This window comes from Papaver somniferum, unplaced genomic scaffold (genome assembly GCF_003573695.1).
Source record: "Papaver somniferum cultivar HN1 unplaced genomic scaffold, ASM357369v1 unplaced-scaffold_137, whole genome shotgun sequence".
Classification (NCBI taxonomy): Eukaryota; Viridiplantae; Streptophyta; class Magnoliopsida; order Ranunculales; family Papaveraceae; genus Papaver; species Papaver somniferum.
The window spans coordinates 14,582,782-14,726,960 of record NW_020622934.1 but is presented as its reverse complement, the minus strand read 5'-3'; the positions used below and the strand labels follow the sequence as shown (position 1 = coordinate 14,726,960).

The 144,179-nt window shown below is 36.9% G+C and overlaps 1 protein-coding gene across 4 annotated transcripts; it reads left to right on the top strand.

Annotated features, from left to right (window-relative positions):
* The first annotated feature begins 38,527 nt into the window (after window positions 1-38,527).
* Window positions 38,528-41,498, top strand: LOC113334334. Of its 4 annotated transcripts, XM_026580616.1 has the most exons (8): window positions 38,528-38,691; window positions 39,919-40,117; window positions 40,251-40,349; window positions 40,438-40,511; window positions 40,623-40,745; window positions 40,824-40,963; window positions 41,066-41,166; window positions 41,266-41,498. In XM_026580616.1, the coding sequence occupies exons 5-8, from the start codon at window positions 40,623-40,625 to the stop codon at window positions 41,382-41,384; spliced, it is 483 nt and encodes a 160-aa protein (XP_026436401.1). In that variant the 5' UTR covers window positions 38,528-38,691; window positions 39,919-40,117; window positions 40,251-40,349; window positions 40,438-40,511; the 3' UTR covers window positions 41,385-41,498. The 4 variants fall into 4 exon arrangements, with proteins under 4 accessions (XP_026436401.1, XP_026436402.1, XP_026436403.1 ...); XM_026580617.1 differs by lacking the exon at window positions 40,251-40,349; XM_026580618.1 differs by lacking the exon at window positions 40,251-40,349 and having other exon boundaries at window positions 40,423-40,511.
* Window positions 41,499-144,179: the final 102,681 nt, after the last annotated feature.

The following is a 144,179-nucleotide window of genomic DNA, read 5'->3' as shown; positions in this document are numbered from 1 at the left end:
GGATTCTCGACTGATAATGGCACTGTATTGGTGACTAGAAATGGAGATTCTGGTGATGGCAAAAACATGAAAACAAGGAGCGTAAATTGCAGGTGCAAGTGATGCTACTATGGACCTGCATAGGTTGTATGTATGAGAAATGACATAAGGCAATAGATTGTTTGAGTTCTGTAGCTGAGAGACATGTAGCTGAGGTTGCTGTTTATGGAGGAACAATGTTGGTGATAAAAAGTAATGGTTGAATCAAGGAAGACAAGGAAATGGAGATGGTGGTGCTTTGTATGACAGGGAAAAAAAATGTTGGCTTGGGAAGATGCATTGCAGTTCTAGTGTGTGCCAGAGCAGCTGGAGTTAATGTTGTTGTTGGTATTTGAGCTGACATTGCAGGTGATGGCTCTGGTGTTGTTGAAGATATGCAGTTGTGGGTTAAATTGAGAAGAATGCTAGGAAGGAATGTATGAACTTGCAGGAATAGAACTGTATTTGTTCTGGTGGTATCTATAGCTGCAGAGGATGGTGCTGAGATGTGTGCAACTGGTGGAACTACATGCTATGTCTTTGGGTGAGATTGTGTTGAAGTTATGAATGAGCTGCAGATGGTTATGAAGTAGTTACAGGGGTGATGCTGAAATGAGATTGCTGCGATGTGGAGGATATGCAACTGATGCTTTTACAGTTAAATGTAATGGCTTGGAAGTGCTTGTACTGGAGTTTGGTTGCAACTGCAGAAGTTGGTGTTGCAGGGGATGTGACTGAATCTGAAGTTGCAGTTGGTAACTTGAACTGTGTATGAATGCATGAGATGAAGTTTACAGGAAAAGATACAAGAAGATGGTGCAACATACAAGGCCATCATGGATGCACTGTACTGCTGAAGCACAATGATTGTGCAACAGAGCTTAGGTGGTACTCTGACTCGTATCCTGACTCTCTTTACCAAGTTGACTCGGTGTGACTCACTGAGCTTGACCGTTATGACTTGTTTAACCGGTGACCGGGTGGACTTTGCTGATCACCTGAGCTACTTCCTGGTGATTTCTCCGGCCAACTTCTGGCGCTGGTACCAGTTTTCGGCGATATTTTTGGCAGAATTTTTACATGGGCTTTCTCACATGGCTTGATGGACTTCTCTATTGGACTATTTGACCTAGTTTTGGAAAGCAAAGGATTATAAAAGAAGACTTCTACAACTTTTGGGATATCACGTATTCTACTTGGAGCTTTGGAGGAGAGCATCTATTCTACTAGGGTTTGCATATGTTCATCTTCTTTTATTCAATTAATATATTTGTGATGAACTCCATAGCTATGAGTAGCAAAATCTTATACTATTGGTTAAGGATGTAGGTCTATTTCTAAAACTTGTGCTTGATTAATGCATTGGTTTTCTCTCTTGATTATCGTTCAAATCTCTACTGTTTTTAATATCACATGATTGATGTATTGCGGTAGGATTTAGATGTTTGTTTAGTTGAGTGGCCAATAAATTCAACTTGCATCCTTGTCCATAGCTATTTTAGGGTTTTCATCGAGTGATAACCCCAAATACAAGTAGCATGATATGATTACGAATTGTAGTGATATACTCTTGTAATCATATGTAGAGTTTGACCATTGTCCGAAATGTCATGCACAATGTATGACAATTTCATTGATTAGCCTATTTCTGAAACTTAATGATCTTAGGAATTGAACTTAATTAGCGCAAGGCGTTAGGTTATTCTTTAGGTAGAAGTCACATACGCAACTTTAATGTGTGTGTTGATGGACTTAGGAAATTAATGGAATATCTTGCTCTCTTGATACTCTAGGATTTTGATGATGAAGAGATTAAATACTAATTCTAATCATGTATGCAAGCACTAGTTTAAGATTGAAGATGAACTCCTTGACCAATATTCTCAACTTATTGATTACATTCTACTATTACTTTGATTTTGATTTAATTAATATTGTTTTTATTAAATCTGAAATTCCCCCAATTGGTTACTTAGGAAATTGAAAATATAATAACTACAATCTCCTCTCTGTGGAAACGAACTCTTTGTTATCATATACTTTAGGAAAGTGAAATTATTTTTGACGCATACGACAGCGATCAGTGGAGAGTATTATGGGTGTGGGTGGAAGATGTTGGTTCTCATTTGTGGGTGGTAAAGGTGATGGGGGTGGTGGGTTGTGCCGATGGTCAGTGGTGGGGTGGTGGTTTGTGCTGGAAAATGTAGGGGATGGAATTTAATACGTAGTTGTGTAAGTGTATTGAAGTTGAGGGTTGGAATTTAGATGAGTAATTGTAGAGAAATATCTTGGAATTTAATATTTTCAACTAGTTGGGTCGACCGAGCAAAGCGAGGGATTGTGCTGATGGTCAGTGGTGGGGGTGATGGTTTGTGCTGGAACATGATAGGGATGAAATTTAATACGTAGTTGTGTAAGTGTATCGAAGTTGAGGGTTGGACTTTAGATGAGTAATTGTGGAGAAATATCTTGGAATCTAATACTTTCAACTAGTTGGGCCGACCGAGTGAAGCGAGGGAGGACCTTGTATGGCCACTTTTTTGTAAAATCTAAGTGATCAATTGACACAAAAAGATTAGAAATGGTTCGGGCCGATAAACCAAAAATGACCCTTTAAATCAATTTTTTCTTTTTTTTCCTTTAGACATTTTCGTAAATAAGTCGAAAAGGAAGGGCAATATGTATTAGACATTTTCATAAATAAACCAAAAAGGAAGGGCAATAGGTATTAGACATTTTCGTAAATAAACCAAAGAGAATGGGCAAGTAGACATTTTCGTAAATACATTTTATAATTCCTTATGTATCCTATTTTTTGAGGATATATTTGTCAATCAAACTTTAATATAACATATCTAAAAATCCGTTCCTTGGAATTTTACAAATTCTATCTCGTTGGAAATCTTATAAAGAAATCTAAGCAATGAGTACAAACAACAATATCAAATTTAGAGTTTTTACGAAAAATTCGGAGGTATATATCATTTTAGGTGTTTTTACGAAAAATTCGGAGGTATATATCATTTTAGGTACACTTTTAGAAAATTAGATGTATATCTATTATGCAAACCACCAAAAATGATACATAATACTTTAGTAGCCATATTTTAGTTTATGCAACAACTAATTCTCTATTGCAACGAGTAAAACGATGCACTCTCTCCGTCTCCAGAAAAGTGATACTTTCACTTTAGGCACAATTGTCGAAAATTGAACGCACAACTATTATGCAAACCACCACAAAGGATGCATAACACATCATACAACCATATTTTTGTTTATGGATCGACTAATTTTTCGTTTATGGAAAAGTGATACTTTCGCCCCGCTTCAGAAAAAGCGATACTTTCGTCCGTTTCTGAAACGGAGCGAAAGTATCGCTTTTTCTGAAACCGAGCGAAAGTATCAATTTTTGTGAAACAAAGCGAAAGTATCACTATTTTTGAAACGGGACGAAAGTAGTCGCAGACAAACCCTATCTTCATATTCTTCTTCGGTCGGCCCTCCCACTGTGGCAACGGTTGTACTAGTCTCTTAAGTGATTGTAGATACTTTCGAATGAGAAATATTTGTATCAAGTTTTGTGATTTTTTGGACTGACGGGTTTTGGGTTGCAGTGTTTGATGTGTGGAGCCAAAATGGAAGCAACAAATCAAAGGGGTGGCTTCTATTCAAAGGTTAGCATGGAGATCAAGATGGTTGATGCAAATGGTGCCATCGCTGCAGATCACGTCTTCTAAAATGCAAATGCTAAGTTTTGAATGTACTGATTGTTCTATGTAATATTCTCCGTACAAGTTTTAGTTATAAATATACAAATTAATCATTACCCTGTAAAGGGAAGTTAAATTAGATGAATGTTATTTGAAGATTTCGTTAATTCATCTCGCATATTCTGATAAAAACATGTTTTCGTCTGGACGAAACTAGTTACATCCTGCTTACATTGTAACAAAAACATGTTCCCCCTAGATGAAACTAGTTTCATCCTGCATATAATCTGACAAAAAAAATGTTTCTCCAGTTTCATCTCGAATATATTCTGACAAAATAAATGTTGTTTCAGGATGATACCAGTTTCATCTACGTATATAGAAGAAAAAACATGTTTTCATCTTGCATATTTTGACAAAGATCATAGAATTTACCTGCAAATAATATTATGACTAATTTTAAGTTAAGTTTTCAGGATGAATCAGAATTTACAATTTAGATTTTATAAATGTTTGCAAACATAAAATTTTACAAACAAGAAACTTAGGCGAACTTGAAAAAGCGGGGCTCTAACAACCACACCCAATATTTTGTTTGGCAATCTGAATAGACAAACTCCAGTATACTTTCAAGAGAATCAACTAGACAGTCAGATTCAATATAGAGAAAAGTATATCAAAGAGTTTTATATCTCTATCTCTCAATTCAATCCGCAATCAACAAATAGAAATCTGCGAGTCCGATCTAATATAAGAGAAGTAACTTGAACGGTACCAAAGACCAACGTTCAAGGATCAATCAATTTCAATCAACTTCCAAATGTTAGATTTACCAATTGATGGACTCAACGCACAACCTGTGATATTTCAATTATATAACAAAAATAAAGCGGAAAAGAAATAACACAGACACCAGAATTTTGTTAACGAGGAAAACCGCAAATGCAGAAAAACCTCGGGACCTAGTCCAGCTTTGAATACCACACTGTATTAAGCCGCTACAAAATTCTAGAATGTGGTTGAACCCTAATCAATCTCACAATGATTCAAGGTAGAGTTGTGCTCCATACGTCTCTGATCCAGGCAGGATATTACTCACTTGATTCCATTAATTAGATGATCTCACCCAAAACCAAGAGTTGCTACGACACAAAGTCGAAGACTGGATAAACAAATTTGTCTCACACAGAAAATTCAATTGGAATAGATAAATATATCTCCCACAAAAATACCTACGAGTTTTGTTCCGTCTTTTGATAAATCAAGGTGCACAGAAACCAATTGATAAACCAAATTTATATTCCCGAAGAACAGCCTAGTATTATCAATCACTTCATAATAATCTTAATCTTATGGTGGCGAAAAAAGATATTATGCAATCACAAACGATGAGACCAAGATGTTTGTGACTACTTTTTATCTTTCCTATCAGAGAATCAATCTCGAGCAAATATTAGAAAAGATAGTACTTAATACGATAGAACGGGGAAAGATCAGAACATGCAACTACAGAGAAAATAGTTGGGTCTGGCTTCACAATCCCAATGAAGTATTTAAGTCGTTAACCTACAGGGTTTCGTGAAAAACCTAAGGTTAAAGGAGAATCGACTCTAGCTTATACAACTAGTATCACACATGAGGTGTGGGTATTAGGTTTCCCAGTTGTTAGAGTTCTCCTTTATATAGTTTTCAAATCATGGTTTGCAATCTAAGTTACCTTGGTAACAAAGCATTCAATATTCACCGTTAGATGAAAACCTGATTAGATTCAAGCTAATAAATTTCAACGTTAGATCGAACTTAGCTTGTTATACACAAATAAAATATACCCTCGTTTAGGTTTAGTAACCATACCTAAACGTGTACACCATGTTGGCTCAACAATAGTTAACCGAGGTTAGCTATATGAACACTCTCATATCAACCTTATTCATATTAACCATAACTAGTTCAAATGACTCAAATAAAACTAGTTAAAGAGTTGTTCAATTGTTGTATTCTCATAGAAGTATACAAGAACACAATTGAAGCAAAATCGGTTTGATTCACTTGAGTCAATTGATGGACATTATATCCATGGTTTGCAATGAATGGATTCCTTAATACATAAATGTATTAGTTCATGAGAAAACCGATTTTAGAACTTTAACCACTCAAGTATGCATATGGGTACGCATACCTAAGTAGCCGGTCTGAGTTTGGGTTCGCCAGTATGCGAACGCGTACGCATACCTTAGTACACTTCCAAAACCCAGCAGAAATTCCCGGACCTATACCTTACGCAAGTATGTGTACCGGTATGTGTAATTAGTACATGGAATTTCACAACTACAAGTATGCATACGGGTATGCATACTCTAGTTCCGGTCATGGATCACATACATGCAAGAATGCACACTATGTTTATAATCCAATAGTTCTAAACTCTATTTCAATCATTGAAACTTTCTTAGAGGATGAAAATAGCCGTTTTCACACATTATTAGCATCAAAGAAATTTTCAAGTTATTGTAATAATCATAACGAAACATTCCAAGTCTACACCAAATGATTGTATTACACAAACCGTGTAAGATGTTACTCGGCAATTTTCACATGATCATCTTTTGACTTTCAACAAGAATATAAGATGAACTTGGTTGAAGTGAAAATTACCAACACATATTTCGAGAAATATGTAAGCGAGTTAATCTCAGCTCGAAATCTCAAATATGTATAATCGACAACTATATAGTAGTACGACTTTTGTCTCCATATAGGAGATAGAGTAGAAATAGACTTTCCAAGTGATAGATGAGCTTTAGTCTCCACATACCTTTTGTTGATGAAGTTCCACAAGCTCTCCTTAGTAGTTCTTCGTCTTCAATTGATGAATGCCGTGAAGTCTACTGCTCAACTACACAATTTATCCTAGTCCGAGACATCACTATAAGTAGACTAGAAATCAAGACTTATAGTTTTGATAACTAACATTGACAAACAACCTTGAGATAGAAACGCTTGCGAGTTCGACCGAGAAGTGCTGTAACAATATCTTCCTTTGTCAATTTTAATGACAAAACTATCAATACATATGGATTACAAAATAAATAAACTTTGTAACTTCTCATCCAAATGCTTGATCTCCTTGGTTCTTCAACATTAATCAAAATCTTTGTCACTTCCAAGTACTCCAATGATTCTAAAGGTGTTCAATTCAGCATCATAGTTGTTGAAGATCCGTAACAATAACAATGAGAAAATAGTTGCTCTCTATCATTATTACATAGTGTCATAGTATCATTACACATCATCAAATTTCAATTGTATCACAACTTTGACAACAATACTATGGTGATATGTATCACTCCCTCTTAGTCAATACTTCATCTCATAAAGAAAACCACTTCCCCTTACATAATGATCCGTAAACCATATGTATTTGTAGCGTGAAATACACATTAATTCTCCCCATTTTTGTCAATATAGATTGGAAAAGGTACTAAAACTAGTGGGATCCTCATGAATTTTCATAGAGATACTTCATAACCAAAAGAGAACAACATACCAACTTGTTTCGATGATTTCACATAGTCGAAACTTAGTGTATTCATCAAGGAGTTTATAAAGATACAAGATAAATCATACAATATTCCACAGCCGCACTCCCCACAAAGATTTGGAAATTAAGCACAACTCCAATTAAGAACTCTCCCCCATAAAATCTCATTCCCGAAAGAACAACAAGAGCGACCTTATTTTTGCAAGAAAATAAGGATTTCTTTGGACATTAACGAATCACATGAAACATGAATTTGTATCCAAAAATCTCATTTGAATTAACCACAAGGAAAATGATCAATTCAATTGGTCATGCTCAACATATGAGAACTTACGGAACAACACAGTACATACACAAAGATGTGGATCAGGGAAAGACCAATACTGCGGAATAATCAAAGATTCATTCTATTTTTCATCACTATTTTCAGAATGACATATAATAGACTTAATCTTTGTAAACAAAAGTGCATCCTATCGTCCATCAATATTTGCATAATGACATAAAAGGCTTAACTTTTGTAATCAAAAGTTCATTCTATCTTTTATCAATACTTTCATACCTACATATGATAGAGTTAACTTTTGAACAAATATGGGACAGTCAAGATTAATACCATAACAAAAGTTCATATCCCATAACAAATTGCAATATATAAAACCATAAAGATTAATACTGCAAAAATCATCTTCCAAATCAACTTTAGAATTTAAATAAATAAATCTAAAAACATTGCAAGATGAAAACATTTGCAATAGATATGTGTACTCACAATAATGACCATTCCAAACCCTAGTTATCCTTCTTAAAAACACAAGAATAAATTCTCATAAGAAGTTTCCTAGACATTGAGACCTCTGAAAAATTATTTATCGTCCCCCAATTCCTTGTTGTCAACAACCTTGGGAACATAAGGTTCATGAAGAAAGGAGTCAATTCCAACAAACCTTTTGAACTGATGCCGAACCAGGGCCTTCTGAATTTCAACTCTTCAAGAACACCAGAAAACTTCTGAGAATTTGAAGGAACAACTCTTGGCTTCCTTACATTCCTTCCTTTTCTTTTCAAAGTTGGAGGTAACAGAGATTTATATTTTTCCTTCATGATTGATGGCTTAACAATCATATTAACATCTTTTCCTTCAGAAGACATGATGCTTGGAGTATCCATACGAGCAAAATCGTGAGAGGAAATCACAAGATAATATCAACAAGCAGTCTTATGATAAAAAAAAGTTTCAAGTGAAGGAAAAAGGAATGCAAGGTTACATAACTTTTAAACACACAAGTTCACGCACACACAACTCTCTGTTAGAGCATAGCTCGGTTGAACCCACCAAGTGTTGGTATGTCAAGTTTGGTTGTCATATTTTAGTGAACCAAAACTCATTTATAGAGTCGCTCGATTATATGCTAGAGTCAACTTTGTATAGGTTAGCTTGAAAGTATTAGGATATGAGAAATTACAAGTATTACGTGAAGACTTGAAGATGTGAAGAAGTAAGGAGCTACAACGACGACGTCATCCTTCCTCTTGAGATTAGTAATACTTAACTTGAACTGTTTCATTCCCTAACGTATCTTTCAAGTCGTGCATATTGAGAACATAACTGCGAAGCTACGAATGATTATACTCTAGTTAGACGTAGTATTAAGGAATACAATACGAAGTATAATGCTTATCTTTTGAACTTCGTATATAAGACATCGATATAATTGTATGAATGCTATTGTAATTATGTATAGGTAAAGGTGAAGATTTCATCCTAGGAAACAATGTTTTACATTCGTTTAAAGGAAGTAAATTCATAAACTTGTTTTGTGAATCGAAAAGGAAATCGTTAGGCTCATTGGTATTTGTTATTCATTGCAAATCTTTGGATTAAAAATATGTGTGATTAGTATAAACGCTCATGACATGTTTATGTTCTTGGTAAAACTATTCACAAGGCCTGAATTTTGTATTGGTATGACTTTTATTAGTGAAACCGATCTTAAGTAATCACCTAAGATGGCATGATCGATTTGCTGTAATTGGTATGACCAACTCTAGACATTGGGGAACCGATCCTAGTAAGAGGTGAAACTGATCACAAAAGGGGAATCATCCTTGTAAGAGGTGCAACAAGTTTTTAACATGATCTTCCAAAAATGTTCATGTTTAACATGATCTTCCAAAAATAGGTTTTATTCAGAATTTTCGAATTTTAATAAACCTTCCAGCTTGAGAAGTTCGGACAAAGGAAACAAAATATATTCTTGTAATATTTTCGGATTCTATTGATATTTTCGGTTCGAAAGTTGTCTCTTGTTAAAGAGAAACTATTTCTTGCTTGTGTTATGAAACCCTGATCAATCGCTATTTAAATAACCGAGCATGCCTCCAATAACTCGCAATGTCTCAAATGCTAATAAGGAGGAAGCTCAAAAGGTTAAGCATTGTCAAGAAATAAATACAGAGAGGAAGAATAAAAACATATAAAAAATCATGTCTGATTATGATTCTGATAGTTCCGTTGGATCATAAGATGAGTCATATCTGTTGGCTTACAACCTTCAAGATCCAACCAAAACCAAATGGATTTTTTCTGATAGTATGATTGACTATATCCAAGGTTTTGAAGAACTAAGAACCAACCTCATAATAACGTTCGAAATTAAGATTGGATCAAAAATAAGGTTGAGGAAACAAAAGCCGATATTGCTGATATGAAGGTTCAAGTTGAAAAACTTGAGAAATAAGAAGTGGTTGCAGACAAGTCTCTTGAGACATGCTTCAAAAGTTTGAACACTGAAGAAACCTCGGTGAACAATAAGAGCACCACTAGAGATTAAGTCATATGCTTAATCAAGAAAAATAGACATCAGTTTTTGATTTCTTTCAATAATTGTGTAAGCTCTATTATGAATAAAACTATCTTATTTATGAATAAAATTATTATTTTATAATTTTTATTGTGATAGTTTTTCGTTTACATAGCCTGTTCTTGAATGCTTTATCTTATTTCTATGTATGTTTATGAGATGTTTGATTTCGATTTTCTAACCTTGATATTCGATCTCTTATGATGTGAACCCTTATGGTTTGCGGGACTTTTTGGTTTAGCGGGATTAAGTTCTACCCCATGTTGGTAGGCTTTATCAAAGGATCATAAGGAGTTCCGAATGAAACGCATGTGTGAAAAAGTCACAATATGTTGAATCGTCTTGGTTTAGCATAAAAGCATATGTGTTTCGTGGTTTTCAACTTTTGCTTTGCATTAGTTAAAAACCGGTTTCAACCTTTCTCTGGTAAAGGTTGATTGTTGTTATTATTTTGTCTTGCAAGAGGATGACAACATGATGATATCCTTCCTGGAAAGACGCGAAGAATTGGAGAAGAGGATGCGGAACTTGAGGTAACGACTTTGTTAGTTAATCGTTTTCCTGTTTAAGAAAAGCCTGATTTTATTGCATATATCTATTGCTTTTGCTTAACAAAATTTCGGTAAATTGATGTTTATTCTATTATTTGTGTATGGATGTGTGTGTGAGATTCAATTATTTCCGGTTAAGACAAACTATTATTATCATTCTTTATTGTTCGGTATTAATTGTTTAGGCTTACAAAATTACGGTGCAATTGCGGTGCTTTAATGTCTATGATTGTTTCAATTGCTTCCAGTTGAGATAAATAATTATGAAAGTTGATTTATTTGGTTTGTATGAATTGTTTATGACTTAAAAAAGGTTTTCGAGATGAATTGTTTAGTACAATTCGATTTCGGATAAGAGAAACTAAGTTAATTCTGATCTTAGTTAGACTTATCAAAGTGGAGGTTTCTATTATTCAAGTCTAATCGAATGCCTTAACAAGAAATGCTAGTTAACTAACCTGGTACTTGTTTTGTTTAAAAGTGAAAGGTCTAAGTTATTATTTGAATAATTAGAACATGATGAGAAAAATAGAGTTAATTCTGATCTTTATTTTGGTCTTATCGAACAAGCGATTGTATTTGTGCAATCGGTTTAGCAAAGGAACTAAGATGCTTAGTCGATTTTTAGTTTGCTAAACTATTAGGGAAAATTTCTTCGGAAAATTGTTTCCTTGGTAACATATCAAAACAAAACTACTTTGTAGTTTTGGTTTTGATATTGGTTATCAAAAATGGTGTGTGGAACCCTCGTGCTTAACTCTTATAGGTTTGCAAGTCTTTGAGATTTGTAAGATCCTTTCGGTTTGTCCTTTATTTTCTCGTACCTTTGTCATTTTGCGACAAAAATGGGGAGAAATATATGGAGTAAACAAGTGATATTAGTATTGATTTGGTATCACTAAGGATGGTGCTTAAATATTTTATCTAACGAAAATAGTAAAGCATAGACTAAGAGGGACTAGCATATCATATTGATAAGGAAATAACAATGATGTGTGGATTGAAAATCTACCTATCTTACCTTTAGGGGGAGTATTAGCTTTGTTATTATAAAATGTCAACAACGGCATTTATGGATTGAATGTATACAGGTTATTGTGTTGTTGAATTTGGGAATCAAGCGTATGTGTTATGAATTCTTGTAATTTGTTTATCCATGATGTAAGAGTTTTGTCACTAAAATTGACAAAGTGGGAGATTGTTAGAGCATAGCTCGGTTGAACCCACCAAGCGTTGATATGTCAAGTTTGGTTGTCATATTTTAGTAAACCAAAAATCATTTAAAGAGTCGCTTGATTATATGCTAGAGTCAACTTTGTGTAGGTTAGATTGAAAGTATTAGGATACAAGACATTACAAGTATTACGTGAAGACTTGAAGATGTGAAGAAGTAAGGAGATACAACGACGACATCATCTTTCCTCTTGAGGTTAGTAATATTTGACTTGAACTGTTTCATTCCCTAACATAACTTTGAAGTCCTGCATATTGAGAAAATAACTGCAAATATATGAATGATTATACTCTAGTTAGACATAGTATTAAGGAATACAGTACGAAGTATAACGCTTATCTTTTGAACTTCGTATATAAGACATCGACATAATCGTATGAATGTTATTGTAATTATGTACGAGTAAAGGTGAAGATTTCATCCTAGGAAACAATGTTTTACATTCGTTTAAAGGAAGTAAGTTCATAAACTTGTTATGTGTGATTAGTATAATCGCTCATGACTTGTTTATGTTCTTGGTAAAACTATTCACAAGGCCTGACTTTTGTATAGGTATGACTTTTATTAGTGAAACCGATCTTAAGTAATAACCTGAGATGGTATGATCGATTTGTTGTAATTTTTATGACCAACTCTAGACATTGGGGAACCGATCCTAGTAAGAGGTGCAACTGATCACAAAAGGGGAATCGATCCTTGTAAGAGGTGCAACAAGTTTTCAGTTATTGGGGAACCGACCCTATGAAAATGTGCACCAAATACAAGTTAGATACCATATATATGTGGGAACCGATCCTAGTACCTAGTCAACCAAATTTTGGAAAGCTATTGTGACTAATTCTAGTACCCACATGGAGGTAGAACCGAAACTTGTTTTGGTAGAATCGTGAAACCTATGATTGGTGATTGAGTGTTCTTGATCAATTACATAGTTCTTGGAAGTCAGATGAACCAATTCTAAACTTTTTTGGAAGTGCGGAAAGTCGGTTCCAAGATTGTAAATATGAAAAAGGATTTACAAAGTTAAGATGTCAACATACTTTGAACATGTGCAGTAACTCTTAACTTTTATTGTTCAAAGATATTCCTTAATAGCTAAAGGAGAATCCCGGATCGAAATAAATTGAGAATCTTTTTATTAAGGTTTTTAGTTTTATATGCTTTTAATTTCCAGCAATTAAATGCATATCCTTAGAAAGTTAAAATTGGTAATGTGCATTTACTAATTGAATATTTTCTACTAAGATTTCGGTCAATATTTGGACAAAGCATTTCCAAGAATTATGGAAACCGAATTTGTGTTTATTGCATATCTTGAGAATATTTTCGGTTTTGTAAATTCCTTGGTGTCCAAACTTCCTTGGTCTATAAATATTGAAGTTTGTATTTCGATCAAACTAATCCCCAGAGCCAGCAAAACTACCTTGTTGTGTTGTTACTGGTGGAGTCGTTTATTAGGAGAGGAAAGTAACCTAATTAGGCAAAATCTCTTACGACCGCTCGTTTTAAAGACTTCTTTGGGATTGGGAAGCTCTACGAGTACCGTTGGTGGGAAACTAGATAATTGCAGTTTATTATTAGTTTTCGATTAACTAACATTTTTTGAACTTTGATTGCACCTAGTTTGTTTATGCTTGAGAATCCTCTCTCCTGATATAAGATTCACTCAAACTAGATCGAAGTTTCGACGAGGATCTTTAGACTGTTTGTAGTTCAAAAGACGTCTTGTGATAATCCAACGTTAACAGACTCCGTTCTGTGTGTGATTGATCACAAGAGATTCAAGTCGATTGTGTACAGGTGTTTATTGAAGATCTAAGAAGATTTGAAGACAAAGAAGACAAAGTAGATTTCTGATTTGGGTTCATAATATTTGGTGTGCACAAAACTTAATCGGCTGGGGATCCAACAATAATCGGTTTATATTTTGATAGATTTAATTGATTAGTTGTATAGATCGGAATTTATACGTTTCTTTGTGATTCGAAGTATTGATTGCATAATCTCTAAATAGTTACTTCGGTAGTTGTTGATTGATAGATCTTGAAACCCGACAAAGGAGTTTATTGGGATAAACGGAAGAGACTTTTCTCAAACTCATATCACGTTGGTTGAAAAGTGTTGTTACCAAACATATTTGTTGTTCCTTTACTGTTTGGAATACGAACCAAAAGAATTGTTCCAAGTGCGTGACTTATTGCAAGTTGGAGACGCAGGGATACAGACGGAACTAGGTGAAGTATAGGTTTAGTTGCTTAGTCTCAACTATACGAAGTTGGTTTATATTTTGTATAGCAGCTTAATCCTGAGAGTATTCAATTCTGGACAAGGTTCCGGGGTTTTTCTGCATTTGCGGTTTCCTTGTTAACAAAATCTTGCTGTGTCATTTACTTTTATTTTCCGCAATTATAATTATTGTTGTTATAATTTAAAGTAAATTACACAAACGTTAATTCCTATTTACTTGATATCAATCCTATTGTGTTTGGTCAAGTCTGAACCTTTTATCAAGTAAACATACTTCGTTGTTGTATTGTCTCGATCTTGTATCCATAGTCAATCATACAAGTTATCTTGTTGTCTCGATATCGTATCCATAGACGATCACACGAAGTGTGAACCGATTGCTTGTATTGTCTCGACTCAGTCCATAGACAATCACTTTCGGAAAAAAGGACTTATAGGTGAAAAAGTTTTAGATTGAGGTATATTTGGGTACCCTCTTCTTTTCACTCTCAACCCTAAAAAAATGGTAGAATTGTCGAGAATAATCCTCTTTTATTGATTAAACATGGAAGTCCCTTCCAATATCAATTAGATACTAAAAGAGGCACGAATTCCAGACTTGCAAAGCTCAGCCGAGCAAAAAAAAAAATAGAAAAAAAAAAAACAATTTAAAACAATTTTCTTGTCCTAAAGCCTGAGGTGTGCATAATATTGTCTCTTTTGATCAATCACATGAGACAAGATGCACTAACCAACACAATTAAGTTGTGTTGGGGTGAACAATAATCTGTCCACCATAACCTTTTCCAAAGGAATTCATAGATCCATGTTTCTCAGAGTGTTCAGACCATAATTTTTTCTCTAACGATCTAGTTTTTTCTTTGGAAACTAACTTCTTTGAAGAAGAGATGTGTTTACATACCTCTGATGATTTTTGAACAAGTTTGATCTTGTTTGCTAATCGTTTCTCTCTTCGTTGAAGTTTGTTGACATATCTCATTTTGTGTTTGTACTTAAAACACTTTGAAAGTTCATGACCTTTGAGAGAACAATAAGAGCATGTCAACATGGAAGATGATTCAGACTCCAGAGATGTGTAGGCAGCTGGACACATAGTGGAACCTGAAAAATCAGAAAAAGAGTTTCCAGCAGAAAAAGGTAGATTCATTTTTTCTTCCAGACCGATTGAGATTTCTTCTGAAAGAATATCAAGATTGATGTATGTATTGCTACAATTATCAAAATAAATATTTTCACAAAGAAGTGCAATACTTGATTTTTCGTCTTCATTAGAATCATAGTTGTCATACATTTCATCAATAGTTGCAGCTAGACCTTTATTCCCAGTGTATATTTTACGATTTGGACACTCATTTGAAAAATGACCAAAACCTTTACACTTAAAGCACAGAGGCATATCCTCATCATCAGTTTCATCTATATCCCTGTTTTTAGGAGGATCACGATTATGAGTTTTAACTGATAATCTAGGTTTATCTCTGGAGAATCGTTTTACTTCTCTTCAAAAGAAGATCCTTAAACTGTCTAGTGATCATGGAAATTGACTTGTCAAGATCTGCATCTGATGAATCAGCCTCGAAAAGATCATCTTCAGAGATGCAAACACTTTTACTTTTGTCAAGTTACTTAGTGTTCTTTTGTACTTTGAACGCAACATCCTTTCTGTATTTGGATGTATGCTCATGATCAAAGATCTTTAACTTCCGAACCAGAGTGTTTCTGAAAAGAGTTGCAAGGTTATTACTTTCAACGATGGCATGCTTCTTAGAATCATATCTGGATGGCATCGATCTGAGAATTTTCATCACAATGTCCTTTTCCTGAATAGTCTTACCCAATGCAAAAGATGCATTAAAAATTTCATACAATTTGTGATTAAACTCATCAAATGAATCTTCATCTGTCATACGAAGGTTTTCCCAGTCGGAATTTAGGTTTTGAAGTATAGCTTATTTTTCACTGGTATTTCTTTCAAATACGGTTTCTAAGATATCTCAAGAACCTTTAGACCGAGCGCACATAGTCAAATGGTATTGAAGATCTGGGGTAATAGCATGGATGATAGCATTTAACCCGTCAAAATTTTGCTTTGCAGTGAGAATCTCGGCAGGTTCATATGCAACAATATCCTTTGGAACAGTTGCACCGCCTTCTGCAACAACAAGATTATAGCCATTAACTACATAAACCATGATTGAAAATCACACGCTTGAAGAAAGGCAGTGGTAGGCTTTTAAGAGTGTATGAAATAAGAGCAAAGACAGCCTACAGTGATACCTGCAAGTGCACAGGGTCTGTTGTAGTAGACGTGTGCAAGTCAGGGTCGAACCACAGGGACTTGTATGTGTAGTTGAAGTTTCCTAAACTAACATGGAGCTGAATGGACTGAGGTATGACAGCTGAATGGGGGCAGTGAACAGTGAGTGAAACAAGTAAAGATTGTGGTGTTAAGACACCACTGTGAGCATGAGGGGAAACAAACAGTGAGCAATGAAGGTAAAACAAGTGAAAGAAAACAGTGAAGAAACTGAAAACAGTGGGAATGGAAGTGTATGAAGATGGATGAGAATTCTCTTTCACCTAGCTAGTTCACCTAGGTTAACCTTATCATGTGTCTAGTTAACTACCTAAAGTCCTTGGATTAACCCCTAGCATTGCCCATCTGATTAAAGCATAGGCAATCACAGGTCACTTAGGGTCTAGGTCTCTAACTAATATGGCTTTGTTAATCCCTCAGACTATCACTGACTCCTAGCATTAATGGTCTGTTTAAAGCACCACTAATCACAAGCCAGTGAACCCTTGGAAAGTCACTAACCTAACTGTTTTGAGATCAACAAGGACTAACTCAAATGGCTAACCATTTGGCTCAAGGGTCTTCTCACCCTAGTGGTGAATTAGAACATGTTGCAGTTAGGAGTCTTCATGGTTGTCAAGCATTAAGACTCAAAATAAGAGCATGTGAGTTAAACAGGGGAATTACAGGATCATGTGTAGAAACAATACAAACATGCTAATTAACACAAACATAACATGAACAATACATTCACATGATGAAACTGATATTTAATTGAAGAAACTAACATTTAAACAAAACCTAAGAACCAAACAGTGAAGCATAAATTGAAATTGGAAAACAAAGAAATATAAAACTAAACCTAATTGACACACTGGCTAGTCCAGGTATGAGTTCTAATCCTCCCACACATCCCCTATTTATACATGCAACATCAAAATATCAAAATCCCCAAAAATTAGGGTTTCACCTAAATCGAAATTAAATCATACCAACTCTCTGAAATTTGATTTTGATTTCGACCCATCCCTCTTGTGCGTCTCCTACATCTCCTGTTGCTTTCAATTTGCGTCTTTAGCTTAACCTAGTTTACCATATGTACACGCCTAGGGTTTCAAAGAGCCGTGTAAAAATGGAAAAGTAGACAGCTAAGAGAAGGGGTATGTGATGATGGGTGTGGAGCGGTGTACGTGGTGATTATGGTGGTGGTTGAGGAGTTGGTGGCGGACATGGGTGTAGCAGGTGGAGGAGCAGGTGGTGGAGGTTGCTGTGAAGAAGAAAGGAGAATAGAGGAAATCGAGTGAGAGAAAAGTGTGATCGGTTAGGGTAGATAGGGTTTGGTGTTCCGGTGTTGATCGGACGCATCAGATTTCGATATTCGGCGAGTGATAGGCGTTGGATCGATCCATCTGAAATGCATCCAACGATAAGATGGAACATAGCTTTCAGCAACCGTCGGATGAATAGATACAACGAAACTAACGGCGTGAGATGGAGTTAGGTGCTGTAGTGTTGGTCAGGAATTTCAGACTTTGATGTACTGGCGATGCTGCGACCGTAGGATGCTGAGATGATCCAATCTGACGGCTAGAAAGGGAAAACGGGTATGGATTTTGGGTGAGGGTTTTGGGCCTTGGGTATGCCAAGCCCATATCTTCTTTAAGAACAATTCTTCCTCTTCAAGCCCACTTCTAGCCTTTTGGTCTTGTGCACAACATTCTTCGCGACTTCCTTGTGTAATTCCTCCCGGCTTTTCACCGCTTTTCTGCTCTTTTCCGCTCCGCTATTCATCCAAACTTTATTTATTACCTAAAAAATGCAAAATTAATTAATAAAAATATTTATTCTTGAAAACAAAGAAAATACAGAATATGGGATAAAATGTAGAATTAATGCACAAAAGATGAGTTAAATGCCAAGAAAAATATATAGAAATATGCACTTTTTAGCACTCATCAAATACCCCCAAACCTGAATTTTACTTGTCCTCAAGGAAAACAAAACTAAGGAAATCCTACCTATACCACTGTCGCTGGTCTCTCGAATGCATTTAGCGTATGCACTAAGCCTTTTAAACCACTAAGTGTCCCTAGTGGACGAGTGAAGTCTCGTGAAGGTTTGCTTAGAACGTACCTACAAAGTTCTAGGACAAAATATAAGCTCAGATTCCACCAAATGTGACATGTGCAAGTCAGTTTAAGCTCACAGCAAAATGAAGATGTCAATCTAGCTATCAAAGGCACAATCCTAGCAATGATAACAAATAAAGACATGTGATAAGAGTGTAAAGTGTATCTACACATGTGTAAAGAAAGATCGGATGTTATGACTACTAATCACCAAGAGATAGTTTCTCAGGCTAAGAACCAAGGTCGAAATCTAGCTAGCTGTCCGGACTTTACGAGAATTGTGAATGAGTAGGAGGTGTTTCACAATTACTCGCGTTGTACATCAATGGCATACACCCTTCCTTGCTTATTACAATAAAACACAAAAGATGACTCTTTACACGACTCTTATTTACATTGACTACTCTCTTTTATTTTTGGAACAAGAGAGGATGGAATTGATAAATACTTGATTGATTTTTTCATTTTTTCATTTTTTTTTTTTTTTTTTTTTTTTTTTTTTGATTTTTTTTTTTTTTTGATTTTTTTTTTTTGATTTTTTTTTTTTTTTTGAATAAGGAAACACTTTTGATACATACAGGAAACAAAAAATTACATGACACTTTGCAAGAGGTAGCCCTTTTTGATGCACCCAGTTAAATTCGATGGTTGTTTCTTAATGTAACCTCCACCTTCTATCCCAACCAACCAAAGAACAAGCTAGTCAAGTTTCGTTCAGTATTCTAAAGTGATTGGCAACTAAAACTTCCGATAGAACACCTCAAGGATGAGGCTATACATGTATTGGTAGATCGTGCGCGTGCAAGTTTCTTATCACTATGTGAATTGTGCTAGAATCAGGGTGCCTAAATATCTAGACTAAGACTCCTAATAAAATACATATTTGCACAAGAGTCAACATTTCAAGGTAAATGAGATCCATTTTTATGATTTTTTAATTTTTTTTTTTTTTTTTAATTTTTAATTTTTTCAAAAAGAAGGAGTTCTTTTTTCAATTATGGCATATTATCAAAGTATCTACTTTTCACCCCCAAACCTAAACTAAACATTGTCCTCAATGTTTCAAAATATGAACATTATAATACAACATATGAAGAGGATCATGCTGAGTAGAGAAAAAGGAAGAGAATACCCGATTTCGGCGAAAGCAAGATTAGAACTCCGTTATTCAAGGAAGAATCCAACATATGTCAGCCGAGATCATATTGGATTAGCAAAATATATACAAAGGAACAAAAGGGTTTTTTTTTTATCTACTGGATTATATACAAAAAATTCACCATACACTAACAATCTAAAGAGTTGAGGATCAACCCAAAAGACAAAGTGTAGAGGTTTCAACAGCTTCACACAAATATAACAGGAAATAAACGCAAGTGAAACTGTGAAACAAAATGAGCTACCCCCAAACCTGGATTTTTCAACGGATAAAATTTTGGAAACAAAATCTCGCAGTTTTGGGGGTTCATCATGCACAAGGTCTAGCTCAAATGAACTGTGCTAGGGACGGGCAAACATGCTAATTCCAACTGTGGCTCCTCAAAGATATTATACTTAGATGCAAAATAGTCCAAAAGGACTTGGGAAGCACACAGTTCAAACCTAGATTAGGGACTCTCAGAAAAGTCGGTTTGACAATATGGGTACAAACCAAATCTAGGTTGGGTGGAAGGCCATCAGATTGTGACTTATGTAGGACGATAGGCACATCATTACTAATCACATCAACATCTCCTAAGTCTTCTACACGTGTCACAACATGCTCACAATCATCAAACAAATTGGCAAGATCACAATCAGAGTCATCAACATCATCAACAAATTTATTCTCATGCATCGGCAAATCAGGAGAAATATCACAATGTGACCTAGGTAGAGAATCAGACACATCAAATATATTTTCATGCATATTAGCATTAGTGTCTACAGAAGATTCAACTATTCCTATGTCATGCTCATCTTCGCAGAATAATTGTACGAATCCCATGTCAATATCAAAATCATATGAATTACAATGAGTATTAGAAAAAACAACATTCATGAAGGTCGAGGGCGAGAAGCCATATGTTATTGAACCAACAGGTTCCACAATATTTTCATGTTCTTCTAACATATCATCATAATCATCATCATGGTAGCATGCATATTGGTCCTCATTAAAAGTGGTGGTGTCATTAGTCGATTCATGTTCCTCTAAATTAGGTTCATATTCAACATCATTTACATGAATGGGACTAGACACTTCATTAGGGACAACATACATTTCCTCATGAATTTCCTCCTTTTGTAGGTGAAGCAAAATCTGATCTAAATATGCCTGAATTCGTGATGTAGATCTATCGAAGTTTTGCTCACTGAGTCTGAAAGCTTCTGTGGTGGAGTCTAAATTCATGGGAGTACAAAATTCTTCATATTCAAATTATGGTGATTGGTACATGTGTGCACATTAGGGTTTATAAAAGATTGATCGCAACCCTCAAAGGATTGATTATGGTCTCAATGACTACCATTCTCACAATTTATGGGCATTTCATACCTTGGATTTTCTCTAGATTGCCTAAAATTATGCAAAATATGACAATTCTCAACAGGGTGGTCTAAACTACCACATGCGGGACATGCATGGATTTCAGGTTGCCTAAGAAAATTAGGTGTGACAGATTCCTCATGTGATTGCATTTCTAAAGCTGCGATTCGAGCTTCTAATTGATCCACAAGAGATGATTGTGTGAGTGAGGTATTAGCAAAATGTTCATTTTCACGTTGTGGCGAATGATGCATGTGTGAATAGTCATTAGGGTTCATGTATTGAGGCTCGGGACTTTGAAAATGTCCATAATAATTCCTATGACTATTGACATCATGGTCTATGGGAGGTTCATAACGTGAAGTATGTCCACACGCAAGTTCTCTAAGGGATTTGTTGTATTCCCCAACTGTAGACCAAGATCTAGACATGATTGGGCTCAAAAGCTAAGTAACTATGTTACAAAGCCCAAAATTTGGTTTTTATGGGTAACATTTGGTTTTGTCGGGTTTGGAAAAGAAATTTGGTTTTTAATGGGTTTTAGAAAATTTTTGGTTTTTTAAAGGGAGCAAAGCCCACATTGATGGAGGATGCACGGCCCAGCTCAGAAGTTTGGACGAAGCCCAACTAAGGAGTTGAAATCAGAGACGAGGTCCAGCTGCGAGTTTTTTTTTTTTTTAATTGTTGGGCTCTCAGTTAGCCAAAGATCGAGGCCCTAGCTGTTGGGTTTGGGATCTGTTTTAAAACTTTGAATTTTGTAGGCCCACTGTCGGTGAAGCCCAAAATTTGTTTTTAAAACTAAGCACAGCCTTGTTTTTGAAATTTAGTTTTGGCCCATTTTTATCTTGGCAGGTTCAGTTAAACTTGTTTAGGTTGTTTGTTGGGTTTTTTGAAGCCCAAAATTTTGATAGGGACAATCCCACAGTTAAGCTCAAATACAAACCCAAAAGTTAACTTAAATTACAAGCCCAACAAAAAAAATGAAAAAAATTATTACAAGCCCACAAATTAAAAATGGAAGCCCACAGGTTGGGTTCTCTTAATGGGTTTAGGCTTACCTTTGAAGCACAGCCCATCTGTTCAGTTTGGTTGCAAAAGCCCAGTTGGGCTTTGGATCATCCTAAGCTTTGGCTTCAACACTCAAGGCCCAGTTGGGCTTTGGTCTTTCTTCTTTGGCTTGTGTAGCCCAGTTGTGTTTTGGTCTAGCTACAGCAGCAGCAGACAACAACACCAGATCAACTCAGCAACAGCAACAGGCTTGGCCTGGCAGGAAACAGCAGCAGCACCAGGCAGCACAGGTAGGCTTCAGGCAGCAGTTCTGGCACCAGCAGCAGCAATCAAGGCTCAGCAGCAGGAGCAGATCAACAGCAATCAAGGCTCAGCAGCTTCACCAGTTCAGGGCATGGGTTCTAGCTGCAGCTTTGGTTCAGCAAGTTTCATCCTTAACAGCACAGCAACAAGCCCAGCAGCTCACATGAGTCTTGGCCTGGCACAAGCAGGAGCACCACAGCAGCACAAGAGCACCAGCAGCAGCAGAGGCAGTGAACAGGGAAGAAAACAAGGAATGCAGGATGATGCAAGAAATGCAAAAATACTTATACTAGAATGCTTATACTAGAATGCAATGCAAAAATGATGCAAGACACAAGAAAAACTTAACACACAACGCCAAGTCCCCGGCAGCGGCGCCAAAAACTTGGTAGGCTTTTAAGAGTGTATAAAATAAGAGCAAAGACAGCCTACAGTGATACCTGCAAGTGCACAGGGTCTGTTGTAGTAGACGTGTGCAAGTCAGGGTCGAACCACAGGGACTTGTGTGTGTAGTTGAAGTTTCCTAAACTAACATGGAGCTGAATGGACTGAGTATGAGAGCTGAATGGGGGCAGTGAACAGTGAGTGAAACAAGTAAATATTGTGGTGTTAAGACACCACTGTGAGCATGAGGGGAAACAAACAGTGAGCAATGAAGGTAAAACAAGTGAAAGAAAACAGTGAAGAAACTGAAAACAGTGGGAATGGAAGTGTATGAAGATGGATGAGAATTCTCTTTCACCTAGCTAGTTCACCTAGGTTAACCTTATCATGTGTCTAGTTAACTACCTAAAGTCCTTGGATTAACCCCTAGCATTGCCCATCTGATTAAAGCATAGGCAATCACAGGTCACTTAGGGTCTAGGTCTCTAACTAATATGGCTTTGTTAATCCCTCAGACTATCACTGACTCCTAGCATTAATGGTCTGTTTAAAGCACCACTAATCACAAGCCAGTGAACCCTTGGAAAGTCACTAACCTAACTGTTTTGAGCTCAACAAGGACTAACTCAAATGGCTAACCATTTGGCTCAAGGGTCTTCTCACCCTAGTGGTGAATTAGAACATGTTGCAGTTAGGAGTCTTCATGGTTTTCAAGCATTAAGACTCAAAATAAGAGCATGTGAGTTAAACAGGGGAATTACAGGATCATGTGTAGAAACAATACAAACATGCTAATTAACACAAACATAACATGAACAATACATTCACATGATGAAACTGATATTTAATTGAAGAAACTAACATTTAAACAAAACCTAAGAACCAAACAGTGAAGCATAAATTGAAATTGGAAAACAAAGAAATCTAAAACTAAACCTAATTGACACACTGGCTAGTCCAGGTATGAGTTCTAATCCTCCCACACATCCCCTATTTATACATGCAACATCAAAATATCAAAATCCCCAAAAATTAGGGTTTCACCTAAATCGAAATTAAATCATACCAACTCTCTGAAATTTGATTTTGATTTCGACCCATCCCTCTTGTGCGTCTCCTACATCTCCTGTTGCTTTCAATTTGCGTCTTTAGCTTGACCTAGTTTACCATATGTACACGCCTAGGGTTTCATAGAGCCGTGTAAAAATGGAAAAGTAGACAGCTAAGAGAAGGGGTATGTGATGATGGGTGTGGAGCGGTGTACGTGGTGATTATGGTGGTGGTTGAGGAGTTGGTGGCGGACATGGGTGTAGCAGGTGGAGGAGCAGGTGGTGGAGGTTGCTGTGAAGAAGAAAGGAGAATAGAGGAAATCGAGTGAGAGAAAAGTGTGATCGGTTAGGGTAGATAGGGTTTGGTGTTCCGGTGTTGATCGGACGCATCAGATTTCGATATTCGGCGAGTGATAGGCGTTGGATCGATCCATCTGAAATGCATCCAACGATAAGATGGAACATAGCTTTCAGCAACCGTCGGATGAATAGATACAACGAAACTAACGGCGTGAGATGGAGTTAGGTGCTGTAGTGTTGGTCAGGAATTTCAGACTTTGATGTACTGGCGATGCTGCGACCGTAGGATGCTGAGATGATCCAATCTGACGGCTAGAAAGGGAAAACGGGTATGGATTTTGGGTGAGGGTTTTGGGCCTTGGGTATGCCAAGCCCATATCTTCTTTAAGAACAATTCTTCCTCTTCAAGCCCACTTCTAGCCTTTTGGTCTTGTGCACAACATTCTTCGCGACTTCCTTGTGTAATTCCTCCCGGATTTTCACCGCTTTTCTGCTCTTTTCCGCTCCGCTATTCATCCAAACTTTATTTATTACCTAAAAAATGAAAAATTAATTAATAAAAATATTTATTCTTGAAAACAAAGAAAATACAGAATATGGGATAAAATGTAGAACTAATGCACAAAAGACGAGTTAAATGCCAAGAAAAATATATAGAAATATGCACTTTTTAGCACTCATCAGGAAGGCATAGCAATTTTCCACCATAAGTAATTTGAGCCATCGAAGACTGGTGGTACGTTTATGGAGATAACACTTATGTCCATATTCAGATCGCAACCAACACAGACTTATAAGGTTTTTAACGTGTTTGGCTGCTCTGATACCAATTGAAAAAGCGGGGGTTTAACAACCACACCCAATATTTCATTTGGCAATCTGAATAGACAAAATACAATATACTTTCAAGAGAATCAACTAGATAGTCAGACTCAATTTAGAGAAAATTATATCGAAGAGTTTTATATCTATATCTCTCAATTCAATCCGCAATCAACAAATAGAAATTTGCGAGCCCGATTGAATATAAGAGAAATAACTTGAACGGTACCAAAGACCAATGTTCAAGGAATCAATCAATTTCAATCAACAACCAAAGGTTGGATTTAACAAGTGATCGATTCAACGCAAAACCTGTGATGTTTCAATTATATAACAAAATATAATGCGAAAAGGAAATAACACAAACACCAGAATTTTGTTAACGAGGTAAACCGCAAACGCATAAAAACCCAGGGACCTGGTCCAGCTTTGAACACCACACTGTATTAAGACTCTATAGACACTAGCCTACTACCAATGAACTCCGGACTGGAATGTAGTTGAACCCTAATCAATCTCACACTGATTCAAGGCAGTTCAAAATCAGAACACGCAACTACAGAGAAAATAGTTGGGTCTGGCTTCACAATCCCAATGAAGTATTTAAGTCGTTAACCTACATGGTTTCGTGAAAAAACTAAGGTTAAAGGAGAATCGACTATATCTTATGTAACTAGCATCACACAAGAGGTGTGGGTATTAGGTTTCCCAGTTGCTAGAGTTCTCCTTTATATAGTTTTCAAATCAGGGTTTGCAATCTAAGTTACCTTGGTAACAAAGCATTCAATATTCACCGTTAGATGAAAACCTGATTAGATTCAAGCTAATATCTTTCAACCATTAGATCGAATAAGAAGACAAACATAAGAAGACAAAGATATTACCTTGGTAGGTTGGGAAACCTACAATAATAATACTGCAAGTGCACAGTGTCTAACTAGTAGACAATGACAAGTACAGGTCGTTCCCACGAGGAGTGTGAAAATATTGCTACTAACTAATACCAAAAAGTAACCAATCAAATTCAATATTTCAGAAGTTTTTTGAAACAATGAAAGCAAAATAATAAAAATGTAACAAAGGATGTGAGAGTCGGTAACTAGGGTTTTATGGAATCAACTACTATTTCTATTCAATTACTGATAAGAAACATAATTCTGAATATGTATTTATCTTTTGTTCTATTGGCATCACCTATTATAAGCATAGAGTCGTAAACGTCACTGGTATACCCTAAGTATAGCGCATCGAAAGAATAAATCCAAGCATGCACCATCAAAACGCATCAGCGAGAAAGTTATACGAAACTAAATATTAATTCACAAATATTGTTTGACTATTCTAAGCATAACCCATCAAAGAAATTAACCCAAGTATGAATTGTCAAATAATGAGACCAAAAATATTTGCAAGATTATCAATTAAGTACAAAGGTTTCTAGAACCGGCAATGCAGCAACTCGTTTTCAATAAATCGATAAACAATATCAAGAATTAATTTATCCAAATCATAATGGTTTAATGCTTCATAATTCAATTCAATCAAAAATGGCCTAATACCCAAGTAGTTTTAACCATAAACCCTAACTACAAAACATCTAGCAAAACATGACAATGGATTTCTCAAAATCCATCAAAACAAATAAGACAAGATAGAGAGATTAAACCCAAATAATCGTCGTCTTCCTTTTGCTCCGCTTTCACCAAACGGCAGTGTAGCCGCCTCCTTTCTCCTCTGGTTTTGGCTCTGTAGCCGCAAAAACCCCTACGCTCCTTTTCTCTCTGTTTCGTTTCTTTTCATCCCTTCTCCTAAGAAGAGTCTAACAATTGACCTAGCAAATTTCAAGGCCCAGTCCAATGACCCACTAACATCCGATGGTACCCTGTCCAGCTCTATCATTCTTGCACTCAGTTCACAGCGATGTCAGCACCTAAATCCATTTCTTTTCACGTTCAGGCCACCAGCTGCAATTACTTCTTGTCGTGAATCTGAATTCACGATTCACCAAAGTTGGTTACTCCATCGATCAAACAACACATGCCACAACACCGGCCTTCCGTCTCAAGTAACACCAACATCGTTCTTCTCGGCTTCTTTCTTCTAGTAACACCAACTTCCACCAATTACCGACTGCAAATCGATTATCCAAGTATTTGAGTTCAAGTCCGACTGCAAAATTCAACCCATCCAGATTCCATAGATCTGTTTCTGATTGTCTCCCTTCTGCACTGAGTTTCGGTTCTCATCTTCCATCTTCACTCAAATATATGGAAGCAACAATTCTTCTTCTTTCCTTTGCTCCAGCGACCACCATGCATCTGCTCTTCTGTCTTGCAAACTTCTCAGTCTCCGCCACAAATTCCAACAGAACATAAATCCATCTGCCAGCTACGACCACAACTCCTACGAACTCAACCACGCAACCATGGCAGCATCCATATCGTGACTGATTCTTTATTCCCTATGCATGCAGACCAAAAGTCCAAGTAACCCATATTCATTCCATATCGGCAGCAACAACTCACGCCAATCTTTTCTCTCTGCACTTTGCAACACCAATCTGTTCTCACACAAACCATGTAAGATGTTACTCGGTAATTTTCACATGATCATCTTTTGACTTTCGTCAAGAATACAAGATGAACTTGGTTGAAGCGAAATCTTACCAACACATATTTCGAGAAATGTGTAAGCGAGTTAATCTCAGCTCGAAATATCAAATATGTATAATCGACAACTATATAGTAGTACGACTTTTGTCTCAATATAGGAGATAGAGTAGAAATAGACTTTCCAAGTGATATATGAGTTTTAGTCTCCACATACCTTTTGTTGATGAAGTTCCACAAGATCTCCTTAGTAGTTCTTCGTCTTCAATTGATGAACACCGTGAAGTCTAATGCTCAACTACACAATTTATCCTAGTCTGAGACATCACTATAAGTAGATTAGAAATCAAGACTTATAGTTTTAATCACTAACATTGACAAACAAGCTTGAGATAGCAACTCTTGCGAGTTCGACCGAGAAGTTCTCTAACAGAACTACATCAACAACTTTCCTAGCGGTATAGTTCTAAACAACCTAATGAAATGATATAGTCTTAATTGTCACTGTTTCGTTATTAAGGATTTCATATAAACCTGCCATATCAACTCATTTTTCTTATTTTCTTTCTTTAGCCAACAACTTACAAATCATGCATATGCTTCGTCCGAAATTCACTCGATATCACGCCTACTCTTCGTTCTTCATTATTGCTCTTGCTTTTACTTCCTACAACAGTTTTAGATTGTAGTTAATTTGTAATGATCATTTATCATATATTAAACCATGACGAAACCAATTTCATCATTGTATGTATAATTAAACCTGGATAAAACCATGTATATCACAACTAAATCTGGATGAAACTGTTTTCATCCTCGTGTAAACGTGAATGAAACCATATACACCACATATTAAACCTGGATGAAACTAGTTACATCATATCAAAAATAAATGTATATCACATATTAAACATGGGTGAAATTAGAAGATTAAACATGTCATCCTAATTTATACTAACACTAGTTCACCAGTATCAACTCAACACAACTTCACAATATACACACCAGTTTCACTGCATACACACCAATTTCATAAAATAAATAAATAAACATATTTACAACAACTTTGACCGGATTTAACTGAACCTAGATGGATGATTCCAGTTTCGTTCAATTTTAAATGGATGATGTGTAAAATTGCTCTAAAATTGAGTATCTGAGAAGATTAGGTTTAACTTAAGAAGCAGATGAAATCAATTTCAAAATCGTAAAAAAAATTAAATCAAAGAAAACCAAAAATTAGTAGATAAAAATGGTTATAACCATCTTCGTGGTGGTGATTAAGAGAATAATTATCTAGGGTTTTTGGTGGTGGTGGTGATAGAAACTTTTGATTGAGTCGTGTTGGTGTTGATTTGTGAAGATGAAACTGACGAGGGTTTTTTGGGTGGTGATAGACACATTTTTGTGTCTAAGTTGTCAGCAATTTTCTGTATTGTTGGTACTCAAATTTGTGCTTATTATGGTGTTTTGTGTGTTTGTAGGTATTTTCTGGGAAATAACCGTTTTCGGAGAAATTGGCTCGAAAAGTTGCTAAAGGTACCTCCAGAGGACACCAGATATTCAGACTCTCAGTTTGGATAAGGGGCACCCACATGATAAGGGGCATTCCACCACTATTTGCACCCCAGACATTCTATTTATACCCCATAAGTAATGGCACCCTAATCTGGTTAGGGGGCCACCCATCTTCACCGTTTGAAAGAACAGTTTTGGCGGGAAAGTTCACCTTCACCCGCGTATCTTTGGATTCAATTTTTGGAGAGATTTTCTCGGGATTTTTTGTTGCTATGGATTAGGATACACCTGTTTAAGTCAAACAGGGTTGGTAATAGTCTTTAAAACATAAAAGGAGAAGATTCGTATTAATTTGCAACAAAACAGGGAAGTTTACGTGGTTTTATTCTCGAGATATTTTGAGATATTTTTGGGAGAATCTCGTGTGTACACAGCGTGTCTAGCTACTTGAGAATTGAGGGAGAAACGATTTGGAAAGATTATGCATGTGACAGCTGAGGATATTCGTGCGAGAAGAGAAAACAGGGAAATATTTCCCGTTATTAGCTTTGGAGATTATATAGAGTTATTACCAAGATTTCTTGGCCCTGTGGTGATTATAAATAGTGTTGGGATGTCATAGAATGGATATCGAGTGTTTGGGGGAGAAGAATAGAGAGTTGCAGAGCAACTTCTCTACTGCTGCAGAGAAGAAGAAGAATAACACTTGACGTCCACTGACTGTCGCAGAGAACTGTCGTTTATAAACAGTACTCCTAACAGTCAGTTTGGCACACTTAATTTGAATTTGCAACAGCTCTTGTAAAGGTGATTTCTGTAACGATCTTACAGCGTTGCAGATTCATTGTATTATTAGTTTTCTTTAATAAACACACCATTTGAGCTATGAATTATATTTTTGAGTGTGTTTTTATCATGAGAAGCTAGACCCCTACACTGGGTCGATGGAGGAATTCGAATTTCATACATGGGTAACATTATTTTATTCTTTATATGACTTTTGCACTAATTAAAATAGAATTATGATTTTGATTAATTAGTTATCATTTTATTTGATGGGTCATGCTTGCTTAAATGTTTGATGTCCCATGCTTACAATTTATAACTAATATTTTGAGAATCTACCTTGGAAAAATCAGAGTCGATGTTATTTTATTTATTGAACGATAACTGTTGAAGAATAAATAATTGAACCTTATGATATGAATTCGGTGAACTCCTAGTCCCAGTAACTACTCTCCCTTTACTATTTTCATTAAATCTTTAAATTTAATCTTCACAAGTCTTAGAGTTCGAATCCTATTTACAATAACGACAATTAAAAATCACATCATTTTTGGCGTCGCTACCGGGGACTCGTGTATAGATTTGTTTGTAGGTTTTATTTTTATTTTTTTTACGCGTTTTGGTATTTCCTGTTTGCTTTTAGATTCGGTGCTAAGCTTAAGAAAAAGAGAGAGTGCTGAAAAGAAAGGCAAAGCCCAAAAAGGAAGGAAAAGAGGAATCCAAATGGAGTGAAGAATAAGATTTTGTATACAATGTTTTATTTTATTTTTAGAAACTGTAAATAGTATTTTATTTTTTTAATTTTTCTTTTTATTTTTGGACTTTATTTTTGGGACATTATTTTTAAAACCCTAAGGAAGAGTTAATTTAAATAAAACTGCTGCAGGGAAGGACGACAGTTATGATACTGTCTCGGCCCCTCAGGTTCGTACACTGACATCGGAGTCGGTGGCCTGAGTCGACTTCAACGGTTCATCGCCCGTCTGGTACGGGAGGTAAGACTCTATCCACCCACGAATCCCATGTCAGTGGTTTTATTTTTAAAATGTCGAAATGGTATTACAGTAGCCAATACAACGAATATCCGACTGATTATCAAAATGGACATTACTTTGACCATAGTGTGAATAGTGGTTGGGAACATCAAACTTTTCAAGGTTATGGATCATACCATGGTGAGCCCAATTACTATCCACACGTGCACCGGTCATTCGAGCAAGAAAATAAGGAGTATTATAGTTCTAGTTCCTCGTCTTTGGACAATATAATGAAAATGTTGAAAACTAGTCCCTATTATGATCCTTCTGAACTTGTTCTTCCTCTAGAAGATTCTCTCAAACAATTAACTGAGAATACAAATCGGTTGGTGTTAGAAATGGATAAACAAAATGCACCTATGAGTGAACCTTCTATACACGATACCATAAGGAAGTCATGTGAGTCGAGTCATGATACCATAAGGAAGTCATGTGAGTCGATTCAAAAGCTTTTGTTAGAGGCCCAGAACAGAACTGCTCGAAATAATCTTAGTGTTTCCAATAGTACCCTTAAAAATGAGGATAGTTATTTGCATAATCAAGATGACGAGGTTATAATTGGTAACACTACTTGTTAGATGAGGTTCAACCATCTTCATGTTATGATGAGGATAGTGTTGATGAAGAATCGGACACGTATAGGCATATTGATCAGGAATTTGTTACTCCAATTGAGCTTTACAATGATAATATTATTTCTAGTTCAAATCCAAATAATTTTAATAATTATTCACCTATTCAAAAGGACGAGGATTTGACTAGAAGTATCCCCGTTTTAGACGATGTAGTATTTCCTTTTTACGAAGCCGATGATAGTTTTGAGGAACGAGTTTATTCTGAGAATATTGTTTTAGAGTCTAGCGATTTAGAAACATTATACTTAGAAAAAGAAAATGAACTCGTAGAGATGAGTGAGGATGAACCTGACTTAGAAGAATCAATTGACCATTTCCAGGAATCTGATGACCTAGAAATTAGGGAAGTTGTGACTAGTATTTCTAGAGACCCACCAAACTCTAAGTTTGGGGGTGATTATCATTCTCCATGTGCTTTAACTCTTAGAAAGGTCCCTCACTTGGGACTTGACATATGTGACTCAACCATTTTACAAGATTATCTTCATACACGTTTTCCTGAACCTATTGATGTCCAGAAAGAAGTTCAGTTGTTAGAAACCCATCCTCTAGTTAATGTGGTTAGCCCAGGCTACGTTACCTCGATTGACTTTGTTTTCCCACCAAAAACTTTTTCTTCAAATGTGGGAACGTATGAGTTTCAAATGTGTCTGTTATTAAGTTCTAAGACTAAACCTAATTACTTTAGGAGATTAGGGTCGACACATTTGTTTAAGGAAGACCACCACTCTCATTGTGGTCAGTTGTGTGATTCAAATCTGATTGACTTAGAGGATCCCCAATTATTCAGGTTATTGTTATGTGCTTCTAAGTTCCTACTTGAGTATTTCCAGACTCTACAACCTGATCTTAAGAATCCTTCTTTTGAGGAAGTCCAACCCATGAAAACATTTTATTTAGACCCTTTTATAGAGCCTGAACCTGAGCCACAACTAGATATAGTTTTCTAAAACAAAAAGTTAAATAAGGGTATGTTCGGTATCTTCATGGTCTGTTGCAATTTTCTCTTCTTCTGGGTAATACTTTTTGATCCAGATGACCCACAGTTATTCCAGTTACTGCTATATGATTCTGCGAGGTGACTAGTTTTTTCCAAGTCTGGCTGAAGACCTTAAACTTAGCACTTCTTGGGAGGTAACCCATGCTCATGCAACACGGTAATATCTTTCCTTACTCTTTTCTTCAAGTGGTAGCAATTTCTCCTTGTTCATGCTTTTAATTTCATCTTTAGAACATTTAGGACAATGTTAGATTTAAGTTTGGGGGTATGGGAGAAACTTTTTAGTTGCAGTATAAATAAATAAACTCCAGAGCCTAGAAATTTATGCTTATTAAGGTTGGCACTAACCAATCTAAGTGGATGGGAACATCTTGGTTGTAGGAGTTGAGGAACCAATCTGATTAGATGGAAACATATAAAGAGTCTATTCATAAAAGCGCAGAGCTCAGTGTTAGAATTTTTTTCTTTTAAAAAAAAAAACATGGTAGTTTCGCCATATCTCGTTGAATCCTTTTCACCTTCTGTTTTTATTTTTCTTTTATTATAAGTGATTGGGTGAGATAGAGTGATTGAGATACCAAAAAAAAAAAATGAGACCAGACCATCAGACCAACTGGAATAAATTCAATAAAGTCGACCACTGGTGCCCTTGTATATGCCAGTTGTGTTGACCTAGAGTTAGGATTATCACCCGCTGGTTCCATTGTATATGCCAGCTGTGTTGATATTAGTCATACCGGTATCTCAGTACATTAGGATAGGTTCACCTTAGTCAACATCAAAACCATCTACGTGTTCTCTACATCCATCTTGTTAATCTTTCTATGTGATTGGTTGACTCCGGTTATGATGTACAAAAACTATCTGAGTAGAGCTCTATCACTTATATATGAATTTTAGTATGATTGAGTACAAACTCGTGTACAACAATTGGAATTTCGCATCAGGGTACTTCCTCCTATAGTCAATGATTGTATGCCAACCAAGGAGATTTTTTAGTACCTTCCAAGGTTCTGCGTAGATACATAGGGTCTGGAGTAAAGGTTTTGTGGGACTCCGCCACTAGGGCCACCTAGCGGTTTAACGGTTTGCTGCACGTGCTAAGTGTAGTCATTTTATTTTCTAGATTAGATTTGCTCGAGGACTAGCAAATAATAAGTTTGGGGGTATTTGATAGTCACATTTTTGTGTCTAATTTGTCCTCAATTTTCTGTATTGTTGGTACTCGAATTTGTGCTTATTATGGTGTTTTGTGTGTTTGTAGGTATTTTTGGGAAATAACCGTTTCGGAGAAATTGGCTCGAAAAGTTGCTAAAGGCACCTCCTGAGGACACATGATATTCAGACTCTCAGTTTGGATAAGGGGAATTCCACCACTATTTTCACCCCAGACATTCCCACAGCTAATGGCACCCTAATATGGTTAGGGGGCCATCCATCTTCACGGTTTGGAAGAACAATTTTGGCGGGAAAGTCCACCTTCACCTGCATATCTTTGGATTGAATTTTTGGAGAGATTTTCTCGGGATTTTTCATTGCTATGGATTAGGATACACCTGTTTAAGTCAAACATGGTTGGTAATAGTCTTTAAAACATCAAAGGAGAAGATTCGTATTAATTTTCAACAAAACAGGGAAGTTTACGTGGTTTTATTGAAAACAGGGCAACAAAATATTCTCGAGATATTTTGAGCTATTTTTGGGAGAATCTCGTGTGTACACAACGTGTCTAACTACTTCAAAATTGAGGGAGAAACGATTTGGAAAGATTCTGCATGTGACAGCTGAGGATATTCGTGCGAGAAGAGAAAACAGGGAAATATTTCCCGTAATTAGATTTGGAGATTATATCGAGTTATTACCAATATTTCTTGGCCCTGTGGTGATTATAAATAGTGTTGGGATGTCATAGAATGGATATCGAGTGTTTGGGGAGAAGAATAGAGAGTTGCGGAGCAACTTCTCTACTGCTGCAGAGAAGAAGAAGAATAAGAACAGTTGACGTCCACTGACTGTCGCAGAGAACTGTCGTTTATAAACAGTACTCGTAACAGTCAGTTTGGCACGCTTAATTCGAATTTGCAACAACTCTTGTAACGGTGATTTCTGTAACGATCTTACAGCGTTGCAGATTCATTGTATTATTAGTTTTCTTTAATAAACACACTACTTGAGCTATGAATTATATTTTTGAGTGTGTTTTTATCATGAGAAGCTAGACCCCTACACTGGGTCGATGGAGGAATTCGAATTTCATACATGGGTAACATTCTTTTATTCTCTATATGATTTTTTCACTAATTAAAATAGAATTATGATTTTGATTAATTAGTTATCATTTTATTTGATGGGTCATGCTTGCTTAAATGTTTGATGTCCCATGCTTATGATTTATAACTAATATTTTGAGAATATACCTTGGCAAAATCAGAGTCGATGTTATTTTATTTATTGAGCGATAACTGTTGAAGAATAAATAATTGAACCTTATGATATGAATTCGGTGAACTCCCAGTCCCAGTAACTCTCCCTTTGCTATTTTCATTAAATCTTTAAATTTAATCTTCACAAGTCTTAGAGTTCGAATCCTATTTACAACAACGACAATTAAAAACCACATCAGGTGGTGGTGTAGGTGTTGCTGGTGAATGTGGATGGAACAAAGAGTTGAAGGTTTGTGGTGGTGGTGGTGAAGAAATTTTGATGTATAATAATAAAAGTTGATGTCGATGGTGAAAATGGTTGGAGAGTCTTACTGGTGTGGAAATGATGGTAGTTGTTTCATAAGATTTCGATATGTTCGAGAAGGTGGGGTGAAACTAATTATGTAAGGTAGAAACATACAAGGGTAGTATAGAAAATTTTGTTTGTAATTTCCTTCCGTCCATTTGACCCAGACCGATTGTTTTCTCGTCCAATATAACCATGTTTTAAGAAGCTCCGGGCAAATCACCCATTTTCGGATTTGTAAACTCTCTTAAGCGTCAGCTTCCAATAATCATTATATGGTATTACTATTTTCTTCAGAAGCTTTATATGTCATGACGAGATCAACTCCATACATGAGATGCAGAGTAGGTGGAGCTTTATGTAAGATGCGGGGTCTTGTTATAAGCTTCTGCCTTTTTAAGTTTCCCAAATTTGTCGAAAGAATACTTGTGCAAATAATAAATACATAGAATGATAGTAGGTCTCCCTGTTGTATACCTCTAGTCAGAGTGATGTACCCATGCGGCGTGTCGTTAATGTTAATAGATAACCGCTGAAATGCATAGCATGATATAATCCAAAAAATAGGTAGGAAATCCCATCTTGATAAACTCCTTTCTAATGAAGCCCCAATCATCATAAGCCTTCTTAATATCCACGTTAAGCGTCATTTTTTGGATGTATAGTTATAGCTAATGATTTAATACGGTGGAATAGCTCTCCAGCTATTGATATGGCGTCATTTTTGGATGTACAGTTAGAGCTAATAAGAGAAGAGGTCGAATACGATTGACCAGGATGTTAACAATGATTTTATATGTGATATTGAAGAGCCCTACATGTATTAATTGTGAGGGGCTTGACGGATGATCTACCTTTGGTATTAATATAATATTTGTATGGTTCATGATGCGGTGAACATTATGGATTTGAAAAAACTACGAAGACAACTATCCGTGATATATGGGTTGTGTTCTAAAATATTTTGAAAAACTTACTAATATAGCCATCTGGACCTAGAGCATGTTCAGAACCGATGGAACATAGAGCTTGTTTGATTTATTTTAGAGTTACTCCCACTGCAAGCATATTGCACTATCGCAAAGTTAATATGTAATCGATTGTTGGAAATGATCTCTCGTTCATCACTGTATTTGGTGTTGTATAGTGCTCTATGAAATGGACAAGAATAAGCTGGACAATGACATCTTATCATCCACACATTTGTTTTGCGGATCTTCCATCTGTTGTATGTTGTTTCACCTACGATTTATAGTTTCTTTCGTATGGAAAAATGCGATGTTAACATCACTTGGATGTATCCATTATATTCTGGATCGTTGCTGCCAATAAGTTGCATGACATTGAAGCAGGGGCATGTGATGACTTTTGAGTTGTTTTTCTTGAAGTGTCTGGTATGCTAAGTCGTTTGCGCTTATGGAAGCACATTGGTGTTATTCCAATTATCTAGGGTCGTTGATTTTTGATCATTATAGGAAGGTGGCAAGAAGTTTCTTTGTTCCACTCGATAAGAATTTAGTTAGTTGATATGGGTTTCAATTGTGAATGTAGTGTCGGTTCAAAGCCATGATGTTGGGTCCAGGATGAGTCAACCACTTGTTGCAGTTGTGAATGAGAAAGCCATAGGTGTTCAAATTTGTCATTTTTAGTTCACTTCCAGTCAATTGCTTTTGTTTGGAGTAAGATCCACGCGTGATCTGACATTATTCGAGGTAAGTGAGTCACCCCTGCATGAGGATTGGAAGACCGAAAATATTGAGTAGGAATGAATCGATCCAATCACTCCGTGATATTATCACGATCTTGTTGAATATTGGCACATGTAAATGTATCGCCACGAAATCCAAGATCCATTAGTCCCATTTGATCCACCATATTCTGGAAGGGTTGAGTTCGCGTGCAAGTTACTTTTTTTTATACAAAAGAACTACTTCATTTAGGCTCCAATATTACATATCTTGATGCTAAAAATACTATCATCCCTTGTAATCTTAACATATTCCTCAGGGATGTGCGTAAGTTACTTGTTTACCCTTTTTTTCCTCCCTAATTGGTTCATAACCTCACCAAAAACTCTTATCAGAACCCCTGTTGGTTTTGGTACATAATTATTGGGAAGTAGCGCCAAATATATTTCCTTGCATCCGGTTATGGTGGACCATAGATACCTGTGAATAACCAGGGATGTCTAGGGGTGGTGGAGTAATAAGTGCATGAGTATAAATTTTTGAATCTCAATAAGGTTTGAACAATGAGGTTGTTCTTCCACGTTAGGCATAAGCCTCAACGCCTTTCAGTTTTAGGGATGGCAAAATGATGTTGGAATTGAAATAATTGCTCTAGAAAATTCATATGATTGGCTAAGGTTTCAGAAAGGAAGAAATTGTATGGTTTATCCAACGAGATTAAACCTCGCATGTGCTAACATAAATGCCCAAAATTTCGGGCGTGGATTCCAACCTAAATCCAAACCCAAAACCCAAAATGATGCATTTAGTATCAAGACCAGACTTGCACACTTGGCCCAAGCCCAAACGATTAATTCTTTGTCTAATCTTTATTTAAGCTCAAATCAAAGATTCTGTCGTAGAGGATACATAAAAATTCTTTTAGGAAGATCTAACTGTTACTTTGACGTGATTTTTAATCCATATGAACCATAAAAAACTCTAGTTTAGCAGAAAAATTAATTTCACCGTTGAACGTTCCAGATTCAATAAAAAGAGTCATGTTTTCAAGGAATAAACGTAAAACAGAAACAAACATCAGTTCACCCCAATAGTTTTACTAAACACAATTCAAATCCAAAATTATTCTGATCATACATTATAAATCCTAAATGAGATGAGTCTTTACATGGAGGGTGTTTTTCTTTTTTGCTGAGTTGGCCCTGACTTGGCACAACTCAGATGTCAGAACGTTTTAGTTTGAATCAGATTTAAATCACAACCAAACTCAGACATAATCCTTGATTCAGACCCGTCCGAGTTAGGGAATAAAATATCCTCACTCATAAGACCAAGCCACTGGTGCACATAATGTGTAGTTATTTTTTTAGGTTTTTTATGCAAACATGATTTTTAGTTAGATGACTTAAAAAAATTTTTGAGTCGGATCCAGATGGGATTTCTGTCCGATCCAGACGAGTCGGATTTAATTGAACCAGATCCATAAAGAAAAACAAAACTTGCTGATATAAAAGGCGGAATAGACGTTGGGTAACGGATACAATTTTGCTTTATTTCTCTTTTTCTTCCTCTTTCCACTGCTGTGTTCCGCCTGATTCTTCTTCCTCTCAAAGAAGAAACAACGCTTGTCTTCAAGGAATCAGTGACTCTTACTTCATAATCTATCAACTTCTGTTGCTGATCTATAAAAACAACGGTACAGGTAGGGGATTTTTCTCTCATGTTTTCTTTTTCTTCGTCTAAAATTTCTGGTTTGTTTGTGCAATTCAATTTTTTGTTGTGATTAAATTCAATTGATCTCCCTCCCTGTTAAATAAGAGTCCCATTATGATGATCGATTAGGGCAATTATATTTTTCTCTTGTTTTCAGTTTCAACTTGGAGATCTTGACCTAATCGCTTTTGTTACTGATCAATTGGTGTATGGTTTATTGACATTCGTATAAGTTGAAGAAACGGGTAGTTATAATCCTTTTAAATCCATGATTTATCATCTTGGATTGTGAATTCCTACCTGTTTTGAAATTGTTGAGAGAGGGTTTCATTCAAAATTTAGGGCTTTTCATTATCATGTGTTTCCTCTTGGATTTATGTAATTCGATTATACTATATGAGTTTGTTGTGAATTCCTGTCTTGTTTTGTTGATGAGATTAACTTTAACTTCTTTTTCCTGATCCCAAACCCTAGCCAAGAGTTTGTTTACTTTAGATTATCTTGGGTAATCTATGCAGTGTGAAGTGGGGAGAGGTTTTGGTAACTTCCTCTAGATCATGATCTGATTGATATTGGTGTGGAAAATTTCCAACTGAATTGGGAAGTGTGGTGGATAACCTAGTTCACCTTGAAGTTTTATAATTCGTGTTTCTATGTGAATGAGAACTTAAAGCATGGATTATCATTTCTCCACAACATCATTTAGGGATTTTCTTATTGTTATAATGTTATTTTTATCAAGAATGGGCTTTTGTTTACCTGTCATACCTGAGCATGAACTTTAGAAAATGTTGAAATGGGAGTTTGAAATAACTTGAAATTGGGCATCTTGAAATCACATGTTTGACTTGCACTAACTTGTCGCAGTTGATGGTTTTTCTTCATTAGGGAGTATTGGTTTCCCCTGTTTCGAGTAAAATAACTTTATTGCGCGTTCACAATTGTCAGTAAACAAGAGCTAATGCTTTTTATCAACCATGAACTGTAGAAAATGGAGAAATGGGAGTTTGAAATAATTTGAAATTGTGAAATCACATGTAAACAAGACCTAATGCTTTATTCCAGTGCAACCAGATTTGTTAGACCTTGGATTTGCTTTGGTTTTATTCAATGACTAAAGCCTAACAATTTTTTATTGTTTTTTTAAAATTTTGTATGCTAGTTGTAATTGGATTGTTAAGATTTTCTAACGATCCATTTATTTTTTGCTTTCAAGGATATACACTTAAATGGAAACACAAAAAGATATAGGAACCACATTACGGTATTTGTCTTGCCCCGTGTCGTTACTCTAGTAGCTGATTGTAAGGGAACGCCGGTAGTGGGAGATCCACAAAATGTCTCGAAGATTACCCAGTTGACGAGAACACATAATGGAAACTTGGGCTTGGCGATGTGTGGGGATTCAATACATGGTAATAAGTTGCAGGAAGAGTTGAAGAATTATGCAAGTCTGACTTTAAGTTCAGTTTTTTTTTTTTTTTTTTAATATACCGTACAAAAACCTTACTATTTGAGAAATAAAATAACATGAAATTAACAACCCAGCATGTTAGAAATGCATGAGGAGGGATTTGGAAGGTTCCACCAGTTGTGTAAGCTGTTGGTCTTGGAAGCATTAAACCCTGGTTTTTGAAAGAGGTTATGGTAGGAATCTAAGGGTTGTTCCATATTCTGAGTTCTTCTATGTCTTGTCTTATTTTTGTGATTGTGTTGAAAGAGCTGGATGCATCAGGTGGCTCTGTTATGTCCCAGAATGAACAGTTTCTGAAATAAGTAACTGTTAGCAACTGAGGTGTATTTGGTTCAGTTAAGAACCTCCATCCCAGCTTCGTCAACAATGCTTTATTCACTTGCTTTTGTGAAAGTTTAGTTTTGTATTTTGGGATTTCAAATGCTTATGTAATTTTTTCATTGTAGATGGAAAAACATCAAGGTCAGTTGGAAGTGTTGGAGTGTGCAAGGCAGTTAGTGCTCATCGATAGGAGGGTAAAGACTGAGCGAAGGAGTCATTTCTTTTTAGCGGGATTCCACTTAAATGAGGTGTGTTTTCTTATTCCTTGTATGCATATGTTATTACATCATTCTTGTCGTGTTCTTCTAACTTTCATCATTTTTTAGGGGAATGTACTGCAGCCACATGCCTATTTCGTTAATAAATCTGGCCATATAGATATAGCAACAACAAATTTGAAGATAGCTCAAAAGAGTTTTTGGCTAGGGTCTGGTGGGCGCTATGCCTTCATGTATTTTCATGGCAGGTATATAATTTTTTGACAAAATAGCAAATATGCATGTGTATCCTTGCAAGAATTGAATTAAGCACTTCTCGTTCTTCATCACGTGCTTCTTTTTCTTAACAGATTTAGACCGGACATGACTACTGCTGAAGCTGTTGAGCTTGCTGGAAATGCTGTTTACTTCGCAAGCACAAAATGCCCTCATACAGATTTTGGGGTACAATGTATGTTTGTTTCCTTTGTTATATTTTTATCTGTATTTTGTGACTTAACTTTGTCTCTATGTTATATTTTTCTGTGATTACTTACAAGAGTTTGTGCAGTAATGATCATCCAACCTGGTAAAGAAATAAAGACCTTCACATTGACCCAAGAACAAGCAGAAAGGCAATACACTAGGTGGCTTAAAAGGGAGAAAAGGCAACTAGGTAAGTTTGATTAAGGATGTCAGGTACACTATTCTTTCAACAATTTTCTGTTAGTTTAATTTGACGTGGGGGTGGGTGGGGATACGAGATAAATGATAGAAGACTGTAGATGTTTGGTCTGTTTTCAGTTAAAAAAAAAAATTGAGAATAAATAAAAAGAGTAAAATTATTTTTGTGAGAAAAATAAAAGTGGTAAAAAGTATTTTTTGAAATTTTGTATGTGAAGGGAACAGTTTTGGGTGTGTTTGAGACTGAATATTAAATTCTTGAAAATAAAAAGAGTAAAAATCTTTTCTTGAGAAAAATAAATACGGTAAAAATCTTTTTTTCCTCTCCTTCTCTCATCTTGGTTTAAAATGGTTAAAAAATAAAACAAACTGAACTAGGCCAAACTCTTCGTTTTCTATTATTTATCTTGTATCAAGGGGAACTCCGCCAATGTTTATAACATTGCCGGTCCCAAGCCCGGATAAAGGAGGAGGGCCCTGAGCTTCTAGCATTCTGTATGCCTTTGCACCGTGTATTTCAGTAAGGAAGAGAAAATAAGTATCTAATAGTAATCCTTCTTGAGCTTAGCAATTGTAGCTGTTGATAATCATTTTGTTCAGAGTATATAGGCTTACAGATCCTCCGATTGAATTATAGATGTGATCCTCCGATTGAAACTATAAGCATTAAAGAACATAAATAATATTTTGATTAGGAAAAAAATTGAAAAGCATGAATTCCATATGTAATAGAGATGATAATTCGCTGAGATTGAATCTCAAATTCTTTATTAGATCATTACAAGAAATTGAGAGTTACGACGATTTTGACAAGCAACAGATCTGAAACTTTTGTCCAAAATTCTTCAAAAAAAATTGTATTAAAACGATCAGAGTGAATAGATGATTGTAGATCTGAGCTCTGATTTCGATTCAAATTACTTAATTGAATATTATTTTTTTTAATATTTAGGTCTTCGAAACCCTAAAACGCTTTTCTGAAATATGTTTTCGAAATCGAACAACTTAAATGTATCAAATGAAGCACAAAAGAAGATAAACTTATCTTTATACTCAGATTTAAATCAATTTGTACCGGAGTTGTAGAGATTTGAAGTTCGTCCTCTGATTCGAACTTGTAGATTGAATCAAATCGATTACTTTCGTTCTTCTACTAATACGTAAACGTCATCAACGATTATCGATGGAGCGAGAATCGTTTTCTCGCTCTCTGCAATTTTTTCTTCGGTTTGATGAAAGAACCCTAATTTTCTTCAGAGCAAAGACGAGAGAGAAGTCGAGAAAGTGAAAATGAATCTGGAAATGAAACCTATAGCCTATTTCATTAGGTATATATAGTAAAGGGCATTTTTGGTGTTACAAATTTTCCCCAAACCCTAAACTTTCTGGGCCTAGAAATATTAAAAAGTGAAAGTATGGAGTTGATAGGGGAGGATCCATTTAGTGGGGTTTCTATATATTGAACACATATAATAGGGGGTTCTAATATTTTTCACTCCTTGTAGAGGAGGTGCAGGTGTGGTGGTAAGAGATGCTGATTATAATGTGTTAGGACTTAGGAGCAATGAGTATTGGGCTTGGTGTTACTAACAATTACTTGGCAGAGTTAATAGGTATAATTGCCAGTGTCAGTCCATAACAAGCTGGCTTTCGGACTTGGAAATACCCATGTACTTTCCTTCTCTCTACTGTATTTTTTCTCTCCAATTCGTTTAAATTATTAATGTGTTAATGTCATGTAAATTACCAGTAATACATGACGACTGTGAATTATTGTTTAAAGAGACCGTGAACGCGTAATCTACGGCGATGGACAAACAAGAAACATATATAAATGGCGGCAGAACAAATGTCGCGGGGAAGGCAACCAATGACGAATCAATCTATATTGTATTATTTTTATATTAAACAACTCTGTTAAAGCAGATGTAACAACGAGGACATATACCTCGTTATATATGTCAATGTTCTTATTGGTTCTGATTCTATTGGAGCGATACGTGCTTTTTCATCTTCTAATGTGCCTTGGTTTCTTGAGCAGAGGTGGCGGGATATTTGCGATAGTTATAGAACCATTCGGTTTCATCACACTTATAGGGAGGGGTTGTTTGTTAGATAATGGGGAAGGCATAAATAACGAGGAGCGATCTTATAGATATAAATAGTTTGTAAGTTTTTGGGATCTATTAATACAATTTTGGATTTACCAAAAAAATAAAAATAAGTAAATCAATCAATCCACTGAAATAGCTTGTGTTATGTTTCCAAGGTTTATTTGTTGAATTTGCTGTACTTTGTAAGCGTCACTTTTGATTTTGGCAGACATGGAATTTTGGCAGATATCTGCTGGAAACTTTGTAACATTTGACATGGGCCTGAGTTCATCATGATTTCTGTCTTTTTGGTTTTCCTTCCATGTTCCGATTATGATGTTCTGGTTTTGCTGAGGGAGTTATTTGATGGAATGTAAACCTCTGTATGAAAGAATGACAACGATACATGTTGTTGGTGCCCATGATGTTGGTGGTATGATTTAATGTTGGTAGTTTCTTCTTTTTTCTTTTGTACGGCTGTAACCCACTTGTGTTTGGTTCATCATCTCATTGCACACTGCTAAAGAATTCTAGGCAGATTAATAGTAGCTAATGAAATTTAATTGTTGTTTTCTATTGGCCAGGCATGTTGCGGTGACACTGGTCTTACTTGTCTTGATTGTGCGTGCTAATGATGTCAGATGTCTGCCAAAAGCAAAAGTGAAGCCGACATCTGCCAATCTGCAACGAACCTGCTACACTTCCCCCACTCACTACCCCACTCCCTTTTCCCGTTAGGTGGTATTGTTTTTAACCCCTGATCACCTAGATTGGGATTAGCAGGGTGTCTCATTATTATTGGACTAACCAATACATGCATGACACGTAAACGAGAGAAGGGAATGGGGGATGAGAGTGGGGGATATATATCATTTTCGAATCTGCAATATACTTTGTCAAGTATGTAGACGGGAGGCAAATTATCGACAGTGTTTGAATAGCAATTGAGTTTATTCAAACATGAAGGGTGGTTTTCGAGGTGTAATACGTAAAATTTATTTAGACAAGGCTTTTGATAGAACCAATTGGTCATATCTTTAACTACCGTTGAGAAAGATGGGTTTGGTCAGAAGTGGTGCAAATGAATACAATATTGTTATTCCACATCAAGTTTTTCTTTTTTTGTTGTTGTTATCATCAATTGGGCCCTTGTTGGTTCATTCAACCGTAGTAAGGGGGTGCCCCAAGGTGACCCTCGCTCACCCATTTTTGTTTAACCTTGCTATGGATGATCTAGCCAGATTGCTTGATAATATAATTCAGTGATTTCCGGAATGGCTTATCTGTCAATGGTTTTTTTTTTTGCAAAGTTAATATATTAAGAAAACAAAAGATTACAGGAGGTTGATTTACCTGTTGGCAGTGCCCTTATCTCAGAAATAGGATCTGAAATATGAGAATCTTCCAATTGGGTGATTTCCTCTGATTGAATTGAAACTGTATTTGATATGAAAAAGATAACATCATAATTTAAAGCAGAGGAAACAAAAGATGGCATTTGTCTTCATTGTTGTTTGTAGTAGTCCTGGTTACTTTCCTGTTACACATCTGCGACTTTGTTGTTACTCATATGACTGAAATTAAACCTTAAGAAATGCTCACAAGACTTTAGTATCCTTTGAGCTTCAGTTACGATGGCTTCAATTCTCCAATGAATAGTGTTTGAGTGGCCCTGAGCAAAATCTATTACTCCTTTGCAATCTCCCTCAATCTATAAATGTTTACAGTCCATGATTGTCGCCCACTTTGCTGTTTCAAACAAAGCTAGAGCTTCTGCCTTTTTAGGGCTGGAGGCGTAGATGGTCCCAAATCCAGCTTGGATAGTCGTACCTGTTAGAGCATAGCTCGGTTGAACCCACCAAGCGTTGGTATGTCAAGTTTGGTTGTCATATTTTAGTGAATCAAAACTCAATTAAAGAGTCGTTTGATCATTACTAGAGACAACTTCGTATAGGTTAGGTTAAAAAGATTAGGATTATGAGACATACAAGTATTACTCGAAGACTTGAAAAATGCAAAGAAGTAACAAGCTACATCGACGACATCAACCTTCCTCTTGAGGTTAGTAATATTGTGACTTGAACTGTTTCGTTCCTAACGTATCTTTCAAGTCGTGTTATATTGAAAACATAAGTGCGAAGCTGTGATATAGTGTTAAGGAATTATAATACGAAGTATATCGCTTATCTTTTGAATTTCGTATATAAGACATCGTCATAATCGTATGAATGCTATTGTGATTATGTGTATGGGTAATGGTGAAGATTTCATCCTAGGAAACAATGTTTACATTCGTTTAAAGGAAGTACATTCATGAACTTGTTTTATGAATCGAAAGGGAAATAGCTAGGCTTATTGGTATTGTTATTCATTGCATATCTTTGGATTACCAATATGTGTGAGTTAGTATAACCGATCATAAATTGTTATGTATCTTGGTAAAACTAGTCACAATGCCCGACTTATGTATTGGTATGACTTTTATTAGTGTAGCCGATCCTAAGTAATCACCTAAGATGGTATGATCCATATTTGTAATTGGTGTAACCGATCCTGATAATTGGTATGAGTATGACCAATCATAAAAGAGTTGTGTAATTGATCCTTGTAATTGGCGCAACCGGTCCTGGTAATTAGTGTAACCGATCCTAGTGACTAGTGTAACCAATCACAAGTAATACTATGAGTGTAGCGCCCCCTAAGCTAGCAGCTGACTAATCTAAGAGATTAACTAAATAAAGAGGCACTACGAATCTAATTCAAATACTTAAACATTCAATTAAGAAATCTGCTATAAAATTTATCCCAAAACTAACCCCGCTCAGAATATATATACATGAACTTCTCTCAAATGATACATATATAATAGTCAATTGGTTTACAGATACAATAAACAACATAATAAACATAGCGGAAGTCAACTAATTAACGGAGTCAACACTTGTGGCTTTCGCAGCGCAACTATGATGTCTCTGAAAACTGAAAGTGGGAATAATTAACATTTAACTTCTAAGTAATCATAAGCAAGATTAAGAAAAACAATAATGTTTTCCCAAACATTAAACAGTGACCAAGTCACTGAGATACACAAACACGAATATGGACAAGCTCTTTCTTCAAACAATTTATATTATGGTTGTGCAATTCCGAACTCGCAAATCCACACCTAATCGTAAATATGGATGTCGACAATTCCGAACTCGCGAACTGTCGACTGATATAAGCATAAAAGCTGAATTCATGTAGGTATAAATGTGAAAGAGCATATCCTCACAGAAGTAAACAAACAGGTATATGGACAAACTCCTTCTTAAAACAATGTATATTATGGTTGTACAATTCCGAACTCGCAAATCCACACCTAATCGTACATATGGATGTCGACAATTCCGAACTCGCAAACTGTCGACCGATATAAGCATAAAAGCTGAATTCATGTAGTTATAAATGTGAAGGAGCGTATCCTATATACCACAAGTGGAAATTCGTATTTCCCATAACAATTCATATGACAAACAAACATTACAAGTCCTTTCCTAACCATGGAAATATTAACAAAATCTACAGAAGTATAGTAATGCAATTTAAACAAAACATGGAATGCACAATAGACAATGCATGAGTTTGTTAAGCAAAAACTTTTGTAAAAGAAACAACATGGTTACAAAATAGTCAAATGTATTCCCACCTCTTTTGATGAAAAGCCTCGCCTACCTCGAGATCCACGATCCACTGGTTCATCCTTGAATCGATCGTTGTTAATATAGACTAACTGCTAATCACACAAGAAGTCTAAGAAACTAGCCAAAATGGCTCACACAAGAATCACACAAATCTATCTAATTGTTCCAGGTCCATTTATGATTTTACACATTCTTATTCTCTACCTTTATCATATCTAAGGATTCACTAATCCAATAAGTTGAGTTTATAGTCCATTGGATATGTCTAATGAATATCTACAACTTTGCAGAAGAAACCAAATGCTAATTCAGGCCACAAGAGGTCTAAAATGTCTAATTAGGAAAACTGGCTCTAAGGCCAAATCCAATAAACAAGCCTACTAACCAAAGGCCTGATCCAACTGGTCAAGTAACGGTCTCTAACGGTCCGCTGAGTCAACTAACAGTCAACGTCGGTCAAAGGTCAAGTCCTGGTCACAAAGGAATCGGTCAGTGTCAACTCGGTCAAGGTAGGGAACTCGGTGAGTTAACTCAGTCCACAGGACTGATTCAGGTGAGTAATCTAGACTGACTGGGATAACAGGCAAACAATGTAGTGTAATTACAGTTTCACTAGCTACCTGACTCTATTCAATTGATCAAAATACAAACTTTCAATCTATACAGTTCTATAATTTCAATACAATGGTAATTCAAGCTTTACCTGCAAAAGCAGCAGTAATAAGCTTTCACAGCAATCATTATCTACAACTTTTCATCACCATACTAACTTCCTTCTTGACCTGAGCCACTAATTACTTCACCTACACCTCCATCCCAGTACCAACAATACGTCTAACTTCATATCTTTGTAATACCGTAACATACCTATTTCTAAATGCATCCCACCTCCTTCATTGAACTGTCAAATCTATCAAATATCACAAGCCGTATCCAACATCATCTCAACTGTAACTCCATTACCTCAACACTGTCATCTCAAGTAAACTCATTCACCCCAATTTCAGTTAACAACCTTCAATTGCAAGACCATTCTTCTTATTGAAACACATTTTCCACTCCAAATTCCTCATTTATATTTTCACCTGTACAACCCACTAGCAACACAAGTACACTCTTCACTTCAAAATTATCAACAATTCACACATCCAAAATAAGCTCAGTTCAATCCATCTAACAACAACACTTAAGGTTTAACACCACTATCAGCTGAGCAATAATCCAATTGCATCTCATACCACTGCCTTAAACTCAATTCAACGCCATCATCACAACCTGTAATCTCAATCTCAGCATAACCAATTTTAAGCAACATTCCATTCAACAACTCTAGTTCTACACACTAGAATTCCATCTTACTTCTTACAAAAGCACCTACTGTACAACCCTGCCAACTTCATCATCTCATAGACAACACCAACACCTGTAATTTCCTAAACATACATCAAATCTCCATATTCACACATCCACAACAAATCAACTTGAATCTCAATAAAAAGAATACAACTTCAATAACTTTACAGAAGAAGACAATTACCTTATAACAGTCTCACACAGGCAATTGAATCAGGTTGTCTTGTACTTCGAATGATTCAGAAATCTTCCTCTACTAATCTTCTCGCCATTAGTTCCATCTCCTTCATCGAATATTCAAACTCCCTAACCCCAAGTCTTTGTTCCATCAAAACTGTAATTAAATCCAATACATCTGATTAAACTTCAATTACGAACAAACCCACCTTTAATTCAATCCCCTAACCATAAACTTCATCTTCTAATTCTTCTTTGGTTCATCTAATGAAACCCTAACTCCTCAATTCCACTTCAAAAAAACCTCACCACTTCAATCAAACATCAACCCCCTCGTTATTTAACCATTAGCAACTCAATTACTTAACAACTTCTTACCATTTCGAGTCTTAATCTAAAAAAAACCCTAACTTCAGATTGTTACAGTACCAACTCCTTCTTTTCCCAAAATAGTAAACAACAATCACCACCACCAACCATCAATCCATAGCGTAACTCCTACGATGATCGATCTCACATACCCAGGAAACTCTCGGAATCGCCGGAGATAAAGAACAGAGAAAAAGAAAAAAGAGAAGAAGAAATATAAAGAAGATAAGAAGAAGAAAATGAGGAAGACGAAGAATATATCTTCTCGGTCCGGTCTAGATAAGACCAAAGGAATTTTATGGAACACCCGTTGAACTGATAAGGGGAGCCCCAGACTGTCTTACGGGAAAAAGACTATTTTGCCCTTCTCACTATTTCGATGATTCTTTCTTCTCCAGGTATCCGAATGACACGTTCGAGTAGCTTATTTCGCATAACTTTTCGATATCTAGTCAACGGTACTGGTTTCGTATCTAGATCGTTGTTAGATTAATTTCTAACAATTAACGTTCGTATTAAACTAATAGAATTATTGCCGGCTAAAACGTCGTTTGACTAGTCTAATCGCGTTGACGAGCTCGAGGGTCCTTACATTCTCCCACCTTATTAGTTTTCTTCCTCTAAAATCAAATCATTCTTTTGGTCTTCAGAAACTCTCCACCTTATAGAATAACCGCATCTCTTATCTAAGCGCAAACAACATAAACAAAGCACAAACCTATATGGCTCTATAACTAAAATCTAAAATTTGTAGTTCTAAGTTCAATTACACTGAGTTAAGTTCTATCAAATACGGAAGTCTAAGTTTCTTACACTAATTTCTATCTTATAAAATACTTGTCTCGAATTACAAGGGAGATTCCTACGAATATTTCTAAGTGAGTTTATAATTATCGGTTTCCTAAATAATTATACTAAGCTTCTATGATCGGTCATCTCTGAATGCAGTTTCCCTATCAAGGTTGTCCAAGCCCAACAATGCCTTCCTACGAACAGAGAAAACACAACCTTCATTATTCCCCAGTGCTGGATTAATTAATTATTAATTTATTAAAATTAATTAGTCTCTAAACTTTTATTGTAACTGATTTGACTTAAAAATTTTACTTCATAAACTATGTACATAATTCACAGCATTTTAACAATTTAGTTATCTGATTCATTTGTTTTATTTCCTTAAATTTTTTATGACTGCTAAATAATCCTTGAGTTGTACTATTAACAAAAATTACATTTTGTTATTACTATCCTATAAAGTAGTTAGTATTATATAATGTTATTATTTGTTGTTACTATCTTATCAAAAATTAATGTCTTAATTATATTATCATTTTCATTATTCTTAAGTCAATTAATCCAGATGATACGTACACTAAGCCTTAATCTTCTAATTATAAATCTTTATTTACGTAAAAATTGCTATAATAGATTTTATTTATTCATATTGGATCCGTATTCTATATATATCTTGTTAAATACCGCCGTTGGTAATTTAATATGATGAAGATCTGACTTTTCACAAAATTATAATATATCCTAATAGTCTTTAGATTTTACTATTACTGTAAAGTATCCTATTAATAAATAAATTTATTTATTTATTTTTTTTTTAATTTTAATATTACCCTAAACATCTGAATGCTATTGTTACTACTTCACGTATATCTGCTTCATTTTAAATATTTACTAGATCATTTATTAGATTAAAAATATTTATGTACAAAATTACTAACGAGTTGAGTTTTTTATTTTAATCGTAGATAAACGCTATTAACTTTCCATAACTATTTAATTATAATTTATTATTTTTATTGTTATAATAATCATTAATACTATTAATAAATGCTAACATTATGTTATTAAAATCATTATTACTATTGTTATCATCTATAATTATTATTATTATACTTTGTTATTAACCTTGATGGTTATTCTAGTTACTCTCACAAAAATTATTGAGTCCCAACAATACTGTTAACCTTTATGTGATAATAAATTATTGATCCTACGTATAAGTCAAGGTGCTTAACAAGTTTATATGTGACTTCCAAGATTTATAAATAATATTAATCTCACTAATTTTTAGTATTGTATTGCGTACCTGTTCATACTATTTAGATCAATTATTCTCAAATCCATATCAGCTAAATCTATTACCCTACAATTTTTACTTCATTACAAACAAACAAATCAATCAATCAAATAATTCTTTTAATTATAGATAGTTTTTAGTGTTTAAGATTTATCTCACAAACCCAACCCAATTCTAAACTAATCTAGTTCACTAACTGGCACTGGCTATTCCTATTGTCACCCATATAAGATCTAATAGTGAGCTTTGATACCAACACTGTAGCGCCCTCTAAGCTAGCAGCTGACTAATCCAAGAGATTAACTAAATAAAGACGCATTATGAATCTAATTCAAATACTTAAAAATTCAATTAAGAAATCTGCTACAAAATTTATCCAAAAACTAACCCCGCTCAGAATATATATACATGAACTTCTCTCAAATGATACATATATAATAGTCAATTGGTTTACAGATACAATAACCAACATAATAAACATAGCGGAAGTTAACTAATTAACGGAGTCAACACTTGTGGCTTTCCCTGCGCAACTCTGATCTGTCTCTGAAAACTGAATGTGGGAATACTTAACATTTAACTTCTAAGTAACCATAAGCAAGATTAAGAAAAACAATAATGTTTTCCCAGACATTAAATAGTGACCAAGTCACTGAGATACACAAACACGAATATGGACAAGCTCTTTCTTCAAACAATGTATACTATGGTTGTGCAATTCCGAACTCGCAAATCCACACCTAATAGTAAATATGGATGTCGACAATTCCGAACTCGCAAACTGTCGACCGATATAAGCATAAAAGCTGAATTCATGTAGGTATAAATGTGAAAGAGCATATCCTCACAGAAGTAAACAAACATGTATATGGACAAACTCCTTCTTCAAACAATGTATACTATGGTTGTGTAATTCCGAACTCGCAAATACACACCTAATCGTACATATGGATGTCGACAATTCCGAACTCGCAAACTGTCGACCGATAAGCATAAAGGCTGAATTCATGTAGTTATAAATGTGAAGGAGCGTATCCTATATACCACAAGTGGAAATTCGTATTTCCCATAACAATTCATATGACAAACAAACATTACAAGTCCTTTCCAAACCATGGAAAGATTAACAAAATCTACAGAAGTATAGTAGTGCAATTTAAACAAAACATGGAATGCACACTAGACAATGCATGAGTTTGTTAAGCATAAACTTTTGTAAAAGAAATAACAATGGTTACAAAAGAGTCAAATGTATTCCCACCTCTTTTGATGACAAGCCTCGCCTACCTTGAGATCCACGATCCACTGGTTCATCCGTGAATCGATCGTTGTTAATATAGACTAAATGTTAATCACACAAGAAGTCTAAGAAACTAGCCAAAATGACTCACACAAGAATTACACAAATCTATCTAATGGTTCCAGGTCCATTTATGATTTTACACATTCTTATTCTCTACCTTTAGCATATCTAAGGATTCACTAATCCAATAAGTTAAGTTTATAGTCCATTGGATACGTCTAATGAATATCTACAACTTTGCAGAAGAAACCAAATGCTAATTCAGGCCACAAGAGGTCAAAAATGTCTAATTAGGAAAACTGGCTCTAAGCCCAAGTCCAATAAACAAGCCTACTAACCAAAGGCCTGATCCAACTGGTTAAGTAACGGTCTCTAACGGTCCGCTGAGTCAACTAACAGTCAACGTCGGTCAAAGGTCAAGTCCTGGTCACAAAGGAATCGGTCAGTGTCAACTCGGTCAAGGTAGGGAACTCGGTGAGTTAACTCAGTCCACAGGACTGATTCAGGTGAGTAATCTAGACTGACTGGGATAACAGGCAAACAATGTAGTGTAATTACAGTTTCACTAGCTACCTGACTCTATTCAATTGATCAAAATACAAACTTTCAATCTATACAGTTCTATAATTTCAATACAATGGTAATTCAAGCTTTACCTGCAAAAGCAGCAGTAATAAGCTTTCACATCAATCATTATCTACAACTTTTCATCACCATTCTAACTTCCTTCTTGACCTGAGCCACTAATTACTTTACCTACACCTCCATCCCAGTACCAACAATACGTCTAACTTCATATCTTTGTAATACCATAACATACCTATTTCTAAATGCATCCCACCTCTTTCACCGAACTGTCAAATATATCAAATATCACAAGCCGTATCCAAGATCATCTCAACTGTAACTCCATTACCTCAACACTGTCATCTCAAGTAAACTCATTCACCCCAATTAACAACCTTCAATTGCAAGACCATTCTTCTTATTGAAACACATTTTCCACTCCAAATTCCTCATTTATATTTTCACCTGTACAACCCACTAGCAACACAAGTACACTCTTCACTTCAAAATTATCAACAATTCACACATCCAAAATAAGCTCAGTTCAATCCATCTAACAACAACACTTAAGGTTTAACACCACTATCAGCTGAGCAATAATCCAATTGCATCTCATACCACTGCCTTAAACTCAATTCAACACCACCATCACAACCTGTAATCTCAATCTCAGCATAACCAATTTTAAGCAACATTCCATTCAACAACTCTAGTTCTACACACTAGAATTCCATCTTACTTCTTACAAAAGCACCTACTGTACAACCCTGCCAACTTCATCATCTCATAGACAATACCAACACTTGTAATTTTCTAAACATACATCTAATCTTCATATTCACACATCCACAACAACTCAACGTGAATCTCAATAAAAAGAATACTACTTCACTAACTTTACAGAAGAAGACAATTACCTTATAACAGTCTCACACAGGCAATTGAATCAGGTTCTCTTGTACTTCGAATCGATTCAGAAATCTTACTCTACTAATCTTCTCGCCATTAATTCCATCTCCTTCATCGAATATTCAAACTCCCTAACCCTAAGTCTCTGTTCCATCAAAACTGTAATTAAACCCAATACATCTGATTAAACTTCAATTACGAACAAACCCACCTTTAATTCAATCCCCTAACCATAAACTTCATCTTCTAATTCTTCTTTGGTTCATCTAATGAAACCCTAACTCCTCAATTCCACTTCAAAACAACCTCACCACTTCAATCAAACATCAACCCCCTCGTTATTTAACCATTAGCAACTCAATTACTTAATAACTTCTTACCAATTCGAGTCTTAATCTAAAAAAAAACCCTAATTTCATATTATTACAGTACCAACTCCTTCTTTTCCCAAAATAGTAAACGACAATCACCACCACCACCAACCATCAATCCATAGCGTAACTCCTACGATGATCGATCTCACATACCCAGGAAACTCTCGGAATCGCCGGAGATAAAGAACAGAGAAAAAGAAAAAAGAGAAGAAGAAATATAAAGAATATAAGAAGAAGAAAATGAGGAAGACTAAGAATATATCTTCTCAGTCCGGTCTAGATAAGACCAAAGGAACTTTATGGAACACCTGTTGAACTGATAAGGGAAGTCCCAGACTGTCTTATGAAAAAAAGACTATTTTGCCCTTCTCACTATTTCGATGATTCATTCTTCTCCAGGTATCCGAATGACACGTTCGAGTAGCCTATTTCGCATAACTTTTCAATATCTAGTCAACGATACTGGTTTCGTATCTAGATCGTTGTTAGATTAATTTCTAATAATTAACGTTCGTATTAAACTAATAGAGTTATTATCGGCTAAAACGTCGTTTGACTAGTCTAATCGCGTTGACGATCTCGAGGGTCCTTACAATGAGAATATGGTAACATGTCCTGGTAATTGACGTAACCGATCCTGGTAACTGACGTAACCGGTCCCAGTAACCATATTATGGTAGAACCGATCCTTGTATTTGGTAGAACCGTAAACCCATGATTAGTGTATTGATATTTGATCAATCACATAGTTGTTCTTGGAATATAAATGAACCAATTCTAAACTTGTTTGGAAGTGTGGTATAATCGATTGGTTCAGATTGTAAATATGAAAAAGGAGATACAAAGAAAAATAGATGTCGACATACTTTGAACATGTTCAACAACTCTTATCTTTTATTATTCAAAAGATATTCCTTAATAACTCAATGAGATCCCGGACCGTAATAAATTAAAAATCTTTTAATTAAGGTTGTCAATTTTATATGCTTTTAATTACCAGCAATTAAAATGCATATCTCTGGAAAATAAAAATTGGTAATGTGCATTTACTAATTGGAGATTTTCTAGTGAGATTTCAGTAATATTGGACAGGGCATTTCCATAAATTAAGAAAACCGATTTGGGGCATTTATTGCACATCTTAAGAATATTTCGGTTTTGGAAATTCCTTGGTGTCCAAACTTCCTTGGTCTATAAATACCCAAGTTTGCATTTCGAGAAAACTATCCTAAAAACCAGCAAAACTACCTTGTTGTGTTGTTACTGGTGGAGCCGTCAATTCGGAGAGGAAAGTACTCTAACTAAGCGAAATCTCTTACGACCGCTCGTTTAAAGACTTCTGTGGGATCAAGATGCTCTACGAGTACCGTTGGTGGGAAACTAGATAATTGCAGTATTATTAGTTTTTGATTTGATTTGATTGACTAACGGTTGTTGAACTTTGATTGCACCTAGTTTGTTTATTCTTGAGAATATTCACTTCTGATATAAGATTCACTCAAACTAGATCGAAGTGTCGACGGGATTTTTAGAACTGTTTGTATATCTAAAGACGTCTTGCGATAATCCATTGTTAACAGACTCTCTTCTGTGCGTGATTGATTACAAGAGATTCAAGTTGTGGTGTGCAGGTGTTTATTGAAGATTAAAGAAGATTTGAAGACAAAGAAGATTTCTTATTGGTTTCATATCTTTGGTGTGCACAAAACTTGATCGGCTGGGATCCAACTATGATCTATTATCCTTGATAGATATGATTGATTAGTTGCGTAGATCGGCATCACTATATAGTATCTTGGTAGATTCTATATTTGATTGCAAAATCTAAACTCTGCTACTTTGGTAGTTGTTGGACAGATAGATCTAAACCCGACAAAGGAGTTTATTGGATTAAACAGAAGAGCCTTTGTCTAACTCATATCACTGAGATTGAATAGAGTTGTTACCGAAAAGATTTTTTGTTCCTTTACTGTTTGGAATAAGAACCAAAGGAATTATTCCAGTGCGTGCACTTATCGAATGTCAGAAGCGCAGAGGTACTGAAGAAACTAGGTGAACTATAGGTTTATTTGCTTGGTCTCAACTATACGAATTTGGTTTGATTTTGTATAGCGGATTAATTATGAGAGTATTCACTTCTTGACTAGGTCTCGGGGGTTTTTTCATTTGCGGTTTCCTCGTTAACAAAATCTTGCAATGTCATTTACTTTTGTTTTCCGCAATTATAATTGTTAGTATTATAATTTAAAGTAAATTACACAAACGTTAACTCTGTATTACTCTATGAAGCACGGATACTTCAAAATCGGTGACATATCCGTGTCATACGTCGTATCAGTGTCAGATACTTGGGGACACTTGGGGATACGTATCATATACTCTATTCAAAGTATCCCTTTTTATTAATTACGAAAATGGTAGAGGATACTCTCGGATACTCTGAGATGGGATACTTCATATAATATAATTGGAGCATATATTATTTTTATCATTGGAGATAAATTGGAGCATATATAATTTTATACATTCAATGAAGAGAAACAAGATTGTACCCCAACATGCTGAAGATTTATTGTTTGTGTATAATAATATTCATCTCCTTTCACGAAAAAGTGAAAATTATACAAAAGGAGAATGTAGAACGTGGGAATCAGTGAAGATAAATTTGATACACTAGACTTTGTGAGAGAACTTGAAGTTGCAAATCTTTCACTTGACGAGCAACAACAAGAAGTGGTGCTCTTTGATGAAGACGATATTAATAAGTGATGGGAGAGCGAGATGTTAGACATCTTTTATCTGTTTTATTTTATTATTCCATAAAGTATTTAAGAATTTTTTTAAATTTTACGTGATTCTTTTTACTAAAATGTTTTATCATAAAATTAAATGATTTTAACAAATACACGTATCCCTACGTATCTGTATCCCTATTTTTCAAAAATTGACGAATCCCCGTATCAGTATCCCGGTGTCCGTATCCCCGTATCAGTATCCGTGCTTCATAGGTATTACTTGATAGTGATCCAATAGAGTTTGGTTAAGTCCGAACCTATTATCAAGTAACCACACTTTGATTGTTGTATTATCTCGATCTCGTATCCATAGACGATCACACAAAGTGTGAATACTGATTCGTTGTATTGTCTCGACTCAGTCCGTAGACAATCGCTTTCTGTAAGAGGACTAATAGATGGAAAAGTTTAAGATTGTGGTATATTTGGGTACCCTCGTCTTTTCAGTACCTGCTGCAGAACGAAAGATTAGTCCATAACCTGCAATTGCGTATTCATCAATCCAAGAAGCATCAGAATTTAACTTGGACATATTCAAGTTAGGTGAGAGCCATATTTTATTGTAAGGTGGTGGTATTAGAATATCATATACCTTACGAAGATGACACTATTTCATCGAGAATGATTGGAGTGAACTACATTATGTTTTCTTCAGGTGGATGCTTCAAAAACAAGTTTCACGGGCATTGGTGATACACCCATACCTCTCTTTATTAGATATAAAGTTAGGTTGTTTGACAGATATGTTACCGTTGTCATTTCTTGGGTTTCCTTTAGGAGTTAGATCTTCCTCAATTGCAATTTGGAACCTGTCTTGGAAAGGTTGGGCATAAAACTTGCAACTTAGAAGAGAAATAAGCTCTTATTGGAAATCGATTTTAACCGAGACTTACTCACATGAGTCGAAGTTATATTAGGTATTAGTTTTGGAGTTTCCTTATGCTGGGAAGTTATTTATGTCAAGAGTTTGATTAGAATTAGAAGTGATTTCCTAAGATAGGATGGATAGAGTTTTAGGAAATTGGTCTATGGTTTGTGATGCCTATAAAAGACACTAGTTACTGTCTTTGTAGGATACACCTAATTATTATCAATGTACTTGTTTATTGATTTCATGTTTATTCTCCCCCCTCTCTTGTCGGATCCTACGACTCTCAAAGCTGGTAAGATTACACTATTTCCACGTTTAAAGCTTACTTCCGCCCATATGGGGGGTTGGGGATCGAACCTTTATAATAAGTATAAAATTCATAATGATTGGATTTCGGGTTAGTACTAGGGGCCACTTTTCTATATAATTATCAATAGAATCAGAGAAGACTCAAAGAAAAAAGTAAGTAATTTTTTAATGAAGAACAATGATGATACATAAAAGGGTGCATTCACTTGTTTGCGCACCTAATAAATCTGGAGGTATTGGTATTAAAAGTTTCAGATTGTTCTCGAAATGGTGTTTAAGATTCTATTAAGAGAAGACTTATGTAGGGGCAATGATTATAAGGTAAAAATATGGGTCATCACCTTCAAAATGGTTTCTAAACGAAGTCAAGTCTTCTTATGTAGAGAAATATGGGTCATTACCTTTAAAATGGTTTCTAGATAAAGTCTAGTGATAAGTGCATAATTCACATGATTTTAGTGATTATTCCATGCTTGTTTTAGTTGGATTTCTTGCATATTATTCTTTGTATTACTCTTGTTTTCCATTTTATTTGTTTATTTAGGTGAAGCATTCAAAGTCAATGGAAAAGACTTCAAAATATCTATAAAGTGGAGTTCTCCAAAGATCCAAGTGTTTAGAGCCAAAGGAAGTGGAAGAAGTGCGACGAAAAGGAGCAAAGAAGGTCGAAAACATAACAAGGAGTATAATACCAAGCTATAATCATCCAAATTAAGGATTTCTTATAACAATACTGAAGATAATTCAATTTTTAAGAAAACGGTGAAAGAATGAGGTCATTCCGAGTTCGGACGAAGAAGTTACCGCCAAAACAGTCGAGACGAAAAATGGCAATCTACAGCACCACTTTCGGCATTGCTAAACCAATACCGAAAGTAACCATATTTCGAGCAGAGAAGATGTATTTCGATCACCACTTTCGGCATGGCTAAAGAAATGCCGAAAGTAGACATATTTTAGGCAGAAAAGGTGTATTTTTGACACCAACTTTCGGTACTGCTTTGGGGAGTTCGACAACGCCGACTGAGATAAACCTATGGGTCCCTTTTGATGCATTTTGACTTCTAAATCAAGGAAACACGGTCCCGGATGGATTCTAATACCTAGATTTCATTAAACCTATATAAGAGGACTTCCAAAAACAGTTAGGGGGATCTTTTACATAACTTTTCAAGCTTGGAGAGGAGAAACAACAACGGAGGCAAAAGCTAGGGTTTCAGAGCGGTTCTCATCAATCGTAACGATATCTCTTTATTTTTCTTATATGTTTAACATGGATGTTCCTACATCCATGAGTAGCTAAACCCATAATTGATTGAGGATGAATTCTAAGTTTTAGGCAAGATATGAGTTATTATATTAATCTATTTTGAAGTTCTTCATATGATTATCGTTTGTTTATACTAAAAAGAATGTTTATGATTAATTGGTATCCGTTGAGCAATTGTGTGTATAAACAACACTAAAAAGTGGACCTTGATCTATGAGTCTAACTTGTAGTATCAATCTATAAATTCATAGAGCTTAAATCATTTGATTGGGTTACATCTTGAGTGATCTACTACTTGGTGGCTTAGTTGAATAGAATCTGGTAGTCGAGAACTTTCTAGATTTTTGTTTTAGGTACTTAATCTCTGGCATCGAAGGATTGGTATTATCCGAGGTGCGGAATTCAAACTCGTAAATGAACTTACTACAAGCACGTCCAAAGTTGGAAGAAGAACCTTCTACATCAACAATAGTAGGCGGCACAAATAATCAACCACCACCTCCACCTGCAGAGAGGAAGTTAGGAGAGTTGACATCTCCATGCTTACATACGCAACCACTGTGCATTACAATCACTAACCCAGTGGAGCTGAAGTCGAATCTACTTCATCATCTACCGAAGTTCAAGGGACATCCTGGTGAAGATCCGAACCGTCATATTCAAGTGTTTTAACACAAGATGATAAGTCTTAGGCAAAGTACCGAAGATAGGGATACGGCTTTGTTACAAGCCTTTCCATTCTCCTTACAAGATTTAGCAGAAGAATGGTTGTATTATCTTCCTTCAGGGAGTGTTACAACATGGACTGTGATGAAAAAGCTATTTCTGAAGAAGTACTTTCCTGCTTCTAAGGCCGCTGCTGCTTGTAAAGAGATTAGTGGTATTCTACAGATCACCGAAGAATCTCTTTATGAATACTGGGAGAGATACAAGAGGTTACTGGAGAGTTTCCCTCACCACAATATATCCTAAACACTTATCATTCAATACTTCTACGAAGGATTACTTCCAGAGCAGAAGAATTTGATTGATGCTGCAGCCGGTGGTTCACTCACTGAGAAGACAATGTCGCAAGCAACTAGTCTGATTGAGAGTATGGCCTCAAATGCACAACAATTTTATACAAGGAATGACTCAAATGTTAGAAGAGTTAGCAAGATGGGAGAATCTCCAAATACAGAGCACCGGTTAAACACCATTGAAAAGGCAATTCATCGTATAGCTTCGGTGGTTGCTCCACCATACGAAGAGGAGGCAGAGGTAAATGCTTTATCCCCTAATCAGAGGCCAAGGTAATATCCATACTCAAATACTTATAATCCTTGTTGGAAAGATCATCCTAATTTTAGTTATGCAAACAAGCAAGCTGCAGTTCCTAATCTTTATGCAAGACAAGGTGGTTTTCAACAACATTTTCAACAACCACAACAAGTTAAAGAGAAGGGGACTTCTATCGATGATAAGTTCAATATGCTAATGCAAAGCATGCAGGGTGTCGCATCTACAACCCAAAGTCTAAAGGAAACGGTTCAACAAAATCACCAACAACATGAAATGGCTATTAAGGACTTAATTATGCAGATGGGACAATTTTCTACGGATGTGAATTTACTAAAATCACAAAGATCAACAAAATTGCCATCACAAACTTTTGTGAACCCAATAGAGCACGCTAATGCAGTGACTTTAAGAAGTGAGAGACAAACTGAAGAAGCACAACAACATCAACAACAAGTGGTTAGTAACGATATCGAAAAGGAAGTAGAGGAGGAAACCATATCAAAGGAAAAGCCAACCTCAACCGACCAACCGAAGGACACGGTTCCCACTTTTACCACACCGCCTCTTTTCCCTAGTCATTTTGCCAAGTCAAATAAGCAATCTCAAGACAAGGAGATCATGGATATTTTCAGCAAGATACAAATCAACATCCCATTTATTGAGGCCATCAAAACAGTACCCAGGTATGCTAAGGTTTTGAAGGATTTGTGCACAAGGAAGGATAAGTTGATTTCCACTGAGATTACACAAGTGGGCGAAAGTGCTACAGCTATGTTACTAAAGAAGATGCCTGCAAAGTATGAAGATCCGGGTGGCTTCACAGTGCCAATTACTATTGGTAAACGACGATTTGAGCTTGCTTTGCTTGATTTGGGAGCATCCATAAGTGTTACGTCAGCCGATGTTTATGATTCTTTAAATCTTGGACCTTTGAAAGAAGCAAAGATTACTATTCAATTGGCAAACAAGTCCAATATATATCCTAAGGGAGTCGTGGAGGACGTATTAGTTCAAGTGAATCAGTTAATCTTTCCGGTTGATTTCTACATTGTGGATATGCATAATGGAGATAATTGTTCATCTACTTCTTTATTACTTGGGAGACCGTTTATGAAAACTACAAAGATGAAGATTGATGTTGATAATGGTACACTAACTATGGAATTTGATAAGGAGATCATTCGTTTCAACATATTTGAATCCATGCGTTATCCTAGTGATGTGCACTCCGCTTTTTCTATTGATGTTATTGATTTGTTAGCACAATAAATGTTTGATTTGAGCAATGAAGATGAACTTGGAGTTGTGTTGCGAAATAACATTGATTTGGACATTCATGGGCAGCCGAATTTGGACGTCGATTTAGTCAAAGAGCTAGTGGAGATGTGTGGTTCTTTAACAGCATTACAAGAAGCTAAAACGGGTAATATCTCTTATATTTCTTTACCCGTAGCTAATGAGGTTCCTTTACCCCTTCTATTATGCAGGCACCTAAGCTAGAATTGAAGCCTATTCCCGATCACTTAAAGTATGCATACTTGGGTGATAAAGAGGAGCTTCCGGTGATTATTGCAAAGAACCTCACTGCCATATAAGAAGAACGTCTACTCCGGGTTCTGAAAGAGCACAAAACGGCCATTGGTTGGACTATTGCTGACATCAAAGGCATTAGTCCATCAATGTGGACGCATAGAATCCTTATGGAAGATGATAGCAAGCTGGTACGTGATGCTCAGCGTAGGCTTAATCCCCTAATGATGGAGGTCGTAAAGAAAGAGATCCTCAAATTACTAAGTGTGGGGGTAATTTACCCAATTTCTGACGGCAAATGGATTAGTCCGGTACAAGTGGTGCCTAAGAAATCGGGTGTCACTCATAGATTACAGAAAGCTTAATGCCGTAACAAGAAAGGATCACTTTCCTTTGCCTTTCATTGATCAAATGCTGGAGAGGTGATAGACGCATTTATGTGTCTATTTTGTTCTCAATTTTCTGTATTGTTAGACTCGATTAAGTAATTATTGTGTCATTTTGTGTTCTTGTAGGAAATTTTAGAGAAATAAGCCCTTGCGGCGAAATGGGCTCAAAAAGTGGTGTTTTACACCCCAATATAAAGTGTTAAAGGCACCCCATAAATGCACCGGAAGCGTCACGGAAATGTCCCGGAGGAACCCAAAAAAATTACTATTTCCACCCAAAATTTACTATTTGCACCCCAGGACAAGTGCTAAAGGGACACCCGTGCAGGATTAGGGGAGGACATCTTCTTCTCAAATTCAAAGGAAGCTTTTTGGCGGGAAAACTGGCAGCGCACATGCATATTTTCGATCGATTTTTCGGACGTGTTTTAGAGAGATTCAAGAGCTGTAATTGGTTGAGATTGTTCCTGGAGGATTAAGGAAGCTTTTCCAGGTGTTATTTTGGGTCACAATTGGCTATATAATCGAGTTGGAGAAAACAGAGTCGTGTATTATTTGGTGAGAAAAACTCAACACTATCGAGTTTAATTCGTGGGAGACACTTTGTTGCATGAGTGTGAATCAATTTGGTACGAGTTTGCAGCATGTTGGAGCGTGAAAACACTAATCGACAGCGTGAGAAGGCAAGAAAGGAAAGAAATATCTCAAAAATATTATCTCTTTACTGCCCGAGTAAATGAGAATATTTGAGAGTAATTGGGCGTGATTAAATGAGGCTGAGGAGTATAAATAGGTTTCTGATATCACATAGAAGGGCTGTTGAGAGTTTGGGGAAGCTTTGGAGGCTACAGAGTGAAGAAAAATCGAGTTGCAGAGCCACCATTTCTGCTGCTGCAACTCAAGAACACGAAGAACATTAGACAACCAGAGACAGTCGTTCATACTACAGTAACAACGACTGTCATTTGAGGGTCGTAGTATTCTGTATACTACAACACTTTTCATTTATCGTTCTTTGTAACGGTGTTGGCAACAATTATAAACGTTGCTAACACCCGATTTTCATTATTATCTCCATTTCATCATTTGTACACCTCTTTTGAGCAATGAAAAATTCCTTTGAGCGTGTTTCCAATATGCGGAGTTAGAACCCATCACTGGGACGACGGAGGAGGCCGAGCTTCATACATGGGTAATTTTGTTAATTCTTTTTAAGACTTTTGCATTAAAAATTAATTGAAATATGATTTAATTAAATTGGTTGTTATTTGATTAGATGGGTCATGCTTAGCTTAGGTGATTTGATGTTCCATGCTTAACATTTACAATCAATGTTTTGAGAATCTACTTTGGCAAAATAAGAGTCCATATAATTTATGTTTTGAGCGATTATTGTTGAGAATAAATCATTGAGCCATATGTTATGAAAATTGGCCGAATCATTAGTCCCAGTACCTCTCACCATTGTTAATATTTTTATTGTATATATTTATCTTTTTTTATTAAGTCTAAAAAAAATCATCCTTCACAAGTCCGAGAGTTTGAACCTCACTATTACAACCCCGAAAAATCATTAATCATTTTGGCGCCGCCGACGCGGATTTGTGTTTAGGTAGAATTTTTAGGTTTTTATTATTTTATTTTTGTTATTATTCCATTTGTTCTTTTTACGTCTCTTTGGTATGTCTTTGTATTACAGGTTTGAAGTTGGATACTAAAGACCTTGGAATCAAAGCTTAAAGCTAAAAGAGAAGGAAAAAAGACAAAGCAAAAAAAAAAAAGAAGAAAAAAAAAAGAGAGAAAAAGAAAAAAAAAGAGAGAATATTTTTTATTTTTTTTAAGAGACTTTCCATTTATTTATTTTTGTAATTATTATTATTTATTTTTTTTATTTATTCTTTTTTCTTTTCTTTGGACTGGACAATCGGGACATTATTTTTATTTATTTTTTTAAAACCCTACGGAAGGGTACCCTTAAATACAAACTGTTTGCAGGGAAGGACGACGATTACTATATCGTCTCGGCCCCTCGGGTTCGTACACGGCATAGGAGTCGTGGCCCGAGTCGACGACAACGGTTCATCGCCCGTCTGGTACGGGAGGTAAGTCCAACCGAAACACCCGCGAATCTCCTGCAAGCGGGTTACTGTCTGCCTTAAGGTGATAATTGTTTGAGGACGAACCAGACTGTTTTTAAATTCCTAGTAAAGGGCAAGGCCTGGCCAATACAAGATAAGGGTTCGGATTTCATCACCGCTCCCTTCTTGTCCGCCTTAGGAAAACGAAACCTAACGCGAACCCAAGCTTAAAACTTGACTAGAATGAGAACGATAGGGTAACACGCTTATTAGGAAAAAATTTCGAAGGATATTGGTTACTTTCTTAAGCACACCTTGAAGTTCATAATGGTTTCTGTGAGTTGAATGCGTGACTACGCCGCCTTGTGATAGCGGTGAGGCCTTGGGTATCAAAGCTCCACTAAGCTTCCCTCGTCTCAATTCAACTTACTTTGACTCGGATTGATTCCAGAGGGGTTTGCTTAAATTGTAACGAATTCCCCTTCGAGAGATGAAGCAAGTCTAGAAACAATATAAGTGGAGACATCATGCTTTTTGTTTGCTAGAATTTATAGGTTTGATTTGGTCGAGTCAGCCTTGTTTGTGATTGTGTAGAATTCCTCTGTAGTTTGTGTTTCCTCGGTGATGAATCTTTTTCAGGAGACGCCACCTGAGATGACGTTACGAGAATATATGTCTAGAAATTCTCATTATCAAGAGACGTCTTCGGAAATGACTCTTGGTGAATATATGCGTGGGCAGCGGTATATGGATACTCCAACTTTTATTGAGGAATCACCTCTAACGATCTATGAGAAATATTATAAACATAGACCATGTAGTTGGGAACAAAGCTTGAGAATTCGTGAATATCAAAAATTATATTGTGATGATGATGATGAGGAGGATAGTGATGATGATTATAATGATATTTCTAGTTCAAATCCAAATAATTTTAATAATTATTTACCTATTCAAAAGGACGAGGATTTGACTAGAAATACCCCCGTTTTAGACGATGATTACGAAACTGATGATGGTTCAGAGGAAAGAGTCTACCCTGAGAATACTGTTTTAGAATCTAGCGATTTAGAAACACTAGTCTTAGAAGATGATAAAATCGTAGAAATGAGTGAGGATGAACCCAACTTAGAAGACTCTATTGACCATTTCCAGGAATCTGATGACCTAGAAATTAGGGAAGTTGTGACTAGTCTTTCTAGAGACATAGAAAACTCTAAGTTTGGGGGTGATTATCATTATCCGTGTGCTTTAACTCTTAAGTACCCTCCTGTAGGACTTGACATTTGTGCCTCAACCATCTTACAAGATTATCTTCATACACGTTTTCCCGAACCTAATGATGTCCAGAAAGAAGCTCAGTTGTTAGAAACCCATCCTCTGGTTGATGTGGTTAACCCAGGCTATGATACCAAGATTGACTTTGTTTTCCCACCAAAAACTTTTCAACCAATTGTGGGTACTTTTGATTTTAAGATGTGTCGGTTATGAAGTTTTGAGACTAAACCTAATCACTTTAGGATATTAGGGTCGACACATTTTCTTAAGGAAGACCACCTCTTTCAATGTGGTCAACTATGTAAGTCATACCTAATTGACTTACAGGATCCTCAATTATTTAGGTCATTACTTCGTGATCCTAAGTTCTTATTTGAGTTTCTACAGACTCTAGGACCTAATAATTTGGATCCCACCTATGAGGAAATGCATCCTAGAAAAATATTCTATTCAGACCCTTTCATAGAACCTGAACCTGAACCACAATTATCGATTGTTATCAGAAAACTAGGTAAGGGCATGCTGGTCTTGTCCATTTTCTTGGTTCACTGCAATTTCCTGTTGTCAGCTCTTTTTGGTGTTAAAGACCCACAGTTATTCCGGCTACTGTTATACGGTTCGAGTTGATTAAACCTTTTCTAAGTCTGGCTGAAGACTTTAAACTTAGAACTACTTGGGAGGTAACCCAAACTCATGCAACCAGGTAATATATTTCCTTAACTCTTTCGCTTCAAATGGTAACAGTTTCTCCTTGTTCATGCTTTTAGTTTCATCTTTAGAACATTGAGGAAAATGTTGGATTTAAGTTTGGGGGTATGGGAGAAACTTTTTAGTTTCAATTAGTAAACTCCAGAGCCTAGAAATTTATGCCTATTAAGGTTTGCACTAACCAATCTAAGTGGATGGGAACATCTTGGTTATAGGAGTTGAGGAACCAATCTGATTAGATGGAAACATCTATAGAGTCTATTCATAAAAGCACAGAGCTCAGGTGTTAGAAATAACATGATAGTTGCACCATATCTCGTTGAGTCCTTTTCATTTCTTTTATTTTATTTTTTCATTTTAAACTATGTTTCTCTAAGTGATTAGGTGGGGCACACGATTCAAGTTGTTACCACTGCTAGGATGAATTAGAGTGACTGAGTTACTAATTAAAAAAAAAAAAAGTTGAGACCGGACCAATTAGACCAATCGGAATAAATATTAACACTTGGATAGCAATATGCGTGTGTTCTCCCTGTTTCCGTCGCCTAAGCAAGCGTGGAATGCAGGACCCGTGGGAACTATCGTGTAATCTGCTGACAAGAAGCATGCGCTTGGATCAAAAAGATTTATTCATGCCGTTAAGTTAAAAAAAAATGTTATTGTTCTGTGTAGTCAACTGTTGGTTCCCTTGTATTTGCCAGTTTGTTGATCTAGATTTAAGTTATTGACCACTGGTTCCCTTGTATATGCCAGTTGTGTTGATATTAGTCAGACCGGTATCTCAGTCCATTAGGATAGGTTCATTCTGGCAGTGGCCTTCAGACAGATATGTGAAACATCGATCATTTGGTTAACATCAAAACCATCTACATTTTTCTATTTCCATCTCCTTTTTCTATCCATATGATTAGTTTGACTCCGAATATGATGTCCATAGTGCAACTATCTTAGTAGAGCTCTGTCGCTTTATATGAATTTTAGTATGCTTGAGTGCAAACTCGTGTACAACAATTGGAATTTCGCATCAGGGTACTTCCTCCTATAGTCAATAAGTATGCCAACCAAGGAGATTCTTTAGTGCCTTCCAAGGTTCTGCGTAGATAAGCTAGGGTCTGGAGTAATGGTTTTGTGGGCACACCTCTGGTAAACCCTCCCGAGATTAACTCGGTTTTATTTATTTTTTAGTTTTGCTCGAGGACTAGCAAATAATAAGTTTGGGGGTATTTGATAGACGCATTTATGTGTATATTTTGTTCTCAATTTTCTGTATTGTTAGACTCGATTAAGTAATTATTGTGTCATTTTGTGTTCTTGTAGGAAATTTTAGAGAAATAAGCCCTTGCGGCGAAATGGGCTCAAAAAGTGGTGTTTTACACCCCAATATAAAGTGTTAAAGGCACCCCATAAATGCACCGGAAGCGTCACAGAAATGTCCCGGAGGAACCCAAAAAAATTACTATTTCCACCCAAAATTTACTATTTGCACCCCAGGACAAGTGCTAAAGGGACACCCGTGCAGGATTAGGGGAGGACATCTTCTTCTCAAATTCAAAGGAAGCTTTTTGGCGGGAAAACTGGCAGCGCACATGCAGATTTTCGGTCGATTTTTCGGACGTGTTTTAGAGAGATTCAAGAGCTGTAATTGGTTGAGATTGTTCCTGGAGGATTAAGGAAGCTTTTCCAGGTGTTATTTTGGGTCACAATTGGCTAGATAATCGAGTTGGAGAAAACATAGTCGTGTATTAATTGGTGAGAAAAACTCAACACTGTCGAGTTTAATTCGTGGGAGACACTTTGTTGCATGAGTGTGAATCAATTTGGTACGAGTTTGCAGCATGTTGGAGCGTGAAAACACTAATCGACAGCGTGAGAAGGCAAGAAAGGAAAGAAATATCTCAAAAATATTCTCTCTTTACTGCCCGAGTAAATGAGAATATTTGAGAGTAATTGGGCGTGATTAAATGAGGCTGAGGAGTATAAATAGGTTTCTGATATCACATAGAAGGGCTATCGAGAGTTTGGGGAAGCTTTGGAGGCTACAGAGTGAAGAAAAATCGAGTTGCAGAGCCACCATTTCTGCTGCTGCAACTCAAGAACACGAAGAACATTAGACAACCAGAGACAGTCATTCATACTACAGTAACAACGACTGTCATTTGAGGGTCGTAGTATTCTGTATACTACAACACTTTTCATTTATCGTTCTTTGTAACGGTGTTGGCAACAATTATAAACGTTGCTAACACCCGATTTTCATTATTATCTCCATTTCATCATTTGTACACCTCTTTTGAGCAATGAAAAATTCCTTTGAGCGTGTTTCCAATATGCGGAGTTAGAACCCATCACTGGGACGACGGAGGAGGCCGAGCTTCATACATGGGTAATTTTGTTAATTCTTTTTAAGACTTTTGCATTAAAAATTAATTGAAATATGATTTAATTAAATTGGTTGTTATTTGATTAGATGGGTCATGCTTAGCTTAGGTGATTTGATGTTCTATGCTTAACATTTACAATCAATGTTTTGAGAATCTACTTTGGAAAAATAAGAGTCCATATAATTTATGTTTTGAGCGATTATTGTTGAGAATAAATCATTGAGCCATATGTTATGAAAATTGGCCGAATCATTAGTCCCAGTACCTCTCACCATTGTTAATATTTTTATTGTATATATTTATCTTTTTTTATTAAGTCTAAAAAAATCATCCTTCACAAGTCCGAGAGTTTGAACCTCACTACTACAACCCCGAAAAATCATTAATCAAGAGGTTAGCGGGACATTCACATTATTTCTTTTTGGACGGTTATTCAGGGTATAATCAGATTGTTATTGTACCGGAGGATCAAGAGAAGACCACTTTTACTTGTCCTTTTGGTACGTTTGCCTATAGACGGATGCCGTTTGGTCTTTGCAATACGCCTGCCACTTTTCAGAGATGTATGGTTAGTATATTTTCTGATTACGTAGAAAACATCATTGAGGTATTTATGGACGACTTTGGTGTTCATGGAAATTCATTTGATATTTGTTTACAAAATCTTGAACTTGTGCTAAAAAGATGCATAGACACTACTCTTGTTTTAAATTGGGAGAAATGTCACTTTATGGTAAACCATGGTATAGTGTTAGGTCACATCGTGTCCTCTCGGGGGATCGAAGTCGACAAAGCAAAGATTGACTTGATTAGGAACTTACAATACCCCACTTCGGTGAGGGAGATTCGCTCGTTTCTTGGTCATGCAGGTTTTTACAGGAGGTTTATCAAAGATTTCTCCAAAATCTCAACGCCGATGTGCAAATTGTTGCAAAATAGGTTGCTTTTGACTTCAACAAGGAGTGAAAAGAAGCCTTTTACAAATTGAAAGAATTATTGACAACTGCGCCGATTATCAAGTCACCGGATTGGAGTTTGCCATTTGAATTGATGTGTGACGCAGGTGGTTACGCGGTTGGAGCTGTTTTGGGTCAAAGAATGGACAAGTTGTCCCATGTGATTTACTATGCATCTAGGAACCTGAACGATGCTCAAATTAACTATTCTACCACCGAGAAAGAATTGTTGGCTATAGTATTTGCACTTGAAAATTTTAGATCATATTTGGTGGGTGCAAAAGTGGTTGTATATTCTGATCATGCAGCACTTAGGTACCTACTTAAGAATAAAGATGCTAAGCCAAGACTTATACGGTGGATTTTGTTATTGCAAGAATTTGATTATGAAATCAAGGATAAGAGAGGTGTTGAGAATACTGTTGCGGATCATCTCAGTAGACTTGTTGTTTCCAAAGAAGAACTACCTTTACAAGATCGTTTTCCATGCGAACAACTGTTCTCAATTGAAGATTCAACACCTTGGTACGTTGATATAGTGAACTACTTGGTTACAAGGCAAGTACCTAGTACAATGTCTAATTTTCAAAAGCTTAAGCTTAAGAAGATAGCCAAGCAATATGTGTGGGATGAGCCTTACTTGTGGAAACATGGTTCCGATCAAATAATCCGCAGGTGCGTACCTAACTCTGAATTCCAGTCCATCATTACTTTTTGCCATACCTATGGATGTGGAGGTCATTTTGGTTCTAAACGTACCTCTCTCAAAGTTCTTGAGAGTGGATTTTATTGGGCCACATTATTTGAGGATGCATATATTTTTTGTAAATCTTGTGATAGATGTCAACGAACGGGAAATCTAGGTACTCGAGATCAAATGCCACTCACACTGATTCTTGTTGTAGAAACTTTCGATGTGTGAGGAATTGATTTTACGGGCCCTTTTGTCAACTCGAATGGAAAATTTTATATACTTCTTGTTGTGGATTATGTTTCAAAATGGGCGGAAGCTAAAGCCACCCTACTAATGATTCTCAAGTGATGGAGGCTCGCACTTCAAGAAATCCTTTCATGCTCTTCTCAAGAAGTACAACACAACTCACAAGGTCGGTACGCCGTATCACCCACAAACTAGTGGGCAAGCTGAAATTTCAAATCGTGAGATTAAATCCATCTTGGAGAAAACCGTTAACACAACACGGAAAGATTGGAGTTATAGACTCAACGATTCACTTTGGGCGTATAACATGGCATACAAAACACCGATTTGTATGTCTCCATATCGGTTGGTTTATGGCAAAGCTTGTTATCTTCCGGTTGAACTTGAGCACAAGGATTATTGGGCGATAAAGATGTGCAACATGGATTATGACAATGCGGGGAAGCAAAGAAAGCTACAACTTAATGAGCTTGAGGAGATACGTAATGATGCTTACGAAAGTTCCCGGATTTACAAAGAAAAGACTAAGTTTTTCCATGCCAAGATGATTTCTCGAAAGAATTTTGTTGTGGGGCAAAAAGTTCTTTTATTTTATTCTCGTCTTAAACTATTTCCTGGTAAGCTAAGGATTGGACCATATGTTGTTACTAATGTTTATCCTCATGGTGCAGTTGATATAACTAGTCTCCGAGATGGGACAACTTCGAAGGTCAACGGACACAGATTGAAACCTTATTACGAAAGCATTGCGTATGTAGATATGGATGTGCTAGAATTTCATGATTTACTCCCTCTGGAGGAGTAGTTTGGAGAATGCCAAGTCGGACTGAGGACATAAAACTAAGCGCTAACTGGGAGGCAACCTATCGGTTTTGTATTTCTATCTTTATTTCATTTATTTTCCTTCGTTTTGCATATCATATTAGGATTTCCCACCTTGACTTTACTTAGTAAGAGTCAATTACATTGAGGACAATGTAAAGTTTAAGTGTGGGGGAGTGTTTGGATATTTTGCATGTAGAGTTTTTCAAAATTTTTGCATAAAATCTCCAACTTGTAGAGATTTTAGAGTCACTAGCATACTTCTAGGTATGTTTACATAGAGAATTCTGACCGATATAACTGAACTTGGAAGTGTTAGGGAACCAGATTGGATTTCTTGCTTGTTAGAGTGTTAAATAATGGATTTAATCATGCCAGTGATGCAAATTAGGAGCAGGGAGAAATGTATTATTAGAGTTGTTGATCAGTCATTAGTGGAGACTACCTATTTTCATATCAACTGAGGCACCATACCAGATTTCTTTGTAGCTGACTAAAGAACTTTCTTTTTAGTGTGTATCACCGTACGTTAATTTCGGGTAGAATGGTGAGCTACCCAACCACCCACCAATAGAAGCACTACTCTTTAATCTCTTGAGTGCTAATTTTGTCAATCATGAAGGTGACGTCTATAGATGAAAACCCCCTTCTTGTAGTTTGATTTGCAATTAGTACCATTATCTCTCTCACCAACAACAGATCCATAGGAACACCATCATCATCAACAAGTGGAGCGACACCAAAATCTACAAGTAAAGTTGAAGACGTTTGAGGTTTACAAGCAACAATACAAGGAAGAGCAAATTTCATATCCAAGTAAAGCAACATACAATGAGCATATTTTTATATACATGTTGAAGACTTACACATAAGGGGCGGAATTATATATCTAAATATGAAGACTTTTTTACAAGAGCGAAGAAAATCAAAAAATGAGAGTTATTGAAGTTTATGATACAAAGACAATACAAGTTGTGAAGAACTAAGTGGTAAAGTACTTCTTTCATGGCCATGTTAATTTTAATTTCGTTTTTGTAGTTGCAATATTTTCTTCAAAAAAAAATTGCATGTAGGTTGTTATTTGTTCAATAAGGCCAGGAGGAAGAAAAATCTATAAGGAAGTTTCAAGAAACAAGGAAATTGAAGAGAAAGAGTTAAAAATTGTCAAAGTTTTATGAAGTTCAAGAGTTTATCATCAATAGTTGAAGACCGAAGACGAATACCAAGAAGATGAAGAAGACGAGCTGAAGACTACGTTTCTATTGGATGCTGTGAGAGTGGTGTTATCATCATTACAATCAGATGTGAAGGTGGTAAGTACACTCACCCTCTATTTTTAATAATGATGGTTGATTTCCTTTCTTAGAGATCATCATAAAAAAGTCTTTATTTTCCACGATTTTGTGGAGTCTCCAGAAATTATTCAGAAGGTTTCCTTCCTACCATTCAACGTGTGTAGGATTCTCTCTTCATTCCTACCTACACACATGTGAGACCCATAAAAAAAGCCGTCTTTTTGAGTGCAATTATCATAAAATCCTTTTAAGTGAGGCAGAAGTCGAGGCGAAATGCTTATTGATCGCTCTCAAACACGCGTTCTCCCATTATGGTGTGGTTATTTCTCACTCAACATTTAAGAATGAGAATATGTTCTTTGGTATTTCTAACTTCTTATTACTAGCATGCATAAACTCTATGTTCTCATAGCTCTTTGGATGCTTGGAAAGCTGGAACTCTTTGAAGTTGGAGCAGGTTTTGTGGGTATACCTCTCGTAAGCCCTCACGAGACTATAACTCGTCCACTAGGGACACCTAGGGGTTTAAAGGCATGTTGCATTTGCTAAGTGCATACGTATCCTCGAAGACATGGAGTTGTTGTACTTTAGATAGTTTTCTCGGGGACTAGCAAAAGCTAAGTGTCGGGGAATTTGATAAGTGCATAATTCACATGATTTTAGTGATTATTCCATGCTTGTTTTAGTTGGATTTCTTGCATATTATCCTTGTATTACTCTTGTTTTCCGTTTTATTTGTTTCTTTAGGTGAATCATTCAAAGTCAATGGAAAAAGCTTCAAAATATCTATAAATTGGAGTTCTCCAAAGATCCAAGTGTTTAGAGCCAAAGGAAGTGGAAGAAGTGCGACGAAAAGGAGCAAAGAAGGTCGAAAACATAACAAGGAGTATAAGACCAAGTTTCTCTCTCTATTGCTTACAACTGAATCTTTCAATTGCTTTGTTTACTTACTTTGAAATATAAAAAACCAAAATCCCCATTTGTGACCTTTTTGACAACTAAACTCCCTGCTCTTCGTGGGAACGATCCTTGCTTCCATTATATTACCAGTTAATTGAGTGGAAATAAGTGATTTAATTTGATTGCACTCACGACACGCATCAAATTTTGGCGCCGCTGCCGGGGAGCAGTCGGTAGCTTTAGTTGTTTCTTTTAGTTTTATTTTGTTTTTAGATTTTTTTTTTTTAGTTTTTAACTTTGTTTTCTAGATTTTTGTTTTAGGTACTTAATCTTTGGCATCGAAGGATGGGTATTCCCCAAGGTGAGGAATTCAAACTCGAAAAGGAACATCCTACAAGCACGTCCAAAGTTGGAAGAAGAACCTTCTACATCAACAATGGTAGGCGGCACAAATAATCAACCACCACCTCCACCTGCAGAGAGGAAGTTAGGAGAGTTGACATCTCCATGCTTAGATACGCAACCACTGTGCATTAAAATCACTAACCCAGTGGAGCTGAAGTCGAATCTACTTCATCATCTACCGAAGTTCAAGGGACATCCTGGTGAAGATCCGAACCGTCATATTCAAGTGTTTCAACACAAGATGATAAGTCTTAGGCAAAGTACCGAAGATAGGGATACGGATTTGTTACAAGCCTTTCCATTCTCCTTACAAGATTTAGCAGAAGAATGGTTGTATTATCTTCCTTCAGGGAGTGTTACAACATGGACTGTGATGAAATAACTATTTCTGGAGAAGTAATTTCCTACTTCTAAGGCGGCTGCTGCTCGTAAAGAGATTAGTGGTATTCTACAGATCACCGAAGAATCTCTTTATGAATACTGGGAGAGATACAAGAGGTTACTGGCGAGTTTCCCTAACCCAATATATCCTCAACACTTATCATTCAATACTTCTACGAAGGATTACTTCCAGAACAGAAGAATTTGATTGATGTTGCAGCCGGTGGTTCACTCACTGAGAAGACAATGTCGCAAGAAACTAGTCTGATTGAGAGTATGGCCTCAAATGCACAACAATTTTATACAAGGCATGACTCAAATGTTAGAAGAGTTAGAAATATGGGAGAATCTCCAATTACAGAGCACCGGTTAAACACCATTGAAAAGACAATTCATCGTATAACTTCGGTGGTTTCTCCACCATACGAAGAGGAGGCATAGGTAAATGCTTTATTCCCTAATCAGAGGCCAAGGTAATATCCATACTCAAATACTTATAATCCTTGTTGGAAAGATCATCCTAATTTTAGTTATGCAAACAAGCAAGATGAAGTTCCTAATCCTTATACAAGACAAGGTGGTTTTCAACAACATTTTCAACAACCACAACAATTTAAAGAGCATGGGACTTCTACCGATGATAAGTTCAACATGCTAATGCAAATAATGCAGGGTGTCGCATCTACAACCCAAAGTCTAAAGGAAACAGTTCAAAAAAATCACCAAATCAAGGAAACACGGTCCCTGATGGATTCTAATACCTAGATTGCATTAAACTTATATAAGAGGACTTCCAAAAACAATTAGGGAGATTTTTTACATAACTTTGCAATATTGGAGAGCAGATACAACAACGGAGGAAAAAGCTAGGGTTTCAGAGCGGTTCTCATCAATCGTAACGATATCTCTTTATTTTTCTTATATGTTTAACATGGATGCTCCTACATCCTTGAGTAGCTAAACCCATAATTGATTGAGGATGAATTCTAAGTTCTAGACAAGATTTGAGTTATTATATTAATCTATTTTGAAGTTCTTCATATGATTATCGTTTGTTTATACTAAAAAGAATGTTTATGATTAATTGGTATCCGTTGAGCAATTGTGTGTATAAACAACACTAAAAAGTGGACCTTGATCTATGAGTCTAACTAGTAGTATCAATCTATAAATTCATAGAGCTTAAATCATTTTATTGGGTTACACCTTGAGTGATCTACTACTTGGTGGCTTAGTTGAATAGAATCTAGTAGTCGAGAACTTCCGTGTCCAGTGACTTAAGGGATTTAGGGGATAACACTGATCTAGCTGATTTTATACGGTTGGTGATAATCTGTATTAAGGATGAATGGATTGATATAATAACTTGATGACGGTTTATTAACGAATAAGGATTCCTCGATCAACTCTCTCTCTCTATTGCTTACAACTTAATCTTTCAATTGCTTTGTTTATTTACTTTGAAATCTAAAAAACCAAAACCCCCATTTGTGACCTTTTTTGACAACTAAACTCCCTGCTCTTCGTGGGAACGATCCTTGCTTCCATTATATTACTAGTTAATTGTGTGGAAATAAGTGATTTAATTTGATTGCACTAACGACACGCATCATCTAGTCTCCTTATATCAATTTTGTCGATGGAATGGTGAATAAACATTTTCAAGTTTTCTTTTTAAGTTTCGTAATAATAATAGTACAAGTATTTTTTTCTCCATTTTATCATGATGTAATTTAATCATGTAAGAAAAAATTTATATTAATGAAATTATCAAGCATCGCCTTTTTATTTAAAGGAATGAAAAAAATAATCCGGCAATTGCTCGTCTTTGGAAATCAGTTTTGTTTGGCAAAGGAGTACGATTTAGAGCTTCTCCAATGCTCATGTGGTCAGTTTCTTATGTAACATTGTGGGAAGACATCCTTTATCTTACCAACATTTTGTCTAGGGGAGAACAAAATTTGATCTCCAATCCACCTACTTTTTTACCAATATTTTGCCTAGTTGTCTCTTATTATGCACACTCCTTTAACGAGTGTGCACGAAACAAGCCAATTATAATACTTCTTTAAAACCAAGGGTTGTCTTAAATAAATAAATCAGTTTTAATGTTATTTTAGTTTAATTTAAATCTAAAAAGGACAGTCATATATATTCACATCTAATTCTATTTTAATTTGTAGTTTTTTCAAAAGAAAAATAGGTAATTAATTTTACCTAAAAATCTGCAACCTTCTTCGATTGTTCCTCATGATTCTTACTTTAACTAATTATCATATGGAATTGAATCCAAATATGTATAAAATTGATTTCATTAGTGCTTATGTGTTATAAATTAACTAAACAAAACATCATGAATGATGAACATGGGTGTTGATGGTGGTTTTTAGCTTAGGGTTAAAATTGTAAAACCTTGCATCAGATGTGATGGCACTCTGCAAGGAAACGGTGCTGCGAGTACTAACCTCTCCACCGACGCATTTATTGAACCGCTCAATATACTTTAAATTCTGGCGCCTTGCCAATACCAGACTCGCCGAGTACTTTCCTGTGATATGTTCCTCAGCAGAATCCTTAAATCGGTATGGCATGACGAATTTATGTTCACTCGCATCTGAGTAGCATGAAACCTCCAAGTACCAAAATTAAGGCCATTGCATGAAAGGCTCAGACAGAAAGTATACTGCATTCTGTAGGTAAAGATTTTGTGACAACATACGAAAATCCATAGAATCATTGTGATAACTTGAAAAGAACTCATAAACCCAACTAAATTGCAAATTAGGGTTTTGCGCCTCGCGCCATATACTAGACCCCGTTGGTCGAAACCATGCCTAGCAAAGCTAGGCAACCAAATTCGCCGCAGCGCGCTAAAAGTGCGTCCGCGCCCTAACATGCCGGCCCTCTTCCTATTGACCAATCAGGTCACTTCAAAACCGTAGCCACGCCCCTGGAATGCTGGACCCACTTTCTGACGACGAATCAGGCTGCTCCAAACCTGCCACGGTCTCAAAATAAGTCGCTATACTAAACTAGCTTCTCAAAACATGCTAGCTTCCCAAAACGTGCTAGTTTCTCAAACGTGCTAGCTTCCCAAACGTGCTAGCTTCAAAAACGCGCCACATGCATAGTACACGCGTTAATTAGGGTTTCAACACACCAAACCCTAATTTGAGCAAGTTGCAACCAAACTCGTCCACGATACTTTGACCACGCCGCAACTAGCATACTGCTATGCCGTGGCCACTGGCATACCACCAACACGTTGCCAATATCAATATGCAAACAAGACGCGGCCACGATCAATGGCCATCTTTTCTACTAAGATGCAAATCTCAGCAGTCCGAACTCGCTACCAAACTGCAAGAGTTGTGGCGACTTTTGTCCACAATGCCAAATCCCTTGGCTTGTGCCTCCAAACCCTAAATTGGCTACAACACCAAATTCCATGGTTAATGTCAAAACCCCTAACTAAGTCGCGCCTAAAAAATGCGCGAGCATGTTGGCCATGCCGCCATGCCACAGCTGCTAGCACGTCGCTATCCCGCGATTATTGGCATGCCACTATGCCACATCTACTAGCACGTCCCTATGCCATGGCTACTGGCATGCCACCATGCCATAGCTACTAGCACGTCGCTATGCCACGGCTACTGGCATGCCACCATGCCACAGCTGATAGCACGTCGCTATGCCACGGCTACTGTCATGCCACCATTCCACAGATGCTAGCACGTCGCTATGCCACGGCTACTGGCATGCCACCATGCCAAAACTGCTAGCACGTCGCTATGCCACGGCTACTGGCGTGCCACCATGTCACAGCTGCTAGCACGTCGCGATCCCAAGGCTACTGGCATGCCACCATGCCACATCTGCTAGCACGTTGTCATGCCACGGCTACTGGCATGCCACCATGCCAGAGCTTCTAGCACGTTGCCATGCCACGACTACTTGCATGACACCATGCCACAACTACTAGCACGTTTCCATGCCACGGCTACTGGCATGACACCATGCCACAGCTGCTAGCACGTCGCTATGCCACGACTACTGGCATGCCACCATGCCAAAGCTTCTAGCACGTCTCTATGCCACGGCTATTGGCATGCCACCATGCCACAGCTTCCAGCACATCGTTACGCCACGGCTACTGGCATGCCACCATTCCACAGCTGCTAGCACGTCGCTACGCCACGGCTACTGGCATGCCACCATGCCACAACTACTAGCACGTCACTATGCCATGGCTACTGGCATGCCACCATGCCAAAGCTACTAGCACGTCTCTACGCCACAAGCCACTGGCATGCCACCATGCCACACGTAGCAACCTGCTACACTCTTTCCACGAAAACATTCGAGACATCAAAACATGTCACAAACTGGGGATACTTATCAGGGTATTGGTCTGGCGGTTTACAGCGTGCAGCGTGTAATACGCCCGTTACAAGAAAGTGTCATAAGAGTGAGGCGGTTAGTAAATATAAGAAGTAATGGTGAAACATTTTCTTCATTATGGAAACATATATTCCAGACGTTACCCGTTACCACTTTCTTCCATTACTCAATCGTTTCCACTTCTTACGAGGCCAGGGTATGTTTCATTACGACTTGTATAAATAGATTTCACCTATTTCCACCAAAGGACAAGTTTTTTGGTCAGGAGAACAATACACATCCAGAAATCACCTGGTAGCTTTCCATTCAGCTCTCCAGTTCAACTTTCGGATACAAGTCGCAAAACACCCACACTTACAAAATCAACTATTCTGGACTCAACACATTCTTCGCTTCCCTCCCTAAGACCAACCCTTCTTCTTCACTTTGTGCCCGAAGCAAACCTGGAACGGCCATTTCTTGGTTTAGGCCAGGGTTGTATAGATTGATCTCTCGAATCAAAAGTACTCCCGTGCAGTACATTGTTTTGGGTTTAGATTCGTTTCTCACCCGCACTCACACGAAATTACCGAAATCAGCAGAAACAGTTTTCACCCACAAACAATTGGCGACCACAGTGGGAGATTAATCTTTCGGCTGCAATAAAAATTTCCAATTCCAGATTTCATCTTTCAACTCAGGTCTCGGAAGAGGGGAGCAAACAATACACTCAGGATCGATGACTCAGTTATCAACAGATATCAACAATCACACGACGGGGAACAACTGGGGACTTTTCGCAAGCAACACAACGTCGCCCATAAAACGCGGACTTACACCCTGGGATCCGTTTTGTTGGAAGGGACCATAAAAGCAAGTAAGTCTGGTCAGGAAAAATACATAACCGATTATTTTTGGTTTCCGCGTTGGAACCAAACACCATGTTATTCCCAAATTTCATCCCATGCTTTCCACCGTCATGCAATATTCACGGTTTCACAATTTTCCCAGATAATTTGCTACTTACACTTACAATTCAGACTTAAACATATCAAAAGACCATTGTTCCAAAATAATCCAAAACTCTCATAAAGAGCAATCATCTATCAATCCAAAAACCAAGAAAAACAAACCATAAACTAGGCGTTTCTTCACCTTTCAAAAAAAAAACCTAAGGAAAGAAAGTTCAGAAAATAAAATGCTCAAGGGAAATCATTCAACAACGGCTCGTTCTTTTTGGAAAAAGAGTCCTTCATGTTTTGAAGAGACGCCTGCTTCAGCTTCAACTCCTGAGATAACTTCTCCAACTCCTGGGACAACGTATCAACTTCTGCCTCCTGATGATTAATCAAATCCGCGGAAGGACCATCAACCGTTTCAGCCTGCAGTCTTTGGATCTCAGAAAATCCCTTGCAGAACCAGGAGGCATTAAACCCAAAATCTACACACATATCCCGGTGAAACTTACATCTTGAGACCACATCTTCGGAAATGGTGTGGCCATTCACGTTGCGCATATGGTGAATTTAAGATAGAGCTTCTTCCACACACTTGACCAATGCAAATCGTCTAGTGAGTTTTTTGGTCGTGGCAATATGACCATATTTTTCCCATATCCTGGTATGCAACTCCGCATGCTTAGCTGGTACACTGAAGCCTCCAATCAACACATGGTCTTCGTGAGGAGTCAAATATGGAGGCAAAAAAATGGCGCCTGCAACTGAATCTGTGACCGGAAAAGGATTCCTGACTACGATTGCTTTAATGGTCGCTGGAGTAATTTCCACCATCTGGGTCTCAGCGTTATCAACATTCATTTCCAAATCACTGATAGGCGCGGCTTCCATGGTTGGACCTTCGTCATGGCGAGTCTCTATCTCAAGGCCATCTTCAGAAACAATTCCTCCCTACAACATTACGATTTTGTTTTGTTTCAAAAGAAAAGAGAAGAAAGGGGAGGAAAATACGGAAACTTACCAACTCATTTGCGGACTCTCCGGAGAAAGACTTAGCGTTACTTTCAGAAGCACTTTCTTCATCACCGCTGGATCCCTAGATTTCCTCTTCTTCGGATTCTTCTGCATCCTCAGGAAACTTATTAGCCGACTTTTGTGCAAGCCTAGCAAAGGCGTTTGTGTTGTCAAGACCCTGAGTTGTGAAAGAAGAAAATATGTTCAGCAACAAAAATAGAAGACTTATGTAAATCTGTCAAAATTAGTAGGGAGTCGTACATACCCGTATATTGGAAGAATTGAAGGTCACGGGAACTTCCGTGTCCGACCGAAAACCACCCGCACGGTTTTTGGACCTTCGTTCATTTTTCTGAGAACGACCCACATCCAGACTGGGAGACTTTCGCTTAGCAGAAAAAGGTTCTCTCAACAGCGGATGCTACGCTAAAGTCACAGAGGAAGGCTTGCCACGAGTATTCTCCAAAACATCGCCCGCAAACCCATGGATGGAGAGAAACTCATCCTGCCAGAACTTTTTGTACCTAGCGGTTGTCACTGGACTTCGATCTGGGATCAAGAAAAGGAGGTTTTTACCTAGCGCGAGAACACTGGCATTAAGAACAACTGGCAACAACTCTTCCGGAGCAACCGGCTGACGAATAAATGGGACCCCTTGGTCAAAACCCATATGCTGAGCCGCCCTGTCAATATTATAAGGGATCGCCTTGCAACATCCCCGGAAGAAAGATGGCACGTCCAGGGATGCAACTCCACATAAATACGATTTCTCTAACACTCGTATTCTCTCCGGAAGAAATCAAAGTCAAGTCGGAGCAGCGGAGGAAGTATTCGGCTGAACTATAGACGAATGAACTGGAGCCCAGGGACGAAAACTAACAGCATAGGCATTGTCAAGAAAATCAATGAGCTTCACTCCAGATCTTGGACGCTTAGTAGACCAACGCAGTATTCGAGAGCCCCCGCATGACTCAGGAAGTCGAGCCAACGGTTTGGGAGCATATTTTGTAAAATGCTCCCACAATCATGCCTGGAGGAAAGCGACGTGAACATACGAGTCCACCTTCATATAACCATTTGAAGCATACATATCCACGACCAGGTGATCCAAATGGGTATATAAAAAACCAAGAAACAAGCTGCCAATAGGAAGAACGACTCCTTTCGCCAGTTTGATGGAAAATTTAATAATCCCTCGCATTATCTCCTTTTTACCAGAGCCATCATCAAAAATATCTCTGGACAACCACAATACTAAAAATGCAGCAACATGGAGAGTGTCGTCTAAAGCTAGGTCCGACTCCGGCTCATCAGGGAAACACTCAGACACCCACCAGCTATAGAAGCATTTCGTCTCGTAATCCTTCCGAACGAATCCTTCTGACTTCTCGAAAAGAGTGGCACAAATTTCTTCTTCATCGTCGGATAACATGATGTCAAGATTCCCTGTTATGGGAAGGTTCAGCAAGACATCTATACTCTCTAAAGAGATGGTCATTTCACCCCACCTGCATATGGCGGTATGAGTATCTGGGCAGCATCTGGAGACAAATGTGATCAAGACCGGGGTGTCTTTCCTAACTTAAAGTGTTGCAGAAGCCGTGACAGCTCCAATGATTTAGCGCTTTGGTCAAATTGGCCCTCACACCGTCTTGACTTACAATAAATTTCATACGCTTCTCAAAAGAACGCAACGGACTCTGACAGATCTTGAAGTCGATGGGAGAAGCAGGAAACTCTTTCCTCTACAGGAAAAATCGTATTATGCGTCCCGGCTGAACCGACTGGACCGCTCCTTCATTTTCTGAACCGGTCAGAAGAATCGCCACGTACTTGGGATGAGTTTTCCTAGGTGAAGAAGACTTTGTAAAAAATTCATCATCTATGTTTGGCTTGGAGTTGCCGACGTTTTTCGAGGTAGTAGCAAGACTTTTCTCGGTTGACATCTTAACAAAATTCTTTATGATTTCGAAGTACCTACAACGAAGCAAAATGAAGAATTACTATCTTGGAGAAAAGCGTACATAAAGTCTTAACAAAGTTGGTTATGAACAAAAACGCATTCGCCGCGGAAATTTCTATTTGGCCACATGTCATGGCATTCACGAATAAAAGAATGGGGACTGATGCCGCTCAATGGGATATACGTGAATGTCGCACTCTTAGCCGAAACTAGGCAATACCGCGGGAAACAGGCAAGGACGCGGAAAGTACAACCTGGATCAAGTTACGGGAAAATGCTTGCGACCGAGAGAGGGATGTTTTTGCACATCCACAAAAGGAAAACGAAACCCTGAAACTAGGTTTTCACGAGAAGAAAACTAATGACGACAACCTATTCACACACGCACATTTTGCATAATACTTGGTTTTTCTTACCATCGATGCGACGGCTAATATTACTATGATACTGCTAGCAAGGAAGAATCATTCATACAAAAGTATTTCTACGGGTTCATGGAGAACATATCTATGGCTAGGGTTTACGCCGAAAAAAAAAAAGAGAAGACGTTGGAGCACATACCTGGAATACGCTCGCCTACTTCTCTGCTTTGTTGCTAACCCGGAGATGTGGAAACAAAACCAGTACTACAAAAATACAAGAGGCGCGACACCCTTTATATATATTGCTTTGGAGTTTGGGGTAGAAGGAGGTTTCCTTTTATAAGCGCAGCACTTTTGGAATTAGGATGGAAGGAGGTTTCTCGTTTGAACTATGCACGAAAAATGCAACCGGGCCCGCGGAGGAAACGCTCCATGGCGCCACCAATCCGCGGCCAAGACAACGCCACCATCTCCACGCCCAAGCCTTCCGCCCAAACCAACCCAAGCCAAGTCGCACCCAAACAAGCCAAGTCGCGCCCAAGCCGCGCCAAGCCAATTTGCGTCCAAATCGCGCCCAAGTCGCCCACCCGCTACTTCAAGCTAACGGTTCCAACATCCCATGATCAAAGTGAATCTATCCAAAATCCGCCATCACAAGGATCACAGGTTTCTAACACCTTCCACTAAAGGTTAGTTGAATTTTCTCGATAATCTCGTCACGTCTTGCTCTCTCGATTTTACTCTCGCATGTCACCATCTCATGCTTACCTCGCAACAATGCTATTGTTGCGTGCTAAGAAGGGGACTTAATGCTGATGGTGGTTTTTAGCTTAGGGTTAAAATCGTAAAACCTTGAATCAGATGTGACGTCACTCTGCAAGGAAACGGTGCTGCGAGTACTAACCTCTCCACCGACGCATTTATTGAACCGCTCAATATACTTTAAATTATGGCGCCTTGCCAATACTAGACTCACTGAGTACTTTCCTGTGTTATGTTCCTCAGCATAACCCTTAAATCGGTATGGCATGACATATTTATGTTCACTCGCAGCTGAGTAGCATGAAACCTCCAAGTACCAAAATTAAGGCCATTGCACGAAAGGCTCAGACAGAAAGCATACTGCATTCTGTAGGTAAAGATTTTGTGACAACATATGAAAATCCATATAATCATTGTGATAACTTGCAAAGAACTCATAAACCCAAATAAATTGCAAATTAGGGTTTTCCGCTTCGCGCCATATACTAGACCCCGTTGGTCGAAACCATGCCTAGCCAAGCTAGGCAACAAAATTTGCCGCAGCGCGCTAAAAGTGCGGCCGCGCCCTAACATGCCGTCCCTCTTCCTATTGACCAATCAGGTCACTTCAAAACCGCCACCGCGCATTGGACCCACTTTCTGACGACCAATCAGGCTGCTCCAAACCTGCATGCTGGACCCACTTTCTGACGACCAATCAGGCTGCTCCAAACCTGCCACGGTCTCAAAATAAGTCGCTATACTAAACTAGCTTCTCAAAACATGCTAGCTTCCCAAAACGTGCTAGTTTCTCAAACGTGCTAGCTTCCTAAACGTGCTAGATTCCAAAACGCGCCACATGTATAGTACACGCGTTAATTAGGGTTTCAACACACCAAACCCTAATTTGAGCAAGTTGCAACCAAACTCGTCCACGATACTTTGGACATGCCGTAATTAGCATACTGCTATGCCGTGGCCACTGGCATACCACCAACACGTTGCCAATATCGCTATGGAAACAAGATGCGTCCACGATCAATGGCCATCTTTTCTCCTAAGATGCAAATCTCAGTCGTCCGAACTCGCTACAAAAATGCAAGAGCTGTGGCGACTTTTGGCCACAACGCCAAATCCCTTGGCTTGTGCCGCCAAACCCTAAATTGGCTGCAACACCAAATTCCATGGTTTATGCCAAAACCTCTAACTAAGCCGCGCCTAAAAAATGCGCGAGCATGTTGGCCATGCCGCCATGCCACAGCTGCTAGCACGTCGCTATGCCGCGGTTATTGGCATGCCACCATGCCACAGCTACTAGCACATCGCCATGCCACGGATACTGGCATGCCACCATGCCACAGCTACTAGCACATCACTATGGAATTAGGTAAATTATCATCTACACAATCATCCACAGGGTCATCTACAAATTCTGTCTGGAACGGAGAGTCACTACTAGACTTATCATCATCATCATTAAATAATCTTTGACATTCAAGAACTCTCAATCTTTGTTCCAAACTAGGCGGTGTGTTTTTGTAATACTTCTCATATATTGTTAAAGGTGATTCTTCACTTACCTCATGTGGAGCAGAAACTCCATACCGTTGCCTACGCTTATATTCAGCAAGAGTCATCTTATATGAGGTTTCCTGATAATTTGACTTTCTAAGCTTATATTCCGCCAGCGTCATCTTAGGTGACGTCTCCTCAGAAGAAGTCATCATCCTCAAAAAGTCCCTGAAAACAAATACAAAAAGAAACGCGTAAAAAGGAAAAAAAAATCTAAAATGAAATAAAAATACTTTACAAAATAAATAAAAATAAACCTAAAAATTAATCTAAAAACAAATACGCATCGGCGTCGCCAAAATGGTGTGTTTTTTAATTGTTGCTGTAGTAATAATGATTCGAACTCTAAGACTTGTGAAGATTAAATTTAAAGATTTAATGAAAATGATAAATAAAAGCGAGAGTTACTGGGACTAGGATTTCACCGAATTCATATCATCAAGTTCAATTATTTATTCTTCAACAATTCTAGCTCAATAAATAAAAACATGAACTCTTATTTTTGCCAAGTTAGATTCTCAAAATATTAGTTGTAAATCCTAAGTATGGGACATCAAAACATCTAAGAAAGCATGACCCATCAAATGAAATGACAACTAATTAATCAAAATCATAATTCCATTTTAATTAGTGCAAAATTCATAAAAAGAATAAAATAATTTTACCCATGTATGAAATTCAGCTTCCTCCGTCGTACCAGTGTTGTGGTTTAGCTACTCATGATGCAGACACTCTCAAAATATTTTTTATATAGCTCAAATGGTGTTTACAATGAAGAAAAATAGAAAAATAACATAAACCGCTAAACAGGCGTTACAAACTCTCCCAACTCTCGATACTTTTCTATGAAACAACAACACTCTTTATATAGCCAGCAGAACCAAGAAATATCGCTCAATCACTCCAAAAATTCTTCCATTACTCGGCAGTAAAAGAATATATCTTCGAGATATTTTCTTCCCTTTATTGCCTCCTTCACGCGTCTTTTGTTGGTTGTTAAACTTTCAAACTTCCTGTGAGAATAAAACCAAGTCTGACAGAATATCTTCTCCCATTAATGCGCAAAATCTTCCAAACATAAATAACAGAAACCCGTGAATATCTTCCTTGCCCTGTTTTGTTCCAAACGATAAAATATCCTTCCCTTTTTGATTTCAATGCAATTACCACCCCTGTTTAGTGGAAACAGGTCAATCCTAATCAAATCTTGTGAACAAATCTTATAGAATATCTTCCAAATCTTTTCCAGAGATCTCTCAGCCTTGTGAAGAACTCGGTGAATAATTTCTTTCATGTTTATCTTCTCACGCGTAGGATGGAAACCTGCACACTCCCTTCACGTTTAATATTTGTTTCAGCAGAAGTAGAACTCACGTAAGTACCAAAAATATTTCCAACAGAATCCCTAATATTGACTTCCCTGTATTAAACCAAATCCACGTGAATTTCCTTTTTTATTTGACAGTGAAACTCTTACCGACCCTGTTTACCTGTAATAGGACCATAACAATCAAAATAATCAAGAAAGGTCCAATCATCACTCTCCGGTTTTAATCCAGTGAATAACTCCGAGTTCGCTGTTCATCAAATAATTTTCCCGCCAAAAACAAATTCAAACGGGGAAGAAAAGGCTGCCTCTAACCAAAATGTGGGTGCCTTTAGTAGATGGGGTGCCCTTGGGTGTGAATAGCAATTAGGGTGCCCTTTAGTAATTGAGTACCCCTTAGCCAACAATGAAAGTCCGAATAGCAACTGTCCTCCGGAGGTGCCTTTAACAATTTTTCGAGCTGATTCTTCTAAAAACATTTATTTGCCCAAAAACACCTACAAACAAGTTTATTAGTGATAAAATGAGTCTCAGCTAGTGTATTTATGGGTGAAAATGTGTCACACTTGCGTGTTCATCAGCATGCCACCATGTCACAGCTGCTAACATGTCTCTATGCCACGGCTACTGGCATGCCACCATGCCACAGATGCAAGCACGTCGCTACGCCACGGCTACTGGCATGCTACTATGCCACAGCTACCAGCACGTTGTTATGCCACGACTACTGGCATGCCACCATGCCACAGATACTAGCACGTCGCTATGCCACGGCTACTGGCATGCCACCATTCCACAACTACTAGCACGCCACCATGCCACAAGCCACTGGCATGCCACCATGCCACACGTAGCAACCTGCTACACGCTTTCCACAAAAACATTCGAGACATCAAAACATGTCACAAACTGGGGGATACTCATCAGGATATTGGTCTGGCGGTTTACAACGTGCGGCGTGCAATACGCCCGTTACAAGAAAGTGTCATAAGAGTGAGGCGGTTAGTAAATATAAGAAGTAATGGTGAAACATTTTCTTCATTATGGAAACATCAATTCCAGACGTTACCCGTTACCACTTTCTTCCATTACTCAACCGTTTCCACTTCTTACGGGGCCAGGGTATGTTTCATTACGACTTGTATAAATATGTTTCACCTATTTCCACCAAAGGACAAGTTTTTTGGTCAGGAGAACAATACACATCCAGAAATCACCTGGTAGCTTTCCATTCAGATCGCCAGTTCAACTTTCAGATACAAGTCGCAAAACACCCACACTTCCAGAATCAACTATTCTGGCCTCAACACATTCTTCGCTTCCCTCCCTAAGACCAACCATTCTCCTTCACTTTGTGACCGGAGCAAACCTGGAACGACCATTTCTTGTTTTACGTCAGGGTTGTATAGATTGATTTCTCGAATCAAAAGTACTCCCGTGCAGTACATTGTTTTGGGTTTAGATTCGTTTCTCATCTGCACTCACACGAAATTACCGAAATCAGCAGAAATGGTTTTCACCCACAAACAATGGGTTAACAGCACCTAATCCATGGAATGTGTACACAAGTATGTATCTATCATATCAATCATCTCAAACTCCAGCAGGACTATTAAACATAGACTAATGGAAAACTAATCATGCTGCAAAGAGAGAATAAACTCATTAACTCTTGGATATAATTTTCTTAAGATTGAGTCTGACTGTCTAGTTGATTCTCTTGAAAGTATATTGGAGTTAGTCCATACAGATTGCTAAGAGAAATATTGGGCGTGGTTGTTAGACCCTCGCTTTTTCAATTGGTATCAGAGCAGGCAAATACGTTTAAGACTTATAAGTCTGTGTTTGTAGCGATCTGCATCTATGGACATAAGTGCTATCCCAGTAAACGTACCACCAATCTTCGATGGCTCAAATTACTTATGGTGGATAATTGCTATGCGTGCCTTTCTTCAAGCACGTGATTTTCAATCATGGGTTTATGTTGTTAATGGCTATGATCCTCCAATGGTTACAGTAGACGGTGTCTCTATTGCAAGGATATTGGTAGATATGAACCTAACGATTCTCGCTGCAAAGAAAATTCTGACGGTTTAAATGCTATCATACATGCCATTACCCCAGATCTTCAACACCATGTGACTACGTGCACTCGGTCTAAAGATGCGTGGGATATCTTAGAAATTGTATTCGAAGGGAATACCTCTGAAAAAGAAGCTAGGCTTCAAAACCTAAGTTCTATTTGGGAAAACCTTCGTATGGCTGATGGAGATTCATTTAATGAGTTTAATCAAAAAGTGTCTAAATTGTTAATGCATCTTTTGCGTTGGGTAAGACTATTCCTGAAAAGGACATTGTGAAGAAAATTCTCAGATCGTTACCAGCAAAATACGATTCTAAGAAACATGTCATCGTTGAAGGAAATAACCTTAATACTTTATCCAGAAATACTATGGTTGGGAAGTTAAATATATTTGATCACGAGCAGACATCCAAATCTGAAAAGGTTCAAAGCACAAAAGAACACAAAATTACTTGACAAAAGTAAATGTGTTGGAAACTCTGTGGATGATCCTAGTGAGACTGATTCATCGGATGGAGATCTTGATAACTCAGTTTCTCTGATCATAAGACAGTTTAGAGATCTTCTTTTGAAGAGAAGTAAACGGTTCGTCGGAGATAAGCCTAAATCATTAGTTAATCCTCATGCCCGTGTTCCTCTTAAAAACAGGGATACAGTCGATACTCATGATGAGAATATGCCTCAGTGCTTCAAGTGTAACAGTGGTCATTTTTCCAATGAGTGTCCAAATCGTAGAAAATACCCCGGGAATAAAGGTCTTACTGCAACTTTTGATGAAATGTGTAAACCCCGTAATTTTCTTAATACAATTTTCGCGCCTTAAACTCATCCATATTATTTTATTTGGATGTTAGTTAATATTTAATTTGTAAAAAGATATATTTATTTTTGATTATATTTATGATTTCCAAAAAAATAAAATAAAAATTATAAGTTTTAAGTACGTAGTGATTATGAGGTGTGACGTGTAAATATTTTTTCTAGAAATATGCATATATCAATTGTTGTTAATAATGTATGTTTGGGGGTGCATATAACTAAATAATATGGTGTATTTATCTAAGTAATTTATCCCATATCAAAACTTGAGTGGTGATTAAAAGTAAACTAGGGTTTTTGTTAACAAAATACGTATATAGGAAAAAGAAACCAAAAATCAAAAAGTGAGCCTCACTTTCTTCTTCTCTAACTTTTCTTCTTTTGTCTCCTAGCACAAAAACCCAAACCACTTTTAGCCATCACTTTCATCTATCTTTCCTTTTACCCCTTTTTCTCTTTACTTTTCTTTAGATAAAGCCGGTTCCTTTGGGAGGTAGTATAAAAGTTGTTTTGCCATGCTACATGGCATGGCAAACTAGTTTCCCCACTATGGTAAAACTGGAAAATTTTATTAAAGTAGTATATTATATTGTGTTTTGTGGGACCCTTATCAATAAAAAAATTAGTTATTTGTGTTTGGTGGGGTCTTTATTAAATTTTAGGGATTATATAATATTTTGTGGCGTCCTCTTGTAATAAAAATCTGTTATAATAACTAAAAGTAAGAGGGAAAAAAAACAACTAAACAATTAATAAGAGATCTAAACTACACCGTTCAGTAGAAACTTGACCTTTGCCACTTATCCAGGCCAGTTTGCTTGTTTGTCAGTTCCATAATGGGTGCAAAACTGGCAAATCTATTGATTTTCCACACCCATAGGAACTAGCCTAATTAAAAGAAAGAAAATAAAACCTAAGCTATTAATCCTTTTTATTGGAAATTGTGCATTCCTTGTTTGGATTTGGTTTGAATCAAGAGTTTACGATTTGTTAAAAGGTAGGGAGTTTCTACCTAATATCGATCGAAACCTATTTTAGCATTAAATTTATATTGATTTCTTTTGATTTCCATACTAATAATAATAATGTTTGTTTCTAAATTCGTTATGTTTTTTTTGTAAAACTTGATTTATTTATGAAATTTATATATTTATTACTAATCATTATTGTTGATATATTCTAGATTTTTATTTTAAAATTTGGTATAGTTAAAATTATTTTTCTATATTATTGTAAAAATTATACTAATGCATAATTATTGAGTTTTCATTTTGCGAAAATGAACTTGATGCATTATAATATTAGTGATTGGAATTTTGATTTCTGATAGTGAATTTAATGTGTTAGATTATTAGTGAATGAAATTGAGTTTAGATTTGCAAAAGTGAGTTTAATGCATTAGTGAATGGATCTTACTTTGATTAAGTCTTTGGGATTCTAAACATGGTTTGGTGCGTGTAGGATTAAATGCACTGGTTTGAAATGAACTATAGGAAAAATATGTATATGTCTGCTACTGAAATGTTAGGCCTTTATGGCATCCCACCACTGGTGGCTATCCTGGGAAGACTGTTCGGGGAACAGTAGTGGTTTGTTTACCGGAATAACTCTGACAACTATATTAAGGATCTAGAATTGAAGTTTCAAGATTGTGAATAAGAAAGTGGTTTGTTTACTGGAATAACTCTGACAACTAGATTAAGGATCTAGAATTTAAGTTTCAAGATTGTGAATAACAAAAAGGTTTGCTTACCGGAATAACTTTGGTAATTTTTAGATTAAGAATCTAGAATTAAAGGTTGAAGATTGTGAATAAGAAAAAGGTTAATTATTTTTGATTGAGAACGGCATAAGTATTATTTTGAATTTGTATGCATGGTTTTAATTATCGTATCGTCTGCATGTGTTTGATTATCGATGCACTCTATTATTTTTGGAAACTTCCCACTGGGTTGTGGTTTTCTCACCCTTTTCCTCCCTTTTCAACAGAGAATGAAGAAACACTAATCGTAAAATAAACTATTATCTATCACGGGGCTTGGTTTTCGCGTCACGAATTAAATCGAGGTGTTGGTTTGTTTTCAATGTACTTTTGATTTTATAATTTGTATTTTACTTTTTGTAATTTTAACATTACTATTAATTTCATTTTAGAAATTTTATTGAGTTTGAATTTCATATATTTTATGTACGAAAATATTTTATAATGAAAAGCCTGGTCCTACAAGAGTGGCGATCCGGAAATTTGGACTTGCTAGCTGGATCATACCCGACCCATAAGGTCGAATCCGTGTCCGCTGGAAGTCCGAAAATCCGGGCTGTCACAAAATGTCTGATCACTATGATTCAAATGAAGATGAAAAATCAAGTGTTGCGCTCCTTGCTGAAAATTTGATTTTGATAATTGTAGCAATACTCACATCAATCTTGATATTTTTCTTGGAGAAACTTCTTCAACTATTTTGGAGGATAAAATGGATTTTTCTCTACCTAATGGAAATCCTATTTCTAATGTCTCAGGTACCACAATTTGTCTAGAAGCTTGCTCCGCTATGGTGTCTGAACCATCCTCCACCTTGACATGTTCTTACTGTACTATTAAGGGTCACAGACTCTCTAGTTGTTTCAAGTACAAACATAAAGTAAGATATGTCAACAAATTTCAACGGAGAGAAAATCGATTAGCAAACAAGTTTAAATTTGTTCAGAAGTCGCCTGAGGTATGTAAAGACTTCATTAGGATTGTGAAGCCAGATCCAACTACTTTCTATGTAGTTGCGTGTTCTAATCTTGTTGTTCTCTATCGTGTTGATTACTATCTTCTCTAAGATTTGATCTAGATTTAATCTCCGATAGGCAAGATAAAAAGTAGTCACAAACATCTTCGTCTCATCGTTTGTGATCCCACAATATATTGTTTCGCTACCATACGATTAACATTATTGTGAGGTGATTGATATTACTAGGATGTTCTTCGGGAATATAAGTCCGTTGTATCAATTGGTTCCTTTTCTCTTTGATTTATCAAAAGACGAAACAAAACTCATAGGTATATTGTGGGAGACATATTTATCCATTCAATAGATTTTTTTTTGTGTGGGACAGATTGGTTTATCAAGTCTTTGACTTTGGTTCGTAGCAACTCTTAGTTGTGGGTGAGATCATCTAAAGGAATCAAGTGCGCATAATCCGGCATGGTTCTAGAGGCGTGAGGAACGCGACTGTACCTTAATCAGTGTGATATTGGTTAGGGTTAAACTACATTCCAGTCCGAAGTTAACTTGGACTAGGCTAGTGTCTGTAGCGGCTTACTACACTGTGTGGTTCAAATCTGGACTAGGTCCCGAGGTTTTTCTGCATTTGCGGTTTCTTCGTTAACAAAACTTCTGGTGTCTGTGTTATTTCTTTTCCGCATTATATTTTCCATATAACTGAAATATCACAGGTTATGCGTAAGTTCAATCAATTGCGAATCCAACCTTTGGTTGTTGATTAAATTGATTGACACTTGAATATTGGTTTTTGATACCGTCCAAGTTATTTCTTATATTCAACCGGGCTCGCAAATTCTTATTTGTTTGATTGCAGATTGAATTAAGAAATTTAGATATAACACTTGGATATACTTTTCTTAAGATTGAGTCTGACTGTCTAGTTGATTCTCTTGAAAGTATATTGGAGTCAGTCCATAAGAGGGAAATATTGGTTGTGGTTTTTAGACCCCCGCTTTTTCATTGGTCACTATGAATTTCTTGTCATGCCGTTTGGTCTTACGAACGCTCCATCAACCTTCCGGTCCTTGATGAATGATGTTTTCAAGCCATATCTCCCTCCAGTGATTTTTCTTCCGGATTTCAACAAAGCTTTTATGGTGGATTATGATGCTTTTGAGTTCGAAGTGTCCTTATCAAGAACAATGGCATATAACTTACTCCTACCACACTGTAAAGGGTAGAAATTTACTTATGCCGAAAGGATTGGTTTGATGTTAGCGATTAAGCAGTTGAGTCAATATTTGTTGAGTCAAAAATTCATTTTTCGTACCAATCATCGAAGCCTGAAATATATGTGGGAGCAACGCATCTCTAAGACAGCACAACAGAAATGGCTAGTCCATCTTAAGAGGTATGATTTTATTATCCAAGAGAGAAAGGGGAATGCAAATTGTTTGCCAATGGTTAGTGTCCTGCAGATGCTATTTGGGGAAATATTGACGATTTCAGTAATTATTTTCCAGATCTTCTTTTAACGACAAGAGATTTTACTCGCAAGGAAAAGATACTGATATGTGCTGGAGTTATCGGTATTGCTGGATCTATATGTCTTACGAACGAGTTCAAAAGGCGCACTCTTGATTTTGCACTCGAGGGCAAGAGTAGTTTTTAGGGGCGGAAAAATTTTATGTGCTAGAGATTGCACAATATTATGCACATTAAGTATTTGAATAAATGTCTGACTTAGAGGTCAATTAAAATATCACAGTTCAGTTGTAACTTCTTACTGTCAGTTACAAATTGAGTTAGGAAGTTATTACGTAATGGTATAAATGATATCATTGTAAGAATGAAATAGGAAAATTGATAATATTAATCTTATTAAGAACTGAACTGTAATATTCTAATTGCTATTCAGAGAGGAGTTCGTTCCCAGCTTATTGCTCGGTTACCAACTAAAGCTCTGTATGAATCATAAATTCATTTTTTTAAAATTATTATTATTTAAGTAAACAGTATTCAAATTTTCCATCACGAATTCACCATGCTTTCCAATTCTTTTGATTTTGTTTCAGTCTGTATCTATCACCACGACCCTTTCTTTTTTGTTTCATTTTCCAATTTTCTCGTCTGCCACGTTTTGTTTTTTTCTAGGGTTCTAGTTTTTCTACTGGATTTTTGGTTTCTAGGGTTTTGCTCGCAGTCTTCATGGATAGGTTTACCAGGACTGCTTCCCGCACCTTATCTCAAGTGTCACTGAGTTCTCCTCCATCCTCAGATTATGCTGCTGTAGAGGATAGCTTCTGCCATTGTCCTTTCAAGAACAACGATGGTTGCCTGGATGGTGTTCACGGTAGAGGTTATGCAAAGGGGTCATTTCTGAAAAACCTTCATGATGGGCATCTATTCTCGGATGCTAACAAAACCGCTTACAGGGATTTGATTGCTAATAATCTGAGTGTGTACCTTGCTTGGGAGAAGGTCCTCTGCGAATGTGGATTTGCTACAGGTGCATGCATTTGCATGCCTGGAAGAAACTATGCAAAGGTCGTGACGGAGTGGTACATGGAGATGTTATAGCAGGGTCTGGCGCAAGTGCAGAGTTTCTCATTCATGGACTCGATAATCCAGTTGAGGTAAGTACTGATTGTTTGGTTAGTAGTGAGACAGTTTGCGCTACTTCTCTCGATGATGGTGGTGATGCCGTAGATTCCATCTCTACTGAGTTACTGAATGTTGTTTTTCGTAGACAGTTTCCAACAGTCACTTGTATACCCCATCAATGTAAGCTTGCCTTCTCGAGAACATTGAATGCCTGCCTCGACATAGTTTTAGTGATCCCTTCTATCTTAACAGGTTGGTTGCACCTCCTACTTCTCCCGATCTGCACTCTGACTCTGTTCAAACCACGGAACTCTGCTGAAGCAAAATATGGTAATAGAAGACGGCTTCAGGTGGCAGCAATTAATCAGGCCCTCTCAGTTTGGAGAGATCCAAATGGTTTTATCATCTTGGTTAAGAAATTACTACAACAACCGGTTCTTTTGGGGTCTAAGAAGGTGGATTTGAAGAAGTAGGGAATGACCAATATGAATGCTTGTCGGAGGAAGATGAACTCTGAACACTTTGCAGGGGAAATTCGTGTTTTATCTTCGTCTGGGGTTGCTCCATGTAATGAGAAGACATATTCGAAACTGCTCGATAAACATCCTCATGCACCTCTCCCAGAGTTCCCGTGGAGGAAGTCATAATCGAGCCTATTACAGTTGATTCAAGGGAAGTTTTGGGATCTATCAAAATCTCCCCTAAAGGGACATCGTGTGGTCGTGGTGGCTTACGAGCGCATCATTTAGTGGATGTGTTGAGTGGAGCAGCAACTTCCGTGGCAGATGACTTACTCTTTTCGATTTCTGGGGTTTTCAACCTTTGGTTGGATGATAAATGCCCTGTGGAATAAGGCGAGTTCATCTCTAGTGCACCTTTGACACCGTTGCTCAAACCCGGGGGTGGTCTTAGGCCCATTTCAGTTGGTACGGTTTGGCGCAGATTGGTTTCCAAAGTGGCCGATTTTTCTGTTGGGAAGGACATGACTTCTTATTTGGGGGATTACCAATTCGGTATTGGTATGCCTGTTGAGGGAGAAAGCATTTTACATGCTTTAAATCGCTTATTGGAGTTGAAGAGTCACTCGGAAAAAATGTCAATGTTTCTCATTGGCTTTTCTAATGCGTTCAATATGGTGAGCAGATCTCAGCTCATCAAGGAGGTTCTTCTTCATTGTCCAGGTATCTCTCGTTGGGTAGAATTTTTCTACTCACGACCGGCTAAACTTTATTATGACCAATATATTTTGTCTTCTGCACTCGGTGTCCAACAAGGTGACCCTCTAGGTCCCTTGTTATTTGCTTTGATACTTCATCCTTTAGTGAAGACTATTGCTTCTCGTTGCAAACTTGATTTGCATGCCTGGTACCTTGATGATGGTACAATCGTTGGTGATACCTTGGAGGTAGCTAAAGCCTTGAGCATAATTGAAACTGAGGGACCTAGAAGGGGTTTACATCTCAATATAAATAAAAGGGAGGACTTTTGGCCTTCTATTGATCCCAGAAGTACAACAGATGGTGTTTTACCCCCGGACATTGGTAGACCTTCTAATGGTGTTAAACTTTTGGGTGGACCTGTGAGTTTGGATTTAGATTTTATTAGCGATATGATGTTGAGCAGGGTTCACAAGACTGTTCATCTTATGAATGCAATCAAAAAACTCAAGGATCCTCAAAGTGAGATGTTATTTCTTCGCAATTGCACTGGTGTGTCTAGATTATATTTTGCAATGAGTACTACCAATCATGCGGCCTAGCAAGCAGCCACTGATCTTTTTGATGACCAATTGTATAAGTATTTGCGACTCCTAATTATTGGTGATGGTGCGGGCTTTGGTCATTTACAGCAGAGATTAGCTACCTTTCCTATCAAAGATGGTGGACTTGGCATTTATACCATGACGGACACTCGTGCCTACTGTTATCTCGCCTCTCAGAGCCAGACTACTTCTTTGCAAAAGATAATCCTTGGTGATCTTTTCTCAACGGACAGATGTCCTGCCTATCAGTTGGCTCTTCAGACTTTTATCCAGGTATGTGGACTACCTTCTTCTTACTGTGTTGATGATACTGCCCCCCTTACATGCACACCCTGGCAGCCACTTACTTCGACGCAATTAAGAAGCAAATCCCAGACCAATTTTCTATGTCTGTAAGAGATTCTATCTTATGGCAGTGCAACCTGGTCAAGCATGCGCAAGATTATTTATTAGCAGTACGTATTAGTGGGATTAATCAGTGCCTCGGTCCAAGACAATTCAGAGATGTACTTTGTTATCGCCTTAGTATCCCTCTGTTTGTTGAGAATAGTTTATGCCCATGTTGTGGAAAATCTATGGATATCTTTGGTGATCATGTGCTTTACTGTGCTAAAGATGTTGGTTACAAGTTTTGACATGATCTTGTTCGAGATGTTATTACTGACATTTGCTACAAAGCTAGTGTACCTGCGCACAAGGAAGTTTCTCTTGATTTTCTGACAGATGATGACAGAGATCTGAAGCCCGCTGATATCCTTGTTCTTAACTGGGATAATGGACAAGATGTTTTTATGGATGTCACAGGTGTCTCGCCTTTCACTGGTGAAGGTGTTCGCTCTTTTCTCCCAGGTAAAGCCATTTCTAGTGCGGTTTCACGAAAACGTGCTAAATATTTGGACAAATGCGTTTCACATGGTTATGGCCTAGGGTCCTAGCTTTCTCCACTTTAGGAGAATTTGCCGATGACACTTTGAGTTTCTTCAAGCGTCTGAAGAATTTTCTTATCAGCAATGATGCTAGTAGTGATTTGGGTAGTTTTTTTTTTTTTTTTTTTTTTTTTATAGATTAGGCATTGTTATTCGAAGGGGAGGTGGAGCCCAGCTTGTTGTTAGGTTACCAACCAAAAGTTTTGTATGATTTCTTTTTAATTCAACTATTTAAAAATCAAATGAAAAAAGTATTCAAATAAAATAAAATATTTTATTATTATTAAGAACTTGTTTTTATTTGTTTTTTTCTTCTCATTCCAACATGAATTCGAAAACCAAGAAAGGTAATAACATGCTTCCCGTTGTCAAAGAGGTTGAAGAACATAATAGAACCTTTAGAACAAGAGGTCGAGGCAACATGACGTCTATCCAAAATTATGCAGAAAGATTTTAGAGCATCTCCAACAATGGGCGTAAAAAATTCTACGTAAAAGTTTAATTAAGACCTTTATTTAGGTGATGTTTACACATACTGTAAATATAGGACCCCATGGTTAAAAACTATCTCCAATAGTGAAGGGTTTAATCCTTAGAATATTTTGTATGATAAAATCTTAACCGTTTATTTTTACTTTAACTAGTTTCTAAAAAAATAAAATAAATGAAAATATGACGTGGAGGCGTAAGTGAAGGTGTAAATAAGACTTTCTTGAACACCTTCATATTTATTTTCACATCCCTCCTAATTTATAGGATCCAACCACTGGAGATGAATTTATGTTAATTGGGGATCTAAAATTCCATATGTCATGAAAATAAAAAGATTCATCCTCCATGGGAGATGCTGCAGTGGATTTTGGATGCCTATCCTGTGTGAACCAAGACTTTTTCCTCGCACAACTATTGGAGCCTAAAATCAGTCGGTTTCCCAATCCTAGTTGGTCCGTCCTTTCCATATAAGGGATCTAAAAACTACTTATATAGCAGGAGAGTTGTTAAGGTCTGTAGTCGTCGTAGTGTTAGTTTTTGAATTCTTTACGCCTGCCGTAGGCTTTTTTAATGATTAGAATAAACATTAGAGAGCCTTAAACCCGCGACCTGTGGGTGCTCAGAAATCATATTGGTATCTTACTTGCCCTCGGTATCAGGCAGGGAGCGATAGAAGTTTGAGTTTTCTCTTTTTCTTGAGTCGTCTTCCTCTCAAAGAAGAAACAACGTCTTCAAGGAATCAGTGGCATTTCATTCAAAATCTATCAGTGGATCTGTAATAACAATTTGCGGTACAGGTAGGAGATTTTTCTCTCTTGTTTTCTTTTTTTCGTCTCAAATTTCTGGTTTGCTTGTGCAATTGATTGAATTTGTTGATGATTAAATTCAATTGATCTTCTTCGCTGTTAAATTAAAGTGCCAGTATGCTGATCGGTTTGGGCAATTAGATTGTTTCTCTTGTTTTCAATTTCAACTTCGATCTTGACCTAATTGTCTTTGTTACCGATTGATCAATTGGTGTATGATGTATTGATGTCTTAGATTCTTATAAGTTAGAAATGGGTAGTTAGAATCCTTTTGAATCCATGATTTAGCATCTTGAATCCTGAATTCCCCCATAACCTGTCTTGAAATTGTTGAGAGAATGAAAAGTAATGTGTTTGTTGTTTTTTCTAATTCCTGTTTTGTTCTGTTTTGATAATTTAAATAACTCAACTCTTTTTCCTAATTTTAAACTGGTAGTTTTTGAATTTCCTTGGGTAATCTATGCAATGGTAAAGTAGAGTGTTGCTTTTGATAACTTCCATCAGTTCATGATTTGGTTGAAGTTTTATAACTTGTTCAGTTGGGTGAAGTTATACGCTAAATTGAAATGGTGATAATAACTCTTTTACAGAAACGAAGGGAGTATTATAACTTCATTAAATTTATCACGGCAATCCCCTGTTTTGAGTAAAACTTCCTTGTTCAGAAGTTTAATGAAACAAGAACTAAAGCTTTAGACCTTGAATCTGTGTTCGTTTTATTTATGGGTAATCTATGCAATGGTAAAGTAGAGTGTTGATTTTGATAACTTTCATCAGTTCATGATTTGGTTGAAGTTTTATAACTTGTTCAGTCGGGTGAGGTAATAGGCTAAAATGAAAATGTGATAGTAACTCTTTTACAATATTAGAGGGAGCCTTATAACTAAATTAAATTTACCTCGGTAGTCCTCTGTTTTGAGTAAAACTTCCTTGTCCAGAAACAAGAACTAAAGCTTTAGACCTTCAATCTGTGTTCGTTTTATTTATTGACTAAAGACTATTACAAATATTTATTTATAAACCTTATAAACTAGTCAAAGACCAGATTCTTAGACATTCTAAAGTTTTTTTCTTTTTTATTTAAAGATATACGGATACAAAGAGACACAAGAAGATTGAGACTTTTCAGGGCTTGGGGTTCATGATAATACCTTACCTTGGTATAAAGTTTGAAGGAGAAATATGAACGGAGATGGTTTCCCTCCTCGTATTGGTTGTGCGTTTAAATTTCCTCCTCTTGTTCGTCATAGCAAGAGGGCTGAGCCTCATGCTCTATCTGATGATGAATTAATGATATGTGAGATATTGAGCAAACTCCCTGTTAAATCGCTCATGAGGTTTAAGTGTGTATGCAAACGTTGGCAAGCTTTGATTCAGAAGGATCGACACTTCGTTGATCTACACTTTACCCTGTCAAAAACAATGGGAAGTAGAGTAGGTGTTTCGTCCCTTCTCATCATGCCACATACATATAGAGAACGATGTTTATTATTAGCGGAACTAAGATTATTGTCTGAAAATGGTAGTGGAGGAGGAGGAGCCATTGTTCACACGAAAATACCTTATGTAGATCGTCGTCACGCATCTTATCTCCCACCTGTTAATGGTTTGCTTTGCTTCATAGACGTTCGAGCATCTTGTGTTTGCGTACACAATCTTAGTACTAGAGACTCAACACCTTGGATTAAATCAGCAATTAAACAACAACATGAAGATGAAGGTAACATGATAGAAGTAATAGGTGAACATGGTGATCTTGTAGTGTATAATGTAACATACATTAATCTGAGTTGGGATTTTGGATATGATCCTACCACCAAGGAACACAAAGTGATTTCTATTTGGGTGAGAGAGAGATCCAACTTGCAATTTTGAAATAGTGAAGATCGGCTTTGTGAGGTTTTGATCGTAAGAAACAATTCTTGGAGAATTATTGATGCTGTCCCACCAATTTCACCCTATCATCTTTCGAGTGCCAAGTCTGTTTACGCCAACGGTTCCATATTTTGGCTGCATCCTGGATCTGATGAATTTATCGACAATGTTAGTGAACCGATGATTGTTGAGTTTAATGTCAGTGCTGAAAATTTTAGAGTAGTATCTATACCTAATTTTATCATCGACGACATTCGTGTGCCTTATGATTCTGGTAATGCTCTAATGGAAGTAGATGGACATTTAGTTCTGTTAGCTAAAAAGATATATTGTTCTGATGATTCTGATATTTGGATAAACAATCAAAGCACTTCTATGAAGATGGGCATATTGTATAATAACCCAGAAAAGAGGGATTATGTGGTTCGTCTACTAGTTACGCTGAAGACATTAATAATTATTATTGGATAGAGGATTCTTTCTTGATACCGCCATTTGAGTGGAAACAAGAACGGTTAGATTGTGTCGTACCCATTCCAGGAACAGACCTGTTCATTGTAAGATCGTTGGATGCTTGTTCCTTCTACTATTACAACTGGAAGCAAAAGAGTTTCAGCAATAAATTCGCGGTCGATGGATTCAACTCGTTTATCAATGAGAATGACAAGTATAAACCCTTTGATTTCCGTTGTTATGCCTTTGAAGAAAATCTTTTGCCTGTAAATTAGTTAGTAGGATCCTGTGATTTCATTGCTTAAATTTTTTTACCTTATTTATTGTGAGCGCCGTTACGAATTACTAGCAAGGTTCGATAATGACAATGATAGGTTGGGTGGATATGAGAAGTAAAAGAACTGCCTTACAGATATCACAAGATCCACTGTCAAAGAGCAGGGAATGATCATTGTATGTGGACATTTTGTAAGACCTAGTTCAAATTTCTGAATTTATGCCAGTTAAATAAATTAATGTCGTTTCTATATATGGAATTTGTTTTCCCAAGGATGTATCCATTGACCATGTCTTTTAAAATTTGTTTGTTTACATCCAAGTTTTGCGGTATCATATTTAGTAGCATCCAATTGTCTCAAAAAAAAAAAAGCATATGGATTTGGTTCAACGGCTGCAATCTATCGCACTCTTTGGCAAAACTAAACCAAAAGAGTAACTGGGAGCAATGGCAGCCAAAGCAAAATCGCTAAGCTGTTCTTCTGTTAGTGCTCTTCACCTATCTGTTATGCTAACCGAAGCAGATGCATGGTTTGTGCTGTTCACCCTGTATACCAATAAAAAATACAGTCACGCTGCAGAGAAGATGCACACAGTAAACGGAAGACCTCTTATACCCAAAAACAAATGAATAGGGTTTAGACTTGTTTCACCTTTGCTTAAAAAGGAAAAAAGAAGAAAGAGAGGCGTTGTTTACATAAGTAATGGCACAGTGGCGTTAAAAGAAGGAAAAAAGAAGCAGTGGCACAACATTTTGATGTTATACACAACCTATGGGTTGCCTCCCATTTAGCGCTTGGTTTAAAGTCGTCAGCCCGACTCTCTTGTTATCGTCCATATACCAACAATCTGAAAATCTGGTAGTCTTCCCAGAAAACAATCTGCAATTCTAGTAACAACCTCACACAATGATTAACATAACATATGAATAATGAAATTGTTATAGCTTGAAAGCTTCCTCCCACACTTAGTCCTTTCTACACTCGAAAGTTGATAGAGAGCATAAAATAAGGGAACTACCATAGGTTCCTCTTGTTGAACCTGCATTGTCCTAGAATCAAACACATCAAGTGGTGGATAATTAGAAGCAAAATAATTCGTTAAAACTTTTGAAGCACAAATACTCAACCCCAAGTGATGTGGATCAAAAGATTCAGAAATATGTAAAGGATTAGACAAACCTTCCACAATCTCTCGTATTACAGGATCCTCATCATTCTTAAAGTATTGCAATGAATTATTTACCTCGTTTGTATTGTGGTCCTCTATCAAACTATTTAACCATTCTTCGTCAGTTTTTGCTTTGATCGAAATCTCAACATCATTATAATCTGTAGCAAGTTCAATTGGGTCTTCCACGAAATCAATCAATTCGGGTTCATTCTCAATCATCTTCTCGTCAACAACCTCGTCATCGGAATCAGAATCCTTTCCTAGGAAGTCTAGTTCATTGATGCAAATCTTAAAATCATTGTTTGAGTACGTTACACCATTTATAACAACGGTTATGTCATATCCATTCTCCTCCTTTTGAATGGGCGAGTGATTGTTATAATGATCCAGAGTTGGAATAACTTTACCATTATTACAAGGACTTTCCAAAGTTTTCTCATCCTCAAGATACTCATGAATCGTATATCCATTATTGATCCTGGGAACGTCAGAATGGATTTCGCTTTGAGGACAAACTTCTTCCTTAGATATTTCCTTCTTAATTAATTTGATCCATTTCTCTTCTCAAGTTGTCAATAACCTCTTGAAGTTCTTGAAGTGTATCTCCAGTCTTTTTGTTTTGTTCATCCAGCTATTGGTTTTCCCGATCCAAACTATTCATAAATTTGTGCATTAGATCTTCGAGGGTAGAAGAACTATCTTTAGGAGCATAACTTTCCATATCCTGGTCGCGTTCATCCATCATTTGAATGTGCTGGTCCAACTTTTGATTTTCCTGATCCATATTATCCATAAATCGGTGCATTAGATCTGTAAGACTAGAAGAATCGTGATTAGTAGCATAACTATCCACCCATCCTTGTGGTTTTTCACTTACATACCCATCATAAGGTTGTTGATATGCATGAGAATATCCATAAGGTTCCGTAGGATATTGATCATAGCCAAAAGATTGGTTTTGATTATACCCATGGAATGGTTGGTAGTTGTCATAATATTGAGATTAAAAACCACATTGATTACCACTGTTGTATGTGTAATCTTGTAATCCGTATATGTTATTTCCAGGAAACATGACGACTCACAAACCGGTCCTAGTAATTCGTGTAACCGATCCTGGTAATTGATGTAACCGATCTTGGTAGCTGGTGTGACAAATCACAAGCAATACCATGGTAATAGATGTAACCGATCCTGGTAATTGATGTAACCGGTCCTGGTAACTTGTGTGACCGATCACAAGTGTTTCCATATTAAGGTATAACTGATCCTAGTGATTGGTAGAACCGATTGAACCCATGTATGTGATTTGATATTTGATCAATCACATAGTGATATTGGATTATAGGTGAACCAATTCTAAACTTGTTTGGAAGTGTGGTATAACCGATTCCAATAATGCAAATTCATGTAAATATGAATAAGGATTTACAATGAAAAGATGTCAACAATACTTTGAACACATTCAGTAACTCTTATCATTTATTGTTCAAAGATATTCCTTAGTACTCAAGGAGATCCTGTGCCGAAATAAATTGAGAATCTTTTAATTACGGTTTTTTGTTTTGCAGTAGAATTGTAAAGAAGACGACAAGGAAATAAGAGAGAGAGCGGAATATCTTATTGATTCATTAGCCACATTACATATCTATAATATCCTTATATACATGTAAGGGAAACCCTAGGTATAACTAGTTGGGCCGCACATCTATGGGACGTGGGACCTACAACACTCCTCCTTGTGCGGTCCAATTGAACTTCATATGCAGTGCTTCACATATAGTGTTTCGAGTGTAGTTCTTCAATTTTCGTCCTCTCCTTGATGGCTTGTGCCGAAATCAATTGCCTCATTAAAACTTTGACCAGGAAAAACCCAGTGGGACAAAACCTTGGTACAACTATTCACATGTAGTACTTCACACGTTGTCTTGTATTTACATGTAGTTCATCACATGCGATACGATCTTCAAAGACCGTCAAGTCTAAGTTAATTACTTCGTTAAAACTTCGGTCAGGAAAAACCCAGAGGGAAAAAACCTAAACTAAAGAAAAAGAGTACAATATTAAGCAAAAGGAAAATAGTTCAACACACCATTAAATGCTCCCCCTGATGTCAGACGATTTTCATTAATCTAATGCAGTCAAAAGGAGTTTATCACACTTTACTTTGGTTACTTGAATGTTTATAAGACCATGTTGTTTATTCTGGAAGTTATGTTGCTTAACAGAATATCGCGTTTCATTTCTTTGATTCAAATATTTTCAGTAATATCAACGCGATCTTTATGTCTTCAACGTTCAACATACTTGATGTATTTTAGTGTTGTCTCGTTAAAAACCTTGTCGAGTAACAAAACCCTTTGAGAATAACTTTTCTCGATCGAAGGGAAAAAGAGTACAACGCCGCTTCAATTTCGAAATAAAATATGTCGACATCATATCCTTGGATCCTCTCCCTAATGTCGGAATCTCCCATGATTACTTTCAGAGTTGTTCCAGACAGTTCCTTTAGTCATGTGATTTTCGAAACTGAATATCGGTAATAACCTAGAACATAGTCTATATCCCTCTGATTACTTTCGTTGGAGAAGAGATTATTGTTCCTTCATAGTCAACAACTTTTGGATTGCACTTTCATTAGCATTCCTTTTAATGTCTTTGCAAGGATAAAACAAATTTATGTCAATGGTTACTTTTAAGTACATGATTACATTCGTGTACCATTCCAATGACGTTGCGTTGGCGCTGAGCTATATCTAGATAACAAGTTCCCCGAGGATGTAAAATTTAATCGAGTACATTATTATACTAAGTACAACAACGTGTATATTGCACTTAGATATGGTAATTTCATCTGCCAACACATCTTCGTTATCTTCCTTTAGACGAAATGATCATTTACTTACATTTGAACCTCGACTAATCATGAGAGTGCTATCAGGATGCATGTGTTTGTTAAATTTCCTGGCAACTTTAGACATATGCAAACTAGTGTAATAATATACCACAAGCTCAATATTCAGTTGATATTTCCCCATATTTTTCATCTCAAATTCGGATTTCAAATAGCTTTTCAGGTCTCTTATTACATCAAAAGTAACCATTATGTCTGTACCATCGACATAGATAGCTACAATTCCAAATCAGGAACTTTCTTGTGAATACGCAAGGAAAAATAACTTAATTGTCTATCCCCTCCAAATCAAATAGCCACTTAGATGGGTATACCACGTCCGCATGATTGCTTCAATCTATAAGTAAGCGTTCTATGTAACTGTAAACGCACTCTGTGGTTTAGAGTCACTTGATTTGGGCAACAAAAGACTATCAAGTACTTTTGTAAATATCTACTATCTATTGATTCTTTCAGAGATACATAACAACCACATACATATGATGCATTTCAAGTCCTTTTGAAACTACAAAGTTAACCAAGTAGTGGAACGCTATAACGTTCATTACAAGAGAATAATTCCAGGGCTTTGTGTGAAACCTCGCGCCACAAGGTGAGTCTTTATACTTTAAGGCTGCTTTCTTCTCATTATGCTTTGTGATAAATTAATCATTTATATCCAATAGGCTTTACACTTGGTTGGTTAGCACTACCACACCAAATACCTGTATATTTGTCATAGAAACCAAGTTCTACCTGGATTGTATAGGCCAAATACGCTCTTCGTTGACATTAAGAAACTAGGAGCTTGGTTCGATATCATCTTGCTCTATTTCCTTAAGCAAGTGTATATGAAATTAATCATCAGTATGATTGCATGATCTTTCCATTGACTCGTGTGCATTCTCATAATCCACTTGGAGTGTCATTGTTCTCTGGAATCATTAAACTTCGGAGCGCCCGCCAGTTTGATTCATGGACATATTCGGAGATGATTTCTGATGATATAAATAAGTTATGCCTTACTAACATACTTCCTTTCTAGGTGAGGATTGATCGAACCAGGTGGTCTCTCCAACTTCCTTTATGGAGCCATGCCCTCAACCACACTTCCACTAAGTTTAGTTTCAACAACTTAGTCTATAGGTATATCCTTTATTGAGGATTCGTAACCTTGCAGGTAGGTTTGCAGCTGGTATGTGTGATCTCATCACTTTAGCGACATCGGTGTACATTCTGAAAATCGATTATTCTTTGTCACTTCACATTTACATTTGTGGAGTACAAGAATCAATATGAGACACAGTGGGAACACACCACGACAATTCATGTCGTTCCCTTAGAAAATACTTTTTCTTATCTCCCCCAAACGACGGGAAGACTGTCTCATTAAAGTGACAACCTGCGAATCTAGCGGTAAGATATCTCCTGCCAAAAGTTTTAACAATCAGATAATTGTGGGGAGTAAATATCCAACATAACTACTTAATCGTTTTTGTGACCCATCATAGTACGATGTGGACTCGTAATGGCACATATATAGTGCAACCAAAAATGCGTAAGAATACGAATGTCAGGCTTATATCCAGTTACCAACTGGTATGCAGAAAAGGTTGACTCATATTGGGTTCTAAAACGAATTTAAGTAAAGGTGCATTTAATATTGCATATCCCCCAAGCAGTTAAAGGTAAGTTTGTACGCGTAACCATGCCTTAGACATCATCTGTAACCATTGATGATAGCATTTTCGAGACCATGAGGTATAGGATGCTCTGCATTGATCCTATTAAATATGCAATAACCATCAAGTCCTTTTGATGTGCACTATCTAGCATTTACAAGGGGTGGTAAGCCCTTACATGTATAATATGTTCTAGTAGTTTTCCAAACGCAAACTTCTTGGGAACTATAACTAGTTCAAAATGTCAAAACATCCACCAGAGTCATAAGTCACTTTAATGACCCACATTCTGCATGGATATTTTTCTAAATATCACCTTGTTTTCTTTGTAATATGGGTCATTAACAATTTGCATCTTAGGATGGTCTAGATCCTGTTTTACTGAAGACTTGGTGAAATGAATGATATGCTCTCTTACTTAAAAGCATAATGGGAAAGAGGGGGTTGTGCATCTAGTTCTTTAGAGAACACTTATTGAGAGATATGTCGTCATTTCGCATTCTGTTAATCTTTCTCCCGTTTTTTTCACTCAAATAAAGTGATGTTCGTATGAGTCTTTTCAAAACGATCATCATGTCACAATCAAAGTTGCTTTATGGTTATTCCCAAAGCCTGTATGAGTCAATTCCCAACATTTCATCGTCATAATCAATATGTATTCAATAATCCAAATACTATAGTGATTTACATTTCACTATATTGACTCATTAGTTTCTCTAAAATATATTTCCTTCCAAATATATTAGAGACTATAAAAGATGCAATCAATTACATCTCATCACTATGAGGTTCCACATGATATCCATTTGCATGGGTTTCTTTGGAATTTAACAAGGTGTGATTATCCCTCGGTACATTTAGAGATTTTGTGACGTCTTTGTTCTATCTTGAAAAAACATTTTGAGTAGTGTTGCGCTCGATGATCCAATCCTCATAGTCACATTACAAGGAAATAGTTCAACAACTACTTTAAATTCCTTAAGCTGGTGGGAGGAGCCACTATATGTCGGACATTGAGTCTTGAGATATCAAATAAGTGGCGTGACCTTATTAGTAACAAAATTGGAATTCAACTCAAGTAGTTTAGAGTGAATATATGTTACGTTTCAGGGGGATGATATATTTTTCATTCGGATATATCTCAAGTACTATAGGAAATTTGTCTCGTGAGAATGATGTACTTTGCATTCCATAAGTGCAGACATTGAATCTAGTTCAAACAAACAATAATTAGCCAGGAAAAGTTCTTCTTGTCATTAAAGTTGATGTCTAAAGTATGAACTTCCCATGGAAACTGGTTGCTACTGTGGTACCCGCATTGCTATTGCTTGTACCAATACCGGTAAGAAGATTCATTCTCAACTCTCTGGTGAGAGCTTAGAATTACACCTTAGCTTCATCCCATATTCAGTTGATACCCATACTTTGGTGTCATTACTACCAGGGGGGAAATACATCTTTGTCTCATGATATATATGTCCCTTTTTACATGCTTTATACGAGTCAGTACGTATAAACTTCATTACTTCGGGGTTTTTCCATTTTCAGTTTTACTACGTTTAGCTTAATTTGAGAAATTTCTTTATCTCAACAGGCCAAGAGAATCTCACTACACATGGCAACCACTTACTTTAGGTTGAATTAGCTTACTAAAAATAGTGGATCTCTTGTTTGCATACTTTAACATATACTGGTTTGTTAGTATTATGAATGAATAGAAAAATGGAAGAAAAATAAATCTGAATCATATCATTTTTTGTGAGTCCTTCCACAAAAGTTGAGATTCATGTGCTTTTAACTACAACACAACTTTGTTGAAGCTACTGATTTTAATTCAATAGTCTAACCAGTGAATTATATCCCAGCCGTGATAGACCTACCGAGATCCAGCACCATGATGTGCACGAGAGGGGATCAGACGGCCTCAATGTCACACTCTCTACATTGGGATAGGAGTGGCGCATGAGTGGGCCCCACCCCCTCTCACACGATACCAGCTCGGTGCTGGTATCTCGGTACATCAATCATTTTCGATTATATCCCACTAGACATTCATGCTCGTGGAAAAACAACATGAATGTTTAAATTTCCTTATTTCAACGAAGATTTTTGTATTCAATGCAAATTGAGGATAAAATGTTTTCTTAGAAACATAGGGGCATATGGTTTTACCTTTTGGACGGTACATCGTCATTAATAGAAGGTTTTATACGGGATATACTCATGTTCTACAAAAAAATGATTTCTACATAAAGTAGACAACAACGGTGCTCAAAATAGAAATGCACAACATATACTGAATACTTCTGAGCCTAAAAGAAATAAAAAAAATGCACAAATATACTTGTGACAAAGTAACCAAGGATCACAGTACTTACAATTTTTTAGGAAGCAGTCATCCTAATAAAGGAATTAGATACAAGATTAGCACAGTAACGTATATGACATAATTTTTCAGATTTTTGTTTTCTTTTTTTAAATTAAAATATGGATAATTAATGATTATTAAAGATGAACAATAAAAGAAAAAAAAAACACTTCACAAAAGCGGACATTAATATGTTAGATACTTATTGCAAACGGAAGAAACGCTACACTCATAATCACCACAATGACCAAAATCTTTGATAAAATATTGAAAGAAAACAACCGGTTATTTGATAGTAGTTAATAAGAATCACGAAAGTTCATGTAGCTACAGAAACAATTATCATGGTAAAATCACATAGATAAACTATAGAGGACAAATCAAATAGGACAAATTATATACTAAAAATCACGTAGGACAAACTATAGGACAAATCATATGGTTAAATTTTAGCAAAGACAGGTAGATGAAATACAATCATACATACATAATGATGATAGGTACAAGTATAACCATATCAATCAATTTTAATTAAAAACTTGGGATCTAATCTCTGGCAGTACAATAACATATTTTTCAGGGAAAAGAAATGGTGAATCAAATCAAAGGTTGATATTTATGGAATAGGTGTACTTATCATCCAAAAAAAGAGCAATTATATCATTTATAGCACACACAAAAAAATAATTAAAATAAACTATGAGCACTATGTGAATCAAACAGACATGGCAGGGAAGAAAGCTACGAGTCTATAATATAAGATAGAGAACCAAATCAGAAAACCAAATATACCATTCTATATCAAGTGGAAAATCATTGTTGGAAATATATGTTTTAAAACAAAAAGTGTATTTCCATTTATTATTTTTATTAAATTGTCTTTAATAGTCCTAATGATCTTCTTAAAAGTACCGTTTCATATTAGAAGAATAATTGATTTTTATTAAATCACTATTAATGTTTTCATTAAACTCAGTTTAAGATCTTTTGACTATAAAATATATTTTGGTTGGAAAAACATTAAGAGAGTTTTTTCGTCAATGTTTTTTTGAGTTGTTAAAGAAAAATCAGAATTTTGAGAGAAATAAAACTAGTGTATGATTATCACTTGTTTTCTACAAATTGGATTATGAGCAAGAATAGAAGTGTACGAGTATCACATACTCTCAAAGTGCAAGAGTGATTGTGAAAGAGATTTACTCGGCTGTTTTATCCTAGGGACAACACGACATGGAAGAACTGTTTTTACAATCTTGGGCAGAGCCGCGAAACGTCTTAAAGAGAGTGACCTGGTCGTGACTCAGCCATAAAAATTTTATTTGTTTGGTTTGTGATTGTGATTGTTTTGCAGGCGGATTTCAGCAATTGTTACAACAATTTTAAGAAGATTTATTCTGCCATACAGATTAAAAGAAAAACGATTGCTAAAACGCGATAAGTATCATTGTTAATTTTGTTTATTGAATTAATTAACAATATAATTTGTTTTAACGATCTTATATTGATGCTTGAGATTTTAGGTAATCTAATACCTAAAATTAATTTGATGTCTAATATCGATGGACTAGGATTGTAACATGGTTGATACCATTTTCATGAATTTTTAGCATTCAAAAATACTATTGAAGATAAACAAACGTTTTTAACATATTGTAGAGTTTTATGTGCATCTCTTTAACGAAAAGGAATTGGGTCTTTAAATTTTTACCTGGTGTATAAGACATCATGAGGATATCTCACGTTAAATTTCAGAATTTTTGGAGTTCGTAAAGCATTTTCAGAGTATATTACAAAACCGAATAATGTTGCTGAAATTTTCTGACGATTAGAAATTTAGTATTGATTAACTTAGTTTTTTTGATCTCTGTGCTGATACTTTGGGTTTGTGTGCAACATGAAAGTTTTAGATCATTAACTTATCTTCGAAACCCATTTTGAAATTTCCTTTTTGGATTTATAGATTGAGAGATATGGTGATTTCAAAATCGTTCTGTATGTTTGTTCAAAATATAAGACATGATACTTGAGATTGGAGAAATGTAATAAAGTACATTAAAAATAAGTTTGGGTTTTTGTTTCATTATGCTCTTGTTATAGTAATGAAAAAGAAGTTTATTTTTAGAAATCAAACGCACCATATGTGTTTGATAATATGCTTAGTAGAAAGTTATAAATATATGTACGATTTTATAACTAGATAACTTTGAATCTTTGTTTGACACTAAAGAGAAACTTGGAGTACTATATTTTGATTCATTTTTAAGTAATTATGTAAGTGCATAAATTACCTATTTCTGGTTTCAAATTCTTACGTGGTTGTGACAGGTGCAAATTCACTTACTTGAGCAAGTTTTTATTTTCCAATGAAATAAAAATTGCGGGAGATTAATCGATGCGTGCAACAATGGATTTGCTGATTTGTTTGTTGGTTCCCAAAGAGCGGATAATGTTTTATAGCCATTTGAGCTTTAAAAGCAATTGAGGTATGTTTAATGAACTATTTGTAGTTATTGTAGTGATCAAATAATGGCATTCTAAGTTGAATAAATTGATTGTTCAATCTTAGAATAAATTTTAGGGAAATAACAATATTGAGAATTATTGTGTATGACAATAAAAATTTGACTCATATAAGTTTGAAACTTATGAGATGGAATTTTATACGAACCCAAAACCGAAATAATTAGAAACCTAGTCAAAACTAATGAAAATATCAACTCTCACCAAGAAATGAACGTAATATTAATTATGAATTTATTTGTTATTCTTGCATGGCATTGCAAGGATATCGAATGTTATTAACAATGCTTTTCAAGCTAAGTTAATATGAAATTTGGATACGGTGAGAGGTGATATATATTGGTGTTTCACACCATATTTGTTTTGATAGGTTATGGTTCAAAAGTTGAACCGAATCGTTTGAAAAAAAGTGGTTTTGAGTTATACTCACATCTCTAGGATTCTTGGTATTGGTATGGTATCAAAAATTTTCTTCAGGTAGAACTATCTTGTTAAAGATGTTCATACCCCCAAAATGAGAAAGAATCTAGTTTCCGCCTATCTTGTTTTTAACAAGATTGAGATTAAAAATTTTGTTGAACTTGATCATTGCACTACTACAATACAAATGTTATCAATGGAATGTTTGAACCAAATATTGTACAATTTATATGAATTGACTGAAGCTTTGGAGTGCTTGAAATATGTGATTTTATCTTGCTTCTTTGAAATTTTGGAGTTAGTGATGAGTATGAGCATGTTGTGTTTTCTTCTAAAATTTCTAAAGATTTTTTAAGTGACATGTATCAAATTTTACCCAACTCATCAAAGCATGTAGACTCCTAATCTTACTAGTTTACAAAAGCATCGGATGAAACAAAATGTTTGAGATTTTTTATAAGATATTTTTGGTGTTTCACGAAGTCTAATTTGGTGACTAGAATTGATCTTTTCAGTAGTGAATAATGAAATGATGTCTTCACGAAAAATGTTTGTTTCGTCGTCCTCTATATTGTGCCAAAAGGATTTTGAAATTGGATAATTACTTTTTTTTTGTAATGGGCAAGAACACATAGTGCATCAAATATGAATTTAGAGAAATTATTTGCGCTTAAAAAAATTATTTCTAATTTTGTATGAATGAGGAACTTTCAAGTTTTTGAATTGGTATTAAACACCGAAATCCGACGTCTATCGAAGTCTGTAGAAATTTTTGAATGAACGTAAGAAGAAATGCAATTTGCATTAGTAAATTCTCAATTTTATATATTTTGGTGTTGATTTGAAATTTCCTTTGGTCGAGAAATAGTGGAGGTTCTTTACCCTATGTATGTTTGAATGCTAAACTTAGATTAAATAGCTAGCTAGAAATGGAGATCACAAGATCATTAAGAACAGATGTGTAAGTAATAAGACTAAAAAGAAATTTAGTCATAATTATTACCTTGTTTGAGATACTTAGCTCCTCATAATTTTATCTTTGAAAAAAAAAGGCTCTAAGAACCAAATGTTTGAGTTTGAAAAACAGAGAAGGGTAACTAAATTTTATACTTGCTTTCATGTCGCTGGATTTACATTCTTGATTGGTGATATTGTTTCTTCGATGCGTGATTTGTTGTATATCATATGTAGAAAAATATATTGAATGAGTTAAATGTTGAATCTCTGTAGACCAATCATGAAAAACTTTGTAGTTCCCATAAGAACGGAATGCATATAAATTTGATTAGTCACCAAATATTTTGAAACAAGCTCTTAAACGAATGAATGAGAAATTTAACTCAAATAGTTTCAAAGTTGATTAGGGTGACAAACGCATTAGACTGAATGTTATATATGCAAAAGGGACTCGTTGATTGTGTTATAACTCATATGGTGTTAATGAAACTGAGAACATGCTTAGTTTATTATTTGACATGAAATACTTGGATGAAGATAGTGTAATATATTTGCTTCCACAGTGGGGTTTTTATATTCAAACTTACCAATCTAGTATAGAAAATTGGTAAAATTTTGAGAAGGTTATAAGGTGTCTGAAAAGAACCTTAAACCAAGAAATACACTATCTAAAAATGTTTACAGAAATCCTTTATGGATATTGTGAAGATGATTAGAAATGTATTCAGATGAATCCTCTACGGGATGGAGCGATTAAATCCTCTACTAGATAGAGGAAGAACAAACATATTAATCCAATGCGATATTACCGCGGCTATTGCAAGAGTTGAGAACCGTTAATTACAACGGTAGAGTCGACATATACAGTGATCGAATAACATATTATTTTGATTCTATGAGAATGGATTATATATGGTCAGAAAAGAGTTATCGTTGATCCTTTGACGAAAGGATTAATAAGAAGGTGTGAATACATCCTATGGGATGATGTTGATGCCCGTTAAGAATTGAGTCATTTGTGATGGATACCCACCTAGAAATATGTTCAAAAGGAATAACGATTCACAAATGATATGAACAAAGTTGTTCGTGATGGACACACAACCTATAACTCAAGATTCCAGAAGTAGGTTCAAAAGGTAATCCCTAACTATGAATGGAAATCCCAAAATGTAGGTTCAAATGGGACTAAGTCACGGATAATATGTAGACACAGAATCATGCTTTTGAGAATTCATCCCATGCATGATATCCTGAAGCGAGTTAAGGTTGAGTTTTTATTTCTAAAACTCTTAATGATGTCTATATCTCTATTTAGAGTTAGGTACTTAGCTACAAGAGTACTCTTGATAGACTCACATATATGGATGTGAAAGTGTGGCCGCTTTCTATGAGAATATGGGCAGTTCTCTAGATCATTCATTAAACTGGGATTCAAGCACAAGGCCGTAATGTGATGGCTTTAGACTTTACACAAGTATCGTTTTGTGTGTGTCAGAAAATCCTCTTATCTCCTGGAGTTCAAAGACATACGTTCACTCTATGGTCAGATTTTTTGAGAGCCTAACACTATGTAAAGGTTCAAAATCGAAAGATACCTTTACTTATGCACATCACTATATAGATCTTGCTCAATGTTTTAAAAATATAAGTGGGGGATTGTTGGAAATATATGTTTTAAAACAAAAAATGTATTTCCATTTATTATTTTTATTAAATTGTCTTTAATAGTCCTAATGATCTTCTTAAAAGTACCGTTTCATATTAGAAGAATAATTGATTTTTATTAAATCACTATTAATGTTTTCATTATACTCAATTTAAGATCTTTTGACTATAAAATATATTTTGGTTGGAAAAACATTAAGAAAGTTTTTTCTTTAATGTTTTTTGGAGTTGTTAAAGAAAAATCAAAATTTTGAGAGAAATAAAAATAGTGTATGATTATCACTTGTTTTCTACAAATTGGATTATGAGCAATAATAGAAGTGTACAAGTATCACATACTCTCAAAGTGCAAGAGTGATTGTGAAATAAATTTACTCGTTTGTTTTATCCTGGGGACAACGAGACATGGAAGAACTGTTTGCACAATCTTGGGCAGAGCCGCGAAACGTCTTAAAGAGAGCAACATGGTCGTGACTCAGCCATAACATTTTTATTTATTTGGTTTGTGATTGTGATTGTTTTGCAGGCGGATTTCGGCAATTGTTACAACAATAATAAAATAATAATAAAAAAAGAGGAGAAAGCACACCCGAAATCACAAGTTATGTATAACCAAAACGGAGCATAGATTTCATGAAGTATCCAAAAACAAATCCAACCAAGAAGAGACGAAATCTTATGATTATCAATCATACATGTCATGTAATCAAAAATAAATAGCATAACATATCCAGATTATTAAAAAAAAACTAATAATAAGTATACCATGTTCAATGAATCATCAACACATATACATGTACACAAAGGAACAAATGGAAGACAATTAGGATTAGGTAGTCAGATTCCTAGATCAAACCACAAGTTTTAGAAAGAAAAAAATACAAATGAAAAACATACCTTCTTAACCGAAGATTGAAAAGGTAAAAGAAATAGAAGCGCCCGTAAACAGTCTATGACAGGGCTTTTGGTATACCGATTGAAGAGAACCTGAAGAAAGAAAAAAAAATTATTTTTTTGCGGCAGCGAGAGCTCGTGCTTGATAACGTTTTGCAGTAAAATTGTAATGAAGAAGACAAAAAGATAAGAGAGAGAGCGGAATATCTTATTGATTCATTAGCGACATTACATATCTATAATATCCTTATATACATGTAAGGGAAACCCTAGGTATAGCTAGTTGATCCGCACATCTATGGACCGTGGGCCCTACAAAATTTTGGTTTTATATGCTTTAATTAGCAGTGCATACTATAGAATAAAAATTAGTAATGTGCATTTATTAATTGGATATTTTCTATTAAATTTTTGACAAGCATTTATTAGAATCAGGAAAAACGAATTTTGCTATTCATTGCATATCTTGAGAATATTTTCGTTTTTGGAAATTCCCTCGTGTCCAAACATCCTTGGTTTATAAATACCTAAGTTTGAATTTATAGCAAACTATCCTAAAAGCCAGGCAAACTTCATCTTTATGTTGTTTCTGGTGGAGCCGTCTATCCAGAGAGAAAAGTACCATTATGGGATCAAGAAGCTCTACGAGTACCGTTGGTGGGAAATTAAATAATTGCAGTTTTATTAGTTTACCATTAATTTGATTGACTAAAGTTTTTGAAACTTTGATTGCACCTAGTTTGTTTATTCTTGAGAATCTTCTCTTCTGATATAAGATTCACTCAAACTAGATCGAAGTATCGACGCGATCTTTAGAACTGTTTGTAGATCTAAATACATCTTGTGATAATCCATTATTAACAGACTCCGTTCCGTGTGTGATTGATCACAAGAGATTCAAGTGGTGTTGTGCAGGTGTTTATTGAAGATTAAAGAAGATTTGAAGACAAAGAAGATTTCTTATTTGGTTTTCATATCTTTGGGTGTGCACAAACCTTGATCGGCTGGGATCCAACTAGAATCATATTTACTCGATTGAATAGTTGCGTGAGGTCGACATCACTTTGTAGTTTTTTGTTGGAATCTATATCGATTGATTGCGAATCTAAACTTGACTACTTTGGTAGTTATTAGATAGATTGATCTAACCAGGCAAAGGAGTTTATTAAATTAAACATAAGAACCTTTGCGTATGATGTGAGATATCTTTATCTTGAAAGAATCGAAATAGTTGTTACCAAACAGATTTGTTGTTCCTTTACAGTTTGGAATATGATCCAAAGGAATTGTTCCAGTGCGTGCACTCATCGAAGTCGGAAGCGCAAGGATAATGAGGAAACTAAGTGAACTAGGGGTAGTTGCTTGGTATCAACTATACGAAGTTGGTTTAGATTTTGTATAGCGGCTAAATTATGAGAGTATTCAATTCTGGACTACGTCCCGGGGTTTTTCTGCATTTGCAATTTTCCTCGTTAACAATCTTGCTGTGTGATTTACTTTTATTTTCTGCAATTATATTTGTTTATATAATTTAAAGTAAATTACACAAACGTTAACTCTGATATACTTGATAGTGATCCCATAGAGTTTGGTTAAGTCCGAACCTATTATCAAGTATCAAACTTTGGTAGTCGTATTGTCTCGATCTCGTATCCATAGAAAATCACACAAAGTGTGAATACCGATTTGTTGCATTGTCTCAACTTTGTCCATAGACGATCACTTTCGGTAAGAGAGCTGGATAAATAAAAGATTGTGGTGTATTTGGGTACCCTCGTCTTTTCAGTTTAGTTATCTCAAAGTTTGAAATTTTAAAAATAGAATTTTGGTTGTATTTAACCAAACCATATGTTGTATTTAGTCACCCCCTTATTTATTGATAATTCATTGATATGCAAGACTTTTTCTTATTTGCTTTGCTCGCTCGAAACAGGCTAGCTACATCGTTAATTAATGATGTTCCTATGTTTATTTTTTTATGGAAAGGTTAAATATATTGACTAATCAATGTAGTGCAAAATAAATTTACAATTTCATGTTCCTATGCTTCAAAATAAATAAATAACAGGTAGCTAGCTCAGCTGGTCATCCCCGTTCCTCAAAAGTTGATGCATTCAGGGAGGTCCCAGATTTGAGTCCTCAATGGCGCAATATGCAGAATTTAACATGGAAGGTAGAGTTAGCTTGAACTCCAATGTGACTGATAAGTGTATAATTCATATGATTTTAGTGTCCATTCCATACTTGTTTTAGCTATTACTCTTGCATATTTTTGTATTATTACTCTTGTTATCTCTTGTTTTCCTCTATTAGGTGAATCATCCAAAAAGGAGCTACAAAGTGCTGAAAAGAGCTAAGAAGAGAAGTATCCAAGTGCCCAAGTCCAAGAGAAGTGGAAGAAGTGCGATGAAAAGGTGCAAAACGCTCAAAATCAATAGAAGGGCCAAAGATCGATCTAACTCATTCAAATTAAGAATTTATCATCACCATATTGAAGATAATTGAAAAAGGAAAATAATGCAAAAATAATGAGGTCATTACGAGTTCGGACGAAGAAGTTGTGGCAAAAACAAGTTTTTATCGAATACCGAAGACAGTAAAGTATGCAAACGGGTACGCATACTTTAATTCCGAAAATTTATGCTGGAATTTGAAGCTCGCATACTGGTACACATACTTTACTAGTAGGAAACGTGTATTCATACCTTGGAAGGCCTAAGTTCACGTTTGGCGTTTGGGGTTGTTATTTCATATTTTTGGGTCGGGTTCTTGAATCGAACTAAATACGTGAAGGCCAAGCAATGTAAACCTATAAAAGGAGGTATTAGGTCATGAATGAAACATCATCAGCAAGTTACCAAATTTTAAGGCTTGAAGAGGAGAAATCACACACGGATCGAAAGTTAGGGTTTCTGAGCGGTTCTTCAATCGTAACGATATCTCTAAACTTTTCTTATATGTATAACATGGATATTTCTACATCCATGAGTAGATAAACACCTATTGATTGAGGATGAATTCTAAGTTGTAAACAAGATTTGAGTTATTATATTAATCTACTTTGAAGTTCTTCATATGATTATCGTTTGTTTATATTATAATAACGAATATTTATGATTGATTGATAGATTGTTTAGGTGGCCAACTAAATTGATTTGTTGATATAATCTATTTCTAGTATTGAGTTAGGAGATAAGTAATCGTCGAATAACCTTTACACAAGTAGAAAACACAAGACCTTACAAAGGGATTATGTGGAGCGATTGTGGGTATAAACAACACTAGAAAGTGGACCTTGAGCTAAGAGTCTAACTACTAGGATCAACCTATAAATTCACAGAAGATAAAGAATTCGACCAAATTACACCTTGAGTGAGCTCCTACTAGGTGGTTAGGCGAATATGATGTGGTATTAGAGAGCTTCCGTACTCAGTGATAAAAGGAATTTAGGGAACAACACTGAGCTAGCTGTTATTCCACGGTTGGTGAAAATCTATGACTAGCGACAAGTAGGAAAGTATAATAACTCATTGACGGTTTATTAACGAAGAAGGATTCCTTGATCATATCTCTCTCTATCGATTACAATACAACTTTATTCGCTTTGATTATTTATTTTGTTCATAATCTAAAACAAAACCCCCCTTTATGACACTTTGACAACTAAAACTCACTGCTCTTCGTGGGAACAATCCTTACTTCCATTATATTACCAGTTAATTGTGTTGAATTAAGATTATTATTTTGTTGAGCCTACGACACCCATCAAATTTTGGCGCCGCTGCTGTGGAGCAGTCGGTAGCTTTAGTTGTTATTTTTATTAGTTTTAATCTTGTTTTTAGAATTTATTTTTAGTTTTTAATTTCGTTTTCTAGATTTTTGTTTTCAGGTACTTAATCTCTGGCACCGATAGACTGGGAATACTAGAGGTGCGGAATCCAAACTCGTAGGGGAACGATGTTACAAGCACGTCCACAGTTGCAAGAAGAACCTTCTACATCAACAATGGTGAACAACGGTACAAACCCACCTCCTCCACCTCAGGAGAGGAAGCTGCAAGAGTTGACATTTCCATGCTTAGATTCGCAACCACTGTGTATTACAATCACTAACCTAGTGGAGCTGAAGTCGAATCTACTGCATCATCTACCAAAGTTCATGGGACTTCCAGGTGAAGATCCGAATCGTCATCTTCGACAATTTCAGCAGAAGATGACAAGTCTTAGGCAAAGCACCAAAGACAGTGATACAACATCGTTGCAAGATTTTCAATTCTCTTTAATATATTCAGCGGAAGAATGGCTGTATTAACTTCTTCCAGGGAGTATTACAACATGGAATGAGATGAAAAGGCTATTTTTAGAGAAATATTTTCCTGCTTCAAAAGCAGCCTCTGTTCGTAAGGAGATTGGTGGTGTTCTTCAGATTACTGGAGAGTCTCTCTGTGAGTACCGGGATAGGTAGAAAAAGTTAGTGGCAAGCTGCCCCCATCACAACATATCCCCAACACTCATCATTCAATACTTCTATGAAGAGTTACTTCCAGAGCAACGGAACTTGATTGATGCAGCCGCTGGTGGTTCACTTACTGAAAAGACGATCTCGCAGGCAACCAGTTTGATTGAGAGCATGGCTTCGAATGCTCAACAATTTTATACCAGAAATGACTCAAATGTCAAAAGAGTTAGCAATATGGAGGAAACTTCACAGTTAGAGCAACGGATAAACAATATAAAGAAGGTAGTACAAAGGATGACAGAAGTGATTATTCCATCATACGAATATGAAGACGAGGTAAATGCCATATTTCCTAATCAGAGGCCAAGGTATGATCCCTACTATAATACTTACAATCCGGGTTGGAAAGACCACCCAAATTTTAGTTACGCTAACAAGCAAGCTGCATCTCCTAATCCATATGTGAGACAAGGTGGTTTTCAACAACCACAACTCCAGCCTCAAACTCAGCAACAGACTCAGAGTTCCAATTTATAGGAGATGATGAAGGTTATGATGCAATAAAAAAAAGGAATATCTCATAAACAAGACGCTATTTTACAACAAAACCTACAATATCAACAAAATAATGAGGTTGTTGTTAGAGACTTACAAGTGCAGATGGGGAAAATGGCAACTGATATGAATTTGCTAAAAACAAAAACATCAACAAAGTTGCCATCACAACCTTTTGTGAATCCAAGAGAGCATGTCAATGCCGTAACTCTAATAAGTGGGAGACAAACTGAAGAGCCACATCAAAAGAAAGAGGTTAATAATGACATTGAAAAGGAAGTAGAGGAAGAAACCATCCCAAAGGAAAAGCCAACCTCAAATGGCCAACCTAAGGACACGGTTCCCACTTTTACCATACCACCTCCTTTCGCTAGTCGTTTTTCCAAATCCAAGAAAGAAGCTCAAGACAAAGAGATCATGGATATTTTCAGCAAGATACACATCAACATTCCATTTATTATGGCCATCAGCACCGTACCCAGGTATGCCAAGGTTTTGAAGGATTTGTGTACAAGGAAGGATAGGTTGATTGCTAATGAGATCACTCAAGCAGGCAAAAGTGCTACAACTATGTTACTAAAGAAGATTCCTACAAAGTATGAGGATCCCGGCGGCTTCACAGTTCCCGTTACCATTGGTAACCGATGATTTGAGCGTGCTTTGCTTGATTTGGGAGCTTCCATAAGTGTTATGTCAGCCGATGTTTATGATTCTTTGAATCTTGGACCTTTAAAAGAGGCAATGATTACTATTAAATTGGCTAACAAGTCCAATATATATCCTAAGGGAGTCGTGGATGACGTGTTAGTTCAAGTGAATCAGTTAATCTTTCCGGTTGATTTCTACATTGTGGATATGCAAAATGGAGATAATTGTTCATCTACTTCGTTACTTTTGGGAGACCGTTCATAAAAACTGCAAAGACAAAGATTTATGTTGATAGTGGTGCACTCACTATGGAATTTGATAAGGAGATCATACGGTTCAATATTTTTGAAACCATGCGCTATCCTAGTGATATTCACTCAGCTTTCTCCATTGATGTTATCGGTTCGTTGGCACAACAAATGTTTGATTTGAATAATGAAGATGAACTTGGAGTTGTGCTACAGAATAACATTGATTTGGACGTTCACAGACAGCCGAACCTGGACGTTAACTTAGCCAAAGAACTGTTTGAGATGTGTGGTGCTTTAACGATATTACAAGAAGCTAAACCGGGTAATATTTCTTATATTTGTTTACCAGTAACTAATGAGGTTCCGTTACCTTCTATTGTGCAGGCACCAAAACTAGAATTGATCCGCTTCCATACCACCTAAAGTACTCGTACTTGGGTGATAAAGAAGAACTTCTGGTGATTATTGCAAAGAACCTCACCCCATTACAAGAAGAACGTCTACTTAGGGTTCTGAAAGAGCACAAAACAACTATTAGTTGGACAATTGCTGATATTAAAGGCATTAGTCCATCCATGTGCATGCATAGAATCCTAATGGAAGATGATTTTAAGCCTGTACATGATGCTCAGCGTAGGCTTAACCCCCCAATGATGTAGGTCATGAAGAAAGAGATCCTCAAATTACTAAGTGTGGGGGTGATTTACCCAATTTCTGACAGCAAATGGGTTAGCCTGGTTCAAATGGTGCCTAAGAAATCAGGTGTCACTGTTGTTAGAAATCAAGATGATGAACTTGTTTATACAAGAGTTCAAACAGGATGGAGAGTGCGCATAGACTACAGAAATCTTAATGCCGCAACCCGAATGGATCACTTTCCTTTGCGTTTCATTGATCAAATGTTAGAGAGGTTAGCGGGACACTCACATTATTGATTTTTGGACGGTTATTCGGGGTACAATCAGATTGTTATTGCACCGGAGGATCAAGAGAAGACTACTTTCACTTGTCATTTTGGTACGTTTTCCTATAGAAGGATGTCGTTCAGTCTTTGCAATGCACCTGCCACTTTTCAAATATGCATGGTCAGTATATTTTCTGACTATGTGGAACCCATAATTGAGGTATTTATGGATGATTTTAGTGTTTATGGCAATTCATTTGATATTTGTTTACAAAATCTTGAACTTGTGCTTAAAAGATGCATATACACTAACCTTGTTCTTAATTGGGAGAAATTCCATTTTATGGCAAACCATGGCATAGTGCTTGGTCACATTGTGTCCTCTCGAGGGCTTGAAGTTGACAAAGCAAAGATAGACTTAATAAGAAACTTACAATATCCCACTTTAGTGAGGGAGATTCGTTCTTTTCTTGGTCATGCAGGTTTTTACAGGCGGTTTATCAAGGATTTCTCCAAAATCTCAATGCCGATGTGCAAATTATTGCAAAAAATAGGTTATTTTTGACTTCAACAAGGAGTGCAAGGATGCCTTTGATAAATTGAAAGAATTATTGACAACTGCACCAATTATCAAGTCACCGGATTGGAGTTTTCCATTTGAATTAATGTGTGATGCAAGTGACTACGCAGTTGGAGCCGTTTTGGGTCAAAGAGTAGACAAGCTGTCTCCTGTGATTTATTATGCATCTAGGACCCTAAACGATGAACAAATCAACTATTCTACCACCGAGAAAGAATTTTTGGCTATAGTGTTTGCACTAGAAAAATTTAGATCTTATTTGGTGGGTTCAAAAGTGGTTGTATACTCTGATCACGCAGCACTTAGGTACCTACTAAAGAAGAAAGAAGCTAAGCCAAGACTTATACGGTGGATTTTACTACTGCAAGAATTTGATTATGAAATCAAAGATAAAAGAGGCATTGAAAATACTGTTTTGATCACCTTAGTAGACTTGTTGTTTCCGAAGAAGAACTTCCTTTACAAGATCGTTTTCCAGACGAACAACTTTTCTCAATTGAAGATTCAACACCTTGATACGCGGATATAGTGAAATACTTGGTTACAAGACAAGTACCTAGTACAATGTATTATTTTCAAAAGCTTAAGCTTAAGAAAATAGCCAAGCATTATGTGTGGGATGAGCCCTACTTGTGGAAATACGATTCTGATCAAATCATCCGCATGTGCGTACCTAATTCTGAATTTCAATCAATTCTTACTTTTTTTCATACTTATGCATGTGGTGGTCACTTTGGTTCTAAACGTACCGCTTTCAAGTACTTGAAAGTGGTTTTTATTGGCCTACCCTATTTGATGATGCATATATTTTTTGCTAATCTTGTGATAGATGTCAACGAACTGGCAATCTAGGTGCTCGAAATCAAATGCCACTCAATCCTATTCTCACTGTAGATATTTTTAATGTGTGGGGTATATATTTTATGGGACCTTTTGTAAATTCTAATGGAAAAATTTATATACTTCTTGCTGTGGATTATGTTTCGAAATGGGTGGAAGCTAAAGCCACCCCTAATAATGATTCTCAAGTTGTTTGTGAGTTTGTGAAGGAATATATTTTTCTAGACATGGTACACCAAGAGTGGTTATCAGTGATGGAGGTTCCCATTTTCAGGAATCCTTCCATGCTCTACTCAAGAAGTATAACATAACACACAAGGTTGGTACGCCGTATCACCCACAAACTAGTGGGAAAGCTGAAATCTCAAACCGTGAGATTACGTCCATTCTTGAGAAAACCGTTAACATAACATGGAAATGTTTTAGTTATAGGCTTAATGATGCACTTTGGGCATATAGAACGGCGTACAAGACACTGATTGGTATGTCTCCATATCGGTTGGTTTATGGCAAAGCTTGTCATCTTCCAGTTGAACTTGAACTCAAGGCTTATTGGGCAATAAAGATGTGCAACATGGATTATGACAATGCGGGGAAACAAAGGAAGTTAAAACTTAATGAGCTAGAGAAGATACGTAGTGATACTTACGAGAGTTCTCGTATATACAAGGAAAAGACGAAACTTTTCCATGACAAGATGATTTCTCGAAAGAGTTTTGTTGTGGGTCAAAAAGTTCTTTTATTTAATTCTCGTCTTAAATTATTTCCTGGGAAGTTAAGGTCCAGATGGATTGGGCCGTTTGTTGTTAATAATGTTTTCTCTTATGGTGCAGTTGAAATTTCTAGTCTTAGAGATGGGACAACTTTAAAATTAAACGACCATAGACTGAAGCCATATTATAAAAACGTTGCTTATGTGAACATGGATGAAATTGAGCTTTGTGATTTACTCCCTCTGGAGGAGTAGCATAATTGGAATGCCAATTCGGGCTGAGGACGTTAAACCAAACGCTTCTTGGGAGGCAACCCATCGGTTTCGTATCTCTATCCCTTTTGTTTTTAGTTTTATTAGTTTTGAATATCATATATTGCATTACCATCTTAGATTTTACAAGTCCAATATCTATAATGAAAGTTTTGACGAATTCTCGTTAGAAAATTCTGACTGCGCACTTGTTACGAAAATAGCTCTCGGAACTTCATATGGAGTTCGATTTGAGTGGTTGACATCAAATTTTAAAGAGGACAGACTCAAATGTCTTTTTCCAAAAAGAAAATCTGAATTTGGAGTGATAGGCCTGAACATTTGAGTTTCATAATTTTTCCAGAACTTATTCAGATTGTATGTCAGTCAGTCCGGAGGCCATAAAAGTCAAACCATTTATAGAAATACTGTGCATTTTTGACAACTTATAGAAAAGACGTAGGTGAACAACTTTCGTTTAGGATGTTTTTCCTAGTTTTCTACCCATTGGTACAGGGTTTGAGTTTTTCAGGGCCGTGTTATCAGAAATCAGAATTTTCGGTTTTGAACATTGAGGACAATATTGAGTTTAAGTGTGGGGGAGCATTTAGTATCTACTATTTTCATATAAACATAATAATAATACTCTTTGATTTCTTTCATTCTTGAGACTTCATCTTTTGGGGTTAATTATGAGCTAATTAGGATGACAGTCTAAACCTTTTAAGGTTGAAACCGTTCTTACAACTATAGATTGAGTTCCACTTTATCGTTCTAAAATCCTTAAATTTATACGTTCATAATTGAATGTGAAACTAAGCTATGTGGTCGTTTGAAAGATTCATCCTCGCAATTAATCATTACTGAATCACTTTCTTTTTATTTTTGCAGTTATATATTTCTCTAAAGTGATTTGGTGGGATCCTTATACTGCCGCGGATGTTGTAGCAAGATAATCATTGGTTGAGTATATAAAATCCCCATAAGACAATTGTCTTACACTTAATAAATAGTGAGAGGCTCCTCTTCATTTATCGACACTTAGATAGCAATACGGGTGAAACGTTGTCCCTGTCTCCGTCGCCTAAACAAGTGTGGAACGCATGATCCAAGGAAACTGTCACATATTTGTTGAAAAGGAACATGCTCTTAGAATATCTAATCATGTGGTCGATAAAAATAAAAACCTATCATCATTATATAACAAGTCAAAAAGACTATTGATGAGGTTCTTGACGCTTAGATAGCAGTATGTGTGAAACGTTGTCCATGTCTCCGTCGCTTAAACAAGCGTGGAACGCAAGATCCAAGGAAAATATCACATACTTTCTGAAAAGAAACATGCGCTTAGAGTATGTAATCATGTGGTCAAGTTCAATGGGTGCTTCTCTCAACTAATGCGCTATAAATAAGAATCCTTTGACGACATTCATACAAGTATTGTGAGTAACATCTTTCACTTTAGTCAACATTTGCACACTTCACTTTTATATTTCCATTCACTTGTTTATCCATGTGATTTCAGTATGCGAGTGTTGTGACAAATGTTGCAACAAGTACGATGACTATCTTAGTAAAGTTTTGCAATCAGGTTGAATGTCACACGTAAGTAATTGCTTATGCGTGATGATTGGAATGTATGTGGGATGTTTGTAGCTAAAGAACATATGCAAGCTAATTATTTGACTTTTTTCTATGTGTCTATCCTTAGTGGTTCTTCCAAACCGAGAAATTGGAGTAGGTTTTGTGGGTGTACCTCTTGTAAGCCCTCACGAGACTATAACTCGTCCACTAGGGACACTTAGGGGTTTAAAGGCTTGTTATACATGCTAAGTGCAATCGTATTCTCAACGAGATGGAGTTGTTATTTAGGATTAATTTTATTTAGTTTGCTCGAGGACTAGCAAAAGCTAAGTGTGGGGGAATTTGATAAGCGCATAATTCATATGATTTTAGTGTCCATTCCATACTTGTTTTAGCTATTATTCTTGTATATTTTTGTATTATTACTCTTGTTTTCTCTTGTTTACCTCTACTAGGTGAATCATGCAAAAAGGAGCTAAAAAATTCTGAAAAGATCTAAGAAGATAAGTACTCCAAGTATCCAAGTGCCCAAGTCGGAGAGAAGTGGAAGAAGTGCGACGAAAAGGAACAAAATGCTCAAAATCAATAGAAGGGCCAAAGTCCGATCTTAACTCATTCAAATTAAGGATTTCTCATAACCATCTTGAATATAATTGAAAGAGGTAAATAATGCAAAAATAATGAGGTCATTCCGAATTCGGACGAAGAAGTTGTGGCAAAAACAAGTTTTTATCGAATATCGAAGACAGTAAAGTATGCAAACGGGTACGCATACTTTAATTCCGAAAATTTCTGCTGGAATTTGAAGTTCACATACTGGTACGCATACTTTACTAGTATTAAAACGTGTATTCATACCTTGGAAGGCTTAAGGTCACGTTTGGGATTATTATTCCATATTTTTGGGTCGGGTTCTTGAACCGAACTAAATACGTGAAGGCCAAGCAATGTAAACCTATAAAAGGAGGTATTAGGTCATGAATGAAACATCATCAATAAGTCAAGAAATTGTAAGGCTTGGAGAGGAGAAATCACACACGGATCGAAATCTAGGGTTTCGAAGCGGTTTTTCAATCGTAACGATATCTCTAAACTTTTCTTATATGTATAACATGGATGTTTCTACATCCATGAGTAGTTAAACACCTATTGATTGAGGATGAATTCTAAGTTGTAAACAAGATTTGAGTTATTATATTAATCTACTTTGAAGTTCTTCATATGATTATTGTTTGTTTATATTATAACGAATATTTATGATTGATTGATAGATTGTTTAGGTGGCCAACTAAATTAATTTGTTGATTTAATCTATTTCTAGTATTGAGTTAGGAGATAAGTAATCTGAAAAAGCGGGGGTCTAACAACACCACCCAATATTTCGCTAGAAATCTGTATGGACAAACTCGAATATACTTTTAAGAGAATCAACAAGACTCAATCAATTAAAAGTATATCAACGAGTTTATATCTCTCTCTTGATTTGATTTACTCAAGCAGGAACTGCGAGTTTTAATCAAATACAAGGAATAAATTGGATGGTACCAAAGACCAATATCCAAGGATCAATCAATAAAAATCAACAACCAAAGGTTGGATTATTCTAATTGATGATCAAAACGCACAACCTGTATTATTTCAATTATAAAGATAAAACAGTATAATGCGGAAATAGAAATAACACAGACACCAGAAATTTTGTTAACGAGGAAACCGAAAATGCACAAAACCCCGGGACCTAGTCCAGATTGAACACGCACTGTTTTAAGCCGCTAGAAACACTAGCCTACTCCAAGCTAACTTCGGACTGGACCGTAGTTGAACCCCAATAAGTCTCCCATTGATCCAAGGTACAGTTCTACTCCCTACGCCTCTGATCCAAGCAGGATACTGCGAACTTGATTCCCTCAGCTGATCTCACCCACAACTAAGAGTTGTTACGACCCAAATTCGAAGACTTGACAATAAATAAATCTGTCTCACACAAACAAGTCTATCAAAGGATCAATCTGTCTCCCACAGATAAACCATAAAAGGTTTTGTTCCGTATTTTGATAATAATCAAGGTGAACAGGAACCAATTGATAATTCGGTCTTATATTCCCGAAGAACAGCCTAGAGTTATCAATCACCTCACAACAATCTTAATCATATGGTAGCGAAACAAGATGTTGCGGAATCACAAACAGTGAACGAAGATGTTTGTGATTACTTTTTATATCTTGCCTATCGGAGATATCAATCTCAAGCCAATCAATCTGATTATACTCGTACGATAGAAGATGCAAGATCAGATCACACAACTACGATAAAAGTAGTATCGGACTGGCTTCACAATCCCAATGAACTCTTTAAGTCGTTAACCCGGTTTTAGAAGAAGAAAACCAAAGGTTAAAGGAGAACCGACTCTAGTATGCAAACTAGTATCATAGTAAGGTGTGGGGATTAGTTTTGCACAGATATTAGATTTCCCCTTATATAGTCTTTCAAATCAGGGTTTGCAATTAAGTTACCTTGGTAACAACGCAATCAATATCCACAGTTAGATGAAAACCTGATTTGGATTCAAGCTAATATTTCTCATCCGTTAGATCGAAAACTTAGCTTGTTACACACAGTTGACAACGCACGCTTCTAGGTTTGTTAACCGTACCCAAACGTATGCACTTGTTGGTTCAACAATAGTTAACCAAATGGTTAGCCATATGATCATTCCATATCAACCATGTTCTTCTTCACCATAACTAGTTCAAATGATTTCAAATGAACTAGTTAGAAAGTTGTTCAATTGCAAGGAAATCTCATGTACTACACAAGACACAATTGAAGTAAAGATGATTTGATTCACTTGAATCGGTTCATGAACTTTTATAACCACGGTTTGCAAACCGCATTCCTTAGTCTTTTTAAGTTTAAGTTCAGAAATCATCTTCAGATATATAACCTTCTCAAGTTCGCAGACTAGGTTCGCGCACTTAAGTTACCCGACAGAGTTTACAAAGTCCAGCAGAAATTCTCGGGTATGAGAACTTCGGCAATTCGCGGACTGAGTTCGCGGACTTGGATCACGCCATTCTTCTGGTTCTCTTGATCAACAAAGTTCGCAAACTTTGGTTCAAGGAATAGGACTTATACATAAATGTGTTTCCACAACAATGCTTATGTCCACTATTGGTTATGTAATCAAAACTCTCATTTCAATCATCGAAACATTCTTAGAGGACGTTATACAGTTGTTACACCATTTCTCGTCAAAGCAATTTTCAAGATGATTGAAACATATCATGACTTTAGTCACATGGTAAAGATAAACTTTGTTAAAGCGAAAAGCTTACAAACTCATATTTCGAGATATAGATAGGCGAGGTATACTCGGCTCGAAATACCAAATGTGTATAATCAAAGTCTATATATATATATATAGCATACGACTTCTTGTCTCAAAGAGTAGGAGATAGAGTAGATATACTTTTGAGTGATATATAAGTTCAAGTCTTCACATACCTTTTTGTCGAGAAGTTCCACCGGTTCCTTGAGTAGTTCTTCTACTTGTATGATGAATCGCCATGAAGTCCTTGAGCTCAATTAAACTTTCTATCCTAGTCCGAGACTTATCTATAATAGACTAGAAATCAAGACTTATAGTTTTGATCACTAACATTGACAAACATGCTTGAGATAGCAACGCATGCGAGTTCGACCGAGCAATGCTCTAACAATCTCCCCCTTTGTCAATTTTAGTGACAAAACTATCAATACGTATGAAATACAAAAAAAATAAAGAAACTTTAGTAGCTCCTATTCCACATGTATAATCTTCAACATTCCTCGAAATATTCGTCACTTCCAAGTACTCCAATGATCCCAAAGGTTGTAAGTTTAGCATCACCGTTGTTGAAGATCCGTAGCTATAACAATGGGAAAACATAGTTCTCGGTCATTGTTTTACAGTGTCATAGTATTATTACACAACGTCAAAGTTCAATTGTATCATAACTTCAACAATAATACTATGGTGATATGTATCACTCCTCCTTAGTCAATACTCCATCTCACATGGAAACCACTCCCCCTTACACAATGATCCGAAAACCATATGTATTTGTAGTGTGAACTACATATTAATTCTCCTCCTTTTTGTCAATAAAATTGGCAAAGGTACAAGAACGGGATCATAATGAAATTTCCGAGAGAGACATTTCATGACTAAAAGAAAAAATACATACCAACTAATTTAGATGCAATCATAAAGTCTAAGCTAAATGCATTCATCAAGGAGTTTAAAGATACAAGATAACCCCTCTAAAATTCCACAGCCGCACACCCCTCAAGATATGACCATTAAGCACAAGTTCAAAAGAAATCTCCTCCATTTGATTTCATTCCCGAACGAACAACAAGAGCGACCTTAATTTCGAAAGAAAAGAAGGATTTTGAAACAAAAATGACACTAACAAGACAAAAACAACTCTACAGAAACTGAACTAGAGTAAACTTAATGGAGTTTCAAACTCAATTTCCTAAAAGATGGAGATACGCATAGGGGCAAGAGTTATAGAAACGTTTTAATGAACCAAAACAAAACCAATAGACTGCCGCAAGTGTTGAAACGTAGCAGCGTCTAATGGTTTGGTAAGAATATCAGCCAAGTGTTGTTCGGAAGGCACAAATTCCATACTTATGAAACAATTTTCATAGAAATCACGAATAAAATGGTACCTTATGTCAATGTGCTTTGTTCTTGAGTGCTCAACGGGATTCTCAGTGATTCGAATCGCACTAAAGTTATCACAAAAGATATTCATTATTCCAGTATCAACTCCATAATCAGCTAGCATTTGTTTCATCCATAGAAGTTGAGTACAGCATGATCCAGCAACAATATATTCTGCCTCACATGTAGACAGGGATTGAGAATTTTGCTTCTTGCTATGCCAAGCTAAAAGATACAAAAGGCTACCAATAATAGATCGATACATCTTTTGATCCACTTTTGCTCCTTTCTCATCTCTGTGTAGTTTACCAGTAGTGGGCATAGGTGTCAATTTTGGAGAAGACTTATCCAGGCCGAACCTTGTCACAAGATATCGAGTATACTTCTCTTGGGATAAGTAAATTCCATCCTTATGTTGTTGAATTTGTAATCCTAGGAAGAATTTTAATTCACCAACATTGCTCATTTCAAATTCCTTAGCAAGAGACACTTGGAAGTCATTTGCAAATATTGCAGAAGTTAATCCATAAATGATATCATCTACATAGATTTGAGAAATAACCATATCTTTCCCACTCCATTTGGTAAACAATGTTTTATCAGCTCCGTCTCTTGAAAAACCTTTTCTAATGAGAGAAGTGGTAAGTTTTTCAAACCAGGCTCTAGGTGCTTGTTTCAACCCATACAATGACTTTTTAAGTTTTAGCACATGATCTAGGAAATCAGGGTTTTCAAATCCCTTAGGTTGAGCGACATAGACTTCCTCCTTTAAAATTCCGTTTAGGAACGCGGATTTTATATCCATTTGAAACAGCTTAACCTTAAGAAAACAAGCATGAGCTAACAAAATACGAATGGACTCAAGGCGTCCCACATGATCAAAGGTCTCGTCAAAGTCAATCCCTTAAATCTGTGAATATCCTTGAGCGACAAGTCTAGCTTTGTTTCTGACAATCGTGCCAAATTCATCAGACTTATTCTTGAATATCCATTTGGTACCAACAATATTGATATTGGAGGGACAAGGTACAAGTTCCCACACATCTTGTCTTTGAAATTGATTTAATTCTTCATGAATTGCATTCACCCAAAAATGATCGTTCAGAGCTTCATCAATATTCCTTGGTTCTACTTGCGAAAGATCACAACCAAAATTGCACATATTTTGAAGTTGTCCTCTTGTTTTGCCTGTAGAATCTCTTACCCCAATAGTACTGTTGGGATCATGATCCCTTTGAACCCAGAGATGTCGTGGAGGGACACGTTCTTGTTCATCAGGAATGGCTTGATCAGTGTTCTTCTTCTCGTCACTAGAAATGTTAGGATCAGCAACCGTTGGGATAACTTCAAATGATTATGGAATTTCTTTGGATTTATAAATTGTCTCGGTTGGAGGCAATTCAGCAGGAGGATTATCATGGCGAAAGTTACTAATGTCGTCGATGATAACATTAGCAGATTCCATCATGACTTGTGTTCTGAAATTAAACACTCGAAAACCACGACTATCAGAAGCATATCCAAGAAAGATACCTTCATCACTTTTGGTGTCGAATTTCCCTTTCTGTTCTCGATCTTTCAGAATATAGCACTTACTTCCAAACACCCTGAGATAGTGTAGGTTGGGTTTCCTTCCGTACCACAACTCATAAGGAGTGTTAAGGGTTTTAGACCGTAAATACACACGCTTGATCAAGTAACATGCTGTAAAAACAGCTTCTCCCCAAAATCTTAATGGTAAGTTTTTGTTATGGAGCATTACCCTGGCCATTTCATGAATATTCCTATTCTTTCTTTCATCAACTCCATTAGATTGAGGAGTGATAGGTGGTGAGTATTGTTGAATGATCCCCAGTTCGTCACAGAATCCAAATACCTTGGTGTCTTTGAATTCAGTTCCACAATCGCTCCTAATTTTCTTTAGTTTGCGACCTTGTTCGTTCTGGATCCTTTTAACAATAATCTTGAATTCACCAAGAGTTTCATTCTTATGAGATGTAAATGCAACCCAAGTGAATCTGGTGTAATCATCTACCATAACTAAATCATACTTCTTACCAGCAACAGTGGGTTGTTGAATTGGTCCGAAGAGATCCATATGAATTAAATCAAGTGGAGCTTTAGTGAGAATATCTCGAGATGATTTGTGGTGAACTTTCATTTGCTTACCCTTTTGACAGAAACCACATACACCTTCAATCTTCGCATTGATTTTGGGAATGCCTCTAACAAGTTCTTTGTTAATGATCTTAGTTAGGAGACGATAATTGATGTAACCAAAACGATCATGCCAAAGATGTGTAGATTCCACCTTAGTCAAATTGCAACGGTTGCTAAACTGAGTATCAAGTAGATAACAGTTGTTTTTACCACGACTTCCTTGAAAAATTACTTTTCCAGTTTTGTCTACAATGTCACATCCATTTGCATTGAAGACAACTCGATGGCCTTTGTCACAAATTTGACTAATAGAAAGAAGATTAGTAGTCATACCTTTTACGTATATTACATCATGGATTTCTGGAACACCGGGCAGTTTGATCGTTCCCTTCTTGCTGATGTAGCAACAACTCCCATCTCCAAACGTTACAGGACCTCCTTCATAGTCAATAGACGAAACGAACCATATGAGATCACCTGTCATATGTCTACTACATCTACTATCAAGAAACCATTAAAAAGGAGACGTAGATCTTAAAGCAAAGGCACCCATACTATTAGTACTTCTCTGTTTAGAGTTTCCTGATAGTCTTGTATGTCCTTTCAGATTATCAAAAAGTTGTTTAGTTTTCTTACAAAGATTACTTGAAACATTCAGACTCTTTTGAAACGACATACAAACTTGTTGAAGGAGGTTGGAAGAATCACAACAACAATATGGGACAAAACTTTGAAGTTTGTCTGAGTGGTTCCTAGTCACATCAGTTTTCACAACAACCGGTCGTTGATTACTTTCTGATTTACGACTATTCTTTTAGATGAACAACTGGAGTTTCTCAGATTCACAAAGGGACTATTAGTAGATATCAAATCCTTAAGAATTGCAATTTCTGCAACAAGACCAGAGTTGATCCGGATTTGTTCATCCAACCCCTTTTGAAGAGTAACTAGTTTATCAGACTTTTTTCTACGGTTGGTTTTTAAACCTGGTGAAGCGCCAATTGAGAATTTATGGTCCATATAGTTAGATCGCTACAAACACAGACTTTTGAGGTCTTAAACGTGTTTTCCTGCTCTGATACCAATTGAAAAGGCGGGGTTCTAACAACAACACCCAATATTTCGCTTAGCAATCTGTATGGACAAACTCGAATATACTTTTAAGAGAATCAACAAGACTGAATCAATTAAAAGTATATCAACGAGTTTATATCTCTCTCTTGATTTGATTTACTCAAGCAGGAACTGCGAGTTCTAATCAAATACAAGGAATAACTTGGATGGTACCAAAGACCAATATCCAAGGATCAATCAATGAAAATCAACAACCAAAGGTTGGATTATTCTAATTGATGATCTAAACGCACAACCTTTATTATTTCAATTATAAAGATAAAACAATATAATGCGGAAATAGAAATAACTCAGACACCAGAAATTTTGTTAACAAAGAAACCGCAAATGCAGAAAAACCCCGAGACCTAGTCCAGATTGAACACACATTGTATTAAGCCTCTACAAACACTATACTACTCCAAGCTAACTTCGGACTGGACTGTAGTTGAACCCCCAATCAGTCTCCCACTGATCCAAGGTACAGTTGTACTCCCTACGCCTCTGATCCAAGCAGGATACTGCGCACTTGGTTCCCTCAGCTGATCTCACCCACAACTAAGAGTTGCTACGACCCAAAGTCGAAGACTTGACAACAAACAAATATGTCTCACACAGATAAGTCTATCAAAGGATAAATCTGTCTCCCACAGATAAACCCTAAAAGGTTTTGTTCCGTCTTTTGATAATAATCAAGGTGAACAGGAACCAATTGATAATCCAGTATTATATTCCCGAAGAACAGCCTAGAGTTATCAATCACCTCACAACAATCTTAATCGTATGGTAGCGAAACAAGATGTTGTGGAATCACAAACAATGAGACGAAGATGTTTGTGATTACTTTTTATATCTTGCCTATCAGAGATATCAATGTCAAGCCAATCAATCTGATTGTACTCGTACGATAGAAGATGCAAGATCAGATCACACAACTACGACAAGAGTAGTATCGGCCTGGCTTCACAATCCAAATGAAGTCTTTAAGTCGTTAACCTGGTTTTAGAAGAAGAAAACCAAAGGTTAAAGGAGAACCGACTCTAGTATGCAAACTAGTATCATACGTAAGTGTCGATGGTGGATTTTAGTTCAGGTCTAAAATTGTAAAACCAAAAATAATGTGATGACATCTTCCAAAGGATAAAGCCGTTTGTTAAGCGATGAGCGCAGAAAACCTCTTGCTTTATTTATTTGAAGCAATTCGATAAATATACAAAATTCACCTAGAGTGGTGCATGTAGCAACAATCCCAAATATTTTGTGAATTTATAGCATTATCAATTAATGCATGATTTGCCTAGTATTTCCTATGTTGTTCCTCGCCGAACTCTCGTTATTAGCATGACATGATGACCGAGTGTTCACTCTCAGCATAGTAGCATTAATCTCCAAGTGCCAATTTCGAGACATGCATGAAATACCCGTACAGACAACATCACTCTCTGACAAAGAGAATTTCGAATCGATGCGTTTTTACATCGAACGTATTAAAATTCCCTAAGAGAAATCTCGACTGTCTGGATCAGTCACAGAAATGATCACGACCACGCAAGTTGGCCACATGATTTAACCAGCCTAGCCGAACCCTAGAAAGAGTAGGTGATCACTGTGATGACCATCGGCAGGCCCGCTTATGCCCTAGACGATGGAACACCACACTATACTCCCAACGCCCGCTGAACGCCAGCCCTAAAATAGGGTGGCCGTGTTGTTTTGGGAAAGGCTCGAACGAGCGAGACTGATCAGGTCAGTCTTAAAACTGTCACAACCGTCCAACTTCGCCAGCCTGGTTGGACGGTTTAGATCATCCCGCGATTGATCAGTGAATCGCTAATGTACACATTGGCGGGCCCACTCCTCACCTACCCGATCGGCTTTCTTACGACAATGCCATGAATCAATGAACGTTTGCTCGAAACATGGCTGACGTGATGCTTTAAAAAGTCGCGGAAATTCCACTAGTGTCTTAAAACAATCACAACCATCCAACTTAGCCAGCATATTGGATGGATTAGATCGCGCCTAGGACCATCAGGAATGTGCACATATGTTTACTGTCAGCCCAACGTGGGCCCCATACAATCAGTTTCTCCAAAGGAGAAGCGTGGCTTTCCAAACCGTTTGTCCAAAGTCATGCGTGCGTGACTGTGTAAAAACCCTAATTAGGGTTTGCAGCATTGTATACATGTCATAGTTTGATCACGACCATCCATATTCGCCATCTTGGATGAAAGGTGTAGATATATACTTAAGAGGTACCGAGAGTGTCAACGTGATCACGGTGGGCCCACCTTTTCATGTGGCCGGCCGGACTAGGCAGACTAGGACTCGGCACCTCGAAGCGTGCGCCCAAAGTGGCATGTCATGCGGCTTCCAAATCCATTACGGCAATGGATTTCTGTCGCAAATCGATCACGACCACTCATCTTTGCCAGTCAAATTGAGTGGCCCAGATCGAGCATGCATAGGACGGAGAGGTACAGGCGTGCACAACAATAGGCCGCCTCCATGCATGACCGATCGATCCCACCAAAATTAACTCCCATGCTTGAGTTCGATCAAGCCAAAGAGGAATGCTTGCGAACCTCTTAAAAACCGTAAAATTCCATCAACGGTCGCAGATTTATGCCGTAAACCATCTCGTCCGTCCAACTTTGACAGCTTGGTCGGATAGCCTAGGTTGAAAGCTAGATGACCAATGAAACCTCAATGATCAACGTCCGCCACTCTTCCACATGGAGTGATCGACCAGGAGATGTCTCGCCCGTGCGGCCTCCAAAGGATCACTCGAAGATGGTTGTACGTGATGCTATTTTAAGACGCTTAATCCGCGACTTATTCGGTTAAGCCTTAAAACATCGATGCTTCGTACATGTTAATTGTTTTCGATGCATTACATGCATCGAGCATAGACGATATTTCATGAATATCGATTTCTTAAATAACTTAGGTATTTAACTTAGCACCGTATGCTACTTCCTGTGGGTCCCACGATCCACTCATTCGAGACATCAAGCATGTCACAAACTGGGGGATACTTACTGGGGTATGGGTCTGGCTTTTACAGCATGTAGCGTGCAACGCGCCATTACAAGAACGTGTCAGGAAAAGGTGGACGGTTAACAGTGATGAGGGAAGTGGGCAAAGATGTGATCGTGTGACAATCACCGCTCATACACGACCCAACTACTCCATCACTTCACCTCCTCCACTTCCTATGAGATGAGGGTTACGCTCAATGACTTGTATAAATAGGTCCTTCACCTATTTCCAACACAGATACAGAAAAACCAAGTGTTGTCATCAGTATCCAGAAAACATCCAGAACTGATAGCTTACATCAAGCCAGTTCAACATTCTGATACAAGTCATAAACAGCCAACACCTTCACAATCTCAACACCTTCTTCGCTTCCCTCCCTAAGATCAACCCCATCTCCTTCACTTTGTGACTGAAGCAAGTCTGGAACGACCATTTCTTGGTTTAGGCCAGAATTGTATAGATTGATCTCTCGAATCAAAAGCACTCCCTTGCAGTACATTTGTTTAGGGTTTAGATTCATTTCTCATCCACACATTCCCAAAATTACCGAAACCAGCAGAAATAGTTTTCACCCATAAACAATTGGCGACCACAGAGGGAGATTAATCTCTCGGTTGTGAAGTCAATTTCTTCAATACCCAATCCCATTTGGCTGATTTCAAATGGTTGGTCTTAGGACTCCTGGTAGGCTTTTAAAGATGTAAGGAAATAAGACAAAGGATAAGAAGGCCTACATGTTAAACTGCAAGTGCACAGTTGTCATTGTAGTGTGTATGTGCAAGAACAGGTCATCTCCACAGGGACTTGGGGTGTTTAGTTGAAGTTTCACTATGCTGATAATTGATGCAAAACTAAATGCAAGGTCACAAGGTTGCAGTGACAGTGAAACAGAGATGGTAAAACAACAAGGAACCAAGGCTATGATCCAAGGGCAGGGAAGGCAGTGCACTGATTTCAGTGCACAGCAAGATGTGAAGTGCAAAAGCAGTGAAGGAAATAACTGATCAGGAAGCAATGTGAGAAGTTACTAAGGCAATTGAATCCACCCTTGTGACCTAGCCAAACAATGCAATTCTAGGTTGACATTAGGATCTTAAGCATACAAAAGGAATGGAAAGAGAATTAGCTTGCTATGAGCACTAATTTCTCCCATTGCTCAATCAAAACAATGCATCCTAAGCATACAAATGGAATGGAAAGAGAATTAGCTTGCTATCAGCACTAATTTCTCCCATTGCTCAATCAAGACAATGCATCCTAAGGCTCTAACCTAGCATTCCACTACCTAACAGTGCACTAAAGCATCATCTGAGCCTCAGCAATGCAACTTAGCTCATGCTAATCTTGTAAACAATAATAAATATCATACAAGGCAGTTCAAACAACACACATATGGTGAGCAAATACAAAAACATGATAAACATATGAACCAACAGTGTAAACATAAAACAAATGAGAAACTGGCTAGTCCAGTTCTCTACAAGAGTGAAGCTGGCTAACCCAGCATTCCTTTTTTTTACAACAACACCCACAACCCATATTTATACCCAATTACACTTTAAAAGAAAAACCCCCAAAACAGTAAATTAGGGTTTGGTGAAAAATTGGAATTAGTTTTACCTAATCACTGATGATTGCTTCTGACTTCGACCCATGCCTCTAATTGTTCTCCTGATATTATCCACGCCTCCAATTGCAACTCTATTTCACCTAATTTGTCAATTTCACCTCTAGGGTTCCTGACATGGGAGAGGCGTGAAATTGAGTGATTAAGAGGACATAGAGTTGGTGAAAGGGGAAGTAATGATGTGGGATAGGGTTGTTGAGTGATTTGAGAGTCGTATTGAGCTGGTGGTGGTGGTGGTGCGGCAGGTGAAGAAGGTGGTGAAGTTGCAGAGAGGGATGGGGGAGGTGAAGTCGATGGTTTTGGGAGAAGGTCTGTTTGGTTGGGTAGTATAGGGTTTGGTGTTAGAGTGTTGATCGGGGATATCAAGTTGGATGATCTTCGAAGCTAGGCCATGGGATGTGGAGATGGTAGGTGGATCGGACGACTAAGGAAGAAGCAGCTTGTAGCGATCGTAGGATGTAAAATACAACGAAGTTAACGGCTCTAGATGGGGTTAGGTGTTGTAGTGTTAAGAGGAAGTATCGAGGTTTGATGCGCAGGCAAAGAAGCGATCGTTGGATTCAACTACAATCTAATCTGAAGGCTTGGAATTTAGGCACTATGGTGTTTTGCAGAGACTTCAGATTTTGATGCTCTACGAAGGATCGACCATTGGATGATGAGATGGATCCGATCTAACGGCTGAGAATGGAGGCGGGTATGGATATAGAAAATGGGTTTGGGTAAGGGTTTTGGGCCTTGGGCATGCCAAGCCCATATCTTCTTTAAGAACAATTCTTCCTTCTTGAGCCCATTCCTAACTTTTTGGTCTTGTGCGCACCATTCTTTGCGGCTTCCTTGCGTAATTTCTTCCGGCTTTTCACCACTCTTCAGCTCTTTTCCGCTCCGCAAGTTATCCAGACTTTATTTATTACCTAAAAATGCAAAATTAAGTAAGAAAAATATTTATTCTTGAAAACAATGAAAATACAGAATATGGGATAAAATGTAGAATTAATGCACAAAAGATGAGTTAAAATGCCAACAAAAAGGGATAAATATATACAATATTTGGCACTCATCAACTCCCCAACAACTTCAAATCCCGATCTAAGTCCCTCCAATGGAGATACTCCTCTTCCCAACGGTGTATCTGATGGTGTAACCAGAAGAATCCCAACATTGATCGAGTTAGCACGGGTGCAGGAGATTCACACGAAGAACATGGACCTGATCAAAGAAGCGGTAAACGGTATACTCGATCTCCTCATCAAGATGACGTTGAGCGGTCCTACCACGGAGACTTCTACATTGGGGATTGATCCTCCTCAAATAAATAGTTCCTATATGAACTAGAGGCCGGTGGATCAGGAAACGACTTCTCTTGTGGAAAGCTTATGCGAACTTTTACACCTCTCGAAGAATCAACGGGTGGAAACGTTCGCTGCAATCAACCAGATATCCCTGGACGTGCAGTTAACACCTTTGCGTCCAGAAGTCTCGAAAACACAAGAGATGTCTGTGAATAACGTCACATTTACAGAAGAAGACATGATGGCGGAGGATGGTCACAATCGGGCCCTACATGTTACTGCATGCATCAAGGATTCAGAGTTCAAGAGGGTCCTCATCGACACGGGAGCGTCTTCGAATGTGATTACTCTCAAGACTCTTAGGACAGTCAAGGTTTTCCCAGGCAAGATCGTACGAAAGCCTACCACGATGACATACTTCGAAGGAAACAAGACCAACACGTACGGGTATGTCAATCTGAATTTATCTGTGGGGCCCATCCAATCAAAGGTGAAATTCGAAGTCATAGAAAAGAATCCAGACTACCATATGATACTGGGGAGACCGTGGCTTCATGATAATAGGATTGTCCCTTCGACGTATCACCAGTGCCTGAAGACTATGCTGAATAGGGAAGTCATTCGTCCCTGCATCGTTGTCTCCTTATGCACCGATATATGGAGTGAAATTTTTTGAACCAAGAGAAGCTCCGCGGGAAGAATCAGACAAAGTTCATTGCATCCCATTCCCCACGTGGGCGTCAATTCAGGAGGAGTACCAACTCGCATCATTGAGGGCTAAGACCAACGATGTATCTTGGCAGACAAGGCGTTCTTCTTCATCCGGTAAAGCCGCGACCCACGTTCATACTAAGAGAGAGAGAACCTTTGTGTCAAGTCGTGATCAGAAAGAGAAAATCGTCTACCGACGCCGCTGTTAGCAATTAGCAGGGGAGACTGTTACCCAGTCTCTCCGCCAATGGAATGCTACAACAACAACAAGCCACAGGAAGAGGTGCTGGATGCTCCACGACAACTGCAGGAAGACACCAACTCCACGATTGATGAGCTCGAAATCGTTAATATCGGGAATGAAGAATCTCCCAGGCCTATCTCCATCAGCTCAACCTTGTCCACGGATGAACGCACGGAGCTCGTGCAACTTCTCAAAGAATACCAGGACATATTCGCTTGCACGTATGAAGAAATGCACGGTCTAGATAAAAAATTGGTCACCCATCATCTACATGTCATACTTGGATTCAAGCCGATCAAGCAATCTCCGAGGCAATTTAGGCACGAGGTAGAAGAGAAATCAAGATTGAGATTCAGAAGATGCTGGCTTCATTAAGCCCATCCATCATCCGACCTGGTTGTCTAATGTAGTTCCGCTGAAAAAGAAAAACGGACAGATCAGGTGCTGCGTAGATTTCAGAGACTTGAACAGATGCTTCCCAAAAGACGATTTTCCTCTACCTAACATTGACATGTTAGTAGATGCCACCAGCGGGTACGGCATGTTCTCCTTCATGGATGGATACAGCGGGTACAATCAAATAAGGATGTACGATCATGACGCAAGTAAGACAGCTTTTCGAACTCCTCTCGGAAATTTTATTATACTGTAATGCCATTTGGTTTGAAGAATTCCGGTGCAACGTATCAACGCGCTATGACGGCAATCTTCCACGACATGATGAATAAGCAAGTCGAAGACTATGTGGATGATATAGTAGTCAAATCCAAATCTCGGGCAGATCACACAGGAGTCTTACGGCACGTGTTCGAAAGGTGCCGTGAATACAAGTTGAAGATGAATCATTTGAAATGCGCTTTCGGCGTTTCTTCAGGAAAATTTCTGGGATTCCAGGTGACTGCTGAGGGAATCAAAGTGGACCCATCCAAGACTCAAGCTATCCTCACGATGCCGCCTCCGCGAACTGTGAAAGAACTCCAAGGCTTCATGGGCAAGGAAGTGTTTCGGAAGATTCAACGAATATTGTCATCTCCAAATCATCATAAAGGGTTCGCCTATTATGTCAGCCCGGACTGAGCGAGCGTGGGACATCTTCAGATCTACTGAAGCCTACACCTCAATGGAGCAGCCTCAAGAAGATAACGATGTCCGCGCATCATGTCAAGAAATAATCCGGGTGAATCACTCTGTCAGACGATGGTGCATGTCTATCGTGCTATGTTGGAGAATCTGCGCTTTTTGTCATCCTCTGGACTTCGTGGAGCTATTGGAAGCTCGTCTACAACAGCATCTGCCCTGCTAGAAATAACCAGGACTGCCAGTAAAAAAGAGCCTCATGATGTTAGTGGAAGCATACATCTCACCAACAGGCAATACAACCTTCAACCTTCCGTAAGCAGTTTCTCTGAAGCAGCAAGAGGAAAGCCACTGAGATACAACATCTTACGCGTCCAAAATCTCCAACTCCAATTCCAGTACCATGCACGACTACCACAATGATGAAACAACGTCCAAGATATTCCATACCTGGCTCGACGTCAGCAACATCAACGAGAGACGCTTTCAGAATTTTGTCTCCCATAGGAGAAGTAGTTGCGTTACCAAAGGAGATTGCACCTGGGACTTAAGAGGTACATACAGACTCTCCATGTCAAGAGCTTCATCATATTTTCAGAACCTATTAGTTAAGTCATTCGCATGAAGGAACTTCCCTACTCCTCAAACACACGATCCAAAGATAATAATGGCAAATGAGTGTGACTGGGGACTGCTTAGCACTTCATATCTCAAAGATGGTGAATTTAGAGTGATGCAAGCACGCTATCATTAAGATACCAAGATTTCCAAATACGAGGATATACTCAAGAGAGCATACGTATTTTCAAAGACCAGTGATGTTCCTGG

Excerpts from the sequence above, each read along its gene's own strand:
- LOC113334334 (XM_026580615.1), top strand. The coding sequence starts at position 40,076 with ATGGAAACTTGGGCTTGGCGATGTGTGGGGATTCAATACATG. Across the intron at positions 40,118-40,622 it reads GTGTGGGGATTCAATACATG|ATGGAAAAACATCAAGGTCA; the intron begins GTAATAAGTTGC and ends TTTTCATTGTAG. Across the intron at positions 40,746-40,823 it reads CGGGATTCCACTTAAATGAG|GGGAATGTACTGCAGCCACA; the intron begins GTGTGTTTTCTT and ends ATCATTTTTTAG.